Source organism: Pleurodeles waltl, chromosome 2_2 (assembly GCF_031143425.1).
Source record: "Pleurodeles waltl isolate 20211129_DDA chromosome 2_2, aPleWal1.hap1.20221129, whole genome shotgun sequence".
NCBI lineage: Eukaryota > Metazoa > Chordata > Amphibia > Caudata > Salamandridae > Pleurodeles > Pleurodeles waltl.
The window spans coordinates 1,168,538,864-1,168,660,759 of record NC_090439.1 but is presented as its reverse complement, the minus strand read 5'-3'; the positions used below and the strand labels follow the sequence as shown (position 1 = coordinate 1,168,660,759).

Below are 121,896 nucleotides of genomic sequence, written 5' to 3'. Positions count from 1 at the left end.
GCCAGAGCGATTCCAGGGCACTTAACTGAGGCTATTCAAAAGCCCAGACAACCTACCACTTGGAAGGCCTACTCCAAGCATTGGAAAAACTTTCAGCGCAGGTATACTCTGAAATCCCCATCGCATTGTGAATATAATGTTTCCTCTGCTCTAAAATCTGAGTATGAAGACTCTGAGAAGAATTCAGCATTTGTTGACGCTTGAGGTGAGTTCAGGAAGGATAACCTTCCTAGTTTCGGCCTATTGAAAGGGCTTTCTACTGCTAGACCTTTAGTACAGTCTTTGTTACCATCTTGGGATCTGCTGCTGGTTCTTCAATGTCTTCGGCATTGTTCAGTTGAACATTTGAACTCAGTGGAGTTGAAATTCTGAACAATAAAGGTTGCATTTCCAGTAGGAAAAACATCTGGTAGCAGAATTGATGAGTTCAATGCTCTGTTGTGTAAACTTTCTTTCCTTTGAGTTTTGGAAAACTGTACTATATTGAAACATGACCCTTCTTTTTCTCTTAAGGTTCTCCTGTGGATCAGGGGATCATGGTTCCAGTATTTTCCCTTTAGATCGATTCCAATCTTTTATGAAGTTCTGGTCAAGGTTGGAAAGTCTCAATCATATCAGTCAGTAGATGGGTCTATTCTGCTGTTTCTGTAACTCACTCTTTATCTGATACCCCTCTTCTAGAGATGAAATATGGAAGGTGACTAGAGGTGCTGCGGCTTAGACTCAGGGAATTTCTCTGACACAGATCTGTCATGCGGCTATTTAAACCTCATTGTACGTTTTTGACAAAAACATTGCTGTATCCAAGAACAAGGTTTGAGAGGCCATTCTTTTGGCTGTAGTGTATTGGTTACTATTATGCTTTAATGTACTAGGTTTTTGATTTAATGCACTAATTAAAGTTTTTTTTAGCATAGATTTGTTTCTATGGGGTAGATGTACGAACGTCAGTGTTTGTGATTACCAAATAGCGAATTCTTGCAATTTGCTATTTGGTAATCATTAACAGCATTGTACAAATGTGTTTTTTTACATGTTGCGATTCCCAGTGGGTCATAAATAAACGTACCTCACGAATGTTAATGAGGTCGGTCTCGGTTCGCAACCCATTAGGAATTGCAACAATCACAGGGATGGTGGCCTACTGGGGCTTTGCAATAAAGCATTTTTTTTAAATGCAGCCCATTTTCCTTAAAGGATGCATTTAAAAAAGAAAAATGAAAAGTGTTCTTTTAATTTTTTTAAAGTAGGCAGTGACCCGTGGGACCATTGCGTGCTCTTAAAAAATATTTTTTCAACCATTCTCATAGGGAATGGGTTCCCTTGGGGACACTTTCCGATTTGCGAATGGGTTACCACCATATTGCAGTTGGTGGTAAAATGCAATTTTTTTAAATCTTATTTTGATCGAAAAACAGTCATACATATGACAACGATTCGGTATTAAGAAGGATGCCCTAAACAGCCCCTTCATAATACCAACTTGCAAACCCAAATTGCTATTCGGTAACAGGTTACAATACGAAAATGCCCTTTTGCATTCATAAATGGCCTGATTCTGCGAATCGGGCTATTTGCAAACTTAAAAACGCTTCGTACATATGGCCCTACCAGACTTAATTCATTATTTATTTTATAAAATGACCGCCACGCGGTACAGGATGTGGGATCATGCCCTGGTTATTACCAGCAATCTTCATGACACTCAGTCCTCCTCGCCCTCATCACAGGCTTTATGAGCCCCCCGGCCTCCTGTATTACTGGCCGTCAGGTGGTTTGGCAAACTCAGGAGATATCTTGAGAAGGATGTGGTCTTAAGGTAACCATGTGACTGGGAAGAGTTTGAGTCCCCAACAAGGGCATGAAGGGACCCAGCTCTTCCCTTGCGCCGCTGTCCACAGGCCACTCTCTCACGCACAAGCAACCCCTACAAATTCTCTCCCATGCCCCTCTCGCTCCACTACTCTCTTCCATCACCTCATTCTGTCAGAACCCACCTTGCCACAGGAAGAGCGATATAAGTTGAGGGAAGTAGGAAAAACAACCTCAAGTTTCATGAAAGACAATTAAATTCAAGGTTACCACCTCTGGAACCCATGCTCCAGTCCTGCCAAGATTCCCAGGTCCATGCGTGATGTGCAGGTCCATTCCAGGTATTTTCTTTGAGTTCTAGGACATGTAGTCCTGTTTTTCTATTACAAAAAGGGACTACAACTCCCAGATTGCAAATAAAAAACCTGGACTGGAGCAGCACATCACACATGGACCTGGGAAGCTTGGCAGCTATGATGCTCTTTGTGTCTGCTTGAGGGGCATTGTCCCCTTAGTGTTTCTATGGAAGCCATGGTGGTATCACCCATAGGTACAGAATGTCAAGCCAGCGAGGAATGGGTACCGCCAGCTTTTATATCAGGGGCACTGGAGAGTGAGAAGACAGTGAGGGAGCTATGAGCTGAGGGCAGGAGATTATTGGGGAGATATCCACAGGTCTCAACTTTCAACAAACAACTCATCAAGTGTCTCTGTAGGGGAGTCCACAAAGAAGCCTGATCCATGCATCAAGAAGTGAGGCCAGTTACAAAGTACACAGTAAACAAATAAATATTTTGTTTATTATCATTGTCTGAATACTGATCACACTGGCACATTAAGGGTGGACAGGATACATACACAATACTTCCATCATTGTCAGGTGTCTGTAGTCTTGTTCTCTTGGCCAATCTTAGCCACTGAGTGGGACAGGTACTTTTCTCTTTTAGTTGTTTTTGGTGCACCTCAGAGTACAACCAGATCAGGACCATTAGAAAGTTCTGCTACAGAAACTAGTTTTACTGCAACTCTTATTACCTGAGATTGAGGTGCCAGGAATTCAGAAACCACAACCCCTTGAGACTGACATCTGAGCTTGTTACTGATTGGTTGTCTAGGAGAGCAACATTGAAGCTTGCTACCGGTTGGTTGACTAGGAGAATGACATTGAAGCTTGTCACCGGTTGGTTGGCTAGGAGAACAACATTGAAGTTTGTTACCGGTTGATTGTCTAGGGGAACGACATTGAAGCTTGTCACCGCTTGGTTGTCTAAGAGAGCGACATTGAAGCTTGGCACCGGTTGGTTGTCTAGGAGAGCAACATTGAAGCTTGTCACCGGTTGGTTGGTTAGGAGAGTGACATTGAAGCTTGTCACTTGTTGGTTGGCTTGGAGAACGACATTGAAGCTTGTCACCGGTTGGTTGGCTAGGAGATGCTGAACCTATTGATGCTCTCACATATGGGCCAGGTCAGAGGTGCTTGCCAGCCTCAGCCAGCACTGGGCACACCTTGCAAGAAGTAGAGGAGTGTGCTACCACCATGTTGTTTGTCTAGTGTTGACTAGAATTGGCCCTGGCCTGTGACTATTCTCACATAAAGGATCTTTTTCCAACTCTTCAATTCCTTCATTTAGTCTGAGCCTTTCTCTCAGTCATGGAGGCTTCCAGAAACCTCACGAGATGTGGTATCTGCTATGTACACTCACCCATCCATTTCCAATCATGTCAGGGATCGGGAAAATCATAAAGCCTGCTCCTTCCCATCTACAGCCTCCAATGGTCAAGAGATGGTGTTGCCCAGCGTTGGCCAGGGCACCTCAGATTTCATGGACACTCACATGAGATAAATGTACATTTAGGTTGCCAGAACAAGGACGTATTTTCAGAATATATACATAGGTTATATTTACATAGAATGAATTTAAATGGGAATAATTAATAAAGAGAGAAGTTATCTTGAAATTAGGCCTAGATCCGATCCTCCTCCACCTACACTGTATACCCACTTATGTGGATTCAGTTTCCCCAGGATTACCTCCACGATCAGGAGATCCACCTGTGCCTTCTTAAACTGGTGAACTGTCACCTGAAAAAATCTGCTCTAATCTAGCTTGTGCTTTTCTAACCACAAACACCCCCTCCCCTTCAAGTCCTAGAAGATGCTTAAACTCTCCCCTCCCATGACATCTCCTGAATCCAACAGATACATCACCTCCTTCAGACTCAGGCTTCTCTTTAGTCACTAAGCCTGGCTTTCATCAGTGCTTGCTCTTCACCAAGCATTCCTTCACATCCTTGCTGTCAATGGATGTTACCTTTGCTTACTTACAGGCTATCTTCACTCTTCTGGACATATGAAATCTCACCTTACTCTTGCCTCTGTCAGAGCTCCAAGGAGTGAAACAATCATGCAAGGAATCATATTAACTTGGGAATCGATCTCCCATCACCTGCATCGCGCCCCATGGAGTCCCTCGTCCAATTTGATGAGACATTCAAGATCCCAACACTCCCTGGGGTGGTTTTCACCCAATGCCAATCCCTTTTTGCCTTTATTGATGTACAAAACACAGCAGACAAACCTCATATTACCTTCTCTACTTGGACTTCATCATGGACATTTCCCATCTCGTGAAGTGATAAATATTAAAATTTCTCAGAGTGAGCTCCCTTATCTCTTGACCAATGAAAACAGGAAGAGCCACTTGGGCTGTGATGCAGCTATTTAACAGGAGTAAGCTACTCTGCATCTGGTCTCTAATATCTCTCAGGCAAGCTTGCCCATTGCCCACCTGGTGAATATTTACCTCAGGTAACAACGTGGTCATGTATCCGACCAGGAACAGAAAAGGAAGTGCATTCTGCCTTCTCAAGAGGCAACCTGTACAAGCCACTGGGCCTCGTCACTTCTGAGGCAGATCTATTGGACATAGTGGTTTACTTTACAGAGCATTAAAAGGCAGCAGGACAGCAGAAGGTGCCAACTCCTTAAAACCCATGATGGCCCAATGACCGCCTTTGAAAATTCTCCAACATTCCCGGCAGTCGAATATTCTAGTAAAGTTAGTGGTGACAGCTTCTCGGTCTACAGACCTAGCATTCCTCTGCTCTTGCAACCAATGAACACCAAGTAGAAACAAAGCGACTGCAAAGAGAGCTGGTCGTCCCTTCACTAGGAGCAGGTGGAATCCATAGTGGGCCTTCTTGAGTCCATGGCATGTCATGCTTTACCTTAAATCAGTACTAGGCTCTTCACATAAAGGATGCACAAACCTCTCCCCATAGTTCCAGAACCAACCAGCAGCTGCACCTTCCTAGTACGTTTAGTTCAGTAGGACCTTAGCACAACTGATGTTTTGATGTCAAGCCTTTGTTACAGTGAGTCGACAGATGGTAGTTTCTGGGGCGTGGTAGTGATCATAGGCTTTTTCACCCTCCGTAGTTGAACTTGGGCAGCTTCACAACCCCTGGGGGGCCCTAGCTAGACTGCAGGTATCTTTCTCCACAACCCACATCTCCTTCACACGGTCAGAGAACGTAGGCGCTCAGTAGCACCACCGCGACCTGTGTGTGACTATGTCTCATTCACAGTATCGGCTTCTGATTCAAGAGGTGCAGCAGCAGCTTAACACTACCAGATCTTCAAGTGCATATTGGCCAGTCCCTTAGGCTCCAGGTTGGGCTAAGCAGGACTAACCATGAGTCAACAAACATTGATGGCAGAGTAAGTATCACCCTGAGGGTCGCCTCCATCTCAGGGGAGGTGACCTGCATTCCTTCATCCTTGTGGGACCTCAGAATGTCATCTCCCAGGCAATCTCTGACGTCCTCCGTGCTCCTACAAGCAGATCATCTCTAAGATTTCACTGGCTAAGGCTTTCAGTCACATGCTGAAGGATTCTGAAATAACTTAATTCTTAAAAACTTCTATTGAAAACTCTCAGCTTTTTCATGATTTCTTAAAATACTAAATATTGCTAACCCGATCTTTGGGCTCGTGCATGCAATATTTGACCTCCCCAAAACTTCATACATCAAGAAAATAACCTGATTTTAGGGGGCAATGCGTAAGGTCTAATTTTACATGATTAAGATGCTCCTTTACACACACTCACTTCACAGGAGTTCTATATGGCACAGGCATGGATCCCGCCCTCTCCCAGGTTAAGCCGCCCTTGCGGCACTGTCCAGCAGCACCAGGGAAACTGTGGCTACCTGGCTGAATGGTTTATAATGTGGCATTTTCAGTTTCTTAACTGTCTGAAACATGAAGTGTGCGGTGTGTCTCTTCCACCCCTGGACATGCAAACTGCACATGATGGCCAAAGTTGTCATGTGGCAAGACAATGAGGCTCACACGAGAGCGAGGAACTCGAACGGACACGACCATCAGTAGGGTTAAAGACACCAGTATAACTTCACAAATGAAGGTTTTCAAGGTTGATTATGGAGCCATGCCACTGTGTACCTCTTGTGGAGTGAACGTGCTGGATCATGATTCTACATGGCCTTCAGAGGGAGACATAAGGGCAGGGACGTAAACTAGGGCTTTCTATCCAGGTAAAGGAGATAAATGTCACATTTGTAGAGTAATCAGTGTTGGCCTGGATCCCATGTGGCCATCGATAGGACATCGGAGTGGAGGATGGAGTCTTAATGTACATATGTCCAGGCATTCACTATCGTCCATGTAGTCGCATGGCAATGGTCAACTTGCAGGGGAAAAATAGTGGGTCAGGATCCTGCGTGTCTTCCAGGGGTTGTCACAAAGGAAGGACAGGGTCTGAGGTTTCAGGGGTTAGGCAAAGGAGGTATACCATAAAGTCAGGCCAGAATACTTCTCCCATAGAGTGGAAAACATGGAGCATGATTGGGGGGTAATGGGAATGTCTGAAAACTAAGTGCATGTAATGGAGGTAGTCATAGGTGGACACACTTCAATGTCCTCCTCATAGACCGCATAGCCGGGGATCTACCTCACCACACTGGAGTGAGAGTGCAAAATTCTATAGTTCTTTAATGAGGATCACACTCCAATGTCTTCTTTGTAGGATGAATGGTGAGGATCTTTCCTTGCTGCCATGAGGTGCCATGGGTGGAGGACAGATTCATAGAGTTTGTTAGTGGGGGCTCACAGAGTGATGGCGCCCTCGCATCGCCATCAGAGAGATGCCACAAGTAAACAGCGGCATCCTAGAGCTCATCAGAAAGAGGGTCATACTGCGATGTCCTCTTCATAGATTGACAGCAGCAGGAGGATGGCCCAGCCCAGCAGCAGACCGAGGTTGTGCAGGAAGAAGAGGAGCCAGGGTCTCTTGTCCCTCACATTCATCATGGCTGGCAGCTGGGGAAGAAGAGAGACAGAGGATTAGGAACAATCTGGTGTGCATTCAAGTGAAAAGACAGCATAGAGACCTCAGCAGGGGCTTTGGTATCAAGGGAGGAAGACTCAGGTGTGCACTCAGGTGCAAACAGATCAAAGTTACCTCAATTCGGGGCTCCTGGACCAGCAGGCCTCAGGTGTACACTCAGGTGCAAACAGATCATGGTGACCTCAAGGGGAGGCTTCTGCACCAAGGAAGCAGGCCTCAGGTGTACACTCAGGTGCAAAAAGATCAAGGTGACCTCAAAGGGTGGCTTTTCGGACCAAGGGAGAAGACCGCAGGTGTGCAGTCAGGTGCAAACAGATCATGGTGACCTCAAGTGGGGCCTCCTGGACCAAGGAAGCTGGGCTCAGATGTGCATTCAGGTGCAAACGGATCAAAGTGACCTCAAGCGGGGACTTCTGGACCAAGGGAGCAGGCCCCAGGAGTACACTTGGGTGTAAACAGATCAAGGTGACCGCAGGCAGGGACGTCTGGACCAAGGGAGGAGACCTCAGGTGTGCACCCAGTTGCAAATAGATCACGATGGCCAAAATAGGGGCTTTGGGAGTAAGGGAGCGGGCCTCAGGCATGTTGCACACAGGAGGAAACAGATCACAGTGACCTGAAATGGGGGTTTTCAGGTCCTGGGTGGGATATACAAGGTGTGGGAAATCAACAAAAAGACAATGATCTAGGAGGAAGATGAGCAAGAACTGGCAACAGAATGAGCAAAACAGAGATGCCAAATAAACAGAAGGAGACAAGGTAGGAGAGACAGGGCAGTCAACAAAGAGAGAGCAGAGCTGTGGAATGAGGGCACTTGAAACAAAGAACGTGAGAGGACAATCACAGGAAGAAAGAGGTTGTCAAGAAACATATGAAGTTCACAGATATCTGCTAATGCACATCATAATACAGTGAGCGGGAACGTCAGTAGAGTCCAAAGAAAAGGGGCATGGTAGGCAAACATAGAAGGAGCGAGAAAAAGAGGCACCAAAGATATGGAGAGAAATCAACACCGAACAAGAAGAGACACTAGGGAGCAAGAAAAAACATGAAGCAACATCCAGCTATTGGTAAGCAGTTGACTGGGTCTGTTTGCGGCATCACTCAATGTGAAAACACATCAGTGTTACAAACTTGACAGATGTTCCTTCACCTGCCACAAAACCAGCATTTCCATGTGACAGCCCTGCCTTGTGCTCAAGTGTGAAGTCCAGGCCCATCCAGGCATGGTGAGCAAAGGAACTATGGATTAAACCCAGATCTGTGACTGGGGGTGAGTGTTTGCATTGTTCAGCACTCCGTCCATCATCCTTTTGTGTTGCTAAAGTTGCCCTAAGTGGGAGGGTTATGCCCAGATGTGGGTCCCATGCTCACTGTGCCACTGGATTCAAGCTAGCCTGGCTGATGAAGGGTGATACCCTGAAACCGGTCCCAGGATGCTTGTTTCTGGTCTATGGACGACCTGATGTGGCAGTTCGGGCTCGACTGTTCCCATGAGGAACAGAGTCAAGACTGATTTGCATATGGCTGGGTCCAAACTGGGGTGGCATGGTGAACAAAAGAACGATGGATTAAACCCAGATCTGTGAATGGGGGTGGGTGTTTGCATCGTTCAGCACTCAGTCCATCATCCTTTTGTGCTGCTAAAGTTGGCCTAAGTGGCAAGGGTATGCCCAGACGTGGGTCCCGTGCTCACTGTGCCACTGGATTCAAGCTAGCCTGGCTGATGAAGGGTGATACCCTGAAACCGGTCCTAGGATGCTTGTTTCTGGTCCAGGGAGGACTTGGCTTGGCAGTTCGGGCTGGACTGTTCCTATGAGGAACAGGGTCAAGACTGATTTGCATATGGCTGGGTCCAAACTGGGGTGGCATGGTGAGAAAAAGAACGATGGATTAAACACAGAACTGTGACTGGGGATGAGTGTTTGCATTGTTCAGCACTCCGTCCATCATCCTTTTGTGTTGCTAAAGTTGCCACTAAGTGGGAAGGGTATGCCCAGACATGGGTCCCATGCTCACTGTGCCACTGGATTCAAGCTGCCTTGCTGATGAAGGGTGATACCCTGAAACCAGTCCCAGGATGCTTGTATTCGGTCCAGGGAGGATCTGGCTTGGCAGTTTGGGCTGGACGGTTCCCATTAGGAACCAGGTCAAGACTGATTTGCATATGGCTGGGTCCAAACTGGGGTGGCATCATGAGCAAAAGGACGATGGATTAAACCCAGATCTGTGACTGGGGGTGAGTGTTTGCACAGTTCACCATTCCGTCCACCATACTTTTGTATTCCATCCAGACAGACACCAGATGTTACTTTTCCACCATTTTACGTGTTTGTGTACCTTTAAGATAGAGGGTGTGATTTATATCTTGGCAGTAAGCATTCTCCATTGCAACTACGATGGAGTATTCTTATGGCCAAGATAATGGTTCATCCGCTCAATTTAGATATGGGCATCCATAGGTTTGGCTATGGCAGTGACTACTCCATCACCGCCATAGCCAAACCTCTTCGATGTCCCGACAGAGTAAGGGCTGTCAGAGAAATAGCTATATGTCCACCCACCCAATTAGGGTCAGTGGACATATCAATGTTTTATTTATTGTCCATCACTGCCAGGCAGTGAGGGACATGAAAGAAGGTATAATGCAATTAACTGTTTTGCCCAGGGCTGCATCATGTAGTCAGAGCCCAGCACCAAACAGCTAAAAGCACTGACAGGAACAGCTGTGACGGTAGTTCCTGACAATGCTTTATGAATTACTGCCAGCTTGGTGGTAATTTATAAATTCGGCAGGTGGTCCCTCCACCAGGGGGAGGGAGTAATCTCCTCCATCTCCCTGGAGGAACAACGGGCTGTCCGGAGACTTATAAATCGGGCCCAGAGTTTGCGCCTGTGGTATGTGTCCCTTTGAAGGTACCTTGTGACCAGGCCAGGCTGCCACCTGCTTTCAGTCCAAGCGCTATTGTTCACATACAGACACATAAATACATATACATGCACACACACATATGCATACATGCAATATATACATATATGTAAATCTATACACACAGTATGTGCATACATACACACATACACGCATATGTGGCTACCCATGATTAATGGACCTGACATTTTGTTTGTAAAAAACAAGCCAATGGTTTGCAGGAATGATCATTGGACTTTAAGGGATCCTTTGTTGAGTTCCTAAAGCTTCAATGTGTCAAGATCTGGAAGTAAGTGGAGTGAGAAGTGGCAAAAGTCACCATGAATAAGACTGAGGAGTGAGTGAAACCGAGGTGGGCGATGGGAGGGAGAAGTTAGAGAGTGAGTAGAGATGAGAGAGAGGAGTGGACAGGGTGGGGTGGAGAAGGGGAGATGCCCACACGAGGATGGGCAGGGTGGATGAAGACAAAGAAAGGTGGAAGAGAGGCTCATTCGTGCAGGAAGGAGGGACCCTTCTTGGTCAAGGCTGCAGGGCTCTCACCATGTCTGCCAAGGCCACGTAGAGGAAGAGCCCGGTGGCCACGGTGAAGATCCAGCGCTCCACCTCCTCATTCGCTGAGATGGAAAGTGAGATGTACAGCCCGATGAAGGATGTGAGGGCACTGCCAAAGTTCAGCAGGAGCGCCATCTTGACGCTCAGTCCAGCGTGCAGCAAGGCGGCAAAGTCACCTGTTGCCAGAGAAACAAGCAAAGTTAGAAAGTTGAGGTGACACTCACAGTACAGAGAAGCCTTCAAGGGGGCGTAAGGAAACTGATACATCAGCAATGCACGGACCCCACAGTTTTAGGGTTCACAGGGTGGGCAATGATAGGACCTAGCACGCATCAAGCACAATGTTGAGATAGCAACTGGTTGTTAGCAGTGATCACATCCATGTTAGGTGTGAGTAGCTCGCATGGGTCATTTTTCTTTTCAGTTCTGGCACCAGAAATCTAACATTTACCATAGAGATTTTAAAACTATAAACAACAGAGTACAAAGATTAAAACCACTCACAACTGATGGGAGACAGCTACAGAGGTCTGATTTAGGGACCACATTAAGGCCCTCATTATGACGTTGGTGGTCTTTAAAGCCGTGGAAGGTCTTCCGTCCACCATATTACGAGTACTGCAGGATTTCTGCCACATTTTGGGTGGAAATCCTGCAGTAGTCGTGCTGGCGGGTGGAGTCGCTTGGTCGGTTCCACCACCGCCCCGCCAGAAGGACTCCACCAGCTGTATTACGACCTGTAATACGGCCTGGTGGTGTCCTGATGGCACGGTGCAGCCTGTGGTGGAAGCGCCCATTCCTGTTCCCTGCCGGACGACCTCCGTTGGGTGTCTGACAGGGGAGAGGGGTGGAAAGGTGGGAGGTATTGTGTGTGCGTGTATGAGTGGGTGTTTGTCTGCATGTGTGTATGGGTGTTTCTATGGGTGTGTGCATGCGTGGTTGAATGCATGTATGAATGTTGAAGTGAATGCATGTATGAGTGTTGAAGTGAATGCAAGTATGAGTGTTGCAGTGAATGCGAGTATGAATGTTGAAGTGAATGCGAGTATGAAGGTTGAAGTGAATGCATGTATGGATGCATGTGAGTGAATGTGTGTATGCCAGTGTTGGTGGATGAGTGTATGCAGAGTGATTGTGGGTGTCTGTGTGCGTGTGCATGCATGGGGGGAGGGAGGCACTGTACCTGACCGGAGGGCGCTGTACATGAAGGGGGGTGTGGGGTGTTCTTGTTATGCCATCTTTCTCAGAGGTTAGGGATAGACTGTGGATATACCCAGCTCATGGGGCAACTCGTAGCACACCACTGCCACGGATGTAGTGAGACCCTTCACTCAAAGGAGTGTTTGTTAGTGAACTCCATGGCCATTTGGCAGTACCCTTGGGTTTCCTCTGGTGTCAGTGGTTGGTGGATAATTCATTTTTAAACATACCCAGCTCATGGGGCAGCTCGTGACACACCACCGCCACGGAAGTGGCAAGACCCGTCCGCCAGGAGGTAGAGAAGGCTGCACCCATTGCCAGTCCATCCGCAAAGTTGTGGATACCATCGCCGATGGTGATCATGTAAGGGATCATGCGCAGCTCTACGGAGAGAGGTAGAGAGGGTTAGAACGAAGGGGACTTTGAGTCATGTCAAATGTGTTCAATTCTCTGTACGACTTGGATGGTCTTGAAGAGCATGGCGGCCCCTGAAGTATCAACCGTGCAGGCCATGAACTTTAACCCCATGTAATAAACTATAAAAAGGAGCTGAGCAGCGTAAAGAGCTGATAAAGTCTTTTGAGTACATATAAGATTTCCTGTTTTCAGTTACTATTGGTTGTGAATTCTGGTGGCGATTTGTCAGTGTTTTCCATTTTTTTTACAAAAAGTTTGAAAAAATCTGTGGTTATCGGTGTTTATTCTTTGTTGCTCTGCACATAATCATGGTGATGGTGGTTTTCAAGTGTATTTATTTCCTTTCTTCCCTCATTCTTTCCCGGAGTCACTTATACCTGCATTATTTTCTGCTTCTAACTCTCTTCTTTGTACCCTTTTATAGAATGTGCTCTTCCAAGTAACTTTTTAATTTCTCTCACCTCTCTGCTTATCTAATTTCGCAGTCCTCAGATCCCTCTTTCCAGCCGCCCCGTCCCACCCTGTGTCAAGGATCTGCATGAATGGAGATATGTTTACACACTATTAAGACTGGATTGTAGCACATAAAAGGTTAACAGTGGGTGTTTAACACACTTTCCTACTGTTCTGCTATTCAGAAAAATGGCAAATATTTGCTGAATTAACATTTTCTGCCTCAGACATGCTATATTTATAGCTTGGTGTTCTATGTTCAATGGTTGCAAGCCAATGCCACCCCTCCTATTCTTTGTCTTCACATCCCAAGAAAGACCTGGGTAATAAATGTATTATTACTGTCTGGTCTGGCTTATTCCTGTTGTAATGTGTCATGGCGGAGACGCCTGACAAGACATTATCATCTGCTTACTGTTAGCTCTTGGGACCTTGATGGCAATAGATTGTGCTGCAGCTAGTAAAGAAGCTTCATCACCTGCAAGATAACCTTGCACCATTTCTCGGTGCAGTTCACATCTGGAATTAAGTTTATCTTACATTGTTGGTCCATGTCTGTGAGGTTTTATTTGAGGACCTCCAAGGACTGGTGTTTATTGAGCATGTGGGTAGGTATTTGTTTTATGAAAGCAGTTTGGGGGCTGTGTTCCTAGCGTCCATTTGTGACAGGTGCAAAAGTCACTTCACCTGTGCATTTTGTACAGTGTGCACTCCTATAGCGTGGGTTCCATCTTAGGGGGGAAGAACAAGTGCAGTTGAATAAGTTTTCATGAAACGAGGTCACAGTGTTCTGTGCATGTGATGCTGTCTAGTGTCACGCTCTGGCCCTTGGACGTGGCTTGCGCCACTAACAAGATGGAGGCGAAGAGTTAATTATTCTGGTTGCACCGCTTTCTGGGCCCTAATTTTGTTCCCTTGTCCTTCTAATATTTCCCTGAGGGTCCTTCTTTTTGGAGAATTATCTTCTTGTTTGACTGAGGTGAATTATGTGCCGTCTGCGGAAGCTCGTGTCTCAGCACGAGGCAGTCATTTTGTGAGTTGCCCTTTTTATTTATTTTTCTCTTAAAAACAGTGCTTGAAAAATAATTTCTCACTTTGGATCACTTATATTTGGCTTCTCCTACTGTGGTTCTACAAGCCTCTTTGGTTCAATAAGGTACTTTTATTATTCTCGCTTTTCTCTGCTTCAACCATCTCATTGTACTATTTGTTTCTCAACTGAAAATGACTTTTCCTGCGGCATAAGCACTGTGGTTGTGTTTATTATTCATGGCATATTTTTGCTGCACATTTTATTTCCACTCTTTCAGTATAGATATTATTTTTGTACCTCTCATATTTCTGCTTATTGCACAGGGAGAACACATTGTTTGCAGGCAACTGGGCAGCAAAAACTCAATTAAAAAAATAGCTAATGCCACTCTCGGTTGCTCTAAACCAACATTCTTCGGGAACAAAACCTAAAACGGCCAAAAATTATCCTCCATTTCCTATATCCCCATCTAATAATCCAATTTCTGACACTATCTTGGATGAAGTAAGAGCCTTGTGAACTGCCATGCATGCCACCAATGAAAAGTTACAACAACCTGAGGATAGAAGGAATATAATGTAATACAAAATGGTTTAGTTGGAACAATTCGAGATTTTAGTTGATGGTACAGCTGTGAAGACATCCATGCTTGAACAAGAAATTTTTAAACTTAAGCTCCATACAGAGGATTTGGAAAACAGGAATCGTAATAATTTGTGTTTATATGGTTTATCAGAAGGTATTGAAGGTCCCAAACCTTTTCGATGTCTCAAAGAAATTAATTCCTGAGCTTTTAAAAATCTCTAAGTCACTTTTTATTTACTTGTAACATGTTCATCATCTGGGTACAATGTAATCCTCCCTCTTCAAAACCTAGAGGCATTGATATGTTATTCCTGGAGTTTACTGGCTTACTTTGTGTTTTGAGAAAGGCTCAGGACCAAAAGAAAATTGTCTAGCCACAAACTCTTCAATTCGCAAGAGGTATCATGTGCTACCAATGCCAGATAAAAGGAGTTTCTTGTCACGTGTCCTCGCATGAGACAACGAAATATCAGATATGGGATTCTTCATCCATGCCTATGCAAAATGGCTCATGAGGGTATCACTAGGTTGTGTGAAGATCATGTTCAGCTATGTGCAATTCCCTAGTATCCCTTATCGCATAGGTGGAGACTGCTCCTTGAAAACAGGAAGATTTTCTATTGATGTCTTATTAAGTTGTTTTATTATGTTATTCTATTCACTTTTGTTCTCTTTTTTTTATCTCATCCACATGTGTGGTTATGTCCCTGACACGCTTTACCTGTTTTTTTACATTTCTCTTTTTCAGATCTGGGTTCTGGCCCTTGATCTGCTGTTTCTTTTTTATCTTTAACAATGGATTTTCCTTCTCTTTTTCTTTCTGTTTTTTCCCTGTTTTTTTAGAACAATAGTGTCTGTTCTCTCTTTATGCCCTTCTTGTACCTCATTGTTAATGTTGTTGTCACATTTTTCCCCATTTTCTACAGATTGTCACCCTTGCTCCAGTATCCGTTCCCCCCTGTGTCAGATATATCTAATTTTCTTTCATGGAAAGTTTGTTGGCTTGGAAATCTGGAAGACAGAAGGTACCTTCTCATTTATCCAGACTTGATACTAAAATGACTCTTTTGCAGGAGAGTCATTGTAATGACACAGAACCTCTCAGATTTCAAAGATAATAATTGGATCAAGTTTTCTTTTCTCCTTCATTTGATTGGACAGGTGGGTAGGTATCTTACAGTATATATCCTTCGAAATTGCAGGGCACATTTAAGAGCCCCTATGAACACTGGAGCGTCACTTTTTGTGATGCTCTGGTGGTGCTAACCATTGCTCCATATTTACAAGGAGGTGTAATGCCACGTTTTGTGGCGTTATGCCTCCTTGTAAATATGGGCCCTTCCGATGCAGTGTTCTGCATCAGAGGGGCGTGCAATGGGTGTTGCAGTGGGAGTTCCACCACCACACCCATTGCTTTTGATGCTGCCTCAGGTTTACGAGTTGTCCTAAACCTCAGGCCGAGTCAAAACCTAACGCCACCCCAGGGATGGCGTTAGCATGGCAAAACGAGGAGGAATGCTTTTATTCCTCCTCATTTTTTGCTTTTTCTGCGTGTGCTGCATTCTCTAGCACATATAGAAGAAGAAAAATGCCATTGACAATTGTTTTCGTGCAGGAAGGTGTCCCTTCCTGTACATAAACAATCATTCAAAATGACGCTTTGGTACTTCTAAGTGTGCTGCATTGTGCAGCACACACAGAAGTGCCAAATCGCCATTACAGATTGTTTATGTGCAGGAGGGAACAATCTATCCCCTCAACGCAGATATCCTTGCACTATGGTCCAAGGATGCCTGCGTTTGCACTAGGCAGCTTAATTCTGTGCAGGGGGAAACGCAGGGGTGTGCCGTATTCTTCTAAGTACGGTTCAACCCTGCGTTTCAAAGGTGGTGCAGCACGGCGCTGCTATTTTTGGCTCAGTTGATGATACTGCCTAAATTGCTAATGTTGATCATTCTAATTCCTGGCAAGCTTTTTTTAAATCTCTATATACTGAAGGTACACATCTTTGTGATTCTGATTTTTGATTAAATTGTCAATGGAATTCCTAAAGTTCCACCCCCGCATAAGAAATTTAAAATATCTTGAAGCAGCTATGACTCTTCAAGAAATAATTGTGGCCATTAATTCCTTAAAAAGATAACGCACCAGGTCCCAATGCCTTCTCCATTGAAACTATTTCCTCTTTCTCTTCCTTGTTTGCATCTAAACTGTTAGAAATTTGTAATACGTTAGTTTCTAATTCGAGCCAGTGGCACTTTTTTAGAAGCTCTGATTACTGTAATTCCCAAACATGATAAATATCTTGATTTTGCAAAATTACAGGCCTCTGTTGCTTATAAATGATGACTGCAACATTTTTGGTAAGATCCTAGCTTCTTGTTTAGAATATATTATACCCCTGCTTATCAAATTACCATGATTTTCAAATCTGACCTATCTCGTTTTATTTCAAGAAAACTTGCTGCTGATAATGCAAGGATTTTTTCGAACATCATTTCTCAGGCTGATGTGTGTGAAGCTCCTTTTGGAGCATTACCTCTTGATGCTGAGAAAGCTTTTGATCAAATTAATAGGCAATATATGTTTAAGATTCTCCATTGTTTTGATTTTGGCCCATTTATTTCTTTTGTCAAACTATTATATTCTAGTCCTAGAGGTAGTATAATTGTTAATAGATCATGCCCTGATCTGGCTTGTGGTCAGCAGTAGTTGAGATACCCTGTCCTGTGTTCTGCTATAGTGGACATATCCTGGCTTGTGTTCAGCAGTAGTTGTGATACTCTGGCTTGTGTTTTGCTATAGTATAGATACTCTAACTTGTGTTCCACTCTAGTTGAGGTTGTCTGCTCTGTGGTGTGCTGTAGTAGAGATACTCTGGCTTGTGGTCAGCAGTAGTTGAGATACTCTAACTTGTGATCTGTAATAGTTGAGGTACTCTGGCCTGTAGTAGAAATACTCTGGCTTGCGTTCTGTAACAGTTGAGGTACTCTGACCTGTAGTAGAAATACTCTTGCTTGTGTTTAGTAATAGTTGAGATACTTTGGCTTGTGTTTTGCTATAGTATAGATACTCTACCTGTGTTCAACTCTAGTTGAGGTTGTCTGCTCTGTGGTCTGCTGTAGTAGAGATACTCTGGCTTGTGGTCAGCAGTAGTTGAGATACTCTAGCTTGTGTTCTGTAATAGTTGAGGTACTCTGGCCTGTAGTAGAAATACTCTGTCTTGTGTTGTGTAATAGTTGAGGTACTCTGACCTGTAGTAGAAATACTCTGGCTTGCGTTCTGTAATAGTTGAGAAACTTTGGCTTGTGTTGAGCAATAGCTGAAGTACTCCGGCATATACTCAGCAATAGTACATATATTCTGGCTTGTGTTCTGCAGGAATAGAGATGCTCTTGCTTGTGTTCAGCAGTAGTGGTGCTGTGCCAGTTATGGACTAGTTAGACTATCACTGCCTGATTCTATGACTGAGCTGAACTGGGGCTGTATGAACACATACCTCGGCTGCGCTTGGTCCTGGCCGGTTTTGAGTTCTCTGCATCTTCTGTGCTGACCTGCAGGAAAAATAAATTGTGTTATTTTCTGTCCATCGGATACATTCTATGTATTCATTCATTCATCAATTCATAACTGGAAGCCTCCATTCCCGTTGACTGTCTAAGGGGCGTTGGCAATACGAGACCTCCTCATGTTACTCATACATCTCCCTTGCAGTCGCTCAGTAATCTGTTACTGTCTTGGTTTCCTTGTATATTTCACTCTCAGTGGCTGAGTAATCTGAGATGTGTCAAGCTCCTCAGACACCCTCTGGGGCCTCTGTAAAGTGAGTCCATCTAAGGTCCATCATAAATCTCACTGTTGGGGGCATAATATGAAACTTTCTTGGTTCTTTGTGCATCTCACTGTCAAGAGCAGCGGTCATGTGAGATTGTCTCAGGTTCCTTTTACATGTCATTCTCACGAGCCTCTGTAATCGGACACCATCTCTAGTTCCTTGTATAGTTCAATCTCAGGAGTCTTTGTAATCTGACACCATCTCAAGTTCCTTGTACAGTTCAATCTCAGGGGCCTTTGTAATCTGACACCATCTCAAGTTCTTTGTACAGTTTCATCTCAGGGGCCTTTGTAATCTGAGACCATCTCACGTTCCTTGTACAGTTCAATCTCAGGGGCCTTTGTAATCTGAGACCATCTGAAGTTCCTTGTACAGTTCCATCTCAGGGGCCTTTGTAATCTGAGACCATCTCACGTTCCTTGTACAGTTCAATCTCAGGGGCCTTTGTAATCTGAGACCATCTCACGTTCCTTGTACAGTTCAATCTCAGGGGCCTTTGTAATCTGAGACCATCTCACGTTCCTTGTACAGTTCAATCTCAGGGGCCTTTGTAATCTGAGACCATCTCAAGTTCCTTGTACAGTTCAATCTCAGGGGCCTTTGTAATCTGAGAGCATCTCACGTTCCTTGTACAGTTCAATCTCAGGGGCCTTTGTAATCTGAGACCATCTCACGTTCCTTGTACAGTTCAATCTCAGGGGCCTTTGTAATCTGAGATCATGTGAAGTTCCTTGTACAGTTCCATCTCAGGGGCCTTTGTAATCTGAGACCATCTCACGTTCCTTGTACAGTACAATCTCAGGGGCCTTTGTAATCTGAGACCATCTCAAGTTCCTTGTACAGTTCAATCTCAGGGGCCTTTGGAATCTGAGAGCATCTCAAGTTCCTTGTACAGTTCAATCTCAGGGGCCTTTGTAATCTGAGACCATCTCACGTTCCTTGTACAGTTCAATCTCAGGGGCCTTTGTAATCTGAGACCATCTGAAGTTCTTTGTACAGTTTCATCTCAGGGGCCTTTGTAATCTGAGACCATCTCACGTTCCTTGTACAGTTCAATCTCAGGGGCCTTTGTAATCTGAGACCATCTGAAGTTCCTTGTACAGTTCCATCTCAGGGGCCTTTGTAATCTGAGACCATCTCAAATTCCTTGTACAGTTCAATCTCAGGGGCCTTTGTATTCTGAGACCATCTCACGTTCCTTGTACAGTTCAATCTCAGGGGCCTTTGTAATCTGAGACCATCTCACGTTCCTTGTACAGTTCAATCTCAGGGGCCTTTGGAATCTGAGAGCATCTCAAGTTCCTTGTACAGTTCAATCTCAGGGGTCTTTGTAATCTGAGACCATGTGAAGTTCCTTGTACAGTTCCATCTCAGGGGCCTTTGTAATCTGAGACCATCTCACGTTCCTTGTACAGTTCAATCTCAGGGGCCTTTGTAATCTGAGACCATCTCAAGTTCCTTGTACAGTTCAATCTCAGGGGCCTTTGGAATCTGAGAGCATCTCAAGTTCCTTGTACAGTTCAATCTCAGGGGCCTTTGTAATCTGAGACCATCTCACGTTCCTTGTACAGTTCAATCTCAGGGGCCTTTGTAATCTGAGACCATCTGAAGTTCCTTGTACAGTTCCATCTCAGGGGCCTTTGTAATCTGAGACCATCTCAAATTCCTTGTACAGTTCAATCTCAGGGGCCTTTGTAATCTGAGACCATCTCACGTTCCTTGTACAGTTCAATCTCAGGGGCCTTTGTAATCTGAGACCATCTCACGTTCCTTGTACAGTTCAATCTCAGGGGCCTTTGGAATCTGAGAGCATCTCAAGTTCCTTGTACAGTTCAATCTCAGGGGTCTTTGTAATCTGAGACCATGTGAAGTTCCTTGTACAGTTCCATCTCAGGGGCCTTTGTAATCTGAGACCATCTCACGTTCCTTGTACAGTTCAATCTCAGGGGCTTTTGTAATCTGAGACCATCTCAAGTTCCTTGTACAGTTCAATCTCAGGGGCCTTTGGAATCTGAGAGCATCTCAAGTTCCTTGTACAGTTCAATCTCAGGGGCCTTTGGAATCTGAGACCATCTCACGTTCCTTGTACAGTTCAATCTCAGGGGCCTTTGTAATCTGAGACCATCTCACGTTCCTTGTACAGTTCAATCTCAGGGGCCTTTGGAATCTGAGACCATGTGAAGTTCCTTGTACAGTTCAATCTCAGGGGCCTTTGGAATCTGAGACCATCTCAGGTTCCTTGTACAGTTCAATCTCAGGGGCCTTTGTAATCTGAGACCATCTCACGTTCCTTGTACAGTTCAATCTCAGGGGCCTTTGTAATCTGAGACCATCTCACGTTCCTTGTACAGTTCAATCTCAGGGGCCTTTGGAATCTGAGAGCATCTCAAGTTCCTTGTACAGTTCAATCTCAGGGGCCTTTGTAATCTGAGACCATCTCACGTTCCTTGTACAGTTCAATCTCAGGGGCCTTTGGAATCTGAGACCATCTCAGGTTCCTTGTACAGTTCAATCTCAGGGGCCTTTGGAATCTGAGAGCATCTCAGGTTCCTTGTACAGTTCAATCTCAGGGGCCTTTGGAATCTGAGAGCATCTCAGGTTCCTTGTACAGTTCAATCTCAGGGGCCTTTGGAATCTGAGAGCATCTCAGGTTCCTTGTACAGTTCAATCTCAGGGGCCTTTGGAATCTGAGACCATCTCACGTTCCTTGTACAGTTCAATCTCAGGGGCCTTTGGAATCTGAGAGCATCTCAGGTTCCTTGTACAGTTCAATCTCAGGGGTCTTTGTAATCTGAGACCATGTGAAGTTCCTTGTACAGTTCAATCTCAGGGGCCTTTGTAATCTGAGACCATCTCACGTTCCTTGTACAGTTCCATCTCAGGGGCCTTTGGAATCTGAGAGCATCTCAGGTTCCTTGTACAGTTTACACTCAAGGTCTCTGCAATGTGAGACCATATCATCTCCTTGCACGTATCACTCTGAGTGGCCTCTATAATCTGAGACTGTCTCAAGGCCATTGGACATCTCTCTTGTCCACGCACTTTTCATGGGCCTCCCATGTTTTGCGTGTCTCATAAGCCACTCAATGCTGTTTATCTTTCACAGGCCTGTCACATCTATGGCTGTTTCTTGGCCTGTCATATCTGTGACGTCCCTCCTGACTTCCCTGCCTGTGACGGTGTAATCATCTCACACCAGGCTGAAGAGTGAAACCTCCTATAAGTAGCGCTAATTCCCGGACTCCTTGCCTCTAAGCACTCTTCGGAGCTTCCCATGCAGAGGTACTTTCAAATACACTTCACTGCCAGGTCTGCCACGGAGGCCTTTCTCATCCAAGGTTTCTTCAGGTACCACTCATCCTTGGGACTGACTCACAGGCTCCTTAGAGGTGAGGTCTGCAGCTCACCCACTAATCTAGGCCTCACCTAAGGAATTACCTGACAGCTTCTGCCCCTTACCGCAGACACATGTCCTCTGGGGATAGTTTAAAAGATGTCCTATCCAGCGTTGTCCTATACACATCATATCTCCAGCGCTCTCCACAGGTGCCTCCAACCAGGGCTATCTCTGAGCCAATACTCCTCTTCCCTGTGACTGAGTTTAAAGTCTTTTATTTCAAGGGCCTCTTAGGCACCCTCCATGCCTGTGGTGCCTCGAAGGCCTCAGAGCGCTTCAGATACCTGTAGCACTTTTCACCTCAGTCAGTCCCTCGAAGGCCTCTCGTTGCCGTGGTCCCTAGAGGCACGCCTCAAGTCTTAGGTGTTAGAGGCCTCTCAGGTCCGGTCACAAACCTCTCTGGTTTGGGACCACTGTCTCAGGTTTCCAGATGTCTGGTGACAGGGCAGTCTATACTCACCAGGTCTGCCTGTGAGGACGACTGCTTCTTCTTCTTCCTCTCCTCGTGGTACGCCTGCAGAGACACCCCATGGTCATGACTGTGACCCGCGCCTTCTCCATCCTCGTCCTGGAAAAGAAGCCAACAGTTACTTCACCTGGAATCCAGAATGGCTGCAGAAGGGCCTGCGCGAGGCATCCAGCAGCTTTATTACCAGCACAAGTCATATGACGTACACAGTCCTTCTGACCCATGAGAACATTACAGGAAATGAGATCACAAGACCAGAAATGATACCACTGGCATCCGCCATATGACTGAAAGTAATACAATGCAGGCAGAAGTCCAGTGAAGCAGATAAATGGCTATTCTAATCACATTTCTCCTGATGCTTCGCAATTCGCTAGGTCCTATTTTTTTGGAATTACAATATGTGGGATGCCGGGGCGACTGGTGATCATTGGCAAAAGGGGTGTTTCCCTGCCACCCTCGGTTGCGGAGAGGCAAGAACAGGGAAATAAACACAGAGCTCCTGAAAATAAATCTCTGCTCAGAGACAGTCCTGAATCTCTTGGCTGAACTCTCCTGAACTTTGAGGATGTCCTTCCGCGCAGCTGCCAGCCGGGCGAGGTTTTCTCCGACCTGCAGACACGAGCTACAGCAGTGACGTCACAGGAGAGCGAGGGCTGAACTAGAAAGCACACGGTTGCTTTTGGGGCGCATAAGGAGTGGCCCTGGGAGGAGTTAACAAGGCTCCATTCACTTCAATGGCTGGGGTGGGGCCGTCCGACGGGACACGGAGGGAGTGGGTGGCAACAATTTGTTGATTGCAAAGAGATGCAGGCTTAGGGGGTGCAGGGGGGCGCTCTCCTGGCAGTAACACGTGTTTAGTACTGCATTTGGTTTCACTTTGAAAAAACATTATGGAGCTGAGGTGAGAGAAAGCTCAGTAGCTTTTGCCTGCATCAGGAGCTTTTCAATGCCCCCCTCCTTAGCAGCTACAATTGGGGGGTGGAGGGTGGTTTTTTTTTGATGGGCCTCTTCTGTCTGCAGCTGCAGAGAAAGGCTCATAATTAACTTGGGAAGGTCAGAGAGTGAAAGGAAGGGTGGGTGGATGGAGGGATGGAGGAATGGATGAAATGGTGGATAAATAGATGCATTGATAAATGAGTGAAAAGATGGGCATAAGAATGGAAGAGTAAAAGGCAGGGAGGGTGTATGAGTGAAAGGTATGGTGGATGGATGAATAGATGGGTGGATGGATGGATGGGATGGGTTGTTGAATAATGAGAAAAAGAATGAATGGATGGATGAGTGGAAGGGTAAATAGATAGATGAGTGGATGGATGAGTGAAAGGATATTTGTAAAGATTGATGAGCAAAACAATGGATGGATGAGTGAAAGGCACGTTAGATGGATGTCTGGATGAAAGGATGGATGACTGGATGAGTGAAATGGTGAACTGACAGATGGATGAATAGATAGCTGGAAGGATGAGTGAATGAAATGATGAATGGCTGAGTGAAAGGGTAAATGGAGGGAAGTATGAATGGCTGGACGGATGGGACGAAGGGTGGATGGATGGGTGTAAGCGTGGATGGCTGAGTGAAAGGTTGGATAGATGAATTTGCCAAAGGGAAGATGATGGATGGATAGAGTGAAAGGATAGATAGATGGAGGGATAGATGGAGGGAGAGCGTGGATTGATGAGTGAAAGGATGACTGGACGATAGAATGGATGGAGGAATGGATGGATGAAAGGGGGACAGATAAGTGAGGGGATGGATGATTGAATGGATGAATTGGTTTTATGGACAGGCGTCCCTGGACCGGTAGCAGCTCTCCTTTTGGGCTCCACAGCTACACTACACCCTCCTTGCTTTGTGGTCCATTTTTATTGCATCGAGTGAATAATTATTCACTCTTGATATAATTAAAATAAAATTCAGTCCCGCTTCGGGTCCAGCAACAAACTGAGTCAGCTCATGACATTGTCTGATTGCTGACACGGGTGCATGAAGGTGCGTGTGCAGCCATCAACGATACTGTTCACAGCTGGTGAAATCCAAGCACTGGGAGCATGTGAGTGTGACTATGTGTGTGAGTTAAAGTGAGAGAGAGTCAGTGAAGGAGTGAGTCACAGTGACTGAGAATGACTAACAGTAAGGATGAGTATGTGTGAGAATGAATGTGAGCGAGTCAGGGGGAATGACAGTGAGTGTAACTGAGTGTTACTGTATGTGAGACTGAGTCACAGTCAGGCAAATTCAGAATGAGTGGGGCTGTTGTTCCTTGGTGTACTGAGGGATTGCTAACTGTGCCTGGGCACTGCCATCTTATGCCTGAGCACTGCCATTAAATATTAGGGTGAATCTCACTATGTCTTGGGCATTGCCATCAAAGCCCGGAAGGTACCTTCATACGCCAGAAGGACTGTTGCCTTAGCCGAGGTGTTGACATCATGTACCTGGTTGCTGCCATCACATGGTCAATGTGACCTGTAGTTTCCATGCTGTCAGATTCAAGGGGTGCTGGGTGTGCCATGGAGATGTTATTGGGGTGCGAAGTATGGCCATCCTATGCACTACACTGGCTGACAAACTTCTAGCCCCATTTTACCTTACCTACCATGTCCCCCACCACCCTCTCTTACCCTGCCCCTTCCCCCACCACTGCGTAAGACCCACCCTTCTTCTCTCGCTCTGGTCTCTTATTCTCTAAAGGGCGTCCTCAACAAAGTGCCCACATCTGGGAACTGTTCTCCAGCCAGAGACCTGATGGGTTTGTCATCACAGAGTATTTTTGGCAGAAGTTTGCGATGTCCCATCCATCAAAATATAAAATGAAGACCCATTCTCTCCTTTCCTGGTGGGGGATCTGATTTCCCTTCTCATAAGTTCACCCTCACCTCTGCATCTTGGATTTCCTCGCCCCTTGTCCAAAGACCTCCGCCCCCTCCTTTCTGGGTGACTCTACAGTCTGTATCTCAACAATTGTTCAATCTCAGCCTTACAGTGTCACTCATCCACTGTAAGTCCAATGCCTGGTTTAACTCATCTGACAAATGGAGACTAAGGCGGTCATTCTGACCTTGGCGGGCGGCGGAGGCCGCCCGCCAAAGTCCCGCCGTCAGGTTACCGTTCCGCGGTCGAAAGACCGCAGCGGTAATTCTGACTTTCCCGCTGGGCTGGCGGGCGGTCGCCTTCAGACCGCCCGCCAGCCCAGCGGGAAAGAGGCTTCCACGATGAAGCCGGCTCGGAATCGAGCCGGCGGAGTGGAAGCTGTGCGACGGGTGCAGTTGCACCCGTCGCGTATTTCACTGTCTGCGCAGCAGACAGTGAAATACATGTAGGGGCCCTCTTACGGGGGCCCCTGCAATGCCCATGCCAGTGGCATGGGCACTGCAGGGGCCCCCAGGGGCCCCGCGACCCCCCCTACCGCCATCCGGATCCCGGCGGTCGGACCGCCGGGATCTGGATGGCGGTAGGGGGGGTCGGAATCCCCGCGGCGGTGCAGCAAGCTGCGCCGCCGTGGAGGATTCAATGGGGCGGCGGTACACTGGCGGGAGCCCGCCAGTGGTGCCGGTCCGACCGCGGCTTTACCGCCGCGGTCGGAATCCCCATTGGAGCACCGCCGGCCTGTCGGCGGTGCTCCCGCGGTCCTCCGCCCTGGCGGTCTTTGACCGCCAGGGTCAGAATGACCGCCTAAGTCAGCCACAACCAATTTGGCAATGCGTCTTGTCGGCTTTGGACATAGCTGCAGTTCTGCCTCTTACCCTCATGCTCAACAACCAACACTTCTCAAAAAGTCACACTAAACCCATGAACCTCTCCCTTACATGAGCTGAGTGAAAACACTTTCCAACAAGGTTCCAGCACTACCACACCATTCAAGTGGCTTCCACAGACTTAAATATGCCAATGACAGCATGCAAGGGGTCCGGGCGAGAGGCTAGGGTGATGTCATCAAAGGTGAGTAGGTTTCACAACTAGCCTGGTTGCTGACTGTGCCTGGGAAGAGCCACTACATGCCATAGGGTGACCTGCTGTTTCAGGGTTTCTCATTATCCATTATGGCCTGGCATAGTCAATGTGTCTCCATGCTGACCTGCCAGCTAGAGAAAAGTTATATTCACCCCGGGTCCTCCCATCATTTGCTGGGGGCAACTGATCGTCTCTGGGCACCAACATATGGCAGAGCACCATGCAATGGGCCTGGTCTCTGACAAGGCTATTTGATGTCTCTGGAAGCTGACATAAGCTAGAGCAGCTGTCTCCAACGAGTCGCGCGTGAGCTACCAGTAGCTCTCCTGTGTTCAGCCCAGCCTACTAGAACAGAACCTTTTGCTTGGTTGAGTTATTATATGCGTACTAACATTTAAAAGGATGCTCTCAAGATGAAAATGTGTCTATTTTCAGAACTCACTGACGTTTGGCAAAAAATATTTGCATTTTTTAAATGTTTTAAAGCTATTTTTGAGTTGGGGAGGTGTGTTACTCACATTATCACCTTAGTGCCAGGGGACAGCAGATATTGCTTACATGTGTGACCCATGTACAGTCATTTCAAATTCTCAAAGGATGTTTTTTTTAACATTAGCGCTGGAAACCCTGCCAGATGCACTGATGTGATCACTGCTGACCATCTTGGATGGGGTGGTCACTATTACATCACAGATCTCAGTAGCTCGGGATGGTTTCCATTGACCATAAGTAGCTCTTTTTACAGAAAAGGTTGGAGACCCCTGACTGATTGTTTCTAACCACACTCCCATCATATGCCCAGGTGCTACCACAGAGTGATGGTGAGGACTTGGTGCCAGTCGGTATGTCTTAAGACACTGCTTTGGCACTTGGCAAGGGCTGTGTTAAGAAGTCACTTGGATGGCGACAGAAACTGGTTAAGGATGTTGTAGCCACAATCTATTTCTATTGGGTTACTTTATCTTTGTGCACTTTACCATAGCACATTGGTGATGTGCACCTCCATCTCTCTGCTAAGAAGCCACAGGTCATTCTTCAAAACATTGGCCAAACTTAGCCTTCACAACAGGCAAGCTGAGGACCTCTGACCCCATACCATAGCATCCAGAGATCCAAAGATGGCATAGACAACACCCACAAATTATACAAGAGGCACCCAGTCCCACTCATGATTACTGACCTCACTGCCGTGGTACACCCAGATGTCAAAAAACTTCTCCAGCAAGAAGAATGCGTAGAGCCCGCCAAGCACGGCCAGCAGCTTCCAGGTGTGGGACTTGTCCTCAGCACCGTGGTCGTGGTGGGCTTCTTCTCCAGCGTGGCTGTGCAAGCCCAGGAACTGCAAAGACAGGCAGAGGTCACATAAGAGCAAGGATCACCTCTCACAGCTGCTGCTTACCTGCAAGGATGCTGAGACTGTGGGGACATAGAAAGACCCGCAGCGATAGCACTGAGGTAGTTATGGTTAGGTCAGAGTTTCCATCGGAAAGGCATTTTTTTTCTTTATAAATTTGACTCCATTGGTTGAATCTGTCAACAGTTTTCAAAAGTCCACATCCACTTGGGGTTCCTCAAGGCAAGTTTCATGTAACTTCGTCAAGCAGGGCCATGGAAAATGGGACAGGGCCGCAAAGTGCTATTTCCCACTTTAATTACCATCAAATTCTTTGCTCTTTGATACAAAAAAAAATGGCTGAACAGAATGACACCAAATTTGGCATGAAATTAGATTGTATTCATGGGTTGTGTTTTTACTGGTTTGTTGTAAATCTGTTCAGTAGTTTTCGAGAAATTAGCATTTAAAATGTTGATTGGCTGGACATGAATAGGTTAAATTATAGCGATATCTGGATCATTTATCCGCGGAGCCATCTGCAGATTTGCAAATCAAGGGAGAATTCACAACTCAATTTAATAATGTAAGAATTATCTAGGGGAGCTTTTTCTCTCTTGTGCACTGTGGGTTTGTGAATCTGTGGAGGGCTCGGTGAATCCCTGCATGTATATTGACTGGCTGTTACAGAAATATTTATGTTGCAGCCGTCATTACCCAAAAAGTTACACTGAGCACCCCACCAGGAAAAAGAAAAAGGCTGATATGTGGTAGCCTCGAAGGGACCCCTCCCACCAGTATTAAAATCAAAATCATAAAAATATTTTTTGTTGCAGGACTCATTCAATCCTAGACTTTCCCTGGGTTCTACAGTATTTGCAGTGGAGTACTCTGTCTGCTAAACTCTAAATTTGTCCCAATGTTTCCACCTGTTTTTTCATATTTATTGCCGCAAAGCTATCACCAGGGTTTTGCCAGTGCTAATGAAATGGGTTCCCAGTGTAGAGAAGCAAAATTGACTAATTTTTTGACGCTATAGTACAGTGCTTAATTTGTTAAAAAATAAGTGCCAGGGGCCTCGTCAGGAGGCCACTGCAGCGTGCACCGACCGTTATGCTGCCAATGACAGTACCAACTAACCACTGCACTCCTAGAAGAGTGACAGCCTTGATTAAACCAGTCCCCCAAAGCTATAAGAATACCTTAAGACGCAGGTATTAGTCCTTTCTAATTAGTAAACAACTGTTGTGCTCATCTCTGAATCAGACAAGCAGCGCCACCATGTGGCAGACTGTCATAAGTGCTGGTGTTGACAATTAAGTGCCGGTACCAAGCACTGGAAACCACCAGCTCAAATAAAGCACTGCTGTGGTACCACTTTTATCTACATACAAATGTGTATTATATGCACAGGTCACTGAATACTTCACGTTAAGCACTATTTTTCCAACCTCCTAGTGAAGTGTAAATGGCCCTGTTTCTTCTTTTCTAGAATTGAGGCAAAAAGGGAAGCAGAGGGGTGCTGGACTACGATGGGTTAAAAAAGGATGACCCATTGGCACAGCGAGATCTCAGTGGAACGAATAGTTTAAGAGGATGAAAAGCGGTTGGTAGAAAAATATAGAAACCAAAATATGCAGCCCTATAAATAATGAGCCAAACATTTAGGAAACTGAAACAGTTGGGCCTGTTTCACAGAAGTATTCTCAGCCGTAAACATACCTCCAAAAATACCTCCATTTATGTCTGCAAGGAGTTCGCACTAGGATTCTTGGCAGGCGCAAATAGATTTACCACTGTGAATGTTCCCCTGACAAGCGTGGATCAATCTGCAGTAGTCAATGCCATGCAGGGTTGGGAAGTTAATGTTACACGGCGTGGTTGGTTTGTAATTTGTGGTGTGAGGATTCACAGATTGAAAGCTGAGCCTTTCCCACTCTGCAGATTGTCATGTTGTGAACACTATGACTGTTCCCTTTCAGACTTTTCTATTTTCTTCATTTATCTTTCAGAATTTTCTACTGCCATCATTTGTATTTCAGACTTTTATATTTCCACAGTTTGCCTTTCAGATTTTTCTATTTCTATCATTTGCCTTTCAGACTTTTCTTCTATCATTTGTATTTCAGACTTTTCTATTTCTATTATTTGCCTTTCAGACTTTTCTATTTCTATTATTTGCCTTTCAGACTTTTCTATTTCTATTATTTGCCTTTCAGACTTTTCTATTTCTATTATTTGCGTTTCAGACTTTACTATTTCTTTCATTTGCATTTCAGACTTTTCTATTTCCATCATTAACCTTTCAGACTTTTCTATTTCTATCATTTGCCTTTCAGACTTTTCTTCTATCATTTGTATTTCAGACTTTTCTATTTCTATTATTTGCCTTTCAGACTTTTCTATTTCTATTATTTGCCTTTCAGACTTTTCTATTTCTATTATTTGCGTTTCAGACTTTACTATTTCTTTCATTTGCATTTCAGACTTTTCTATTTCCATCATTAACCTTTCAGACTTTTCTATTTCTATCATTTGCCTTTCAGACTTTTCTATTTCCATCATTTGTATTTCAGGCTTTTCTATTTCCATCATTTGTCTTTCAGACTTTTCTATTTTGATCATTTGTATTTCAGAACTTTCTATTTCCATCATGGAAAGTATAATGTTTTAGACATTCGTAGAAAGACTGACATCACATGCACCTGCTTTCAAGGATTGCATATAGTACTAAATATATCCATTTGCATATAGTACTAAATATATCCATTTGCATATAGTACTAAATATATCCATTTGCATATAGCACTAAATATATCCATTTGCATATAGTACTAAATATATCCATTTGCATATAGCACTAAATATATCCATTTGCATATAGTACTAAATATATCCATTTGCATATAGTACTAAATATATCCATTTGCATATAGCACTAAATATATCAATTTGCATATAGTACTAAATATATCCATTTGCAGCCAGGTTGTTTATGTTATTGCTGACAGTGTCTACTAGTTTTATCATGGTTTTCAAAATAATAACAGAAATAAGATGTTACTGACAATCAGATTATTTAAAAACTTCGGCATCGACCTAAAGGCTAGAGAGCGACTGCTCGCCAGGGCTATCGAGGAAGTGGCCGCGCCAGATTACAGCAGCCGCCTTGACTGGAGGTAACGGCGGGGAGAAGTGGCCTTGAGCCGGTAGCTGTTTGTATACAGTTTCACACAGCGGGGGATAGGCAGCCTTGAGAAAGTCACTTCTACACATATTAGTACAACACCTGTCCTTGACCTGCCTCACCAGGTGCACAATTACACCCATAACATATCCAATCAAAGTATACTTTATACGCAGCACAACTGCCACATAAGAGTACACAAAATACAAATCCATAACAAATATCAATCCATAAAAGTTGAGAAATTACATAGTTCATAAAAGTTCTTAAAACATAACACAGAACAGGCTCCTGTACCCCAATTATTTCAAGTAAGTGAACCAAATTCACACATATAACAAAAAAGGGATGCCTTCCTAATTTTTAAAATCTGATGTAAACATGTCGCCGCAACCCATTTTGTAAATTGCAAAAAGTGTAGAAGTAGGTGCAGACAGCGGGCGTGATTTATAGTTTGGCGGACGGGTTACTCCGTCACAAATGATGTCTTCTCCGCCGTACTCCGATCTCCTTAGGCTATAAGGGAATTGTAATACGGCGGACGGGATATCCCTCGCGTTTATGATGGAGTAACCCCCTCCGTCAAGATCTAAATCAGGACCATATTCGTAGAACTCTGATGTCCAGTAACACTTTTCTTGGCGAATCAGTATGAACTATTTTATGGGTAAAAAAACACAAATTACAGATTATAAACTAGAGCTCTACATTTCAATTTTCAAAGCATAAATGCGAGTAATGGGTATGATAGAGGTATGTTCTAGTCATTAAAATTGGAGACAAAGAGTGTGTTATAGGGGAAAAATGATGCGACAGAGGCTTTGACACTGTAAAAATTATATCGAAAGGCCTCCCCGTTGGTTCAATTGTAAATTTATAACACATGAATTATTCACGGTTCATTAAAAAAACTCGATCAATACATGCATTGGTTAATGGAATGAATGAATAACAACTATTTTTATTCTATTGATAATTTAATTGAATAAAGTAAATTTATTTAAAGTCACAATGAAGAAGTTAAATTAAGTACTGGAATATTCAAAACTTAAAAAACTATTCAATTAGTATTCCAATAAACCATTAATATTGTTCAATTGCATTTTTTTAAATTTGTAACAACTTAAACAATAGCAATATCATTGATGCTTTTCAGTAGGGTGAAGCACTGGATTCATAAGATTTAAAAACATGCACAATTATGAAGATAAAATGATTCTAAAATAAAATATTTTAAGTGTAAAGTGACCCTAGAATCCACGGGACGGGTTACAGCAGCCTTACCTGTGGGATGAGGTGGAGTATGGCGTCTCCGGTCAGGGACCCCACAGCCAGGCTGACGAAGAGCTGAATAATGTACTGGTAGGCGGCAGTGCAGGCGGAACACAGCAGAACCACGATCCCGAAGACCGCGCAGAGGCAGACCACCAGGTTGGCAATACTGGCATAGATGTATTCTGTCCGAGGAGAGAGAACATGGCGTCACTGATGGACAATGACCCACCTGCTTCTGGCTGAGGTCCTCCCAGTAACCAGCAAGTGGACAGACCATGGCCAGTAGAAGGACCAGGGGGAGACAAGCGTGCAGAGGGAGAGGGCAGAGCGTGATGCAGAAGACGGTGTGGAGACGTAACACTAAGAAGAAGTCAGAAGTGACCAGGGGTGTACCAGAAGACCATGAGTGTGGTGGCTGGCTGTAGTATATGACTGACCCCATGAGAATCCACTGCAGAAGTAAGCAGAGGCCTGTAGTGTCTACACAATCAGTTACTTATTCTACCATAGTCCACAGGTACCATTGCCGCTGTCTGCTTCTAATACATAATATTGTGTCCGTTCGTCCATTAGGGAATGATGTTACTAGCTGGCGGAAAAATGTTGGCATGCAAATGCATACTCCATGAAAGGCCATCAAGAGATTTATTGATACACCCAGCCCTATATGTGGGTTGAGACTCTAGCAACCTTGTGGAAATTTCAGTCAAGCTGCCCTTTTGGTTTAGGAGCCAGGATCAGCTCTTGGAAAGGTGTAAATTAAACCTGAGGCCAACACCTTTTGCATTCCCAGGAGGTCCCAGGTCCTTCATATTTTGGAGGACCATGAGGTGCCCAACATGTTGCAAGGAGACCTTGAATTCCAGGGAGGACCACCGGCCTCTCCGTTTCTTTGATTCACAGAAGCCATGATGTTCTGGCTGCTTGTGTTGGTCACTGTCTCTCTTCCTTTTCACGGCAGGTCTTGCCGGCCTGCAAGATCAGGCTGAGCTTCCTTTCTTGAGTATCTGAGGGCTGCTGCTGAGGCGACAAGGATGTTCACGAGTGTGGCAGAGCGAACAGGTGAGCCACTAGAGTCCCAGCTGCTGAGTCGGGGACATCCACAGAGGCTTCTAAGTGTGGCCTAGGTGTGTGCTGTACCCAGGGTGGAGGAGATCAAGTTGAAAAGAAGCCATTGCGATGGTGGAAGAAGATGGTGTCTGTTCTCAGTGCAGACTTGCAGGCTGCATTATTGGATGTTTTCTGATGTTTGGAGTCTGTCTCTCCTAAGAGGGAACCCAGTATGAAGACCCTCCTGTATATTTTTGTAAACATGACCTTTGGATCTTGGAAGTTGTATTGACTCTTGTGATAAACTCAGCCTTCTTTACCTTTCGACATTTGTCTCCTATAGGACTTAACAAAGGTTCCATGGGGTAGCCATTTATCTGCCTAATTATACTGCCTTTATTCACTGTTATATTTTTTAGCTTGCCTTTGGAAGAAGAACATAAGTTAGCGTTTCCTTAGGATTCCTCATATCCCTCTTAATTATACCTGGATTTTTGTGGGTCACCTGCAAGTGTGGGGTAAAGCCCTAGCGGATGCTTACTTCATACCTAAAGTTGCAGAATGGTGTTGGATTCTTGTGAGGCCTGCATGTCTTCTTTGTATGACAAAATGATTAAAATGGGGGTGCCGATATGGGATTCTGATGGAAGGAGCCCCAATCCAAGATGGCGGATTAAGCTGCTTCCTGTTAAGTGTAGTTTGAGATCTGCAGTGCTACTGCCTTTTGTTTGACATCTGTTTCCTGTTCCAGTGCTATCTGGTACGTTGCACTGTTGACGTTGAACTACATCATGTTATTGTGATGTAGAAGTATGGTTTCCAGTAATGTTCAGGTCCCACCCGGTGTGGATGCCAGGGTCTGAATGAGTCACAGCAGTGAGTCTGTGTACTGTCTGTGTCCCTTCAATGTGTTCACTATAGTCATTGCTTTTAGTAGTTTGTATGTTTGCAGCACAGGCAGTGGGTCTCTGTTTGTTGGCATCCACCTTCACTTGCTGTGAGCTGTACTTTCATTGCAGGGCTTCCCCTCTTTGCAGCTTTGAATATTGATGTCACATCAGTGAGTCTGAATGGTCCATGCATCACAATGTTGTGGCTTTCTGTTGCGTAGGTTCCCATAAAATTTCAGGAGCTTGATGTAGACGAAACCCTGTGGTTTCTCTTTTTTTTGGGACCATTGGGTTCTCGAATTCTTAGAGTCTGTAAGGAGGTTTTGATGGTTGGGAAAACCATCCCATTCTTTGTTTGGTGAATTCCTGGTGGTTTCATTACTTAGATGCTTGTTTGAACTGATTGTTTTTGTTGCTTGGATTTCTACTGATCCATGATTTTTGGGCATCTGTGAAGACAACTGGGTTCATGGTTTTTGGACTCAGTTGTGCTGGTGTCTTGGATGCCATGGGACATCTGTTTCCTGGACTCAATGGAGAGCTGGTATCTTGGATGACTGGAAGGACAATCAGCATATTTAGTTCTTGGACTCAGATGATGCTGCTTGGTCCTTGAATGTATGAGTGAACTATTGAGATCCACTTGGTCTCTCTGAAAAGCGTATTGGATTGTGCTGAGGATCACAGGAACCCTGAATTCCCTGAAGAAGCATTGTCTTGAATAACTGAAATGGGGGACCATTGGTGTCTTGTTTTGGGTTCCTGTGATAATTATTCCCTTATGTTTCGCATGCGAGTACCACTTCCAGATCTAGGATTCTCTGCAGAGCTAAGGTCTTGCATGATTGAAGAAGTTATCAGGTTCAACAGAGTACGCAACAAGTGAGCACATGGTAACGTGAAGAAGGGTGCAGAGAAAGGGGAAGAGAAAGCAGCAGATGGAATTCTAGAAGGGTATGTAGTTAGAAGAAGAGTCATAACTGATATAGGGAGTATCTAGCTAGGAAAGGGGTGGGTTTCTGGCAGGGAACAGCCTTGTGCTTGGTTGGGGGTACACTCACTCTCTGCAGTGGTCAGCTTGCCGCTGGGCGCGGTGTCCTTGTGCACCTGGGTGCAGGCCGCACTGAGCTGTTGCTGGAGCAGGGCTGGACTCAGCCGGGTGAAGTCTGCGGGTGAGACTCCTGAGGTGTTGCTGATGCCGTAGATCTTCAGGATGTGAGCAGGGCTGAAACATGCCTGTGGAGGACAGAAGGAAAACGTCAAGCAATGACCACTCCAAGTGCAATGCGTCCAGGCATGGTCAGCGTGGAAAACAAGATGCCGCAGCGCTGAACCCAACCACAGGACAGAAGATCATCAAGCAGTGACCACTCCAAGTGCAATGAGCCCAGGCATGGTCAGCGTGAAGAACAAGATGCAGCAGCGCTGAACCCAACCACAGGACAGAAGATCATCAAGCAGTGACCACCCCAAGTGCAATGCGTGCAGGCATGGTCAGCGTGAAGAACAAGATGCAGCAGCGCTGAACCCAACCACAGGACACAAGATCATCAAGCAGTGACCACCCCAAGTGCAATGCGTCCAGGCATGGTCAGCGTGAAGAACAAGATGCAGCAGCGCTGAACCCAACCACAGGACAGAAGGTCATCAAGCAGAGACCACCCCAAGTGCAATGCGTCCAGGCATGGTCAGCGTGAAGAACAAGATGCAGCAGTGCTGAACCCAACCACAGGGCTGAGGATCATCAAGCAGTGACCACCCCAAGTGCAATGCGTCCAGGCATGGTCAGCGTGAAGAACAAGATGCAGCAGCACTGAACCCAACCACAGGACAGAAGATCATCAAGCAGTGACCACCCCAAGTGCAATGCGTGCAGGCATGGTCAGCGTGAAGAACAAGATGCAGCAGCGCTGAAGCCAACCACAGGACAGAAGATCTCAAGCAGTGACCACCGCCGGCTGCAGTGAGTCCAAGAATATCAACTGAGAAGAGGAAAAATCAAGCAGTGACCACCACAACTGTAGTGAGTTCAAGCACGGTCAGTGTGGAGGGGGACATCCACCAGTGATCACTCGCTGCCACGTTGTCCCAACCACAGGGGAGCTCAGGACTCAAAAGTCAACCAGCAGACACAGTAACATATTGTCCAGCCCAGGAGTTATTTTGGGGATTTAAACGAATGCTTTAATCACACAGCGCGATGTAATACTTCACTGTGCGATGAAGGGCCTCAATCTCAAACTTACAATCCTGTTTGTGTTTGTGCTTTGGGCTCTACACTCTTTGGTGTCCTCCTGCACTAACCGAGTTCCCCAGTGGAGCAAGGCACTGACTACTCGCAGGTGCCATTCACTCACAATACCCCTCAAGGCTGAGAAGCGCATAAGAGTTTGATTAGCTTTTGCCGCTGTATGTTCATCCAGTAAATGTCTCCAGTTTGTTTAATAGACTTCAGGGTGCTTCCTCGGTCTCTTGTTGTTCTCAGGTCCCGCTGTTACCTGCTTTCTTTAGTTGGAGTTTGGGGGAGGCGGGACGGACAAGGGCAGTGGCCCCACTCCTGCAGCTTTTCACCTGTTAGGGCTGTGGTTCCTGCCTTGCTCTGAACTTGGCTGCTGGGAGATGTCAGTGTGGCTGCTCACAGGGCAGCTCTGGTTCTCTGCAGCAGCAGATGCCCTGGGCCTGGTGCAGGCAGGGAGCTGCTATGGCAGGTGAAGCCTCCCGGCAGATGTTAATCATGTGGCTGTCTTATGCAGTGGCACCCCCAAGCTGCTCAGGGCTCCCACCTTGGACATTTGCACTCCAGCTCTGATGTGAAGTGGCAGCACCGGTCTCTTAGTCATACAGCAGACAGCCGATCATACATGGTACTTGGGGCATGTTAAAAGTCTTGGTGCAGCTCACAGTAAGAACCGCTCAGGCAGTCCAGGAGACCCTCACCAAATGGGGTGCTCCTGGCTTCCCTTGTAGTCGCTCATGTTCTTTGTAGTTTCCCACTCCTGGGACAAGCTGGCTTCTCCTTCTGGACAGTCTCTCCTCCTGCAGGGCAAGGCACACTCCTTCCCTCTCTCTCCTCTCTCTGCAGGAAAGCAGTCAGGTTTCTTGGCAGAGCTTCAGCCCTTCCAGCAGAAACTGCAGGCTCCAGGTGATGATGCCTCACCTCTGAGAGACTGTCAGGCAGACACCAGCTCTGCATCACTGCCGTCCTTGAGTACTCTGCAGAGCAGGCTCCCCCCTGGTCTTAAAGGACTTGGAATTGGAACAAAGTGGGTGCTTTGGATCCCACTTTTATACATACTGTCCAGACGAGGGTTGTGGATTCACTGTCTCAGGTTTCAGAACTTGTTTGCTTTGAGAACTTTTCAGTTATCATTTCCTGGAAGCTAAGCCCTTGTGCAAGGTGATGACTCTCACAGCAAATAGCAATGATTCTGGCTCCAAGCAGGAGTATCCCAAACAAGGGTACAGTGAAGTGGGAGATGTCTGCGTCTGGCTGTCACCCACCTTCCTAAAGCAGTAATCAAAGACAGACAAAGAGGCAGGCCCTGCCTACACACTTCCTCACCTTGAACAACAGAAGCTGCAGTCTGACTCCTTATGCTTACAGCCCTCCAAATGCAAGTGCCCAAGAAGAACTAATGAGCAGCTGTTTCCTGATATGGCAGCTCTGCTTCTATCCATCTTCACTTCAATGTCTGAGTCTACGCCCTCCAGCCGCATGGAGGCCGTCAATGCGCTTCCAGTGTCTGGGGGAGCTGTGTCCACCCTCTATCTTGTGCTGTGCCAAACTAGGGGCCACTGAAAGTGGATCCAGGGGGTTCCAGTACTTCCACTCTCATCACACACTGAGTCCTAGTACCATACAATTATCACTCCCTCACTACACATACGTGCATGCAGTCTTATGCCCGCTATGAGGGTACACTTGTGCCCCCGCAGGTCACATCAAAGATTCTGCACCTCACATTACCTGTGATTATCTGAGGCCTCTGTACACAAAATACTTTAGCCTGATACCATGGCTCAACAAAAAGTAAGGGTACTAATTGCATGTGCAGTTAGGCACTTGGGGTAGAGGAACACGCTTGTCTACCATGCAGGGTACATTCCCATCCCAACAGGAGGTATGTGTGCAGTCCATAGACGACTGGTGCTAGCCACTTCTCTCTGTGCTGAAGAAGCCTGGGGAGACTGCAGAAGGGCTGGTAAGATGGAGCCTGCCCTGTCTGGATGGGTGCTTGATTGTGAGAGGCCTGCCTTCTACCAGTGCTCCCTGTGCTCCCTGTGCAGGATAAGCACTTGCTCGCTTTAATGCTCCTACTTCACCTGGAGGACAAGGAGCTCTGCACAAAAGCCCAGCAGCTTCTCCCAGGCTCAGGACACTACTTGTAGCTGTTTCTGTCAAGGCCAGGGACAGATTTAGGAGCCTGGAGGAAGCCCGGCTGCTGAGACCCGCAGTGAAAGATGAACAAGACCCATGGACTGAACCACAATCCTTATCATCTAGTGATGCAATGATACAGGCAGTGGGGTGCTGTGTCCATGGGGCAGGGGGTTTGGCCTTCCAAATGTCCCTGTGCTCATGAAGAAGCTGTTTTGCTTTGAGCAGTGATTTGTTCGTTTGGGTTCTGGATGCCTTGGTTTGAGTCTGAGGTTTAATTTAACGACAACATATCGCACATATGTCTCACTTCTGAACATGGACTCATAAACCTACTACCGACTAATTGTTAGATGGTCCCAGGGACAGAATGTGTTCAGGCATCATGTGCAGCAAAATTGTGGGTTATGGAAGGTGGGGGAATAGCTTACGTGTGAGCCCTGAGACCTCAACCAGACCCCTATGGGGTTGAAACATACAATTTAGAGCATGCCAGCCCCTGCTTCTTACCGTGTCCGGGCGCTGCTCGTGGGCATGTGGCTCCTCAGCCCTGTCGACACTGCGCCGGTGACGCTCTGGCGCTGTAGCTGTGCTGTGCTCATGGCCTTCATGGTCATGTTCATGGCCATCATCGTGGTCATGGGCGTGGTCATGCTCATCCTCATGGGTATGACCACTCGAGTGTTCGTGGCCATCGGCGTGGGCGTGGTCGCTCCCAGGAGCATGGTTGTGATCTTCAGTGGGAACGTGCCCATCCTCAGGGGCGTGGTCATGGTCGTGGGTCTCTGGGTCATATAATTTCAAGGTCTTCATGATCATCCCCAGCTCTGTAATAAAGAGACACAAGAGGGCAGGTGATTCCTTGTTGCTGGCACACACTTCTGAACTATCTACCTTCACTTACATCAGGGGCTTGGCTTCCATCTCCACTGGGGCACTAGGCTGCAGACTTTCCTTTTTCCTCCTGTGCTGCCTGGGCAGTTTACGTGCTCCCTGATCTGATGCCAGGGCAGGTTAAGTGCTCCCATCTCTAGTGCCAAGGCAGGTGTGAATGTGCCCTTGTCTGGTGACAGGGTAGGTGTACTTCTCCCTTTCTCTAGTGCTAGAAGAAATGTAAGTGCCTACTCTGGTGCTAGGAAAGATGTAAGTGGCCCTTTGTCTACTGTCGGACAGGTGTTATTGCTCCCTTCTCTGGTACCAGGGCAGGTGTAAGTGTTCCCTTGTCTGCTGCCAGGACAGGTGTAATTGCTCCCTTCTCTGCTGCCAGGGAACGTGTAAGTGCTCCCTTCTCTAGCACCAGGGCAGTTGTAAGTGCTCCTTTGTCTTGTGTCAGTGCAGATGTATGTCCTCCCTTCTCTAGTGCCAGGACAGATGTAAGTGCTCCTTCCTCTGCTGCCAGGACAGGTGTAATTGCTCCCTTCTATGCTGCCAGGGAACTTGTAAGTGCTTCCTTCTCTAGCACCAGGGCAGTTGTAAGTGCTCCCTTGTCTTGTGTCAGTGCAGATGTATGTCCTCCCTTCTCTAGTGCCAGGACAGATGTAAGTGCTCCCTTCTCTGCTACCAAGGCAGGTGTAATTGCTCCCTTCTCTGCTGTCAGGGAACGTGTAAGTGCTTCCTTCTCTGACACCAGGGCAGTTGTAAGTGCTCCCTAGTCTAGTGTCAGTGCAGATGTATGTCCTCCCTTCTCTAGTACCAGGACAGGTATAAGTGCTCCCTTCTCTGCTGCCAGGACAGGTGTGATTGCTCCATTTCTGCTACCAGGGAACGTGTAAGTGCTTCCCTCTATACTGCCAGGGAAGATGTAAGTCGTCCCTTCTCTGGTGCTGACAGGTGTAGGTGCTCCCTTTCCTGGTGCTAGGACAGGTTTAGGGCTCCCTTGTCTGATGCCAGAACAGTTTTAAGTGCTTAATTCTCTACTGGAAGGGCAAATGTGAGTCCTTCCTTCTCTAGGGATAGGATCGGTTTAAGTGATCCCTTCTAGTGTAGATGCACATCCTCCCTTCTCGATGGCAGGGCAAATGTAAGCCCTCTTTTCTCTGGTGCCGGGGCAGTTGTAAGTCCCCCTTCTTTGGTGCTAGGACAGGTGTAAAAACTTTCATGTAGGGTGCCAGGGCAGGTGGAAGTGCTCCCATCTCAAACCTTAGAGGATCTCACCGGGGGAATTAACCCTTACAAGATCTCAACCGGTAATGAAGCAGGGACAGAGGATTGGAAGATCTCACCCATGAATGGAGCAGGGATCAAACCTTAGAGGATCTCATCCATGGATACAGCAGGAATCAACACTCACAAGATTGCAACCAGTAGTAAATTAAGAATCAATTATAAGGCAATCCCTCATAGAGATAAAGTAGGGATACTGTCTTAGAAGATCCCATCCAAGAACACAGCAGGAGTCAAGCCTTAGAAGATCTCAACCCTTAGAGGATCTCACCCAGGATTAGAGCAGTGATCAACCCTTTGAGGATCTCACCCAGGGATAGAGAAGGAATAAACTCTTACGAGATATCAACCAGTAATGAAGCAGGAGGAGAAGATTGGAGGATCTCACCCAGGGATAGAGCAGGGATCAACCCTTAGAGGATCTCACCCAGGGTTAGAGCAGGAATGAACTCTTACAAACTCTTTCCCAGTACTGAGGCAGAAGATTAGAGGATCTCACCCACGAACAGAGCAAGAATTCTTCAAAAATTCTAAAGCAGGGACAGAACATGGGTCAAGCCTTAGAAGAGGGATCAGTCCTTCCAAGATTTAAGCCAGTAATAAAGCAGGGTCAGGGGATTGCAGGATCTCTCCCAGGGTTTCAGCAGTGATCCTCATTTAGAAACCCTCACATGGGGACAGAGAAGTTATTGAAGTCTTTGAGAATCTCACCGAGGGACAGAGGAGGAAGAAAGTCATCGAGCATTTATCCAGGTCTGACCCAGAACTGACGCTTCTTTCCAAAAGCCACCCTGTGCCTCTTCTGCACCAACACTGGGCTCAAATCCTAAATGTTTGGGAGACGCATTGGTTCTGACCAAAAGTTATCCTGAATTGTTTGACATCCAGGAATAGCTGCAGTGAGGCTGAAGGTGTGGGGGTCTGGGGGCTCCACGCTGTGAATGATTTGTGATGGGGCAATACATCATCTATTAGCAATTGCAAATAACCAAGGGAAGACTCGTGAACACCAGGGCCAGTCGCAGCATGGCCACCAAAACACAACACGCAAGAAGACCCCAAGAAGACCCCGACCTACTGCAATGGAGTAAGTGGTGCCTGCAGCGAGGAGCCTCTGCCAGACACACCTCAGGTCTGAAGTACTGTCAACAAATGGGAGGGAGAATGTATAGGCACACTTATATGATTTAAGTTTTAGGGGAATGGAACTTATCACACCATGTACAGATTGGGATGAGGTGTCTGATAGGAAACACAGAGTGAGTGATAAAGACCTGAGGATTTAAACCAGAGGACGGCATAGCTATGAGTTGCTTCTGATTTGTCCCCCAACACCCTGTAAGATAGTGTGCATACATAAAACTTTAAACGCCATTTTATCATTTAAGCACTCTTGTTACAGCCCTTAATTTCCCATGAAACACCAGAAGGAAAGGATGGCTAATTCTGACATAATCTGAGGCTGTGCTGCCCCAAACTGTTCAATGCTGTGAGAATGGGGGCAGATTTTGGGTGAAGCACAGACGTGGCAGAAGCGGGAACCATGGTACTCACCTTCCGTGGTCAAGTTCCTGGAAGCATTGCCGAACTTATTGAAGATATACTCCACGAAGAAGTTGGGTGAGGGCAGGGGGGTGAAGCAGCTCCCCTTCAGCACATGCTTAATGATCAGGCCGGATACCAGGCTGACGGCTTCATGGTTGGCACTCTCACCTACGAGTCCAGCCTCCTCCAGCAGCTGGTGAGAGGTGATGCAGTTCTGGGGGTGACAGCGACATTGTTACATCAGTGGCCATTCCATACTCCCTACATAGCAAGAGGACACCCCATGACCTGGCATCCACAAACTGACACCCCACGACCTACCATCTACATGCCAGCACTGAGTGTGGTAATGGGTGGTGGCACCTGGCACTGCATCAGCAACTGGTCGCCAGAGGCAGGTGTAGTGCCTGGGCCAGTGTCAGTATTTGTAAAGTGGCACTGGCATGTTTTGGATGCCATTCAACTGTGGTTGGCAGTATTTTTATAACTTATTTTGTTGGCCATGCTGTGATTGTCAGTAGTCCCCAAAAATATGCTGGGACAGCCATGCTGTGGTTGGCTTTTTTCAGCTAACTCACTTATGTGGGGATGGTGTGCTGAAAAAGGCGACCTAGAGAGTGTCAGCCAGAGAGCGAGACAGAGAGTCAAAGAGAGACTGAAAGAGAGAGACACAGGGCGTGATTGCAACTTTGGCGAGGGGGTTAATCCGGTATCCCGTCCACTGTATTACTTGTTCCATAGGATATAATGGACTCGTAATACGGCGGGCGGGATATCCATCACATTTGGGACGGATAAACCTCCTCCGCCAAAGTTGTAACCAGGCCCGCAGTGAGTTGCAGGAAGTGAGAGAGATGTGTAGGCTGTAACAGACAGAACCAGAGAAGAAGAGACATCGAGAGCTAGAAACCCCTGCAGGATGCTGACCCCTCCTGCACTATTACCCCGCACACCTCATTTCTGTCCTTCATTACATGCCTGTGACTGCCATCTCATGGGGTTTATGATGGCCTTTGATTGCTTCCAGAAGCTCCGCCTGGTGGGCTGTGATAGTTCCTAGCTGTACCGTCCCACTCGGTTTCATCTACCCTTGTTAGGTGCTGGACCCACCTGCTCTGTTACCCCACACACCTCAGATCTGTACTGCCCCTGGTACTTGCCCCTCTCCTCTGTCTGGTTGGGTTTATAAGGTTCTTAGATAGCTCCTAGAAGCCGCATTGCGTGGTCTTGGATGTGTTCCACCCTCTTTCATTGGCCACTGCTGGATACTGGACCACCTGCCCTGTTACCCCTCACACCTCAGGTCCTGCCCCCCCGGTATTTGCCCCTCACCTCTGTCTGGTTGGGTTTATAATGTTCTTAGATTGCTCCTAGAAGCCACATCACGTGGTCTTGGATGTGTTCCACCCTCTTTCATTGGCCACTGCTGGATACTGGACCACCTGCCCTGTTACCCCTCACACCTCAGGTTCTGCCCCCCTCCCCGTACTTGCCCCTCACCTCTGTCTGGTTGGGTTTATAATGTTCTTAGATTGCTCCTAGAAGCCACATCACGTGGTCCTGGATGTGTTCCACCCTCTTTCATTGGCTAATGCTGTGTACTGGACCACCTGCCCTGTTACCCCTCACACCTCAGGTTCTGCCCCCCCGTACTTGCTCCTCACCTCTGTCTGGTTGGGTTTATAATGTTCTTAGATTGCTCCTAGAAGCCACATCACGTGGTCCTGGATGTGTTCCACCCTCTTTCATTGGCCAATGCTGTATACTGGACCACCTGCCCTGTTACCCCTCACACCTCAGGTTCTGCCCCCCCCGTACTTGCCCCTCAGCTCTGTCTGGTTGGGTTTATAATGTTCTTAGATTGCTCCTAGAAGCCACATCACGTGGTCCTGGATGTGTTCCACCCTCTTTCATTGGCCAATGCTGTATACCGGACCACCTGCCCTGTTACCCCTCACACCTCAGGTTCTGCCCCTCCTCCCCTGTACTTGCCCCTCACCTGTGTCTGGTTGGGTTTATAATGCCCTTCGATGCCTTCTAGAAGTTCCATCACGTGGTCCTCGAGGGGTTCCTCACCGTGCTCTTCCTCCATCTTGGCGGTGGCATTGGCCCAGGTGCCATTCTTCACGGCCAGGCAGGTGGCGCTTGGGTCAGTCAGGTAGAGCACCACACCCGGGACCACCCTGAAGAAATCTGACACAGTCAGGTTGGCATTACCGGAGTCGTCTTTGCCCACAAACTGGAAGACGTGCCGGGCTGTGATGCACTGAAGACACAAGAAGAGACAATGGTCAAGCAACAAGGTACATCTCCGAAGGACGTCATCGATGTGCGCCTCACAGCACACGTTGAGCATCATAATCCTCTGAGAACAAGACAACTTTTCCAGTAGGTATCAGTGCACAACATTGTGCATCCTGCTTGACATTTGCAAAGCACGTGCACCCCCTTTGACATGTGGGCCAGTCGCCTTCAAACATTTTCATGCTGAGTCATCCCTTGAGACATGAGTATGAGCCCTGATTTCCATTCCACGGGGGACATGGACTGCTAAGGTGCTTATCTGCACAGTATGTTAGGTATTTCTTTGGGTTAAATCCGAGGTGACAGAACAAACATGCTATTCGGTGGTGCGTGCCCACCCCCTCCACACATTACCGGATCCCAATGCAGACTGCACGCTTCCCGCACACGCAGCGCAGGGAATCCATCTTTTCTGTGGGGTCACCCAGTATTTTTGCTTTTCCTGGATTCTAGGCGGTCTAGATGCTCCACTTTTCTTGGGTCGCCTCTTCCCCACCTAACAACACTATGGTTGAGCCATATTTACAATACGGCGCACCATGGCCGTCGCTAGGACAATAGCGCCAACATTCTTGATGCTACTGTAGTGATTTGCTGCGTCAAAAATGTTGTCGCTAGTGCAGCGAAGCACAGGGAGGCCTATTGATTAAAATGGGTGTGTCATTTTAACGCCTGCACTGAGCAGCCGTTAAAAATGACAGACAAAATGGCGCAGTGAAATGTAAATTTCACTGCGCCTCCCCGCGTCGGAGTGCCCTCTTGCATACATTATGCCTGGTGCAGGCACACTGTGGCGCAAGGGTTACAAAGTGGAGCAATGCACGCATTGACGCAGGAGAAAGGCATCCTTGACGCTGCCCTACCATTAAAAAAATGACGCTAGAACGGCACAAGGTGGCGCTAGAGGATTGTAAATATGCCCCTATATTTTTGCTGGCTTTAGAAGTCTGTGCACGTTAACCCTGCCAACTAGTGGTAAAGTTCCTGTGTGTCCCCCTTGGATCATGGTCGGAGTGGCATATTCCTAACTGGTACATTTAATTTACAGTTAAGTGCCTAGTATATGGTACAAAACGTACCCAGGCCTGAAGCGTCACCAGTGGACTGCAGCACCTACGGTACCAACCACTACAATGACAGTGTAAAACATGGCATCAGGCCTACCCGGGGTAGCCTGACTGTGGCCTCCACTCAGACTCTCTCTTCTGCCTTTCGGGTGGCTGTCTCTTGAGCCTGTCACCTCTACCTGCCCTCAGACTGTCTCTTCTGCCTTTCAGGTGGCTGTCTCTTGAGCCTGTCACCTCTACCTGCCCTCAGACTGTCTCTTCTACCTTTCAGGTGGCTGTCTCTTGAGCCTGTCACCTCTACCTGCCCTCAGACTCTCTCTTCTACCTTTCAGGTGGCTGTCTCTTGGAGCCTGTCACCTTTACCTGCCCTCAGACTCTCTCTTCTGCCTTTCAGGTGGCTGTCTCTTGGAGCCTGTCACCTGCAGCTGCCCTCAGACTCTCTCACTCTGGTATCATCGAAGCCTCTCTGCTGGCTCTCAGGGATGTCACGACCGCCTGCTCTCAAGCTCTCTCTTCTGACTCTCAGGTGGCATCAAGGCTCCTCTGTTAGCTCTCAGAGCCTGTCACCACCGCCTGCTCTCAAGCTCTCTCTTCTGTCTCTGGTATCATCAAGGCCTCTCTGCTGGCCCCCAGAGTTGTCACCACCGCCTGCTCTCAAGCTCTCCCTTCTGACTCTCAGCTATCCTTCAGGCAATACACAGACTTCGAGCCTTGCTCTCTGCCGTGATCTTGCGGACACACAATAACACACACTCCCGCGTGTGCAGTTTCTGTGTGTGCTACATTCTGCTGGCTGACACAGCATGGCTGATGTTTTCAGAGATGGTGCCTCTTTTCACAGCCTTTGGGCACACCTTTGGATATGGGGGCGAGTGAAGCAAGGAATCCCCCCTCCCCCACTAAGGGAGAGTGGCACCAAGCAAACAAAGCAGGTCATCGGGACCCTCCCCAGGAGAGCTCTCTTGTCTTCCATCGAGGCATGCATCCTTTCCATGTGTATGCACTCTAGCGCTGCGACACTCTCGGAGTAGCTCCGGGTAGTACAAGTTCAATCATTCATTTTATGTCCAGGAACAAAGGTTTAACACTAGTAATAGTTAACACAATTAATTTTATTATGTCTATATAAAACAAACTTAACCTTCACAAACCTTATAAATTCAAAAGTTATAGTTATAACTTAAAGTTATAATTTTCGCCCCACACAAAACTTACTAAAGCGTGCCACCTCCGTGCACGGTGCTGTCAACTTGCTAGCCAGACTAAAGTTTAAGTGACAACATAGGTGAAACCTGGGTGTTGCGGGAGCAAGCATTGCTCCTGCCCTGCGTGAGCAGCTGTTTGTGCTTGCTCCCACCGGGGGGAGCAATCTGGGTTTCTCTGCTCTCAAAAGCGCCAGCAGGGAAATAAAAGCCTGCACCCCCCAGCGGTAACATTTTCAAAGCTCGCGCCGGGTGGGAGCAGTCCTGCTTTCCCTGCCAGCGCTCCTGCGGGCAAGGAAACCACTCAAATGTCGGCCTGGGGGATGGGGTCCCTGGGGCCCAATAGCGGCTCAAGGGGATGCGGCCCCCGGGGACTATACAGGCTAAGGGAGAGGGCCCCGTGTCCCTCCCCTGTTATTTAAAGTAGTGGGGCTTAAAGATGGGGACCCTGGGGCCATAATCAGCCTAGAGAGAGGAGTTGCGCACCTCCAGTTATTTTTCAATTTTGGCCCCGGGGGATGGGTTCTCCTGGGGCCCCGATGAGGCTCAGGGGGGGCAAGCTGCACCCTCCCACACCTCTGTTTTACACGGTGGTCCCCGGCGCTTATTTCATATTGTATACGCCCTGCACCTGCAGGAGTTCAGTGGCATTACATTCTCTTTTCTGTATTTTCAACCCCATCCCCATCACACAAGGGCTAAAGGTGCAGGGTATCCCTACCCTGCCCCCTATGGCTCTTGTATTTTTTTAACTCAGGGCAGGGGATCAAGGGTCTGATTTAGATCTTGGCAAAATTGGCCTCGTAGGATAATCTGTCTGCCAACTAGGCAATCCGCCCGCTCTATTTAGATGCTGATGGGCCTATAGAAGGTCTGTTGTCGACCCCCATCACTGCCAGAATCTTACACCTGTGTCAACTGCGCCATAGGCAAAAGCGGCTAGCGTGAGACCAAAGCCAGTTTTTCCACCGGACCAATCACAATGTGCCTTCCCACCTACGTAAATGTGGTGGGTAAACCTCCGCACCTGAGTTGGCGAATAGAAAGGCACATAATCTCGACACATGGGTATTTTTTTCAACTTCCCTTTACATCATGAACCCAATCACACTGTGTGCGATGTGACACTGTCTGTGATGTGGCACTGTCTATGATGTGAAACTATCTGTGATGTGTGTGTGATGTGACATTGTGTTGTGGCACTTTCTGAGATGTGACATTGTCTGTGATGTGACACTGTCTGTGGTGTATCAATGATGTAACGTGTTGTGACACTCTGAGATGTGACACTGTCTGTGGTGTATCTATGATGTAACATTGTGTTGTGACACTCTGAGATGTGACACTGTGTTGTGACAACGTCTGTGATATGAGGTGGCCTGTGATGTGGTGATGGTGTGACACTGCCTGAGATGTGACGCTGTCTGTAGGGGTGCTGCCATCAGTACTGCCCATTCTGTATCAGTTAGTTCCCTACCAAGTGTCATGTCCCTTTGCCCCTTAGTCCTGTGATGAGGATGCACAGAGTTTGAGCAGCTCTCTGCACGCAGGAGGTTCGGCCTTTGTGCCCTCTCCTTGTGTCAGTAGAAGTTGCATTAAGTTAGATGTTGGGGGTTGACATATCTCCTCATTCTGCGTCAAATGCGCCACTTTGTGAGGGCGCTGTACGTCATGGACTGACCCACCGTTGTACCAAACTTTTTCCTAACATCAACAGATGGACGAAAGGTGTCATTGTTGTATATGTCACTCAGCATCATCATCCCTCCTGTGGTCCATACATAACTGCGTTTCAAGTTGAACACTTTTGGAAAGTGTGGTAGGCACACTAAGGGGCTCTCTGGCGCATGCGCTGTTTCTCTACCCGTGCTTCAGGTAAATCTCTGGCGCATGCGCTGTTCTTCCACCCGTGCTTCAGGTACATCATTGACGCATGCACCGTTCTTCCACCCGTGCTTCAGGTACATCATTGACGCATGCACCGTTCTTCCACCCGTGCTTCAGGTACATCATTGACGCATGCACCGTTCTTCCACCCATGCTTCAGGTACATCATTGACACATGCACCGTTCCTCTACCCGTGCTTCAGGTACATCATTGACGCATGCACCGTTCTTCCACCCATGCTTCAGGTACATCATTGACACATGCACTGTTCCTCCACCTCTGCTTCAGGTACATCATTGATGCATGCGCTGTTTCTCCACCCATGCACCAGGTACATCTCTGGTGCATGCGCCGTTCCTGCACACTGTGCTTCAGGTACATCTCTAATGCATGCGCCGTTCCTCCACCCGTGCTTCAGATACATCTCTAATGTATGTGCCGTTCCTCCACCTGTGCTTCAGGTACATCTCTGGTGCATGCGTTCTTTCTCTACCAGTGCTTCAGGTACATCTCTGGTGCATGCGTCCTTTCTCTACCAGTGCTCCAGGTACATTTCTGGTGCTCCTTTCTCTACTCAAGCTTCAGGTACATCTCTGGTGCATGTGATGTTCCTCCACCCATGCTTCAGGTACATCTCTGATGCATGCGTCCTTTCTCTACCAGTGCTTCAGGTACATCTCTGGTGCATGCGTCCTTTTTCTAACAGTGCTTCAGGTACATGTCTGGTGCATGCGTCCTTTCTCTACCAGTGCTTCAGGTACATCTCTGGTGCATGCGTCCTTTCTCTACCAGTGCTTCAGGTACATCTCTGGTGCTCCTTTCTCTACTCGAGCTTCAGGTACATCTCTGGTGCATGTGATGTTCCTCCACCCATGCTTCAGGTACATCTCTGATGCATGCGTCCTTTCTCTACCAGTGCTTCAGGTACATCTCTGATGCATGCGTCCTTTCTCTACCAGTGCTTCAGGTACATCTCTGGTGCATGCGTCCTTTTTCTACCCGTGCTTCAGGTACATCTCTGGTGCATGCGCCCTTTCTCTACTCGAGCTTCAGGTACATCTCTGGTGCAAGTGATGTTCCTCCACCCGTGCTTCAGGTACATCTCTGGTGCATGTGACGTTCCTCCACCCGTGCTTCAGGTACATCTCTGGTGCAAGCGTTGTTCCTCCACCCATGCTTCAGGTACATCTCTGGTGCATGTGATGTTCCTCCCCCCATGCTTCAGGTACATCATTTACGCATGCACTGTTCCTCCACCCATGCATCAGGTACATCTCTGGTGCATGCGCCTTTCTTGCACCCGTGCTCCAGTACATCTCTGATGCATGTGACGTTTCTCCACCCGTGATTCAGGTACATCTCTGATGCATGTGATGTTTCTCCACCCGTGCTTCAGTACATCTCTGATGCATGTGATGTTTCTCCACCCGTGCTTCAGGTACATCTCTGGTGCATGTGATGTTTCGCCACCCGTGATTCAGGTACATTTCCGGCGCAAGTGCCGTTCCTCCACCCGTGGTTCAGGTACATCTCTGGTGCATGTGCCGTTTCTCCACCTGTGCTTCAGGTACATCTCTGGTGCAAGCGCCGTTCCTCCACCTGTGCTTCAGGTACATCTCTGGCCCATGCTTCAGGTACATCTCTGGTACATGCACTGTTCCTCCACCCATGCTTCAGGTACATCTCTGGTGCATGTGCCGTTTCTCCACCCATGCTTCAGTACATCTCTGATGCATGTGACGTTCCTTCACCCGTGCTTCAGGTACATCTCTGATGCATGTGATGTTTCTCCACCCATGCTTCAGTACATCTCTGATGCATGTGATGTTTCTCCACCCGTGCTTCAGGTACATCTCTGGTGCATGTGATGTTTTGCCACCCGTGCTTCAGGTACATCTCTGGTGCATGTGATGTTTCTCCACCCATGCTTCAGTACATCTCTGATGCATGTGATGTTTCTCCACCCGTGCTTCAGGTACATCTCTGGTGCATGTGATGTTTTGCCACCCGTGCTTCAGGTACATCTCTGGTGCATGTGCCGTTTCTCCACCCGTGCTTCAGGTACATCTCTGGTGCAAGCGTCGTTCCTCCACCCGTGCTTCCTGTACATCTCTGGCCCATGCTTCAGGTACATCTCTGGTACATGCACTGTTCCTCCATCCATGCTTCAGGTACATCTCTGGTGCATGTGCCGTTCCTCCACCCGTGCTTCAGGTACATCTCTGGTGCATGTGCCCTTTCTCTACCCGTGCTTCATGTACATCTCTGGTGCAAGCGCTGTTCCTCCACCCGTGCTTCAGGTACATCTCTGGTGCATGTGCCGTTCCTCAGCCCGTGCTTCAGGTACATCTCTGGTGCATGTGCCGTTCCTCAGCCCGTGCTTCAGGTACATCAGTGTTGCATGCACCATTTCTCCATCCTTGCTTCAGGTACATCTCTGGCGCATGTGCCGTTTCTCCACCCATGCTTCAGGTACATCTCTGGTGCATGTGCCGTTCCTCAGCCCGTGCTTCAGGTACATCAGTGTTGCATGCGCCATTTCTCCATCCTTGCTTCAGGTACATCTCTGGCGCATGCGCGTTTCTCTACCGTGCTTCTGACACACCGAAGCCCGCAGTACCTGGCTGTAATGTACCACCCCGCAGTACACTGTGGGACAGTCTAGTTGTGGTCAAATGCATACATGCAGGTTTAGTTTGATCCTGCGCACCGTGCGCATGGGCATGGCTAAGGTTTTCAGTTGCGAGCCTGCATGTAAACCAAGCACTGTCTCTGTGAGTCATTCCATATGTCAGCCCTCATGCCACGAGGCCCGACCATACACTGGCGTTCTTCCTAAACTATAGTGCACTGGTAGTCAGAGACCACCACCACAAATCTCAGATCTCAAGGGGAGGGCTGGGAGGGAAGGGTTGCAGGGAGAGGGGGGAAGGGGGCTGGCAGGGAATAAAAAAAAATAAAAAAAATAACATCTCTTTCCGTCGCGGCCGCCACCTCGATCCTCTTCTGGTGTCCCAGCATTCACTGGGACACCATCACAGGCTCCCCAGCAATCCTGGTGCTGCTTTCAAGCAAAAGCTAGCATGAAAGCAGCGCCAGGATTGGTTTGAGCGGCAGTGACCTCCGCTCAGACACAGCCCTGGGGTCTGTGCAGTTTCTCCAGCCCGGCTGTTAAACGCAGCTGGTCAGGAGAAACCTAAGTGCGCATGTGTGTTTGGTCAGCCTCAGAGAGCCGGCCAAACACACTTGTGCACTTAGTGAACTGTCCCCTCCTCCCACGTCCCGTGGCCCAGCCCCGCCACTCCCTGCACTGTTGTGACAGACACAGAAAACTAAAACGATCGAAAACTATTGTTTTATTTTTCTGCTTCTGGCAAAGCCAGTGGGGCGATTTCCTTCGCCATAGCGAAGGACCCGCCCCATCTGGCAGTGTGAGGCTGCCCCCCATCACTCCCTACACTCCAGCAGTGCTTTCATTGGGATGAGAAAGGTGGGGAACTGAGCGTGGACAAAGAAACATACCTGCGAGGCCTTTCCAGGCCATGTGGCAATTAAGGGTTGGCTCTGAATGTGTAAACTAAAATGCCACCTTCATAAAGTATGCCACCCACAGGACTGCCAAGTTCCCCACGTCCAAGCATGATGTGCTGCTCTAGTCCAGGTTTTTCCTTTGAATTCTGGGACTTGCAGTTTTATTTATTTCATTATAAAACGGGACTTTAAGTTCAAGAATTCAAAGGAAAAAAACCTGGACTGGAGCAGCCCATCACACACGGACCTGGGAAACTTGGCAGACATGCACGAAACGAGTACTTGAGGGCTTCTGGGAGCTCTCTGTTACTGCATTCAGATATATAGCACAACCAACATGTATAACCAAAATAAGCCAGAGCTATTGGTTTTGCCAGTTCTTGTTAGCTCCAGATGTCTGGGTGAATACAGGTTTGCGTGAGTACTACTGACAGGGCACGACTGAGAGCTCGAAGCTGAGACTGACCTCTGGGCGAGTTTCTGACAGTGGCTCATATATTTGTTCAGACTACATGTACTTGTCTTCCCCCTCACAACACTTCCGTCTGCGGTCCTTCTCTTTGTTACACACGTACACCAGTTTATCCCCCACATCGCTCTAAACTTTGTTATACACGTATGCCAGTTTATCCCCTACATCTCTCTGAACTTTGTTACACACGTATGCCAATTTACCCCCCCCCCCCCCCCACATCGCTCTGAACTTTGTTACACACGTACGGCAGTTTATCCCCCACATCGCTCTGAACTTTGTTACACACGTACGCCAGTTTATACCCCACATCGCTCTGAACTTTGATACACACCTATGCCAGTGTATCCCCCACATCGCTCTGAACTTTGTTACACACGTATGCCAGTTTACCCCCCACATCGCTCTGAACTTTGTTACACACGTAAGCCAGTTTATCCCCCACGTCGCTCTGAACTTTGTTACACACGCACATCGCTCTGAACTTTGTTACACACGTACGCCAGTTTACCCCCACATCGCTCTGAAATCCTCCATATCCAAAGCTCACACTTTCACACAAGTGCAGCTGGCACATAGTGACCATCCCTCTGTGCATTCTGCAGAGAGGCCAAGAAATGGATGTGCATGAACACCTTTATGAGCCTCTGTCAGTAACTCACACAGAGTTCTGTGTCAGCTTCGAGCTCTCAGTCGTGCCCTGTCATGAGTACTCACATAAACCTGCATTCACCCAGACATCTGGAGGTTACTCAGTTCACAATACACACCACAAGTGATACAATGCATGACAAAATCTAGAGAAACACACGATCTAGTAAGAGGCAAATGCTCTCAGTGTGGAGAGCAGAATTAACTAAAACAGGAAATGTAACAGGGGCTGCTTCGTGGCAAGGTAGGGCTTTTACAGTCAATCTTTTGAAGTCCATCAATATTTTCCTTGTTAAGGAGGTGTTTGTACGGCAGGGAGTGACTCGCTTTCAAGTCAGTCTTTAGGTCTTGCCTTCTAGACAGCGCATGCGCTGTCTGTTGTGAGACGTATTGTTAGCTTACAATGGGCTTAGAGACCGTCCACTGCTTGCCATTAGTTGGTTTCATTGTCACTCTCTTTTGCTTGTTTACCTGTGAGCTTTCCTTCTTATTGCATCTGTCCCTCCTCTGCAGCATGGACACATTACATGTGTTCTTCCACTGCTCTCATTTTTCAGGCACTACTTTTTAGGGGCGAGCGCACGCAAGCGCTCTGGACCATGTTGTAACCTCTCTGTGGGCTTCTAACCACATCCATGTCACGCCCGTCACTTTCATTAGTTTGTGGGCCTGCCTTTTAATCGATTGATTCCATTTGTGAAAGGCATGCATACGTCATGCCTTTTCCGGTGTCAGCCCTCCTCCAGCGCACCAGTAAACTACTGAAAACATATGAGGGTTCCATGTTTTCAGCTGGTTTCTGGACTACTTTATCTTTTCATTTCCTGCGCAGTGTGATCTTGCTGGGCAGAAGTCGAGCGCTTTGCATGATATCAACCCTGTTACATGGATAATTGCACTTTTGCCGGTAACATGAATATTTGCACTTTTGCCAACAAGTTTCACTGCGAGCGAACTTCTGTTTCCTTTTCTGTGTCTCTTTCACGCTCATGGTGACCATAGGCTCGCTTGTGTGAAGCTGTTTTACTTTTCATTATTACTTTATGTGGCAAGAAAAGTCCAGTTAGGAGTTTACAGCGCTAATAGCTCTATCGCGAGCAAACGCCAGACCCGTTGCATTGCAAATGCTTGTTTCTTTTTGCTTAAGCGCTCCATGAGAGTGCATGTGTTTTCCAGCTGCCTTCCTAGTGTGCTTCTCTTCCCCCTCTGACCTCCGTGTTTCCCTTATTCTCTCTTCCCCTTGTGTTTCTCTCCATTTCCTCCCATTGCTCTCACTTATTTACGTTTCCTGCCCCCATTCTCCACAGAGCTCTCTCTCCCCATTAGTTTGCTTCCCTCCCTGGGCCCTCTGTGTTGCTTCATCCCGTCCGCGCCCTCTGTGTTGCTTCTGCCCCACTTCCACCACCTCCATCCGCTGTGATTTGTCGCCCTCCATATTGCCTCTGCTTCCACCCCCAGGCTCCACCTTTCTGTCTCTCGTCTGTGTTTCTCCGTTTGCACAGGATCTGCGCTGCCTGGATGCAAATGACCTGCACAACTTTTGAATCAACTTCACCAGGGAAGGAAAACTGCAAGTCCACTTCTGTAGGTGTGGCAGGGCACCCAGGGGGTCTGGCCCTCAGCTTTCTTTCACTGATGTGCCGGACCCACCAACCACCAGCTGTGACTCCGCCCTCTCGAAGACGCTGCAGAGGAGCTTAAATTTGACTCCCAGAACTCCACAATTTTACCACATCACAATTTTAAGGTCTCCCCTATGAGAAAAAATGTGGCCGTCTGTAGGCAAAAGCCTTTTGTGGACTATGTTGCTTTAAGCGGTATAAATGAGGTGGGAGGGTGTGTATAAAAGGGGCGTGACCTAACTAGGGGTGTGGCTTAAAGCACGTTGAATACAGTCCAGTGCTTCACGCCAGTGGTTTCCAGCCTTTTGACTTCTGTGGACCCCCACTTTATGATTACTGGAACCCGGGGACCCCCCAATGGCTCATTATTGGGGTACGGGGACCCCGACTAAGTCATCATTGTAAGCTGGGGACCTAACTGTTAATATTATTTAATTTTCTCAGCTGTCGCGGACCCCCTGAGGATGCTTCGCAGACCCCCAGGGGTCCCCGCACCACAGGTTGGGAACCACTGCTTTACACAGCATGCGCCTGTCCTGCGTTTATATTCTTTTTTTGTGAGTTTTCTGCTATTTCATCCAGACATATCACACAACAATAATCCAATGCCTAAAATAGGCCAGTCCTATTGGTTTTCTGAGTGCTCGTTAGCAGTCTGATATAAATGAATTTGTAGAGATAAGTAGAACTGGTGATTAGAAACGCTACATATGGGACCATCAGTACGTGTGCACTGGATAGAGGCCAAGGACTGGATGTGCATGTATGCTGAACACTGCTATCTCCCACTGACCCACACTGCCTTCAGTCTCAGCTCCAGAGCTCTCAGTCGTGCCCAGTTATGAACACTCTCCTGGAACTCGCCCGGAACTCGCCCGTAACTCGCCCGGAACTCGCCCGGAACTCGCCCGGAACTCTGAATGCGACTCAGCTCACATGTCCCGTGCAGTAGTTCAGACTTTTAGAGCCCAGACCTCTTCGCTTTGCCAATACTTAGTAAAGTCAATTCAAATTCCAGAACAAAATTGCACAAAACCAAAGAGAATTTACAAGTGTTAACAAATTTAGGCCCAGATTCTCAAACGTTTAGCGTCGGGTTAGCATTACTTTTCTAATTCTAAACACCAACGCTAAACTTTTTTCGGGATTCATGTACCAACGCAAATTGGTATTTGCATTTGTTTGTATGGCAAGGTAACGCAAAGTAGCGCACAACACTTCTTTGCATTACTTTACGCCAAGTGGGCATTACATGGGTGGTAAATGGGAGTACCAGTGCTACACGTATGCTTTTTGGCGCGAAACCCTAGTCTGAAACATCAGTTTAGCTTAGCACCAAAAATGAAAGCCTCTGAAAGGCAGGCGTTAAACAAGAAATGTTTTCATTCCTTCCTGCTTTTGTAAAGCACACATACAAAGCAGGAACACATTTCCACTTGTCTAGACATGGTGTTTTGTACAGAAGGGCTAACCTTTGTGCACAAAGCCTATGGTAGACTCACGCACACACCCGTAGCGCTAGGCGGCTGAAATCAGCGCTAGAGAGAGGAAGAAGACATCCATATCTATGTGAATATAGCGCTCTCTTGCTCTCCAGCTCACGCAGCGCTGCGTTGGGTGGCAGGTTTCAGAATCTGGGCCCCAGTCTCTCCTTATGTAAAATGCAATGAATATTCGGCAACACTTCAATAGGTCCCAAAGGCCACACCTAATGTCTTTGCCAATGCTTGTTAAGTACTTCCGACTCACTCCACTTAAAGCTAGGAGGGGGAACTGTCCCCGCCTCATCCCCCCACATTCGCGTGGTCTGCGGGTGAGTGCCCCCCTCCCTCACCCCTAAGTGCCTCCAGCGCTTATACAGCAGTGACACTATGTGGTTGTCTGGGGTTCCTGCCGGCTCACGCCCTCTCCACCACTGTTCGTGGTTTCAGGCTGAGTGTGCCCCCCACGTCCAAAAATACAACGTGCTCTGTCGGTGCTGTGCCTTCGGGGGTCTCACTGACTTTATCACACTCTTACACACGCACGCACACACAAACACAGACACACACGTGTACACACACAGAGAGCTACAGACACACACGTGTACACACACACAGAGCTACACCCACCCGCAGGTACACCCGACCACATACACACACACACCCCACACACCCACATACGTGTACACACACACCGAACCACATACACAGACACACCCACCCCTCCCCCCACACACACGCAACCCCCCACCCCCACACACACACTTTACACACTGCAGAAGCACGAGGAGTGATCAGGTACTGGTGTGTACAGTGTCTTTCACTGTCTTGACCAGACTCTTTCATACACACACACACTCGCGCGCGCAGAGCTACACCCAACCACACACACCCACACACACCTCACACACTCACACATACGTGTACACACACACATCCCCCCACACACACACACATTTTACACACTTCACAAGCACAAAGGGTGAACACCTACTGATGTGTACAGTGTCTTTCAGTGACTTGTGTGAGAACACCTCGACCCCACTGCGGTACACATCCACTCTGCACAGATATTACGCACAAACTAGAGAGTCACTGTGTGCAGCCATTACAAGCTGATATCACACAGACACTCTACATAGATATTACACACATAACTTATACAAAGGAATTGCAGGTAAACCATTCAAACTCAGGCGTATGCCACAGTCACTGCACACAAACATTACACAAATAACCTATGAAAAGAGTCACTGCATGCAGACATTACAAGCAGATATTACACAGACACGGTAACTGTAAACACATATTACATACACTATAAAGAGAGTCCCTGCGCGCAGACAGACACAAGCATTCTACACAAATATTGCACAAATAAACTATAAAAAGGTTCACTGTGTACATACATTACAGGCAGATATTACACTGACAAAGACACTCTACACAAATATTACACAAATAAACTATAAAAAGGTTCACTGCGTACATACATTACAGGCAGATATTACACAGACAAAGACACTCTACACAAATATTACACAAATAAACTATAAAAAGATTCACTGCGTACATAAATTAGAGTCAGATATTACACAGACAAAGACACTACGCGGATATTACACAAATACCCTAGGAGTTCCTGCGTACATACATCAAGGCAGATATTACACAAAGACACTCTAAACATATCACACAAATGAACTATATACAGAGTTCCTGCGTACATACATCACAGGCAGATATTACACAGACAAATAAACGTTACACAGATATTACACAAATACACTAAGAGAGTTCCTGCGCGCATATATTACAGGCAGATATTACACAGACAAAGACGCTCTACACAGATATTACACAAACACACTAAGAGAGTTTCTGCGTACATACATTACAGGCAGATATTACACAGACAAAGACACTCTACACTGATATTACACAAATACACTGAGAGTTCCTGCGCGCATATATTACAGGCAGATATTAGACAAAGACGCTCTATACAGATATTACACAAATACACTGAGAGTTCCTGCGCGCATATATTACAGGCAGATATTACACAGACAAAGACACTCTACGCTGATATTACACAAATACATTGAGAGTTCCTGCGCGCATATATTACAGGCAGATATTACACAGACAAAGACGCTCTACACAGATATTTCACAAATACACTAAGAGAGTTTCTGCGTACATACATTACAGGCAGATATTACACAGACAAAGACACTCTACACAGATATTACACAAATACACTGAGAGTTCCTGCGCGCATATATTACAGGCAGATATTACGCAGACAAAGACACTCCACACAGACGTTACACAAATAAACTAGAAAGAGAGTTCCTGCGTACATACATTAAAGGCAGATATTACACAGGCAAAACACTCCACACAAATATTACACAAATACACTGAGAGTTCCTGCGTACATACATTACAGGCAGATATTACACAAAGACACTCTACACAGATATTACACAAATAAATAATAAAATGATTCACTGGGTACATACATTACAGGTAGATATTACACAGACACTACACAAATATTACACAAATAAACGATAAAAAGGTTCACTGCGTACATATATTACAGGCAGATATTACACAGACAAAGACACTCTATACAAATATTACACAAATAAACTATAAAAAGGTTCACTGTGTACATACATTACAGGCAGATATTACACAGACAAAGACACTCTACACAGATATTACACAAATAAACTATAAAGAGAGTTGCTGCGTACATACATTAAAGGCACATATTACACAGGCAAAACAATCCACACAGATAATACACAAGTACACTGAGAGTTCCTGCGTACATACATTACAGGCAGATATTACACAGACAAAGACACTCCACACAGATGTTACACAAATAAACTAGAAAGAGAGTTTCTGCGTACATACATTACAGGCAGATATTACACAGACAAAGACACTCTACACAGATATTACACAAATACACTGAGAGTTCCTGCGTGCATATATTACAGGCAGATATTACACAGACAAAGACGCTCTACACAGATATTACACAAATAAACTAGAAAGAGAGTTTCTGCGTACATACATTACAGGCAGATATTACACAGACAAAGACGCTCTACACAGATATTACACAAATACACTGAGAGTTCCTGCGTACATACATTACAGGCAGATATTACACAGACAAAGACACGCTACACAGCTATTACACAAATACACTGAGAGTTCCTGCGTGCATATATTACAGGCAGATATTACACAGACAAAGACGCTCTACACAGATATTACACAAATAAACTAGAAAGAGAGTTTCTGCTTACATACATTACAGGCAGATATTACACAGACAAAGACACTCTACACAGATATTACACAAATACACTGAGAGTTCCTGCGTACATACATTGCAGGCAGATATTACACAGACAAAGACACGCTACACAGCTATTACACAAATACACTGAGAGTTCCTGCGTGCACATATTACAGGCAGATATTAAACAGACAAAGACACTCCACACAGATGTTACACAAATAAACTAGAAAGAGAGTTTCTGCGTACATACATTAAAGGCAGATATTACACAGACAAAGACACTCTACATAGATATTACACAAATACACTGAGAGTTCCTGCGTGCATATATTACAGGCAGATATTACACAGACAAAGACACTGTACACAGATATTACACAAATAAACTAGATAGAGAGTTGCTGCGTACATACATTACAGGCAGATATTACACAGACAAAGACACTTCACACAGATTTCACACAAATAAACTATATAGGTAGACATTACTGGCAGATATTACAGGCAGACATTACTGGCAGATATTACAGACAGATATTACAGGCAGACATTACAGGCAGATATTACACCGACAAAGACACTGTACACAGATATTTCACAAATGCACTGAGAGTTCCTGCGTACATACATTACAGGCAGATATTACACAGACAAAGACACTCCACACGGATATTACACAAATAAACTATATAGGTAGACATTACTGGCAGATATTACAGGCAGACATTACTGGCAGATATTACAGGCAGACATTACTGGCAGATATTACAGACAGATATTACAGGCAGACATTACTGGCGGATATTACAGACAGATATTACAGGCAGACATTACTGGCAGATATTACAGACAGATATTACAGGCAGACATTACTGGCAGATATTATACAGACACTCTACAAAGATAATACATAAATAAACTATTCAGAGACATTGCACGCAGGTGAACCGATAGTCTATTACAGGCATACATTGCAGGCACATCTCGCACAGGACACAAATATTACTCAAATGACCTATGCAGATAGTCATTACACACAGACATTGCAGGCAGATATTACACAGACACAGGCCCATCTCCTGAGCCCCAGCTCCTGTACACAATCTCCTGAGCCCCAGCCTGAGTACACAGCTCATGTACACAGCTCCTGTACACCATCTCCTGAGCCCCAGCCTGAGTACACAGCTCATGTACACAGCTCCTGTACACCATCTCCTGAGCCCCAGCCTGAGTACACAGCTCATGCACACAGCTCATGTACACAGCTCCTGTACACCATCTCCTGTGCCCCAGCTCATGTACACAGCTCCTGTACACCATCTCCTGAGCCCTGGCTCATGCACACAGCTCATGTACACAGCTCGCGTACACCTTCTCCTGAGCCCCAGCTCATGCACACAGCTCCTGTACACCATCTCCTGAACCCTGGCTCATGCACACAGCTACCGTACACCATCTCCTGAGCCCCAGTCTGAGTACACAGCTCCTGCACACCATCTCCTGAGCCCTGGCTCATGCACACAGCTCATGTACACAGCTCGCGTACACCAGCTCCTGAGCCCCGGCTCATGCACACAGCTCCTGTACACAATCTTCTGAGCCCCAGTTCCTGTACACAGCTCATGTACACAGTTCCTGTACACCATCTCCTGAGCCCTGGCTCATGCACACAGCTCATGTACACAGCTCCTGTACACAATCTCCTGAGCCCCAGCTCATGCACACAGTTCCTGTACACCATCTCCTGAGCCCCAGCTCATGTACACAGCTCCTGAGCCCCAGCTAATGTACACAGCTCATGTACACAGTTCCTGTACACCTTCTCCTGAGCCCCAGCTCATGTACACAGCTCATGTACACAGTTCCTGTACACAATCTCCTGAGCCCCAGCTCCTGTACACAGCTCATGTACACAGTTCCTGTACACCACCTCCTGAGCCCCAGCTCATGTACACAGCTCCCGTACACCTTCTCCTGAGTCCCAGCTCACGTACACAGCTCATGTACACAGTTCCTGTATACCATCTCCTGAGCCCCAGCTCATGTACACCACCTCCTGAGCCCCAGCTCATGTACACAGCTCATGTACACCATCTCCTGAGCTCCAGTTCATGTACACAGCTCCTGAGCCCCAGCTCATGTACACAGCTCACGTACACCATCTCCTGAGCCCTGGCTCATGCACACAGCTCATGTACACCATCTCCTGAGCCCCAGCTCATGTACACAGCTCGTGAGCCCAAGCTCATGTACACAGCTCACGTACACCATCTCCTGAGCCCTGGCTCATGCACACAGTTCCCGTACACCATATCTTGAGCCCCAGCTTCTGTACACAGCTCATGTACACAGCTCCTGTACACCACCTCCTGAGCCCCAGCTTATGTACACAGCTCCCGTACACCATCTCCTGAGCTCTGGCTCAGGCACACAGCTCATGTACACAGTTCCTGTACACCATCTCCTGAGCCCCAGCTTCTGTACACAGCTCTTGTACACAGCTCCTGTAAACCATCTCCTGAGCCACAGCTCATGTACACAGCTCATGGACACAGCTCACGTACACCATCTCCTGAGCCCCAGCTCATGTACACAGCTCATGCACACAGCTCCTGTACACCATCTCCTGAGCCCCAGCTCCAGTACACAGCTCATGTACACAGCTCCTGTACACCATCTCCTCAGCCCCAGCTCCTGTACACAGCTCATGTACACAGCTCCTGTACACAGCTCCTGAGCCCCAGCCCCTGTGCACAGCTCATGCACACAGCACCTGTACACCATCTCCTGAGACCTAGCTCCTGTACACAGCTCCGGTACACCATCCCCTGAGCCCTAGCTCATGTGCACAGCTCCTGTACACCATCTCCTGAGCCCCAGCTCCTGTACACAGCTCATGTATACAGCTTCTGTACACCATCTCCTGAGCCCCAGCTCAATGTACACAGCTCCTGTACACCATCTCCTGAGCCCCAGCTCATGTACACAGTTCCTGTACACCGTCTCCTGAGCCCCAGCTCATGTACACAGCTCATGTACTCCGTCTCCTGAGCCCCAGCTCATGTACACAGCTCCCGTACACCATCTCCTGAGCCCCATCTCATGTACACAGTTCCTGTACACCATCTCCTGAGCCCCAGCTCATGTACACCATCTCCTGAGCCCCAGCTCCTGTACACAGCTCATGGACACAGCTCCTGTACACCATCTCCTGAGCCCCAGCTCATGTACACAGTTCCTGTACACCATCTTCTGAGCACTGGCTCATGCATACAGCCCCTGTACACAGCTCCTGTACACCATCTCCTGAACCCCAGCTCATGTACACAGCTCCTGTACACAATCTTCAGAGCACTGGCTCATGCACACAGCTCATGTACACAGCTCCTGTGCACAATCTCCTGAGCCCCAGCCTGAGTACACAGCTCACGTACACCATCTCCTGAGCCCCAGCTCATGAACACAGCTCATGGACACAGCTCCTGCACGTTATTGCTTTGCTGCTGGCCATGGTGCCCCACGTCTCTGTCTTGATTCTGTTACCCCTGTATATATTGCCCTGTCCACGGTGTGGCCATCTCCAGGCTCTTGAGCTGCCACTCTCTCACTGTCCCCTGGTTTTGGCCCCAGGACCCCTCAGCCTGTGCCCCTCACCCCCCTCTGGTCTGTCGCCCATTGGGGGGGCTTTCTGTGTCCTGGTGTAAGCTTCCCTGGTCGGCTCCCGGTGGCGCCCCTCCTCCCTGTCCTTGGATGAGGAGCCCAGCTAGCCCCCTACGGTGGTCCCCCAGGACTCCTCTGTCAGTCTGTGCCGTGGCACCCCCCTGGACTGTGCCTAATACCCTGGGATAGGAGGCCCTGTCTTCTGGTGTGGCCCTCCCAGGGCTCGTTCGTCAGTGCCCCTCACACCCCTGGTCTGTGGTTCTTGCCCTTGGCTGGGGTGCCCTGTCTTCTGGCGTGGCCCTCCCAGGGCTCCTCAGTCAGTGACCCTCACACTCCTGGTCTGTGGCTCCTGCCCTTGGCTGGGGTGCCCTGTCTTCTGGTGTGGCCCTCGCAGGGCTCCTCAGTCAGTGACCCTCACACTCCTGGTCTGTGGCTCCTGCCCTTGGCTGGGGTGCCCTGTCTTCTGGTGTGGCCCTCGCAGGGCTCCTCAGTCAGTGACCCTCACACTCCTGGTCTGTGGCTCCTGCCCTTGGCTGGGGTGCCCTGTCTTCTGGTGTGGCCCTCGTAGGGCTTCAGACAGTGCCCATCACACCCCTGGTCTGTGGTTCTTGCCCGTGGCTGGGGTGCCCTGTCCTCTGGTGTGGCCCTCGCAGGGCTCCTCGGTCAGTGCCCCTCACACCCCTGGTCTGTGGCTCTTGTCCAGGGATGGGGTGCCCTGTCCTCTGGTGTGGGCCTCCCAGGGCTCCTCGGTCAGTGCCCCTCACACCCCTGGTGTGTGGTTCTTGCCCTTGGCTGGGGTGCCCTGTCCTCTTGTGTGACCCTCCCAGGGCTCCTCGGTCAGTGCCCCTCACACCCCTGGTCTGTGGCTCTTGCCCTTGGCTGGGGTGCCCTGCCTCTGGTGTGGCCCTCCCAGGGCTCCTGGGTCAGTGCCCCTCACACTCCTGGTCTGTGGCTCCTGCCCTTGGCTGGGGTGCCCTGCCTCTTGTCCCCCTGTGTGCACACCACCTCCTCCTCTCGCGGGTTGGACGTCCCTCTCCAGGCAGCCACCGCTCCCTGTGGACTCTGCCCCCCTCCCGGCCCAGGGCTGCCAGCAGAACCTGCACCTTGCCCTCCCCGGCCCCCCGCCCGGCTCCCTTTTGCTCCCGGCGCCTCGGGAGGCTGGAGAGCCCGGTCCCTACCTTTCCACACGGCTCCTCGGCGCACTGCACACGGCTCTCCAAGACGCTTAAAAAGGCGCCCACGCCGCCGCTGTCCAAGAAGCCTTCTTCTGGCGCCAAAAGTGCCACCACCTGCTCGTAGACGTCGTGTTCCGAGGCCCTGCGGCCTAGCTGCCCCTGGCAGACCACCAGGCCGAGGAGCAGCAGGGCAGGGGGCAGCAGCTGGCTCAGGAGGGGCATGCTGAGGTCTCAGGTGGCTTCCCAAAGGCTACTCTTCCTCCTGGTGCCTTGGGTCCTGGTGTGGGGTGTCCAGCTGACTGTGGTGAACTGGTGGCTCAGGGTGGAGGCTCTTCACTTCCTGCCCGCCTCGCCCCTCATTGGCTGGGGCACAGATTGAGTCAGGTTAACCATTGAGGGAGCCAGGGCAGGAGGTGCAGATCCGCTCCCTGATAGAGTTGAGCAGGTATCTCCTGTGCCTGGGACACCCATCCCTCCTCGCCTCACATAAAGACACTGGTAACCCCTCCTGCTGCTGCGTAACAGGACCTGGGCCGGCTCTCCACCTGTCGGGCAGGTATTTTCAGTCAGCAGAAGGTGCCGGGGATGCTGGCTCTCTTCACAAGGGAGGTGTTCCGACCTGCTCCAGGGCCCGTCCTCTCCGGGCAAGGCTGAGAGGACCTGGCACGGGCACCTCACATCCACTCGGGTGCGCTCACAGCGCAGGAGGCCTAGTCTGAGAGCAGAGACACGGCTGGACGCGAAGTAGGGTGCCCTGTGGTGCACGTCTGGGGTAACTGGACAGAAACATGGGCACAGTGTGCTATGGAGAGCACAGGGGTAGAGGAGATTATCCGGACTGTCTGTAGGTGCAATACAAGGATCACCAGCCACAGGAGATGGGTCACAGTGTTCTGTGGAGCAGCACAGGGGTGACTGGCCACAAGAGATTAGCCAGAGTGTCTGTTGGAGCAGCGCTGGGGTGATTGGCCACAAGAGATTAGACAGAGTGTATGTTGGTGCAACACAAGGATCACCAGCCACAGGAGATGGGTCACAGTGTCCTGTGGAGCAGCACAGGGGTCACTGGCCACATGAGATTAGCCAGAGTGTCTGGTGGAGCAGCGCAGGGGTCACCGGACAGAAACATGGGCTGCAGTGTCTACTGTAACTGGCCACAACCGATGGGCCACAGTGTCCTATGAAGCAGAACAGGAGTCACTGGCCACAGAAAATGGCCACATTGTCCTGTAGAGCAGCAAAGGGGTCACTGAACACCGGCGATGGGCCACAGTGTCCAGTGGAGCAGCACAGGGCCACAGGACACAGGAGATGGGCCACAGTGTCCCGTGGGGTAACACATGCATCGCCAGACGCAGGAGATGGGCCACAGTGCTCTGTGGTGCAGCAGAGGGGTCACAGAGCACAAGAGATGGGCCACAGTGTCCTGTGGGGTAACACAGGCATCGCCAGACGCAGGAGATGGGCCACAGTGTCCCGTGGGGTAACACAGGCATCACCAGACGCAGGAGAAGGGCCACAGTGTCTATGGGGTAACACAGGCATCACCAGACGCAGGAGAAGGGCCACAGTGTCTATGGGGTAACACAGGCATCACCAGACGCAGGAGAAGGGCCACAGTGTCTATGGGGTAACAAAGGCATCACCAGACGCAGGAGAAGGGCCACAGTGTCTATGGGGTAACACAGGCATCACCAGACGCAGGAGAAGGGCCACAGTGTCTATGGGGTAACACAGGCATCGCCTGATGCAGGAGATGGGCCACAGTGTCCCGTGGGGTAACACAGGCATCACCAGACGCAGGAGAAGGGCCACAGTGTCTATGGGGTAACACAGGCATCACCAGACTCAGGAGAAGGGCCACAGTGTCTATGGGGTAACACAGGCATCACCAGACGCAGGAGAAGGGCCACAGTGTCTATGGGGTAACACAGGCATCACCAGACGCAGGAGAAGGGCCACAGTGTCTATGGGGTAACACAGGCATCACCAGACGCAGGAGAAGGGCCACAGTGTCCTGTGGGGTAACACTCGCCAGACGCAGGAGAAGGGCCACAGTGGTCTGTGGAGCAGCAGAGGGGCCACAGGGCACAGAGGGTGGGTCACAGTGTCCTGTGGGGTAACACAGGCATCGCCAGACGCAGGAGAAGGGCCACAGTGTCCTGTGGGGTAACACTCGCCAGACGCAGGAGAAGGGCCACAGTGGTCTGTGGAGCAGCAGAGGGGCCACAGGGCACAGAGGGTGGGTCACAGTGTCCTGTGGGGTAACACAGGCATCGCCAGACGCAGGAGAAGGGCCACAGTGTCCTGTGGGGTAACACTCGCCAGACGCAGGAGAAGTGCCACAGTGGTCTGTGGAGCAGCAGAGGGGTCACAGGGGACAGAGGGTGGGTCACAGTGTCCTGTGGGGTAACACAGGCATCGCCAGACGCAGGAGATGCGCCGCAGTGTCCCGTGGGGTAACACAGGCATCGCCAGACGCAGGAGAAGGGCCACAGTGTCTATGGGGTAACACAGGCATCACCAGACGCAGGAGAAGGGCCACAGTGTTCTGTGGGGTAACACTCGCCAGACGCAGGAGAAGGGCCACAGTGGTCTGTGGAGCAGCAGAGGGGCCACAGGGCACAGAGGGTGGGTCACAGTGTCCTGTGGGGTAACACAGGCATCGCCAGACGCAGGAGAAGGGCCACAGTGTCCTGTGGGGTAACACTCGCCAGACGCAGGAGAAGGGCCACAGTGGTCTGTGGAGCAGCAGAGGGGCCAAAGGGCACAGAGCGTGGGTCACAGTGTCCTGTGGGGTAACACAGGCATCGCCAGACGCAGGAGAAGGGCCACAGTGTCCTGTGGGGTAACACTCGCCAGACGCAGGAGAAGTGCCACAGTGGTCTGTGGAGCAGCAGAGGGGTCACAGGGGACAGAGGGTTGGTCACAGTGTCCTGTGGGGTAACACAGGCATCGCCAGACGCAGGAGAAGGGCCACAGTGCTCTGTGGTGCAGCACGGGGGTCACAGGGCACAGAGGGTGGGCCACAGTGTCCTGTGGGGTAACACAGGCATCGCCAGACGCAGGAGAAGGGCCGCAGTGCTCTATGGGGTAACACAGGCATCGCCAGACGCAGGAGAAGGGCCGCAGTGCTCTGTGGGGTAACACAGGCATCGCCAGACGCAGGAGATGGGCCACAGTGCTCTGTGGGGTAACACAGGCATCGCCAGACGCAGGAGATGGGCCGCAGTGCTCTGTGGTGCAGCAGGGGGGTCACAGGGGACAGAGGGTGGGTCACAGTGTCCTGTGGGGTAATACAGGCATCGCCAGACGCAGGAGATGCGCCACAGTGCTCAGTCTCAGTGCAGAGGAGACGGACCAGCGCGTGCGGTGGTTCACCACATGTGCTCCTGACCTACAAAGCCCATGAATCCTTGGATCTTGTGGGCCCAAAACTGTGGAACGCCCCAGACCCCCAAATCAGGGTTGAACAAAACTACCTCTTATTCAGGAAGCTTCTTAAAACTGAACACTTCAAGAAGTCCTCTGCCTGGATCTGCCCTCTAGGGTGTCACCATGGAAGAGTTTCTGTTGTTGGTGTCACCCCATCCTGCCTGGCCTTAGGGGTGCTGTCTGGTTCACACTGTGGTTGTGCTTCAGGTGTCTGCTGGAAAGTGCTTTGAAGACGACAGTGGGCTCTTCACAAAAAGAATATATAATCTATTGTCTGTGGCTATGTTTCTCATGTAAGCAACCCAGGCTGGACCGACCATATAGAGTCAAAGAAAATCCCTGGTTGGCCAAGGAGGGCTTTGGGGGTGGAAGGACGAAGGCGCTATCTTCTGCCTAGTCTGGAAAAGAGTCATCGGGGAGCACACACAATTTTCTCTAAGATACATACATGTATTATTTGCCCCTCCCAAATCCAGGAGGCACCCGGACTCACTTCACTTGGTAGACATGGGGCTGATATGAACCTATTGTACAGAAGTGTTTTTAGCTCCTAGTGGATCACTCCAAGCACTACAAGAGGAAAGGGGGTCCATCTGACCTCATCCATCTGACTCCTGAGGCCTTTCATGTCACAAACCATCCCCCGTCAAGAATGCCGTCGCAAGACTCATACTCGCCCTCTCACGCTGCACCCTTATTGCACCTTACCTCAAGGCGCTTCGCTGGTGACCCATTCACACCTTACCTCAAGGAGCTTCACTGGTGCCCCATTCACACCTCACCTCAAGGCGCTTCGCTGGTGACCCTTCACACCTTACCTCAAGGAGCTTTGCTGGTGCTCCATTCACACCTCATCCTCAAGGCGCTTCACTGGCGCCCCATTCACACCTTACCTCAAGAAGCTTCACTGGTGCCCCGTTCACACCTCACCTCAAGTAGCTTCACTGGTGCCCCTTACCTCAAGGAGCTTCACTGGTGCCCCTTTCACACCTCACCCCAGGGGACTTCACTGGTGCCCCATTCACACCTTACCTCAAGGAGCTTCACTGGTGCCCCATTCACACCTCATCTCGAGGCGCTTCACTGGTACTCCATTCACACCTCACCTCGAGGCGCTTCACTGGTGCTCCATTCACACCTTACCTCAAGGAGCTTCACTGGTGCCCCATTCACACCTCACCTCAAGGCGCTTCACTGGTGCTCCATTCACACCTTACCTCAAGGAGCTTCGCTGGTGCCTCATTCACATCTTACCTCAAGGAGCTTCACTGGTGCTCCATTCACACCATACCTCAAGGAGCGCCGCTGGTGCCCCATTCACAAGCGGTGCCAATTCAAACATTTCATACACACATGAAAAGCCTTACGCAAGGCTGGGCCTGCACACCCGAACAGCTGCATACACTTTCACCATCCTGCCAGAGACTTACGCTCAGCCTCACGCTCACCAGCACCCCGCATTCACCAGAGCGAGCAGGAGGTCACTCGTTCTCCTAAATCGCACCTAAAACGTGGAACGACCTTCAACACACCAGAGCCGCCTCCGCACTTCTTGAGTTCTGCAAGAAGCTGAAGACCTGGCTCTTCGAATACCTCCACGGGGACAACACGCCTACACTCCTGCTCAAGCGCCTGGATACCCTCACAGGTGATTAGTTGTGGCACATAAATCATGAAAACGTAACATGACATTTCAACCAACCTCACGTTACTTCTTTCCCTCCGTGATACTGTAACTTACAGTTCCTGACTCCATGCTATGTGCAAGAATCTTGCATGACTGTCCCCAGCTGACAGTCTGACCGCTTTACCTGACTCCATTTCATATACGCCAGTCCAGCCTGCCTTACCTGACCCATCCCCTACATGAAATTTCAACCTTCCTTACCAGTTTGCATCCTAGTCACAACATTCCACCCTGCCTTACCTGACTCCATTCCGTATACGTCATTCTGACCTGCCTTTATCCCATATATGGTGTTCCAACCTTCCTTATCTGACTCCATCCCCTACATGACATTCTGATCTGCCTTACCGGTCTGCGTCCTGGTCACAACATCCCAACCTGCCTTACCAGACTGCGTCCTATCACAACAATCCAACCTGCCTTACCTGACTCCATTCCGTATACGTCATTCTGACCTGCCTTTATCCCATATATGGTGTTCCAACCTTCCTTATCTGACTCCATCCCTTACAAGACATTCTGATCTGCCTTACCAGACTGCTTCCTGGTCACAACATCCCAACCTGCCTTACCAGACTGCGTCCTGGTCACAACAATCCAACTTGCCTTACCAGACTGCGTCCTAGTCCCAGTATCCAACCTTCCTTACCAGACTGCGCCCTCGTCACAACATCCAGACCTGCCTTACCAGACTTCGTCCTGCTCACAACATTCCGACCTGCCTTACCAGACTGCGTCCTATCACAACAATCCAACCTGCCTTACTAGACTGTGTCCTGTTCACAACATTCCGATTTACCTTACTAGACTGTGTCCTGGTCACAACATTCTGACCTGCCTTACCAGACTGCATCCTAGTCACAATATTCCAACCTGCATTGCTCGACTCTATCCCATACACGTTATTACAATGTGCCTTACCTGACTCCATGCGCTACATGACATTCCAACCCAGCCGCATCCTAGTCAGAACATTCTGACCTGCCTTACCTGATTCCTTCCAGTAAATTACATTCCAACCTGCTAGACAAGCCTGCACCCCTGTCACAATACTCAGACCTGCCTGACCTGACCCCTTCCAATAAATGACATTCCAACCTGCTAGACCAGCCTGCACCGTGTCACGATACTCAGACCTGCCTTACCTGACTCCTTCCAATAAATGACATTCCAACCTGCTAGACCAGCCTGCACCCGTGTCACGATACTCAGACCTGCCTTACCTGACTCCTTCCAATAAATGACATTCCAATCTGCTAGACCAGCCTGCACCCGTGTCACGATACTCAGACCTGCCTTACCTGACTCCTTCCAATAAATGACATTCCAACCTGCTAGACCAGCCTGAACCCCTGTCACGATACTCAGACCTGCCTTACTTGACTCCATCCCCTACAAGGGGTCCTGACTTTCCTCACCAGACTCCATCCTATAAATGACATTCCAACCTGCTAAACATGACTGTATCCTTGTCACAATATTCTAACCAGGCTTACCTTACTCCATCCATGTACCACATTCAACCTGCCTCACCAGACCCCATACCCTACATGTCCTTCTGACCAGCCTTACCAGACCCCATCCCCTACATGTCCGTCTGGTCAGCCTTACCAGACCCCATACCCTACAAGTCCTTCTGACCAGCCTCACCAGACTCCATCCCCTACATGGCCTTCTGACCAGCCTCACCAGACCCCATCCCCTACATGGCCTTCTGACCAGCCTCACCAGACTCCATCCCCCACATGGCCTTCTGACCAGCCTTACCAGCCTGCGCCTTATAAATGACATCCAACCTGCCTGTGTCCTTGTCGCGGTATTCAGACCAGCCCTCTCTGGCTCAAGACAACTTGCTCTTCTAACACAGCTTTAGGAGCACCGATCCCTTTGTGAATCTGTGCCCATGTCTCTAGTCAAGGGGTAAGTTGGGGCGCCGGTTGAGGCAGCTCTGGGGTCTGCACCCCCAGATGTGCCTTCTGGCATTCAGCAGAACCAGAGGTGAGACCCGGGACCAGGAGCCCCCCTGCACTATGCCCTACAAGAAGCCCTGGGAAAGGGGGGAGCAGAGGGGTCTCCCCAGGAACACAGCTTGAGAACATGGAGCCAATGCAGGGACTTTACCAAAATGCCAAACATGTTGATACATTTTGCACCTTTTACACCTCTCACATTCTCCTACTGGCAGCTGAAAGCAAGCACGAGAAACTACAAAAACTCATCAGCTCCTGGAGTCTTGTTTACTCTTCTGGCTCTTGGGGTTCTGTTTACTCTCTTCTGGCTCTTGGGGTTCTGTTTACTCTCTTCTGGCTCCTGGCATCCTGTTTACTCTCTCTTCCGGCTCCTGTGGTCCTGTTTACTCTGCAACATCACGAAACAAAATAAAATGATGGATGGAGTGTTGAAACTTTTCAAACACTCACCCGCAGTCACAGATCTGGGTTTAATCTATCGTTATTTTGCGCGCCATGTGGGTCCCTTGCTCACTGTGCCACTGGATTCAAGCTAGCCTGGCTGATGAAGGGTGATACCCTGGAACCGGTCCCAGGATGCTTGTTTCCGGTCCAGGGAGGATCTGGCTTGGCAGTTCGGTCTGGACTGTTTCTATAAGGAACAGGGTCAAGACTGATTTGCACATTGCTGGGTCCAAACTGGGGTGGCATGGTGAGCAAAACAACGATGGATTAAACCCAGATCTGTGACTGGGGGTGAGTGTTTGCATTGTTCAACACTCCATCCATCATCATTTTGTGTTGCTAAACTTGCCCTAAGTGGCAGGGGTATGCCCAGACGTGGGCCCCATGCTCACTGTGCCACTGGATTCAAGCTAGCCTGGCTGATGAAGGGTGATACCCTGAAACCGGTCCAAGGATGCTTTTTTCTGGTCCAGGGAGGACCTGGCTTGGCAGTTCCGGCTGGACTGTTCCCATGAGGAACAGGGTCAAGACTGATTTGCACATGGCTGGGTCCAAACTGGGGTAGCATGGTGAGCAAAAGAATGATGGATTAAACCCAGATCTGTGACTGGGGATGAGTGTATGCATTGTTCAGCACTCCGTCCATCATCCTTTTGTGTTGCGTCCTGTTTACTCTCTCTTCCAGCTCCTGGCGTCCTGTTTACTCTCTCTTCCGGCTCCTGGCGTCCTGTTTACTCTCTCTTCTGGCTCCTGGCATCCTGTTTACTCTCTCTTCTGGCTACTGGCGTCCTGTTTACTCTCTTCCGGCTCCTGGCGTCCTGTTTACTCTCTCTTCTGGCTCCTGGCATCCTGTTTACTCTTTCTTCCGGCTCCTGGCGTCCTGTTTACGCTCTTCCGGCTCCTGGCGTCCTGTTTACTCTCTCTTCTGGCTCCTGGGGTCCTGTTTACTCTCTCTTCTGGCGTCCTGTTTACTCTCTCTTCCGGCTACTGCCGTCCTGTTTACTCTCTCTTCCGGCTCCTGGCGTCCTGTTTACTCTCTTCCGGCTCCTGGCGTCCTGTTTACTCTCTCTTCCGGCTACTGGCGTCCTGTTTACTCTCTCTTCCGGCTACTGGCGTCCTGTTTACTCTCTCTTCCGGCTACTGGCGTCCTGTTTACTCTCTCTTCCGGCTCCTGGCGTCCTGTTTACTCTCTTCCGGCTCCTGGCGTCCTGTTTACTCTCTCTTCCGGCTACTGGTGTCCTGTTTACTCTCTCTTCCGGCTCCTGGCGTCCTGTTTACTCTCTTCCGGCTCCTGGCGTCCTGTTTACTCTCTCTTCCGGCTACTGGCGTCCTGTTTACTCTCTCTTCCGGCTACTGGCGTCCTGTTTACGCTCTTCCGGCTCCTGGCATCCTGTTTACTCTCTCTTCTGGCTCCTGGGGTCCTGTTTACTCTCTCTTCTGGCGTCCTGTTTACTCTCTCTTCCGGCTACTGGCGTCCTGTTTACGCTCTGTTCCAGCTCCTGGCGTCCTGTTTACTCTCTCTTCCAGCTCCTGGCGTCCTGTTTACTCTCTCTTCCAGCTCCTGGCGTCCTGTTTACTCTCTCTTCCAGATCCTGGGGTCCTGTTTACTCTCTCTTCCGGCTACTGGCGTCCTGTTTACGCTCTGTTCCAGCTCCTGGCGTCCTGTTTACTCTCTTCCGGCTCCTGGCGTCCTGTTTACTCTCTCTTCCAGCTCCTGGCGTCCTGTTTACTCTCTCTTCTGGCTCCTGGCATCCTGTTTACTCTCTCTTCCGGCTCCTGGCGTCCTGTTTACTCTCTCTTCTGGCTCCTGGGGTCCGGTTTACTCTCTCTTCCGGCTCCTGGCATCCTGTTTACTCTCTCTTCTGGCTCCTGGCGTCCTGTTTACTCTCTCTTCTGGCATCCTGTTTACTCTCTCTTCCAGCTCCTGGCGTCCTGTTTACTCTCTCTTCCGGCTCCTAAGGTCCTGTTTACTCTCTCTTCCGGCTCCTGGCGTCCTGTTTACTCTCTCTTCTGGCTCCTGGGGTCCTGTCCACTCTCACATCCGGCTCATGGGGTCCTTATTTACTCTCTCTTCCAGCTCCTAAGGTCTTGTTTACTCTCTCTTCCGGCTCCTGGCGTCCTGTTTACTCTCTCTTCTGGCTCCTGGCGTCCTGTTTACTCTCTCTTCTGGCGTCCTGTTTACTCTCTCTTCCAGCTCCTGGCGTCCTGTTTACTCTCTCTTCCGGCTCCTAAGGTCCTGTTTACTCTCTCTTCCGGCTCCTGGGGTCCTGTTTACTCTCTCTTCTGGCTCCTGGCGTCCTGTTTACTCTCTCTTCTGGCGTCCTGTTTACTCTCTCTTCCAGCTCCTGGCGTCCTGTTTACTCTCTCTTCCGGCTCCTGGCGTCCTGTTTACTCTCTCTTCCGGCTCCTGGCGTCCTGTTTACTCTCTCTTCTGGCTCCTGGCGTCCTGTTTACTCTCTCTTCCGGCTCCTGGCGTCCTGTTTACTCTCTCTTCCGGCTCCTGGCGTCCTGTTTACTCTCTCTTCCGGCTCCTGGCGTCCTGTTTACGCTCTTCCGGCTACTGGCGTCCTGTTTACTCTCTCTTCCAGCTCCTGGCGTCCTGTTTACTCTCTCTTCCGGCTCCTGGTGTCCTGTTTACTCTCTCTTCTGGCTCCTGGCGTCCTGTTTACTCTCTCTTCTGGCTCCTGGCGTCCTGTTTACTCTCTCTTCCAGCTCCTGGGGATTCTGTTTAATATCTCTTCCAGCTCTTGGGGTGGTTTATTCTCCCTTATGGCTCCTTGAGTCTCTTTTACATCTTCTGGCTCCTGGAGTCCTGCTTATGCTCTATTTCAGGTAGGGCCTTATTTATTCTCCCTTCTGGCTCCTGGGGTCTGTTTACTCTCACTTACAACTCCTGGGGTCCTGTTTACCCTCTTCCAAACTCCTGGGATCCTGCTTACTCTCCCGATGTCCTGTTTACTCTGTTTTCTGGCTTCTCTGGCATTCTGTTTACTCTCTCTGCAGGCTCCTACGATCCTGTTTACTCCTGGGGTCTTGTTTACTCTCTTCCAGCTCCTGGTCTCTTGTGTACTCTCTCTTTGGGCTCCTAGGGTCGTGTTTACTCTTTTTTCCAGCTCCTGGGGTCTTGTTTACTTTCTCTTCCAGCTCCTGGGGTCCTGTTTACTCTCACTTCTGGCTCCCGGGGTCCTGTTTACTCTTTTCCAACTCCTGGGCTCCTGTTTACTCTCTCTTCCGGCTCATCTGGGGTCAAATTTACTCCCTCCTCTGGCGTCTTGTTTTCTTTCTTCTGCCTCCTGGGCTCTTGTTTACTCTTTCTTTGGGGTCCTAGGGTCCTGTTCACTCTGTTTTCTGGCTTCTCTGGGGTTCTGTTTACTCTCTCTTCAGGCTCCTGAGATCCTGTTTACTTCTGGGGTCTTGTTTAATCCCTTCCAGCTCCTGGTCTCTTGTTTCCTCTCTCTTCTGGCTCCTGGGTCTGTGTTTACTCTTTCTTCCAGCTCCTGGGGTCCTGTTTACTCTCTCTTCTGGCTCTTGGGGTCCTGTTTACTCCCTCTTCTGACTCCTGGGGGACTTGTTCACTCTCTCTTCTGGCTCTTGGGGTCCTGTTTACTCTCTCTTCCAGCTCCTCTGGGGTCCTATTTACTCCCTCCTCTGGCTCATGGAGTCTTGTTTACTCTCTTCTGGCTCCTGAGCTCTTGTTTACTCTCTTTTCCGGCTCCTGGGGTCCTGTTTACTCTCTCTTCCGGCTCCTGGGGTCCTGTTTACTCTCTCTTCCGGCTCCTGGCATCCTGTTTACTCTCTCTTCCGGCTCCTGGGGTCCTGTTTACTCTCTCTTCCGGCTCCTGGGGTCCTGTTTACTCTCTCTTCCGGCTCCTGGGGTCCTGTTTACTCTCTCTTCCGGCTCCTGGCGTCCTGTTTACTCTCTCTTCTGGCGTCCTGTTTACTCTCTCTTCCGGCTCCTGGGGTCCTGTTTACTCTCTCTTCCGGCTCCTGGGGTCCTGTTTACTCTCTCTTCCGGCTACTGTTTACTCTTTCTTCCGAGCCTGGGGTGTTGTTTACTCTTCTCCACTGTCGCCTTTAGGGCCTTGGAACCAAGGCTAGCAGTGTCTAGGGGCTGTACAGGCCTAAGCATGAGTACTAGCTGCTGCCCCCCACTGACTTCCATGAGGTACCACTCCAACATACACAAGCAAAGATACAAAGTTTCAAAGATTAAGGCCCAAATTTAAGAGGGCCTAGCGCCTTCCTTGCGCCACATTAGCATAATTCTTTATGACGCTAATGTGGCTCAACAAGGCCAAATTTGCTGCATTTCCTGACATCACATTATGCCTGCACCAGGCATAATGTATGCAAGGAGGGCATTCTCCCATTAGGGGGGCAGCAAAAATGGCGCAGTGGAATCTGTGAGATTCCACTGTGCCATTTTTTGCTGCATTTTCTGACCCCTACACAGAGCAGGCGTTAAAAGGAGGCACAACATTATTAATAATGGTCCTCCATGTACTTTGCAAGATTAGCGCCAACATTTTTTACGCTAAACCTGCAAAGTACAACAACAGCGTCAAAAATGTTGATGCTATTGTCCCTAACCTGCGCCATGGTGCGCCGTATGTTTAATACAGCGCACACATAGTGGCGTTAGGGGAAAACTAAGGGGCGCAAGAAAAGTGGCGCAGCATATAATGAAGCAACACTTTTCTTAAATTTGAGCCTAAATGTAGTATAGAGCCTAGAAACATAATAGCTCCAACTCAGGCTTTCATGAGGTCTTGACAGAGCCGTTCCCAACAGTCCGACGGCACTTGCGAGGAAGTGCGGACCAGTCACAGAGTCGCACGAACCCCAGGAACAGCACCTTGGAAAAACGAGGAAGCACAGACTTCGGATGGAATCGGGGAGGTGAGGTGTCGCTGTAGCCGGTGCAGGGTCGGTTCCTTACTGCTACCAGGGAGGTGAGGCATTGGTTCCTTACTGCTAGGCAGGGGTTGTTAGCCATAGGTTCCTTATGGTTGCCGGGGAGGTGATGCAGTATCGGTGGCAAGAAGTTGGTTCCTTACGACAAAGCAGGGTCGATGAATCTACCAGGGTAAGATGTGAGGCGTGAACTTCGCAGTGTTGTGATCACACCATGGGGTCACAGGCGCTGTGGCTGAGTCAGAGTCGGGTGTCATGGACCTCGGGACACGGCACTCGGGACTCAGGCTGTATTGGGACTTTGGAGGTGCTGCGGCGGTGTCGGGCCTGTGGCATCAGTTGCGGTCATTGCACTCAGAAGGGATCACGGCTCCGGTGCAGGCAGCTGCATGAAGTCGACAGCTGCTCCGGTTCCGAAGTTGCTTTGGACTCGATGTGCTGGTTTCTTCTTGGCTACATCATAATTCACTCTCAAGGGCCCAGGAACTGAATTTGGCACCACTTGGCAAGTCAGGACTCTCAACTAGATAGTCCTGATGCTAACAGATAACATCTTTGATGAGACATCTTAACTGGGGGCAAGCTAAGTCAAAGCCCTTGGAGAACCTTTGGAAGCAGAATCCAGAAAGCAAAGTACAGTCCTTTCACTCACAGAACTGAAGCAGCAAGTAGCAGGCAGAGTGGTAGCCCCTCCTACAGCACCCAGCTCTTCTTCCTGGCCTCAGTCCCAAAGGATTCTAACTTTGTGGGGGTCAGAGGTCCAATACTTATACCCATTTCTGCCTTTGAGGTAGGCAAACTTCAAAGAAAAGTCTTTGTAGTGCACAAGACCCTGCCTTTCCTATCCTGGCCCCAGACACACTCAGGGCAGGTTGGAGACTGCTCTGTGTAAGGACAGATACAGCCCTATTCAGGTGTGTCAGCTCCTCCAACCACCCTCGGTAAGGAAGACCCATCAGGATATGCAGGGCACACCACAGCTCCCTTTGCGTGCCTGTCTAGAGCAGAGGTCTTCAAACTGGAGGGGCTGGCCTCCCTAGGGGGGCCTCAAGGGATCCCAGGGGGGGTGCCAGACTCTAGCCAAAAGAAGCATTATACAGATAACAGGCCTTTGTTTAAGCAGAAACATGTTATTGCATTCTTTAAAAGGTAACGTATTTAACTGCAATGTTTAAATAGGTCTAGACATATTTAAACATTGGCATCTTTATAAAATAATTGTGAAAAATTCTGAGGGGGGGCCAATGATTTTTATTTTGCAACTCGGGGGCGCTGCATTAAAAACTTTGGAGACCACTGGTCTAGAGTGAATTCACAAACAGCCCAACTGTCATCCTGACCCAGACTTGTATTCCACCGGCAGGCAGAGGCACAGAACGGTTAAGAAAGAAAATGCCCACTTTCTAAAATTGCCATTTTCAAACTTACAATTTAAAAATGAACTTCCCCAAAAGATGTATTTTTAGATTGTGAGTTCGAGACCCCAAACTCCACATACCTATCTGCTCCCAATGGGAAATTACACTTAAAGATATTTCAAGGCAATCCCCATGTTACCCTATGAGTGAGACAGTCCTTACAATAGTGAAAAATGAATTTAGCAGTATTTCACTATCAGGACATGTATACCACACCAGTACATGTCCTACCTTTAAAATACACTGCACCCTGCCCATAGGGCTGCCTTGGGCCTACCTTAGAGGTGACTTGTATGTAGTAAATGCAAGGATTGTCCAGGCAAGTGGGTGCACTTGCCAAGTCAAAATGGCGGTTTAAAACTGCACACACAGGCACTGCAATGGCAGGTCTGAGCCATGTTTCCCAGGGCTACTCATGTGGGTGGCACAATCAGTGAGGCAGACCCACTAGTAGCAGATGATTTTCAGGCCCTGGGCACCTCAAGGGAACTTTACTAGGGATTTACTAGTAAATCAAATAAGCCAATTATGGATAAACCAATCACCCATACCAATAGACAGAGAGCACTTGCACTTTAGCACTGGTCAGCAGCGCTAAAGTGCCAAGAGTTCTGAAGCCAGCAACAACAAAATTCATCACAGGATAAAAAATAGGAGGTCAGAAGAAAAATGTTTGGGGATAACCCTGCAAAAAGGGTTATTTCCAACACCCACACAAGACCTTTTATCAAAAGTATCTCAGGGGCAGGTCCAGGCCTCACGCCTGTGGTCGAGTGAGGGTCACATACATGACACTACATTCTAAGGATCTCAAGCTCAGTTCCTGGCTCCAGGGGTCGTGGAAGCGGTCACCGACGTGCAGCTCTTGACCCCTGAGGGTCGTAGGTAAGGTCCAGCGCTAAGGTCTGGGGTAAGAGTGGAGTCTCTCGTTCTAGCCAAAGTGGTGGTCAAAGGGTGGAGTTAGGGCTGGCCCTAGACCGCAAGCTGTCATTTGAGTCCCAGATAAGTAGCATGTCTGGAGTCACAGATTATCACCTTCAGCTGGAGTGACGTCACCTGAACCCCTCGCCTCCACTCCCCCACCAGACGCACATTCATGCTCACACCTGGCCCCGGTCTCATTGCAGTAAAAGACTCAAGACAGCTTTGAGAGAGAAAAGCGTGATAGAGACAGAAAGAGAGATAGAGGCAGAGAGAGAGAGAGCGTGAGAGTGAGAGAGAAAGAGAGAGAGTGAGAGAGACAGAAAGAGAGAAAGAAAGAAATATATAGAGAGAGAAATAATGAGAGAGACAGAACGAGAGAGAGGGCGAGGGAGTAAGAGTGAGAGAGAAAGAGAGGGAGAGAGAGAGGGAGAGAAAGAGAGAGAGGGGGAGAGACACAGAAAGAGAGGGAGAGAAAGAATGAGAGAGGCAGAAAGAAAGAGAGAGAGGAGAGAGAGAGAGAAGGATAGAGAGACAGAAAGAGAGAGGGGGAGAGGGAGAGAGAGAGCAAAAGAGTGAGAGAGGCCGAAAAGAAAGAGAGAGGGGGGAGAGAGAGAGGGAGAGAGAGACAGAAAGAGAGGGGGAGAGGGAGCGAGAGAGAGAGAAAGAGTGAGAGAGACAGAAAAGAAAGAGAGAGAGGGAGAGAGAGAGGGAGAGAGAGACAGAAAGAGAGGGGGGGAGGGAGAGAGAGAGAGAGAGAAAAAGTGAGAGAGACAGAAAAGAAAGAGAGAGAGAGAGGGAGAGACGGAGAGAGACAGAAAGCGAGAAAGAGGGAAAAATAGTGAGAGAAAGAAAGATAGAGCGGGAGAGAGGGAGAGCGAGAGAGAAAGGGAGAGGGAGATAGAGAGATAGGAGGGAGAGAGAAGGAGTGAGAGAGACAGAGAGAGAGGAGGGAGAGGGAGACAGAAAGAGAGGGAGAGAGAGAGAGTGTGTGTGTGTGTGTGTGGGGGGGGGGGTGAGCTGGAGTAGGAGGGGCTCGGTCTGGACCCAACCTGTCACCCCCTCACCAGACTGGGTTCCAGTCCCTCAACGGGCAATACAAGAACTACCGCCCCCCATCTATGACCCCTCCCTGACCCCTCCTATGACTACTGACCCCCCAACTGACTACCGGCCCCTCTGCTATCTACTGACCCCTCTAATGACTGCCGGCCCCTCTGCTGTCCACTGACGCCTCCTCTGACTACCTGCCCCCCTTCTCTCTGCTGACCTCTTCACTGACTACCGGCCCTCTGCTGTCCATTGACCCCTCCACTTACCCCTCCACTGACTAACGGCCCCTCTGCTGTCCGCTGATCCCTCCACTGACTACCGGCCCCTCTGTTGTCCACTAACTCCTCCACTGATTAATGGCCCGTGCTGTCCACTGACCCCTCCACCGACCCTCCACTGACTAACGGCCCCTCTGCTGTCCACTTACCCCTCCACTGACTACTGGCCCCTCTGGTGTCCACTGACCCCTCCACTGACTACTGGCCCCTCTGCTGTCCACTAACTCCTCCACTGACTAATGGCCCGTGCTGTCCACTGACCCCTCCACTGATTAACGGCCCCTCTGCTGTCCACTGACCCCTCCACTGACCCCTCCACTGACTACTGACTCTCTGCTGTCTACTGACCCCTCCACTGACTACCGGCCCCTCTGCTGCCCACTGACCCCTCCACTGACCCCTCCACTGATTAACGGTCCTTCTACTGTCCACTGACCTCCTCCACTGACCCCTCCACAATCCCTCCAATGGCTACCAACTCAGGGACCCTGCTTTTAAACAAATGGACTATTTTGTTTATGTGTGATTGTGTAGCTTATTTGCACATGTTTTTGGTGTGCTTTGAGTTAGCTGGGTGTGGTCATTCAAACATGATAATATGGGAACATTAATTGGTGGTAAATCTTGTCGAGACATTGATTAATGATAAAAGAGTTTTACTTGTAGAACTGGGTTGAGTAATAACTGCTACAGCTATTAAATGTGTGTATCTAGTGAGTTGAAGAACAGCCGTGGGAGATGTCACTCCTCATACAATCATGGAGTATAGACATATTCCTGGGTCCTTTGAGCACTCAGTGGGCACTCTGTTACTCTGTTACTCCGCCTCTCCCACTCCCTGTGTGTTACAGATGCAAGGAAGCATCATATGCAGGATCTCTGCTCTGTGCACTGGAGTGAATTGTTTAGAGTTTAGTACTGCTCTGAGATTTAAAAGTACTTTCCTCACGCCCCTGAGTGGTAAATGAGCAAAGCTTGGCCCAGTGTGCAGAGCCAGGTGGCCCCAGGATGCCAGTGCAAGTGAGCTGAACCCCCACGGTTGGGCCCACTAGCCCCCGCCAGCCTTGTGGTGTGCTGAATGGGGTCAGAGGGCCCCTCCAGGACCCCCCATTGGCTACTGGCCCTTCCACTACTCCTTTACCCATTACTGTCTCTTCCTCTGTCAGCGGCCCCTCCACAGTCCCTTAGGACTCAGTCGCTGGCTGCAGGCCTCTCCATGGCAGTCCCACTGACCACTGCCTCCTCCACTGATGTCCTCATGAACCACTAGGAACTATACATACATCACAACTAATATGAACTGCCTCACATGGGGCACCCGAGTAGAAAGATGTACATCGGAGGGCCCACCTTGTATAGGGCGAGGCCCCACAATTGGATACCCACAGGCTCTGAACCTAGAAGTGAGGCGGAGGGACCCGGGGTCTGGACGGGGCACGCGCCGGTGGGCGGAGGGTGTCCTGCTTCTTCAAAGGATACATGAGACTATTAGGGGGTTATTACAACTTTGGAGGAGGTGTTAATCTGTCCCAAAAGTGACGGTAAAGTGACGGATATACCACCAGCCGTATTACGGGTCCAATATATCCAATGGAACTCGTAATACGGCTGGTGGTATACCCGTCACATTTGGGAAGGATTAACACCTCCTCCAAAGTTGTAATAACCCCCTTAGTCTGCTCATGGGCAGACCGACCCTGGTCCCTGATGTGTTATGCAGTGGGATGATGGATCACAAGTGAGAGCCCATGGTTTGGTGTTCCACGACCACAGAGCTGGCCTGACTCCAGCCATTGACTGGGGAGCTGTGCAAACTGGCTGGGGTTTTAGTTTAACATATGAATTTCTCCTCTCATTATCCGCAAGACCTTCGATTGTCCATCGGAAATGAGGCAGAAAATCTAATTGATTCAAAATACTTCTATTTGTGATTGACATTTCTAGAGCATGAAACAGGAGCTAAGAACACAACAACCGTAACAAAAGTACACAAGATTGGAGGCAGTAAAGGATGTGAGTGAGACTGACCAATATCTAGCATGAAGGATGTATACCCTGAACAGGTGAGTTATAACTAGCCTGAAAGTACCCTGAATAGGTGAGTTATATCCAGCCTGAAAGTACCCTGAATAGGTGAGTCATATCCAGCCTGAAAGTACCCTTAACAGGTGAGTCATATTCAGCCTGAAGGATGTACCCTGAACAGGTGAGTCATATCCAGCCTGAAAGTACCCTTAACAGGTGAGTCATATTCAGCCTGAAGGATGTACCCTGAACAGGTGAGTCATATCCAGCCTGAAAGTACCCTTAACAGGTGAGTCATATTCAGCCTGAAGGATGTACCCTGAACAGGTGAGTCATATCCAGCCTGAAAGTACTCTGAACAGGTGAGTTATAACTAGCCTGAAAGTACCCTGAACAGGTGAGTCATATCCAGCCTGAAAGTACCCTGAACAGGTGAGTCATATCCAGCCTGAAAGTACCCTGAACAGGTGAGTCATATTCAGCCTGTAAGGATGGACCCTGAACAGGTGAGTCATATCCAGCCTGAAGGATGTACCCTGAACAGGTGAGACATATCCAGCTTGATTGATGTACCATTAACAGGTGTAGGAGGCTGGACTGGCTTGTAGTGAGTACCAAGGGGTACTTGCACCTTGCACCAGGCCCAGTTATCCCTTATTAGTGTATAGGGTGTCTAGCAGCTTAGGCTGATAGATAATGGTAGCTTAGCAGAGCAGCTTAGGCTGAACTAGGAGACGTGTGAAGCTACTACAGTACCACCTAGTGTCATATGCACAATATCATAAGAAAACACAATACACAGTTATACTAAAAATAAAGGTACTTTATTTTTATGACAATATGCCAAAGTATCTTAGAGTGTACCCTCAGTGAGAGGATAGGAAATATACACAAGATATATATACACAATAGCAAAAATATGCAGTATAGTCTTAGAAAACAGTGCAAACAATGTATAGTTACAATAGGATGCAATGGGGAAACATAGGGATAGGGGCAACACAAACCATATACTCCAAAAGTGGAATGCGAACCACGAATGGACCCCAAACCTATGTGACCTTGTAGAGGGTCGCTGGGACTATTAGAAAATAGTGAGAGTTAGAAAAATAACCCTCCCCAAGACCCTGAAAAGTGAGTGCAAAGTGCACCAAAGTTCCCCTAAGGACAAAATAGTCGTGTTAGAGGGAAAATGCAAGGAAAACACAAATCAGCAATGCAACAACGATGGATTCCTGACTGAGGGTACCTGTGGAACAAGGGGACCAAGTCCAAAAGTCACAAGCAGCTCGGAGATGGGCAGATGCCCAAGAAATGCCAGCGGTTGGTGCAAAGAAGCTCTTACTAGGCTGAAGAACTGTGAATACTGCAGGAACGACAAGGGCTAGAGACTTCCCCTTTGGAGGATGGATCCCCCACGCCTTGGAGAGTCGTGCAGAAGTGTTTTCCCGCCGGATGGACGCCAACAAGCCTTGCTACACGCAAATCGTGCGTTTGGCGTTTTTGGACGCTGCTGGGGCCCAGGAGGGACCAGGAGGTCGCAAATTGGACCTGCCGAGAGAGGGGACGTCGAGCAAGACAAAAAGCCCTCACTGAAGCAGGTAGCACCCGGAGAAGTGCCAGAAACAGGCACTACGAGGATGCATGAAACGGTGCTCGCCGAAGTTGCACAAAGGAGTCCCACGTCGCCGGAGACCAACTTAGAAAGTCGTGCAATGCAGGTTAGAGTGCCGTGGACCCAGGCTTGGCTGTGCACACAGGATTTCCGCCGGAAGTGCACAGGGGCCGGAGAAGCTTGCAAAGTCGCGGTTCCCAGCAATGCAGCCCAGCGAGGTGAGGCAAGGACTTACCTCCACCAAACTTGGGCTGAAGAGTCACTGGACTGTGGGGGTCACTTGGACGGTGTCGCTGGATTCGAGGGACCTCGCTCGTCGTGCTGAGAGGAGACCCAAGGGACCGGTAATGCAGCTTTTTGGTGCCTGCGGTTGCAGGGGGAAGATTCCGTCGACCCACGGGAGATTTCTTCGGAGCTTCTGGTGCAGAGAGGAGGCAGACTACCCCCACAGCATGCACAAGCAGGAAAACAGTCGAGAAGGCGGCAGGATCAGCGTTACAGAGTTGCAGTAGTCGTCTTTGCTACTATGTTGCAGGTTTGCAGGCTTCCAGCGCGGTCAGCGGTCGATTCCTTATCAGAAGGTGAAGAGGGAGATGCAGAGGAACTCGGCTGAGCTCATGCATTCGTTATCTAAAGTTTCCCCAGAGACAGAGACCCTAAATAGCCAGAAAAGAGGGTTTGGCTACCTAGGAGAGAGGAAAGGCTACTAACACCTGAAGGAGCCTATCACAAGGAGTCTCTGACGTCACCTGGTGGCACTGGCCACTCAGAGCAGTCCAGTGTGCCAGCAGCACCTCTGTTTCCAAGATGGCAGAGGTCTGGAGCACACTGGAGGAGCTCTGGACACCTCCCAGGGGAGGTGCAGGTCAGGGGAGTGGTCACTCCCCTTTCCTTTGTCCAGTTTCGCGCCAGAGCAGGGGCTAAGGGGTCCCTGAACCGGTGTAGACTGGCTTATGCAGAATTGGGCACATCTGTGCCCAACAAAGCATTTCCAGAGGCTGGGGGAGGCTACTCCTCCCCTGCCTTCACACCATTTTCCAAAGGGAGAGGGTGTCACACCCTCTCTCAGAGGAAGTTCTTTGTTCTGCCATCCTGGGCCAGGCCTGGCTGGACCCCAGGAGGGCAGCTGCCTGTCTGAGGGGTTGGCAGCAGCAGCAGCTGCAGAGAAACCCCAGGAAGGGCAGTCTGGCAGTACCAGGGTCTGTGCTACAGACCACTGGGATCATGGAATTGTACCAACAATGCCAGGATGGCATAGAGGGGGCAATTCCATGATCATAGACATGTTACATGGCCATATTCGGAGTTACCATGGTGAAGCTACATATAGGTAGTGACCTATATGTAGTGCACGCGTGTAATGGTGTCCCCGCACTCACAAAGTTCAGTGAATTGGTTCTGAACAATGTGGGGGCACCTTGGCTAGTGCCAGGGTGCCCTCACACTAAGTAACTTTGCACCTAACCTTTACCAGGTAAAGGTTAGACATATAGGTGACTTATAAGTTACTTAAGTGCAGTGTAAAATGGCTGTGAAATAACGTGGACGTTATTTCACTCAGGCTGCAGTGGCAGGCCTGTGTAAGAATTGTCAGAGCTCCCTATGGGTGGCAAAAGAAATGCTGCAGCCCATAGGGATCTCCTGGAACCCCAATACCCTGGGTACCTCAGTACCATATACTAGGGAATTATAAGGGTGTTCCAGTAAGCCAATGTAAATTGGTAAAAATGGTCACTAGCCTGTCAGTGACAATTTGGAAAGAAATGAGAGAGCATAACCACTGAGGTTCTGATTAGCAGAGCCTCAGTGAGACAGTTAGTCACTACACAGGTAACACATTCAGGCACACTTATGAGCACTGGGGCCCTGGGTTACCAGGGTCCCAGTGACACATACAACTAAAACAACATATATACAGTGAAAAATGGGGGTAACATGCCAGGCAAGATGGTACTTTCCTACACAACCCCCCCCCAAACGAAGGACAATAAGACTAGCCATTACCTGATGAGTCTTCATTGTCTAAGTGGAAATATCTGGAGAGTCCATCTGCATTGGAGTGGCTACTCCCAGGTCTATGTTCCACTGTATAGTCCATTCCCTGTAGGGATATGGACCACCTCAACAATTTAGGATTTTCACCTTTCATTTGTTTTAGCCAAAGTAGAGGTTTGTGGTCTGTCTGAACAATGAAGTGAGTGCCAAACAGGTATGGCCTCAACTTCTTCAGAGCCCAGACCACAGCAAAGGCCTCCCTCTCAATGGCAGACCAACGCTTTTCTCTAGGGGTCAACCTTCTACTAATAAAAGCAACAGGTTGATCCTGGCCCTCAGAATTAAGTTGTGATAGGACTGCCCCTACTCCTAATTCAGATGCATCAGTTTGGACATAGAATTTTTTAGAGTAACAAGGGCTTTTCAGGACAGGTGCAGAGCACATGGCCTGCTTCAGCTCCTCAAAAGCTTTCTGACAGTTTGCTGTCCATAATACCTTTTTAGGCATTTTCTTGGATGTGAGGTCATTAAGAGGGGCTGCAATGGAGCCATAGTTCTTAATGAACCTCCTGTAATACCCAGTGAGGCCTAGGAAGGCTCTCACCTGAGTCTGAGTGGTAGGGGGAACCCAATCAATAATAGTTTGGATTTTCCCCTGAAGTGGTGCAATCTGTTCCCCACCAACAAGGTGTCCCAGATAAACCACCTTACCCTGCCCTATCTGGCACTTTGATGCCTTGATAGTGAGGCCTGCCTTTTGCAGGGCCTCCAAAACTTTCCAAAGGTGGACCAGGTGATCATCCCAGCTGGAGCTAAAGACAGCTATATCATCCAAATATGCTGCACTGAAAGCTTCCAGCCCTTGCAGGACTGTGTTCACCAACCTCTGAAAAGTGGCAGGTGCATTTTTCAAACCAAAAGGCATTACAGTAAACTGGTAATGTCCTCCAATGGTAGAAAATGCAGTCTTAGATTTAGCATCTTCTGACAATTTGATCTGCCAATACCCTGCAGTCAAATCAAAAGTGCTTAGATACTTGGCAGATGCCAGTGTATCTATTAGCTCATCTGCCCTGGGTATAGGGTGAGCATCAGTTTTGGTTACCAAATTGAGGCCTCTATAGTCTACACAAAACCTCATTTCCTTCTTTCCATCTTTAGAATTGGGTTTTGGTACCAGTACCACAGGAGAAGCCCATGGACTGTCAGAGTGCTCAACCACTCCTAGTTCCAACATCTTCTGAACTTCTTGCTTTATGCAGTCCCTGACATGGTCAGGCTGCCTATAGATCTTACTTTTGACAGGTAAACTGTCTCCAGTATCTATAGTGTGCTCACACCAAGAAGTGGTGCCTGGCACAATGGAGAAGAGTTCTGAAAATTGTCCTAGGAGATTTATGCAATTATCTTTCTGCTCAGCAGTAAGACAATCAGCCAAAACTACCCCTTCCACAAGAGCATCTTGTTCTGTGGAAGAGAAGAGATCAGGTAGAGGATCACTGTCTTCTTCCTGTCCCTCATCTGTTGCCATGAGCAAGGTGAGATCATCCCTGTCATAGTAGGGTTTCAGGCGGTTGACATGGAGCACCCTAAGGGGACTCCTGGCAGTGCCTAAGTCAACCAAGTAGGTGACTTCACCCTTCTTTTCAACAATTGTGTGGGGTCCACTCCATTTATCTTGGAGTGCTCTTGGGGCCACAGGCTCCAAGACCCACACTTTCTGCCCTGGTTGGTACTGAACCAAAACAGCCTTCTGATCATGCCATTGCTTCTGGAGCTCTTGGCTGGCCTGAAGGTTTTTACTGGCCTTTTTCATGTACTCAGCCATCCTTGATTGAGGCCAAGTACATAGTCCACAATATCCTGCTTAGGAGCTTTTAAAGGTTGTTCCCAACCCTCCTTTACAAGTGTGAGTGGACCCCTAACAGGGTGTCCAAAAAGAAGTTCAAAGGGGCTGAAGCCCACTCCTTTCTGGGGTACCTCCCTGTAGGCAAAAAGGAGGCATGGTAGAAGGATATCCCATCTCCTGCGGAGTTTTTCAGGGAGTCCCATAATCATGCCTTTGAGAGTTTTATTAAATCTCTCCACCAGTCCATTTGTTTGTGGATGATAGGGTGTTGTGAACTTGTAAGTTACACCACACTCCTTCCACATGGCCTTTAAGTATGCAGACATGAAATTGCTTCCTCTGTCTGATACTACTTCCTTTGGGAAGCCCACCCTGGAAAATATTCCCAGGAGGGCCTTTGCCACTGCAGGAGCTGTAGTGGTCCTTAAAGGAATAGCTTCAGGATATCTTGTGGCATGGTCCACTACCACCAAGATAAACCTATTGCCTGAAGCAGTAGGAGGGTCGAGGGGGCCAACTATGTCAACCCCTACCCTTTCAAAGGGAACCCCAACCACAGGCAGTGGGATAAGGGGTGCCTTTGGAGTGCCACCTGTCTTGCCACTGGCTTGACAGGTTTCACAGGACTTGCAAAATTCTTTTGTGTCCTCAGACATCCTAGGCCAATGAAACAATGGTACCAATCTGTCCCAAGTTTTCATTTGACCCAGGTGCCCAGCTAAGGGAATGTCATGTGCCAGTGTTAGGAGGAACTTTCTGTACTCCTGAGGAATCACTAATCTCCTGGCAGCTCCAGGTTTAGGATCCCTATGCTCAGTGTACAAGAGGTTGTCCTCCCAGTAAACTCTGTGTGAGTCACTGACATCCCCATTAGCCTGTTTGACAGCTTGCTGTCTGAGACCCTCTAATGTGGGACAGGTTTGCTGTGCCACACTCAGCTCCTCTCTGGCAGGCCCCCCTTCACCCAAAAGCTCAGCAGTGTCTGCTTCCAGCTCCTCTGGTGTAGGTTCTGCACAGGGAGGGAATTCTTCTTCCTCAGAAGTAGAATCCACTGTAGAGGGAGGGATAGTAGGAAGTGGTTTGCTTCTACTAGCCCTAGCTTTAGGGAGCACTTGGTCCATTGTTCCAGGATCCAAGCTTCCCTGTCCTTTTTGCTTTTTGGCCTGAGCCCTTGTCAAAGCAAAAATATGCCCTGGGATGCCCAGCATTGCTGCATGGGCCTCCAACTCCACATCTGACCAAGCTGATGTCTCCAAATCGTTCCCTAATAGACAGTCTACAGGTAAATCTGAAGCTACCACAACTTTCTTTGGACCAGATACCCCCCCCCCAGTTGAGATTTACAACAGCCATGGGGTGGCTTTGTGTTATGTTGTGAGCATCGGTTACTTGGTACTGGTGTCCAAGTATGTGTTGTTCAGGGTGCACCAGTTTCTCAATCACCATTGTGACACTGGCACCTGTGTCCCTGTAGGCCTGGACCTCAACACCATTTATTAGGGTTAGTTGCTTGTACTTCTCCAAGTTATGGGGGCAAGCAACCAAAGTGGCTAAGTCAATAGCCCGTTCAGAGACTAAAGTAGCCTCTGTGGTCTCCCTAATCAGACCAACCCCAACTAAATTACCAAAAGTGAGCCCAGCTACTCCCTTGGATTGGCTATTAGTAGGTTTGCTCCCACCACCACTGCTATTAGTAGGGACACTAGGTGTAGCAGTAGGGGTTGTAGTGGTAGGAGCTGTGGTGCCTTTCTTTGGACAACTGGGATCTGTTGTCCAATGGCCTTTTATCTTACATAAATAGCACCATGGTTTCTTTTCCTTGTTCTGATTAAAGGAGGATTTGGGCCCACCACCCCCACCAGAGTGTTTTTGTGGGCCTGATGAAGACTCATTTTTAGATTTGTCCCCACCCTTGTCAGAAGACTTACCATCCTTCTTTTTGTTGCCATCTTTGTCACCCCCTGTATGAACTTTTCTGTTCACTCTTGTTCTGACCCATTTGTCTGCCTTCTTTCCCAATTCTTGGGGAGAGGTCAGATCAGAGTCCACCAAGTACTGGTGCAACAAATCAGACACACAATTATTAAGAATATGCTCTCTCAGGATCAAGTTATACAGGCTGTCATAATCAGTAACTTTACTGCCATGTAACCACCCCTCCAAGGCCTTCACTGCCTGGTCAATGAAATCAACCCAGTCTTGTGAAGACTCCTTTTTGGTATCTCTGAACTTTATCCTGTACTGTTCAGTGGTTAAGCCATAACCATCCAGGAGTGCATTCTTAAGAACTTGGAAATTGTTAGCATCATTTTCTTTTACAGTAAGGAGCCTATCCCTACCTTTTCCAGTAAATGATAGCCATAGGATAGCAGCCCACTGCTTTTGAGGGACATCCTGTACAGCACAGGCCCTCTCAAGTGCAGCAAACCACTTGTTAATGTCATCCCCCTCCTTGTAAGGGGGAACTATCTTATGCAGATTCCTGGAATCATGCTCTTTTGCAGGATGACTATGGGGAATACTGCTGCTGCCACCATGGGTATCTAAACCCATTTTCTGTCTTTCCCTCTCTATTTCTAAAGACTGTCTATCCAAATCCAGCTGTTGCTTCTTGAGCTTCAGTCTGGTTTGCTCCACTCTCAATCTATTGAGCTCCCTTTCCAACAATCTGTCATCAGGGTGGGTGGGAGGGACATTTCTAGATACAGAGGTATGATGGGAATGAACAGAAGGAGACCTGTCCCTTACAGAGGGCACCCTAACAGCTTGGCTACCAGTATAATGTGAGAGCACATCATCAGTATGATGTGATTCAACCTCTGTACCAACTATGCTAGACTGTCTAGTAATGGGCAGGCTGAGAAGTTTCTTTCCTGAACCTTTTCCTGGGGGAGTCCCTGGATCAGATTGAGAACCATTAGCTACTTTTTCTACAGATTGGGCACTTATGGCCTTATCCTGTACTCTAAGCATATTAATTAACAGTTCTAAGGAAGGATTCTTCCCTACACTCAAACCTCTCTCTATGCAGAGACTCCTTGCTCCTTTCCAGCTAAGGTGATCATATGCAAGTTTGGACAGTTCAACTTTTTGGCCTGTGCCAGACATTTTTAGAGAGAGTTAAAGTGATAGACAAAGAGAAAAAAGTTTTCAGAACTTTTTGGAAAGACAGAAAAAAACTTTTTAAACTTTTAAGAACTTTTTGAAAGTTTAGAAGTACTTTTCAGCACTTAGAAAAGAGTGAAAAGAGGAAATGCAAAACTTTTTGGCTATGTGTATATACACTGACCTTGTTTTGTATATTTTTCTCTTATGAAAAGTACAATGACAAGAGTGGTAAGTAGTCTCAAAGCACTTATCCCACCGCTGCACAACCAATGTAGGAGGCTGGACTGGCTTGTAGTGAGTACCAAGGGGTACTTGCACCTTGCACCAGGCCCAGTTATCCCTTATTAGTGTATAGGGTGTCTAGCAGCTTAGGCTGATAGATAATGGTAGCTTAGCAGAGCAGCTTAGGCTGAACTAGGAGACGTGTGAAGCTACTACAGTACCACTTAGTGTCATATGCACAATATCATAAGAAAACACAATACACAGTTATACTAAAAATAAAGGTACTTTATTTTTATGACAATATGCCAAAGTATCTTAGAGTGTACCCTCAGTGAGAGGATAGGAAATATACACAAGATATATATACACAATAGCAAAAATATGCAGTATAGTCTTAGAAAACAGTGCAAACAATGTATAGTTACAATAGGATGCAATGGGGAAACATAGGGATAGGGGCAACACAAACCATATACTCCAGAAGTGGAATGCGAACCACGAATGGACCCCAAACCTATGTGACCTTGTAGAGGGTCGCTGGTACTATTAGAAAATAGTGAGAGTTAGAAAAATAACCCTCCCCAAGACCCTGAAAAGTGAGTGCAAAGTGCACCAAAGTTCCCCTAAGGACAAAATAGTCGTGTTAGAGGGAAAATGCAAGGAAAACACAAATCAGCAATGCAACAACGATGGATTCCTGACTGAGGGTACCTGTGGAACAAGGGGACCAAGTCCAAAAGTCACAAGCAGCTCGGAGATGGGCAGATGCCCAAGAAATGCCAGCGGTTGGTGCAAAGAAGCTCTTACTAGGCTGAAGAACTGTGAATACTGCAGGAACGACAAGGGCTAGAGACTTCCCCTTTGGAGGATGGATCCCCCACGCCTTGGAGAGTCGTGCAGAAGTGTTTTCCCGCCGGATGGACGCCAACAAGCCTTGCTACACGCAAATCGTGCGTTTGGCGTTTTTGGACGCTGCTGGGGCCCAGGAGGGACCAGGAGGTCGCAAATTGGACCTGCAGAGAGAGGGGACGTCGAGCAAGACAAAGAGCCCTCACTGAAGCAGGTAGCACCCGGAGAAGTGCCAGAAACAGGCACTACGAGGATGCGTGAAACGGTGCTCGCCGAAGTTGCACAAAGGAGTCCCACGTCGCCGGAGACCAACTTAGAAAGTCGTGCAATGCAGGTTAGAGTGCCGTGGACCCAGGCTTGGCTGTGCACACAGGATTTCCGCCGGAAGTGCACAGGGGCCGGAGAAGCTTGCAAAGTCGCGGTTCCCAGCAATGCAGCCCAGCGAGGTGAGGCAAGGACTTACCTCCACCAAACTTGGGCTGAAGAGTCACTGGACTGTGGGGGTCACTTGGACGGTGTCGCTGGATTCGAGGGACCTCGCTCGTCGTGCTGAGAGGAGACCCAAGGGACCGGTAATGCAGCTTTTTGGTGCCTGCGGTTGCAGGGGGAAGATTCCGTCGACCCACGGGAGATTTCTTCGGAGCTTCTGGTGCAGAGAGGAGGCAGACTACCCCCACAGCATGCACAAGCAGGAAAACAGTCGAGAAGGCGGCAGGATCAGCGTTACAGAGTTGCAGTAGTCGTCTTTGCTACTATGTTGCAGGTTTGCAGGCTTCCAGCGCGGTCAGCGGTCGATTCCTTATCAGAAGGTGAAGAGGGAGATGCAGAGGAACTCGGCTGAGCTCATGCATTCGTTATCTAAAGTTTCCCCAGAGACAGAGACCCTAAATAGCCAGAAAAGAGGGTTTGGCTACCTAGGAGAGAGGAAAGGCTACTAACACCTGAAGGAGCCTATCACAAGGAGTCTCTGACGTCACCTGGTGGCACTGGCCACTCAGAGCAGTCCAGTGTGCCAGCAGCACCTCTGTTTCCAAGATGGCAGAGGTCTGGAGCACACTGGAGGTGCTCTGGACACCTCCCAGGGGAGGTGCAGGTCAGGGGAGTGGTCACTCCCCTTTCCTTTGTCCAGTTTCGCGCCAGAGCAGGGGCTAAGGGGTCCCTGAACCGGTGTAGACTGGCTTATGCAGAATTGGGCACATCTGTGCCCAACAAAGCATTTCCAGAGGCTGGGGGAGGCTACTCCTCCCCTGCCTTCACACCATTTTCCAAAGGGAGAGGGTGTCACACCCTCTCTCAGAGGAAGTTCTTTGTTCTGCCATCCTGGGCCAGGCCTGGCTGGACCCCAGGAGGGCAGCTGCCTGTCTGAGGGGTTGGCAGCAGCAGCAGCTGCAGAGAAACCCCTGGAAGGGCAGTCTGGCAGTACCAGGGTCTGTGCTACAGACCACTGGGATCATGGAATTGTACCAACAATGCCAGGATGGCATAGAGGGGGCAATTCCATGATCATAGACATGTTACATGGCCATATTCGGAGTTACCATGGTGAAGCTACATATAGGTAGTGACCTATATGTAGTGCACGCGTGTAATGGTGTCCCCGCACTCACAAAGTTCAGTGAATTGGTTCTGAACAATGTGGGGGCACCTTGGCTAGTGCCAGGGTGCCCTCACACTAAGTAACTTTGCACCTAACCTTTACCAGGTAAAGGTTAGACATATAGGTGACTTATAAGTTACTTAAGTGCAGTGTAAAATGGCTGTGAAATAACGTGGACGTTATTTCACTCAGGCTGCAGTGGCAGGCCTGTGTAAGAATTGTCAGAGCTCCCTATGGGTGGCAAAAGAAATGCTGCAGCCCATAGGGATCTCCTGGAACCCCAATACCCTGGGTACCTCAGTACCATATACTAGGGAATTATAAGGGTGTTCCAGTAAGCCAATGTAAATTGGTAAAAATGGTCACTAGCCTGTCAGTGACAATTTGGAAAGAAATGAGAGAGCATAACCACTGAGGTTCTGATTAGCAGAGCCTCAGTGAGACAGTTAGTCACTACACAGGTAACACATTCAGGCACACTTATGAGCACTGGGGCCCTGGGTTACCAGGGTCCCAGTGACACATACAACTAAAACAACATATATACAGTGAAAAATGGGGGTAACATGCCAGGCAAGATGGTACTTTCCTACACAACCCCCCCCCCCAAACGAAGGACAATAAGACTAGCCATTACCTGATGAGTCTTCATTGTCTAAGTGGAAATATCTGGAGAGTCCATCTGCATTGGAGTGGCTACTCCCAGGTCTATGTTCCACTGTATAGTCCATTCTCTGTAGGGATATGGACCACCTCAACAATTTAGGATTTTCACCTTTCATTTGTTTTAGCCAAAGTAGAGGTTTGTGGTCTGTCTGAACAATGAAGTGAGTGCCAAACAGGTATGGCCTCAACTTCTTCAGAGCCCAGACCACAGCAAAGGCCTCCCTCTCAATGGCAGACCAACGCTTTTCTCTAGGGGTCAACCTTCTACTAATAAAAGCAACAGGTTGATCCTGGCCCTCAGAATTAAGTTGTGATAGGACTGCCCCTAGTCCTAATTCAGATGCATCAGTTTGGACATAGAATTGTTTAGAGTAACAAGGGCTTTTCAGGACAGGTGCAGAGCACATGGCCTGCTTCAGCTCCTCAAAAGCTTTCTGACAGTTTGCTGTCCATAATACCTTTTTAGGCATTTTCTTGGATGTGAGGTCATTAAGAGGGGCTGCAATGGAGCCATAGTTCTTAATGAACCTCCTGTAATACCCAGTGAGGCCTAGGAAGGCTCTCACCTGAGTCTGAGTGGTAGGGGGAACCCAATCAATAATAGTTTGGATTTTCCCCTGAAGTGGTGCAATCTGTTCCCCACCAACAAGGTGTCCCAGATAAACCACCTTACCCTGCCCTATCTGGCACTTTGATGCCTTGATAGTGAGGCCTGCCTTTTGCAGGGCCTCCAAAACTTTCCAAAGGTGGACCAGGTGATCATCCCAGCTGGAGCTAAAGACAGCTATATCATCCAAATATGCTGCACTGAAAGCTTCCAGCCCTTGCAGGACTGTGTTCACCAACCTCTGAAAAGTGGCAGGTGCATTTTTCAAACCAAAAGGCATTCCAGTAAACTGGTAATGTCCTCCTATGGTAGAAAATGCAGTCTTAGATTTAGCATCTTCTGACAATTTGATCTGCCAATACCCTGCAGTCAAATCAAAAGTGCTTAGATACTTGACAGATGCCAGTGTATCTATTAGCTCATCTGCCCTGGGTATAGGGTGAGCATCAGTTTTGGTTACCAAATTGAGGCCTCTATAGTCTACACAAAACCTCATTTCCTTCTTTCCATCTTTAGAATTGGGTTTTGGTACCAGTACCACAGGAGAAGCCCATGGACTGTCAGAGTGCTCAACCACTCCTAGTTCCAACATCTTCTGAACTTCTTGCTTTATGCAGTCCCTGACATGGTCAGGCTGCCTATAGATCTTACTTTTGACAGGTAAACTGTCTCCAGTATCTATAGTGTGCTCACACCAAGAAGTGGTGCCTGGCACAATGGAGAAGAGTTCTGAAAATTGTCCTAGGAGATTTATGCAATTATCTTTCTGCTCAGCAGTAAGACAATCAGCCAAAACTACCCCTTCCACAAGAGCATCTTGTTCTGTGGAAGAGAAGAGATCAGGTAGAGGATCACTGTCTTCTTCCTGTCCCTCATCTGTTGCCATGAGCAAGGTGAGATCAGCCCTGTCATAGTAGGGTTTCAGGCGGTTGACATGGAGCACCCTAAGGGGACTCCTGGCAGTGCCTAAGTCAACCAAGTAGGTGACTTCACCCTTCTTTTCAACAATTGTGTGGGGTCCACTCCATTTATCTTGGAGTGCTCTTGGGGCCACAGGCTCCAAGACCCACACTTTCTGCCCTGGTTGGTACTGAACCAAAACAGCCTTCTGATCATGCCATTGCTTCTGGAGCTCTTGGCTGGCCTGAAGGTTTTTACTGGCCTTTTTCATGTACTCAGCCATCCTTGATTGAGGCCAAGTACATAGTCCACAATATCCTGCTTAGGAGCTTTTAAAGGTTGTTCCCAACCCTCCTTTACAAGTGTGAGTGGACCCCTAACAGGGTGTCCAAAAAGAAGTTCAAAGGGGCTGAAGCCCACTCCTTTCTGGGGTACCTCCCTGTAGGCAAAAAGGAGGCATGGTAGAAGGATATCCCATCTACTGCGGAGTTTTTCAGGGAGTCCCATAATCATGCCTTTGAGAGTTTTATTAAATCTCTCCACCAGTCCATTTGTTTGTGGATGATAGGGTGTTGTGAACTTGTAAGTTACACCACACTCCTTCCACATGGCCTTTAAGTATGCAGACATGAAATTGCTTCCTCTGTCTGATACTACTTCCTTTGGGAAGCCCACCCTGGAAAATATTCCCAGGAGGGCCTTTGCCACTGCAGGAGCTGTAGTGGTCCTTAAAGGAATAGCTTCAGGATATCTTGTGGCATGGTCCACTACCACCAAGATAAACCTATTGCCTGAAGCAGTAGGAGGGTCGAGGGGGCCAACTATGTCAACCCCTACCCTTTCAAAGGGAACCCCAACCACAGGCAGTGGGATAAGGGGTGCCTTTGGAGTGAAACCTGTCTTGCCACTGGCTTGACAGGTTTCACAGGACTTGCAAAATTCTTTTGTGTCCTCAGACATCCTAGGCCAATGAAACAATGGTACCAATCTGTCCCAAGTTTTCATTTGACCCAGGTGCCCAGCTAAGGGAATGTCATGTGCCAGTGTTAGGAGGACCTTTCTGTACTCCTGAGGAATCACTAATCTCCTGGCAGCTCCAGGTTTAGGATCCCTATGCTCAGTGTACAAGAGGTTGTCCTCCCAGTAAACTCTGTGTGAGTCACTGACATCCCCATTAGCCTGTTTGACAGCTTGCTGTCTGAGACCCTCTAATGTGGGACAGGTTTGCTGTGCCACACTCAGCTCCTCTCTGGCAGGCCCCCCTTCACCCAAAAGCTCAGCAGTGTCTGCTTCCAGCTCCTCTGGTGTAGGTTCTGCACAGGGAGGGAATTCTTCTTCCTCAGAAGTAGAATCCACTGTAGAGGGAGGGATAGTAGGAAGTGGTTTGCTTCTACTAGCCCTAGCTTTAGGGAGCACTTGGTCCATTGTTCCAGGATCCAAGCTTCCCTGTCCTTTTTGCTTTTTGGCCTGAGCCCTTGTCAAAGCAAAAATATGCCCTGGGATGCCCAGCATTGCTGCATGGGCCTCCAACTCCACATCTGACCAAGCTGATGTCTCCAAATCGTTCCCTAATAGACAGTCTACAGGTAAATCTGAAGCTACCACAACTTTCTTTGGACCAGATACCCCCCCCCCAGTTGAGATTTACAACAGCCATGGGGTGGCTTTGTGTTATGTTGTGAGCATCGGTTACTTGGTACTGGTGTCCAAGTATGTGTTGTTCAGGGTGCACCAGTTTCTCAATCACCATTGTGACACTGGCACCTGTGTCCCTGTAGGCCTGGACCTCAACACCATTTATTAGGGTTAGTTGCTTGTACTTCTCCAAGTTATGGGGGCAAGCAACCAAAGTGGCTAAGTCAATAGCCCGTTCAGAGACTAAAGTAGCCTCTGTGGTCTCCCTAATCAGACCAACCCCAACTAAATTACCAAAAGTGAGCCCAGCTACTCCCTTGGATTGGCTATTAGTAGGTTTGCTCCCACCACCACTGCTATTAGTAGGGACACTAGGTGTAGCAGTAGGGGTTGTAGTGGTAGGAGCTGTGGTGCCTTTCTTTGGACAACTGGGATCTGTTGTCCAATGGCCTTTTATCTTACATAAATAGCACCATGGTTTCTTTTCCTTGTTCTGATTAAAGGAGGATTTGGGCCCACCACCCCCACCAGAGTGTTTTTGTGGGCCTGATGAAGACTCATTTTTAGATTTGTCCCCACCCTTGTCAGAAGACTTACCATCCTTCTTTTTGTTGCCATCTTTGTCACCCCCTGTATGAACTTTTCTGTTCACTCTTGTTCTGACCCATTTGTCTGCCTTCTTTCCCAATTCTTGGGGAGAGGTCAGATCAGAGTCCACCAAGTACTGGTGCAACAAATCAGACACACAATTATTAAGAATATGCTCTCTCAGGATCAAGTTATACAGGCTGTCATAATCAGTAACTTTACTGCCATGTAACCACCCCTCCAAGGCCTTCACTGCCTGGTCAATGAAATCAACCCAGTCTTGTGAAGACTCCTTTTTGGTATCTCTGAACTTTATCCTGTACTGTTCAGTGGTTAAGCCATAACCATCCAGGAGTGCATTCTTAAGAACTTGGAAATTGTTAGCATCATTTTCTTTTACAGTAAGGAGCCTATCCCTACCTTTTCCAGTAAATGATAGCCATAGGATAGCAGCCCACTGCTTTTGAGGGACATCCTGTACAGCACAGGCCCTCTCAAGTGCAGCAAACCACTTGTTAATGTCATCCCCCTCCTTGTAAGGGGGAACTATCTTATGCAGATTCCTGGAATCATGCTCTTTTGCAGGATGACTATGGGGAATACTGCTGCTGCCACCATGGGTATCTAAACCCATTTTCTGTCTTTCCCTCTCTATTTCTAAAGACTGTCTATCCAAATCCAGCTGTTGCTTCTTGAGCTTCAGTCTGGTTTGCTCCACTCTCAATCTATTGAGCTCCCTTTCCAACAATCTGTCATCAGGGTGGGTGGGAGGGACATTTCTAGATACAGAGGTATGATGGGAATGAACAGAAGGAGACCTGTCCCTTACAGAGGGCACCCTAACAGCTTGGCTACCAGTATAATGTGAGAGCACATCATCAGTATGATGTGATTCAACCTCTGTACCAACTATGCTAGACTGTCTAGTAATGGGCAGGCTGAGAAGTTTCTTTCCTGAACCTTTTCCTGGGGGAGTCCCTGGATCAGATTGAGAACCATTAGCTACTTTTTCTACAGATTGGGCACTTATGGCCTTATCCTGTACTCTAAGCATATTAATTAACAGTTCTAAGGAAGGATTCTTCCCTACACTCAAACCTCTCTCTATGCAGAGACTCCTTGCTCCTTTCCAGCTAAGGTGATCATATGCAAGTTTGGACAGTTCAACTTTTTGGCCTGTGCCAGACATTTTTAGAGAGAGTTAAAGTGATAGACAAAGAGAAAAAAGTTTTCAGAACTTTTTGGAAAGACAGAAAAAAACTTTTTAAACTTTTAAGAACTTTTTGAAAGTTTAGAAGTACTTTTCAGCACTTAGAAAAGAGTGAAAAGAGGAAATGCAAAACTTTTTGGCTATGTGTATATACACTGACCTTGTTTTGTATATTTTTCTCTTATGAAAAGTACAATGACAAGAGTGGTAAGTAGTCTCAAAGCACTTATCCCACCGCTGCACAACCAATGTAGGAGGCTGGACTGGCTTGTAGTGAGTACCAAGGGGTACTTGCACCTTGCACCAGGCCCAGTTATCCCTTATTAGTGTATAGGGTGTCTAGCAGCTTAGGCTGATAGATAATGGTAGCTTAGCAGAGCAGCTTAGGCTGAACTAGGAGACGTGTGAAGCTACTACAGTACCACTTAGTGTCATATGCACAATATCATAAGAAAACACAATACACAGTTATACTAAAAATAAAGGTACTTTATTTTTATGACAATATGCCAAAGTATCTTAGAGTGTACCCTCAGTGAGAGGATAGGAAATATACACAAGATATATATACACAATAGCAAAAATATGCAGTATAGTCTTAGAAAACAGTGCAAACAATGTATAGTTACAATAGGATGCAATGGGGAAACATAGGGATAGGGGCAACACAAACCATATACTCCAGAAGTGGAATGCGAACCACGAATGGACCCCAAACCTATGTGACCTTGTAGAGGGTCGCTGGTACTATTAGAAAATAGTGAGAGTTAGAAAAATAACCCTCCCCAAGACCCTGAAAAGTGAGTGCAAAGTGCACCAAAGTTCCCCTAAGGACAAAATAGTCGTGTTAGAGGGAAAATGCAAGGAAAACACAAATCAGCAATGCAACAACGATGGATTCCTGACTGAGGGTACCTGTGGAACAAGGGGACCAAGTCCAAAAGTCACAAGCAGCTCGGAGATGGGCAGATGCCCAAGAAATGCCAGCGGTTGGTGCAAAGAAGCTCTTACTAGGCTGAAGAACTGTGAATACTGCAGGAACGACAAGGGCTAGAGACTTCCCCTTTGGAGGATGGATCCCCCACGCCTTGGAGAGTCGTGCAGAAGTGTTTTCCCGCCGGATGGACGCCAACAAGCCTTGCTACACGCAAATCGTGCGTTTGGCGTTTTTGGACGCTGCTGGGGCCCAGGAGGGACCAGGAGGTCGCAAATTGGACCTGCAGAGAGAGGGGACGTCGAGCAAGACAAAGAGCCCTCACTGAAGCAGGTAGCACCCGGAGAAGTGCCAGAAACAGGCACTACGAGGATGCGTGAAACGGTGCTCGCCGAAGTTGCACAAAGGAGTCCCACGTCGCCGGAGACCAACTTAGAAAGTCGTGCAATGCAGGTTAGAGTGCCGTGGACCCAGGCTTGGCTGTGCACACAGGATTTCCGCCGGAAGTGCACAGGGGCCGGAGAAGCTTGCAAAGTCGCGGTTCCCAGCAATGCAGCCCAGCGAGGTGAGGCAAGGACTTACCTCCACCAAACTTGGGCTGAAGAGTCACTGGACTGTGGGGGTCACTTGGACGGTGTCGCTGGATTCGAGGGACCTCGCTCGTCGTGCTGAGAGGAGACCCAAGGGACCGGTAATGCAGCTTTTTGGTGCCTGCGGTTGCAGGGGGAAGATTCCGTCGACCCACGGGAGATTTCTTCGGAGCTTCTGGTGCAGAGAGGAGGCAGACTACCCCCACAGCATGCACAAGCAGGAAAACAGTCGAGAAGGCGGCAGGATCAGCGTTACAGAGTTGCAGTAGTCGTCTTTGCTACTATGTTGCAGGTTTGCAGGCTTCCAGCGCGGTCAGCGGTCGATTCCTTATCAGAAGGTGAAGAGGGAGATGCAGAGGAACTCGGCTGAGCTCATGCATTCGTTATCTAAAGTTTCCCCAGAGACAGAGACCCTAAATAGCCAGAAAAGAGGGTTTGGCTACCTAGGAGAGAGGAAAGGCTACTAACACCTGAAGGAGCCTATCACAAGGAGTCTCTGACGTCACCTGGTGGCACTGGCCACTCAGAGCAGTCCAGTGTGCCAGCAGCACCTCTGTTTCCAAGATGGCAGAGGTCTGGAGCACACTGGAGGAGCTCTGGACACCTCCCAGGGGAGGTGCAGGTCAGGGGAGTGGTCACTCCCCTTTCCTTTGTCCAGTTTCGCGCCAGAGCAGGGGCTAAGGGGTCCCTGAACCGGTGTAGACTGGCTTATGCAGAATTGGGCACATCTGTGCCCAACAAAGCATTTCCAGAGGCTGGGGGAGGCTACTCCTCCCCTGCCTTCACACCATTTTCCAAAGGGAGAGGGTGTCACACCCTCTCTCAGAGGAAGTTCTTTGTTCTGCCATCCTGGGCCAGGCCTGGCTGGACCCCAGGAGGGCAGCTGCCTGTCTGAGGGGTTGGCAGCAGCAGCAGCTGCAGAGAAACCCCTGGAAGGGCAGTCTGGCAGTACCAGGGTCTGTGCTACAGACCACTGGGATCATGGAATTGTACCAACAATGCCAGGATGGCATAGAGGGGGCAATTCCATGATCATAGACATGTTACATGGCCATATTCGGAGTTACCATGGTGAAGCTACATATAGGTAGTGACCTATATGTAGTGCACGCGTGTAATGGTGTCCCCGCACTCACAAAGTTCAGTGAATTGGTTCTGAACAATGTGGGGGCACCTTGGCTAGTGCCAGGGTGCCCTCACACTAAGTAACTTTGCACCTAACCTTTACCAGGTAAAGGTTAGACATATAGGTGACTTATAAGTTACTTAAGTGCAGTGTAAAATGGCTGTGAAATAACGTGGACGTTATTTCACTCAGGCTGCAGTGGCAGGCCTGTGTAAGAATTGTCAGAGCTCCCTATGGGTGGCAAAAGAAATGCTGCAGCCCATAGGGATCTCCTGGAACCCCAATACCCTGGGTACCTCAGTACCATATACTAGGGAATTATAAGGGTGTTCCAGTAAGCCAATGTAAATTGGTAAAAATGGTCACTAGCCTGTCAGTGACAATTTGGAAAGAAATGAGAGAGCATAACCACTGAGGTTCTGATTAGCAGAGCCTCAGTGAGACAGTTAGTCACTACACAGGTAACACATTCAGGCACACTTATGAGCACTGGGGCCCTGGGTTACCAGGGTCCCAGTGACACATACAACTAAAACAACATATATACAGTGAAAAATGGGGGTAACATGCCAGGCAAGATGGTACTTTCCTACAACAGGTGAGTCATATCCAGCCTGAAAGTACCCTGAATAGGTGAGTTAAATCCAGCCTGAAGGATGTATCCTGAACAGGTGAGTCATATCCAGCCTGAAGGATGGACCCTTAACAGGTAAGTCATATCCAGCCTGAAGTATGGACCCTGAACAGGTGACTCATATCCAGCCTGAAGGATGGACCCTGAACAGGTGAGTCATACTCAGTCTGAAGGATGTACCCTTAACAGGTGAGTGATATCCAGCCTGAAAGTACCCTGAACAGGTGAGTCATATCCAGCCTGAAGGATGTACCCTTAACAGGTGAGTGATAACCAGCCTGAAAGTACTCTGAACAGGTTAGTCATATCCAGCCTGGAGGATGTACCCTGAACAGGTGAGTCATATTCAGCCTGAAAGGTGTGCCCTTAACAGGTGACTTGTATTCAGCCTGAAAGGTGTACCCTGAACAGGTAAGTCATATTCAGTCTGAAGGATGTACCGTTAACAGGTGAGCCATATCCAGCCTGAAGGATGGACCCTGAAACGGTAACTCATATCCAGCCTGAAAGATGTACCCTGAACAGGTAAGTCATATTCAGCTTGAAAGATGTACCCTGAACAGGTGAGTCATATCCAGCCTGAAGGGTGTACCTAGAGTAGTTGAGTCACAGTCATAATCAATCTGAAGGATCTACTCTGAACAGGTGAGTCATATTCAGTCTGAAGGATGGACCCTGAAACGGTAACTCATATCCAGCCTGAAAGATGTACAACAAACAGGTGAGTCATATTCAGTCCAGCCTGAAGGATGTACCCTGAACAGGTGAGTAATATCCAGCCTGAAAGATGTACCCTTAACAGGTAAGTAATATTCAGCCTGAAGGATGTACCCTTAACAGGTGACTCATATCCAGCCTGAAGGATGTATCCTGAACAGGTGAGTCATATTCAGCCTGAAGGATGTACCTTTAACAGGTGAGTCATATCCAGCCTGAAAGATGTACCCTGAACAGATAAGTCATATCCAGCGTGAAATATGTATCCTGAACAGGTGAGTCATATCCAGCCTGAAGGATGTACTATTAACAGGTAAGTAATATTCAGCCTGAAGGATGTACCCTGAACAGGTGAGTCATGTCCAGCCTGAAAGATGTACCCTGAACAGATAAGTCATATCCAGCCTGAAAGATGCATCCTGAACAGGGGAGTCATATTCAGCCTGAAGGATGTACCCTTAACAGGTGAGTCATAACCAGCCTGATGGATGGACCCTGTACAGGTGAGTCAAATTCAGCTTGAAGGATGGACCCTGAACAGGTGGGTGACAGTCATACTCAGTCTGAAGGATGTACCCTTAACAGGTGAGTCAAATTCAGCTTGAAGGATGGACCCTGAACAGGTGGGTCACAGTCATACTCAGTCTGAAGGATGTACCCTGAACAGGTGGGTCACAATCATACTCAGTCTGAAGGATGTACCCTGAACAGGTAAGTCATACTCAGTCTGAAGGATGGACCCTGAACAGGTGGGTCATACTCAGTCTGAAGGATGGACCCTTAACAGGTGACTCATATCCAGCCTGAAGGATGTACCCTGAACCGATAAGCCTCCCAGCCTCTTCTAAAGACAGACATTTGGGCCTTGCGGTTTCACGGGTCTGATGTCATCTTCTTGGAGGTGGGCAAGAGGAGGCCTGCTTTCAAGTTTTGATTTCTTGTATTTCGGTATATTTAGTAGGAACAAGGCGCTGATGTGGTAACTCCCGGCCCTTGCACCAGACTTTTATTATGCGGTAACGGACGGTCCAGCAGGGTCTGCACACCGGGGAATCTGCCCGTAAAAGCCTTCATTTCACCTCACACATGTACTCTGAAGATGTAACATGAATACTCGTTAGTGTGATGTGTTGAGGGTGCGCTGAGTCTCAGCAGTGAGGCGGCAGAGCTGGGCCACGTGCCACACCAGCCCTAGAGGCTGGGAAACAGACCTGCCTCCATCTTGGATGGGTCAAAGGTTGCCACCTTCTCCAGCAGACACACCCGCCATCCCTCATGCTTCAGCTCCAACATAACACAATACAACATAACACAACACAACATAACACAATACAACATAATATAACACAACATAACACAACATAACACAACACCACATAACACAACATAGCACAACACAACACAGTACAACACGATACAACATAACACAACACAACATAATATCCTCCGTCCTCCTTTTAAACATTTCTACTCTGCTTCCATGTTCTTAAGTATACTCATTTAGGAGTGGCATAGACAGCTCTAACACACTTCCGAATCCATCTGATATTTGCTCTATAAAGTTTATATTCTAAAGAGGGAAAGGTAACAGCTTCCGTTTACATCCACAGTTTTGAGTGGGGTTGTCAGTGCTTTGCAAAACTTCAGAGAGGTCTCTGAAGAGCGACAGAGGAGGAGAGCTCCAGTGCCTGGGGTCTAGATATGGAAATGCGTGACTAGCACGCTGGATGCGTGACTCTTGGGAAGACGCAGAAGAGGGAGAGACGACGTGCAGCAAGCAAGCCGCTCGGTAGGGGAGGCGTCTGCTCGTCAGGTACCGAGGCTCAGAGCCGTGAAGGGCCCGGTGACAGACACTAAGAGCTGTGAACAGTGACCGCTTTGCGATCGGCACCAGTATGGGTCGGGCAGCAGGTGTGGTGGATTGAGTAGAAGGCGAGCAGCAGCATTTTGAGCTGGTTGTAGTTTAGAAGGAGGTCAGTGAGGAAGGCCGAGAACAAAGGAGCTCCAGTGGTCAAGATGGAATAACACCGTCAGGATGATCCCTTTTTCAAATTAGCAGAAAGGAAGGAATTTGAGATACACACTTAGGAAATGTGAGATTGGGGTCGAAGGGAAACCGAGATTGGGGGTGGCAGAAGTAGATAAAGGCATAGAGCTTAATTCAGATGGCCACACGCTGCAGGCAAAAATAGAAGGGGCGCCTGCATCCAGTAGGACTTTGGTTAGGTCCAGATGAAAGGCCTTATTTAGATTTCGGGAGAGGGGTTACTCTGTCACAGCGGTGAAGGATAGCCCATCCACCGGAATATAAATCCCATAGGTAGGGTGACCACCCGTCCGTAAATCTCACGGACTGCCCGTAATTTCGCCCTGCCGTCCGTTGTCCGTGATGAAAGGCTTAACGGACGGCATTTGTCCGTAATTTTAGCCTTTCACCTAAAAGACAACAGAGGCAGGGCAAAATTACGGGAGATTAGTTTCCCCAGCTGGATTGCCTATGCTCTGAGGGAGGGAGGGGCAGACAGGGGGTCTCCTTCCCTAAAGCAATGCAAAAGTGCAACTGGTAAAGCTGCAAATGCAAAGGGGCTTGGAAACCTGCGTTGACTTTAATCAAAGGAGTCACTTGAAGCTTTCTGATGACAAAGATATTTTATTTTAGAGAAGTACTGTAATGATGTTCCACAGTGAGCTGTGGAGTGTGTGGTTTTAATTGACTGTTAGAATTTTTTTTTAGTACTAGGTATGAACTGTATATTATTCAAATCTGTATTTTAGAAGGACTTTTTATTTATTTAACCGAAATGTATTTGTGCATTTTGTAGCAGCCTATATTATGATGTAATTGTATTTATACAGTGCTTACTACCCCTGATGAGGCGTCAAATTCTTGTTTAAAATAAGGACTTACACATTCACAGTTCTTTCAGGGACCTCGGTACCTGATAGTACTAGCAAGCATTGGCAAGGCCAATAGGTCTCTCCTACATAAGAGTTATTAGCTTTGCCAATGTGTTTTAGCCATATTATACACCAGAAGGGCTGCTGTTCTGCATGGCGAAAGTTAGTGGCATAGTGGTGTGGAGTGGACTAGAGTGGCATAGGAGCAGTGGCGTAGAGCCCAGCGGTGCAGAGTAGAGTGCAGTGGGGGTACAGTGCAGTTGTTTAGAGTGCATTGGCATAGAGTGCAGTGGTTTAGAGTGCAGTGGCATGGACTGGTGATAAGCAGAGTAGAGTGGCATAGAGTGGCAGAGAGTGCAGCTGTATATAGTGGTGCAGTGGCATTGAGAGCAGAGTAGGCTTTCGCATGGCATAGAGTGCAATGGCATAGAGTGGTGCAGAGTGGAGACGTGTAGAGTGGTGCAGTGCAGAGTAGAGTATAGTGCTGTAGAGTGCAGTGGCATGGAATGGTGTTGGGCAGAGTAGAGTGGCATAGAGTGCAGTGGAGTAAAGTGGCATAAAATAGAGTGTAGTAGTGTAGAGTGGTGCAATTGCATAGAGTGCAGAGTAGACTTGCGTGGCAGAGAGTGCAGTGGCGCAGAGTGGAGTGGTGTCGAGTATAGTGCTGTAGAGTGCAGTTGCGGAGAGTGGAGTGATGCACAGTGCAGTGGCATAGAGTGCAGTGGAATAGAGTGCAGTGGCATAGAATGCTGTGGCACAGAATGCAGTGGCGTAAAGTAGACTGTTTCACAGTAGAGTGAAGTGGCTTAGAGTGGTGAGGTGCAGGGTAGAGGGGAGTGGCATAGAGTGTGATAGCATAGTGATCTAGAGTGCCGTGGCAGAGAGTGCAGAGGTGCAGAGTAGATTAGAGTGATGTACATATGTTAAAGAAACACTAAGGCCCTCATTACAACCCTGGCGGTGGGTGTTAAAGCGGCGTTAATACCGCCAACAGGCCGGCAGTAAAAATAAAGGGATTATCTCCCTGGCGGTAACCGCCATCAAAGACCGCCACTTTAGCACACCGACCGCCAGGGTAGTAACGGCCGCTGGGCTGGAAACTTCGGTCTCCAGCTCAGTGGCTGTCACAATCCCCCCCCCGGGATTACGACCCCGCCTACCGCCATGGTTTTCGTGCCAAACTTACTGCCACAAAAACCATAGCGGTAGGCACTATCAGTACCAGGGAATCCCTTCCCTGGCACTGATAGGGGTCTCCCCTGCCCCGCTCCCCCTGCCCAGGGTCCTCCCCTACCCCCCTCCTCCCTCTGCTGCCCCGTACATATACACACCTGCATGCGCACCCATATACACACATGCACACACACATACCCACCAACCACACATGCACACATATATACCCACACACTAACATACATTGTCACACAAATGCATTAACAACACCCAACACTCACAATCACTCATTCACGCATGCATTCAACGCGACTCACACCCGCATGCACGCATTCCAAATCCCCCCACCCACCTTACATACACACATCACCCCCCTGCTTGCTGGGGGCCCTCTTCCTCAGAGGAGCACATAAGGTGATTTTCGAAATCTGCAAGATTACGAGAAGTCCACCGTTGAGACATACGGTTGGGAGGAGAGAGGGAAGGAGGATACGGCAGGGTGAAAGGGGCAACCAAAGCTGTCAAAATGGAAGGCAAGTAAAGTCAATGATTAAACCATGAAGCTCAGAGGCGTGTTTGGCCTAGTAGAGGAGACCAAGTAATCCCACTTTGAGGCTATCCTGGGAATGAGGTTGATTCTGTCGTTCAAGATAGGGAGTGGAAGAAGTGGCCAAGAATCATGATATAGGATCATGACAGAGAATCATGACATACAAATCCCAGCCATTTCAGTAGAGTACTGCCTAGGCGGGGGCTGAGTGCCCGAATATGCTATAACTCTGGCCCATACGGATTTAGTGACCGTATATATTCACCGGGGTCTCTGTGCCTCCTTTTTAGATCTGGTGTTAGCCCAGATCTTTTGATTTTACTAAAATTATTTATGGATAACATACTTAATTACGAGGCGCACAGCCAGCCCTCTTCTTCTACTGGTCTGTTGTTGTGTCACTGACATTTTTTAATTCTGCCCAGTGCAGCATAGAGCCTGAGGTCATAGGTCAGCCAACTTCAGCCATTGGCTAACTTCACTGTGAGTGTCAGCTTTCCGACCTTTCCCCAGAAGCACATTGTAGGAAGCTGGCTATCGATGTAGTGTACAGATGAAGGGGACACTATGCAGGTAGTCCAGGGCGACTCTTATTTGCTGACAGGGGTTAAAATAATAATCCTAAAAGCTCTTGTTTGTGGTAGTGCGGAGGAGCAATTAGACTTATCGGGGATAGTGTTGAGCATTTATTGCACACACAGAGCTAGGCAGTAAGACAGACACGCAATAAAGAAATCCCACTCCAATTTATAAAAATAACCATTATTTGTATATGAGTTTAGATACCAAGATCATCATATTCAGGTAAGTACTTTTCGAGATATAAATTTGTATAGATTTCAATAGTTGACACAGTGCAAATTCTGGATTGGTAATGTTATCCTATGGGTGAAAAACATGTATTACATTCAGGCACTTGTCAGCGACTTACAGCTCTGTTCTTCTGGACTTAAAGTGAGTATGGGGCAAGATTCGGGGGGCTCTGGGGCATCCGAGCGCTGAGCTGTGTTATGGTGTCAGGTGTCTCATTCACTTCAATGGCAATCAAAGGGCAAGTCCGGAGAGACCCACAGGGGGGATCGACCACTGAGATACTCGGGCCCATAGGGACGCCATTGGTCCACTTCTCCTGGAGTTGAGGGGACTCAGGTGCAGTGGTGTCTTTTGGCGTCGGATTTGTGTGCATGGAGTCACTCGGAGGGAGGGGGACTGAAGAAAGAGGCGGCAGGCGGCGACCGGAAGTCCAGTCTGGCCAGACCCAAAGATAGGCTTGGCTCTTGTGGGTCTCAGGAACCCGTGAGCACTGTCACCTCCCTCTGACTGGGACTGGAGTGCAGAGGCTCTTTGAGGTGTTGTTGTGTTGGAGGTCGAGGTCTCACTCTTTGTCTTGAGTTCTGTAGAAGGGGGGGCAAGGAGTTCATCTTGGGTGTAGGTATCACAGCCCCTGAAGCTCCTAAATGTGAAGGTTGGTTTTCCTCAGTGTTGGTGCCCAGACTGGACACAACAAGCCTTGGCTGCTGCAACGGGTCAGGTACACCGGAAGTTGGTGCTGTGCAACTCCGGTTGGTCGTGACATACCCACACTTGGAGGGAGGACGGGTCTGACTTTTAGGAGCATGGTGCCCTCTTCCTGGGCAGCCGCTGCATCGGTAGTCCGAGTAAGTGGCAGGAAAGTAAACTGGACCTTGCTTCTTTGGTGCCAGCCTCTCTACACCTAGGGAGATTCTCTGGTGATTGACGAAGCACTGGCAGCCCTCTGGGTTTCGTGGAGTCGGCAAAGCGGCAGGATGAGTCTGTTTCTTCCATGACCGTCAGGGCAGCAGGCAGGTTGGCAGTGTTGGCACCAAGTCAGTCGTTGCTCCTCTGTTCTCGGGGCAGCACTCTTCTTTGTCCTCACCTTCTCTTTGCCCATTGAAATCAGAAGCTCTGTTTTCAAGGGGTCCCTTAAATACTCAATTTAGGGATGTTAGGGGAAGTGAAGGGTATTTGCTACTTATCCCTTGGGTCACTACACCCCCTAGATGACCACTTCCTTTGAGGAGTGGGCATCACTCTGTCCCAGAGTTCCTAACTCCTCTACACACAACATGGTGTAGTTCCTAACTTCATGTTCACTTTAGGTTGGCCTCCCTAGTGTTGTGTCTTGTGTCCAGCCTGGCAGAGAAACACGCCTCCTGCATAGCTAAATTTCCCACCTGTCCTGGTGCCAAGTGGGCCTCAGGGCGGGGGGTTGCCTCTCCTAGGTCTGGGGGAAACTGGGGTCACATACCAAAGGCAGCAAGGACTTTGAAGTCCCTGGCCTTGGTATGCAGATTTACTAGTCATCCTGTTGGCTGAGGTGATAACACCTCCTTGTAGGAGGCTGGCCTGGCATGTAGTGGGTACCAAGGGGTACTTACACCTTGCACCAGGCCCAGTTATCCCTTATTAGTGTAGAGGGGTGTCTAGCAGCTTAGGCTGATAGAAAAGGTAGCTTAGCAGAGCAGCTTAGGCTGAACTAGAAGGCGCGTAAAGCTCCTACTATACCACTGGTGTCATATGCACTATATCATAAGAAAACACAATACACAGATATACTAAAAATAAAGGTACTTTATTTTTATGACAATATGCCAAAAGTATCTCAGTGAGTAGCAAATATACACAAGATATATGTACACAATACCAAAAATATGCAGTAATTGCAATAGAAAACAGTGCAAGCAATGTACAGTCACAATAGATTGCAATGAGAGCACATTAGGTACAGGGGCAACACAAACCATATACTCTAGAAGTGGAATGCGAACCACGAATGGACCCCAAACCTATGTGACCTTGTAGAGGGTCACTGGGACTGTAAGAAAACAGTGAGGGTTAGAAAAATAGCCAAACCCCAAGACCCTGAAAGGTAGGTGTAAAGTGCACCTAAGGTCCCCAGAGAGCACAGAAGTCATGATAGGGGAATTCTGCAAGGAAGACCAACACCAGCAATGCAACAATGATGGATTTCCAGACGAGAGTACCTGTGGAACAAGGGGACCAAGTCCAAGAGTCACGATCGAGTAGGAGTGTGCAGATGCCCAGGAAATGCCAGCTGTGGGTGCAAAGAAGCTGCAAAAGGATGGTAGAAGCTGTGGATTCTGCAAGAACGACAAGGGCTAGAAACTTCCCCTTTGGAGGATGGATGTCCCACATCGTGAAGAAGCTTGCAGAGTTGTTTCCGTGCAGAAAGACCGCAAACAAGCCTTGCTAGCTGCAAGGGTCGCAGTTAGGGTTTTTGGATGCTGCTGTGGCCCAGGAGGAACCAGGATGTCGCCAATTGTGTGAGGAGACAGAGGGGGCATCCAGCAAGACAAAGAGCCCACTCAGAAGCAAGCAGCACCTGCAGAAGTGTCAGAACAGGCACTACGAAGTGGAGTGAACCGGAGCTCACCCGAAATCACAAAGGAAGGTCCCACGACGCCAGAGGACAACTCAGGAGGTCATGCACTGCAGGTTTGAGTGTCGGGGACCCAGGCTTGGCTGTGCACCAAGGAAATCCTGGAAGAGTGCACAGGAGCCGGAGCAGCTGAAAATCACATGGTTCCCAGCAATGCAGTCTAGCGTGGGGAGGCAAGGACTTACCTCACCCAAAGTTGGACTGAAGAGTCACTCGACTGTGGGAGTCACTTGGACAGAGTTGCTGAGTTCCAGGGACCACGCTCGTCGTGCTGAGAGGGGACCCAGAGGACCGGTGATGCAGTCTTTTGGTGCCTGCGGTTGCAGGGGGAAGATTCCGTCGACCCACTGGAGATTTCTTCGGAGCTTCTAGTGCAGAGAGGAGGCAGACTATCCCCACAGCATGCACCACCAGGAAAACAGTCGAGAAGGCGGCCGGATCAGCGTTTCAAGGTCGCAGTAGTCGTCTTTGCTACTTTGTTGCAGTTTTGCAGGCTTCCAGAGCAGTCAGCGGTCGATTCCTTGGCAGAAGGTGAAGAGAGAGATGCAGAGGAACTCTGATGAGCTCTTGCATTCGTTATCTAAAAAATTCCCCAAAGCAGAGACCCAAAATAGCCAGAAAAGGAGGTTTGGCTACTTAGGAGAGAGGATAGGCTAGCAACACCTGGAGGAGCCTATCAGAAGGAGTCTCTGACGTCACCTGCTGGCACTGGCCACTCAGAGCAGTCCAGTGTGCCAGCAGCACCTCTGTTTCCAAGATGGCAGAGGTCTGGAGCACATTGGAGGAGCTCTGGGCACCTCCCAGGGGAGATGCAGGTCAGGGGAGTGGTCACTCCCCTTTCCTTTGTCCAGTTTCGCACCAGAGCAGGGCTGGGGGATCCCTGAACCGGTGTAGACTGGCTTATGCAGAAATGGGCACCATCTGTGCCCATGAAAGCATTTCCAGAGGCTGGGGGAGGCTACTCCTCCCCAGCCCTAACACCTTTTTCAAAAGGGACAGGGTGTAACACACTCTCTCTGAGGAAGTCCTTTGTTCTGCCTTCCTGGGCCAAGCCTGGGTGGACCCCAGGAGGGCAGCAACCTGTCTGAGGGGTTGGCAGCAGCTGCAGTGAAACCCCGGGAAAGGTAGTTTGGCAGTACCCGGGTCTGTGCTAGAGACTCAGGGGATCATGGAATTGTCCCCCCAATGCCAGAATGGCATTGGGGGGACAATTCCATGATCTTAGACATGTTACATGGCCATGTTCGGAGTTACCATTGTGACGCTATACATATGTCGTGACATATGTATAGTGCATGCGTGTAATGGTGTCCCCGCACTCACAAAGTCCGGGGAATTTGCCCTGAACAATGTGGGGGCACCTTGGCTAGTGCCAGGGAGCCCATACACTAAGTAACTTAGCACCCAACCTTTACCAGGTAAAGGTTAGACATATAGGTGACTTATAAGTTACTTAAGTGCAGTGGTAAATGGGTGTGAAATAACGTGGGCGTTATTTCACTCAGGCTGCAATGGCAGGCCTTTGTAAGAATTGTCAGAGCTCCCTATGGGTGGCAAAAGAAATGCTGCAGCCCATAGGGATCTCTTGGAACCCCAATACCCTGGGTACCTCAGTACCATATACTAGGGAATTATAAGGGTGTTCCAATATGCCAATGTAAATTGGTGAAATTGGTCACTAGCCTGTTAGTGACAATTTGGAAAGAAATGAGAGACCATAACCACTGAGGTTCTGGATAGCAGAGCCTCAGTGAGACAGTTAGTCATAACACAGGTAACACATACAGGGCACACTTATGAGCACTAGGGCCCTGGCTGGCAGGGTCCCAGTGACACATACAACTAAAACAACATATATACAGTGAAATATGGGGGTAACATGCCAGGCAAGATGGTACTTTCCTACACAACCCCCCCCCAAACGAAGGACAATAAGACTAGCCATGACCTGATGAGTCTTCATTGTCAAAAGTGGAAATATCTGGAGAGTCCATCTGCATTGGAGTGGCTACTCCCAGGTCTATGTTCCACTGTATAGTCCATTACTTGTAGGGATATGGACCACCTCAACAATTTAGGGTTTTCACCTTTCATTTGTTTTAGCCAAAGTAGAGGTTTGTGGTCTGTCTGAACAATGAAGTGAGTGCCAAACAGGTATGGCCTCAACTTCTTCAGTGCCCAGATTACAACAAAGGCCTCCCTCTCTATGGCAGACCAACGCTTTTCTCTAGGGGTCAACCTCCTGCTGATAAAAGCAACAGGTTGATCCTGGCCCTCAGAATTAAGTTGTGATAAGACTGCCCCTACCCCTAATTCAGATGCATCAGTTTGGACAATTACGTTTTTGGAGTAACAGGGGCTTTTCAGGACAGGTGCAGAGCACATGGCTTGCTTCAGCTCCTCAAAAGCTTTCTGACAGTTTGCTGTCCATAATACCTTTTTAGGCATTTTCTTTGAAGTGAGGTAATTAAGAGGGGCTGCTATGGAGCCATAGTTCTTTATGAACCTCCTGTAGTACCCAGTGAGGCCTAAAAAGGCTCTCACCTGAGTCTGAGTTGTAGGGGGAACCCAATCTGTAATAGTTTGGATTTTCCCCTGAAGTGGTGCAATCTGTTCTCCACCTACCAGGTGTCCCAGATAAACCACTTTCCCCTGCCCTATCTGGCACTTTGAAGCCTTGATAGTGAAGGCTGCCTTTTGCAGGGCCTCCAAAACTTTCCATAGGTGGACCAGGTGATCATCCCAGGTGGAGCTAAAGACAGCTATATCATCTAGATATGCTGCACTAAAAGCTTCCAGCCCTTGCAGGACTGTGTTCACCAACCTCTGAAAAGTGGCAGGTGCATTTTTCAAACCAAAGGGCATTACTGTGAATTGGTAGTGCCCTCCAATGGTGGAAAATGCAGTTTTTGCTTTTGCATCCTCTGATAACTTGATCTGCCAATACCCTGCAGTCAAATCAAAGGTGCTTAGATACTTGGCAGATGCCAGTGTATTTATTAGCTCATCTGCCCTGGGTATAGGGTGAGCATCAGTTTTAGTTACCTGGTTGAGACCTCTGTAGTCAGCACAAAATATCATTTCCCTTTTTCCATCTTTGGAATGAGGCTTTGGTACAAGTACCACAGGAGAGGCCCATGGACTTTCAGAGTGCTCAACCACTCCCAGTTCAAGTATTTTCTGAACCTCTTGTTTTGTGCAGTCTCTGACATGGTCAGGCTGCCTATAGATCTTACTTTTGACAGGCAAGCTGTCTCCAGTATCTATAGTGTGCTCACAGCAAGAAGTGGTGCCTGGCACAGTAGAAAAGAGTTCAGAAAACTGACCCAGGAGATTTATGCAGTGGTCAGCAGTAAGACAATCTGCCAAAACTACACCTTCCACTAGAGCATCTTGTTCTGTGGAAGAGAAGAGATCAGGGAGAGGGTCACTCTCTTCTTCCTGTCCTTCATCTGTTGCCATGAGCAGGGTGAGATCAGCCCTGTCATAGTAGGGTTTCAGGCGATTGACATGGAGCACCCTAAGGAGACTCCTAGCAGTGCCTAAGTCAACCAAGTAGTTGACTTCTCCCTTTTTCTCAACAATAATGTGGGGACCACTTAATTTGTCTTGGAGTGCTCTTGGGGCCACAGGCTCCAAGACCCACACTTTCTGCCCTGGTTGGTACTGAATCAGAACAGCCTTCTGGTCATGCCATTACTTTTGGAGCTCTTGGCTGGCATGAAGGTTTTTACTGGCCTTTTTCATGTACTCAGCCATCCTAGATCTTAGGCCAAGTACATAGTGCACTATGTCTTGGTTAGGAGCTTTTAAAGGTTGTTCCAAACCCTCCTTCACAAGTGTTAGAGGACCTCTTACAGGGTGTCCAAATAGGAGTTCAAAGGGGCTGAAGCCCACTCCTTTCTGGGGTATCTCCCTGTAAGCAAAAAGGAGGCACGGTGACAGGACATCCCATCTCCTCCGGAGTTTTTCAGGGAGTCCCATTATCATTCCTTTGAGAGTTTTATTAAACCTCTCAACCAGTCCATTTGTTTGTGGATGATAGGGTGTGGTGAACTTGTATGTCACACCACATTCCTTCCACATGGCCTTTAAGTAAGCAGACATGAAATTGCTTCCCCTGTCTGATACCACCTCTTTTGGGAAGCCCACCCTGGAAAATATTCCCAGGAGGGCCTTTGCCACAACAGGAGCTGTAGTGGTCCTTAGAGGAATTGCTTCAGGATATCTGGTGGCATGGTCCACTACCACCAAGATAAACCTATTGCCTGAAGCAGTAGGAGGGTCAAGGGGGCCAACTATGTCAACCCCTACCCTTTCAAAGGGAACCCCAACCACTGGTAGTGGAATAAGGGGTGCCTTTGGGGTGCCACCTGTTTTGCCATTGGCTTGACAGGTTTCACAGGACTTACAAAATTCCTTTGTGTCCTTTGACATTCTAGGCCAATGAAACAAGGGGACAAGCCTGTCCCAAGTTTTCATTTGCCCTAAATGTCCAGCCAAGGGAATGTCGTGGGCTAGAGTTAGGAGGAACTCTCTGTATTGCTGAGGAATCACCAATCTCCTGGCAGCTCCAGGTTTTGGATCCCTTGCTTCAGTATACAAGAGGTTGCCCTCCCAGTAAACTCTGTGAGAGTCACTGACATCCCCATTTTGCTGTTTGACAGCTTGCTGTCTTAGACCCTCTAGTGTGGGACAGGTCTGCTGTGCCACACTCAGCTCCTCCCTGGCAGGCCCGCCTCCACCCAAAAGCTCAGCAGTGTCTGCTTCCAGCTCCTCTGGTGTAGGTTCTGCACATGGTGGAAATTCTTCTTCCTCAGAAGTTGAATCCACTGTAGAGGGAGGGATAGTAGGTAGTGTTTTACCTTTACTAGCCCTAGCTTTAGGGAGCACTTGGTCCATTCTTCCAGGATCCAAGTCACCCTGTCCTTTTTGCTTTTTGGCCTGAGCCCTAGTTAAAGCAAAAATATGCCCTGGAATGCCCAGCATTGCTGCATGAGCCTCCAACTCCACTTCTGCCCAAGCTGATGTCTCTAAATCGTTCCCTAGTAGACAGTCTACAGGTAAATCTGAGGCAACCACAACTTTCTTTGGACCAGTAACTCCCCCCCCCCCCCAGTTGAGATTCACAACAGCCATGGGGTGGCTAAGAGTGTTGTTATGAGCATCAGTCACTTGGTACTGGTGACCAAGTAGGTGTTGTTCAGGGTGGACAAGTTTCTCTATTACCATGGTAACACTGGCACCTGTGTCCCTGTAGGCCTGAACCTCAACACCATTTATTAGGGGAAGTTGCTTGTACTTATCCATATTAAGGGGACAAGCAACCAAGGTGGCCAAATCAATGGCCCCCTCAGAGACTAACACAGCCTCTGTGGTCTCCCTAACAAGACCAACCTCAACTAAATTACCAAAAGTGAGCCCAGCTACTCCCTTGGATTGGCTATTAGTAGGTTTGGTCCCACCACCACTGCTATTACTAGGGGCACTAGGTGTAGCAGCAGGGGTTGTAGTGGTAGGAGGCTTGGTGCTTTTCTTTGGACAACTGGGATCAGTTGTCCAATGGCCTTTTACTTTACATAAATAGCACCATGGTTTCTTTACTTAATTTGAAGAGGATTTGGGCCCACCACCCCCACTAGAGTATTTTTGTGGGCCTGATGAAGACTCATTTTTAGATTTGTCCCCACCCTTGTCTGAAGACTTACCATCCTTCTTCTTGCCATCCATGTCACCCCCTGTATGAACTTTTCTGTTCACCCTTGTTCTGACCCATTTGTCTGCCTTCTTTCCCAGTTCTTGGGGAGAGGTCAGATCAGAGTCTACTAGGTACTGGTTCAACAAATCAGACACACAATTATTAAGAATATGCTCTCTCAGGATTAAGTTATACAGGCTTTCATAGTCAGAAACTTTACTGCCATGTAACCACCCCTCCAAGGCCTTCACTGAATGGTCAACAAAGTCTACCCAGTCTTGTGAAGACTCCTTTTTGGTTTCTCTGAACTTGATCCTGTACTGTTCAGTGGTTAAGCCATAACCATCTAGGAGTGCATTCTTAAGAACTGTAAAATCATTGGCATCACTTTCCTTAACAGTAAGGAGCCTATCCCTACCCTTTCCACTGAAAAATAGCCATAGGATAGCAGCCCACTGCCTTTGAGGGACCCCCTGTACATTACAGGCCCTCTCAAGTGCAGCAAACCACTTGTTAATGTCATCCCCCTCCTTGTAAGGGGGAACTATCTTGTGCAGATTCCTAGAATCATGCTCTTTTACAGGATTACTATCTGTAATACTGCTGCTGCCACCATGGGGTCCAAACCCCAACCTCTGTCTTTCTTTTTCTAAGTCAAATGCTTGTCTGTCTAGATCCAGCTGTTGCTTCTTGAGCTTCAGTCTGGATTCTTCCACTCTCAATCTATTGAGTTCCCTTTCTAACATTCTGTCTTCAGGGAGGGTGGGTTGGGCATGCTTTGACACAGAAGAATGGTGTGAATGAACAGAGGGAGACCTGTCCCTAACAGATGGCACTCTAACAACCTGGCCTAAAGGAGTAACCTCTATACTATGATGAGAACTCACATCAGTACCAACCCTGCTAGGTGGCCTGCTAAGGGGCAGGTTGGAAAGGTTCCCTTCTAACCCTTTTACTGGGGGTGCCCCAGAATCAGAGTGTGAACCATCAGCCAATCTCTCACCAGAAGTGCCAACTAAGGTCTTATCCTGTTCAATGAGCATATTAACTAACTATTCTCTTGAGGGATTCTTCCCTACCCCTAAACCTCTTTCAATGCAGAGACTCCTTGCTCCTTTCCAGCTAAGGTGGTCATAAGCAACTCTGGTCAGATCTACAGTTTGACCTGTACCAGACATGATAGAAAAGGTTAAAGGGACAGAAAAAGAAAAAAGTTTCAGAACTTTTTAAGGAACTGAAAAAAACATTTTAAACTTTTTAAGAACTTTTTGAAAGTTTTAGAGGTACTTTTCAGCACTTAACAAAAGAGTAAGAGAAGAAAAGCAAAACTTTTTGGTTAGGTGTACATACACTGAACTTGGTTTGTATATTTCTCTCTTATGAAAAGTACAAAATGACAAAGTGGTAAGTAGTTGCAAGTACTTATCCCACCGCTGCACAACCAATGTAGGAGGCTGGCCTGGCTTGTAGTGGGTACCAAGGGGTACTTACACTTTGCACCAGGTCCAGGTATCCCTTATTAGTGTAGAGGGGTGTCTAGCAGCTTAGGCTGATAGAAAAGGTAGCTTAGCAGAGCAGCTTAGGCTGAACTAGGAGGCGTGTAAAGCTCCTACTATACCACTGGTGTCATATGCACAATATCATAAGAAAACACAATACACAGATATACTAAAAATAAAGGTACTTTGGCCCGTATTTATACTTTTTTTGCGCCGCATTTGCGTCGTTTTTTTACGCAAAAACGGCGCAAACTTGCAAAATACCATTGTATTTTGTAGGTTTGCGCCATTTTGCGTCAAAAAGCGGCGCAAATGCGGCGCTAAAAAAAGTATAAATACGGGCCTTTATTTTTATGACAATATGCCAAAAGTATCTCAGTGAGTACCCTCAGTATGAGGATAGCAAATATACACAAAATATATGTACACAATACCAAAAATATGCAGTAATAGCAATAGAAAACAGTGCAAGCAATGAATAGTCACAATAGATTGCAATGAGAGCACATAGGTACAGGGACAACACAAACCATATACTCTAGAAGTGGAATGCGAACCACGAATGGACCCCAAACCTATGTGACCTTGTAGAGGGTCGCTGGGACTGTAAGAAAACAGTGAGGGTTAGAAAAATAGCCAAACCCCAAGACCCTGAAAGGTAGGTGTAAAGTGCACCTATAACCCCCAGAGAGCATAGAAGTCGTGATAGGGGGTTTCTGCAAGGAAGACCAACACCAGCAAAGCAACAACAGTGGATTACCGGACCTGAGTACCTGTGGAACAAGGGGACCAAGTCCAAGAGTCACGATCAAGTGAGGAGTGGGCAGATGCCCAGGAAGTGCCAGCTGTGGGTGCAAAGAAGCTGCCACCGGATGGTAGAAGCTGTGGATTCTGCAAGAACGACAAGGGCTAGAAACTTCCCCTTTGGAGGATGGATGTCCCACATCGTGAAGAAGCTTGCAGAGTTGTTTCCGTGCAGAAAGACCGCAAACAAGCCTTGCTAGCTGCAAGGGTTGCGGTTAGGGTTTTCGGATGCTGCTGTGGCCCAGGAGGGACCAGGATGTCGCCAATTGCGTGAGGAGACAGAGGGGGCGTCCAGCAAGACAAAGAGCCCACTCAGAAGCAAGCAGCACCCGCAGAAGTGCCGGAATAGGCACTACAAAGTGGAGTGAACCGGAGCTCACCCGAAGTCACAAAGGAAGGTCCCACGACGCCGGAGGACAACTCAGGAGGTCGTGCACTGCAGGTTAGAGTGTCGGGCCCCAGGCTTGGCTGTGCACCAAGGAAATCCTGGAAGAGTGCACAGGAGCCGGAGCAGCTGCAAATCACGTGTTACCCAGCAATGCAGTCTAGCGTGGGGAGGCAAGGACTTACCTCCACCAAACTTGGACTGAAGAGTCACTAGACTGTGGGAGTCACTTGGACAGAGTTGCTGAGTTCCAGGAACCACGCTCGTCGTGCTGAGAGGGGACCCAGAGGACCGGTGATGCAGTCTTTTGGTGCCTGCGGTTGCAGGGGGACGATTCCGTCGACCCACGGGAGATTTCTTCGGAGCTTCTAGTGCAGAGAGGAGGCAGACTACCCCCACAGCATGCACCACCAGGAAAACAGTCGAGAAGGCGGCCGGATCAGCGTTACAAGGTCGCAGTAGTCGTCTTTGCTACTTTGTTGCAGTTTTGCAGGCTTCCAGAGCAGTCAGTGGTCGATTCCTTGGCAGAAGGTGAAGAGAGAGTGCAGAGGAACTCTGATGAGCTCTTGCATATCTAAAGAATTCCCCAAAGCAGAGACCCTAAATAGCCAGAAAAGGAGGTTTGGCTACTTAGGAGAGAGGATAGGCTAGCAACACCTGGAGGAGCCTATCAGAAGGAGTCTCTGACGTCACCTGCTGGCACTGGCCACTCAGAGCAGTCCAGTGTGCCAGCAGCACCTCTGTTTCCAAGATGGCCGAGGTCTGGAGCACACTGAAGGAGCTCTGGGCATCTCCCAGGGGAGGTGCAGGTCAGGGGAGTGGTCACTCCCCTTTCCTTTGTCCAGTTTCGCGCCAGAGCAGGGCGGGGGGATCCCTGAACCGGTGTAGACTGGCCTATGCAGAAATGGGCACCATCTGTGCCCATGATAGCATTTCCAGAGGATGGGGGAGGCTACTTCTCCCCAGCCCTAACACCTTTTTCCAAAGGGAGAGGGTGTAACACCCTCTCTCTGAGGAAGTCCTTTGTTCTGCCTTCCTGGGCCAAGCCTGGCTGGACCCCAGGAGGGCAGAAACCTGTCTGAGGGGTTGGCAGCAGCAGCAGCTGCAGTGAAACCCCGGGAAAGGTAGTTTGGCAGTACCCGGGTCTGTGCTAGAGACTCGGGGATCATGGAATTGTCTCCCCAGTGCCAGAATGGCATTGGGGTGACAATTCCATGATCTTAGACATGTTACATGGCCATGTTCGGAGTTACCATTGTGACGCTATACATATGTCGTGACATATGTATAGTGCAAGTGTGTAATGGTGTCCCCGCACTCACAAAGTCCGGGGAATTTGCCCTGAACAATGTGGGGGCACCTTGGCTAGTGCCAGGGTGCCCACACACTAAGTAACTTAGCACCCAACCTTTACCAGGTAAAGGTTAGACATACAGGTGACTTATAAGTTACTTAAGTGCAGTGGTAAATGGCTGTGAAATAATGTGGACGTTATTTCACTCAGGCTGCAATGGCAGGCCTGTGTAAGAATTGTCAGAGCTCCCTATGGGTGGCAAAAGAAATGCTGCAGCCCATAGGGATCTCCTGGAACCCCAATACCCTGGGTACCTCAGTACCATATACTAGGGAATTATAAGGGTGTTCCAGTATGCCAATGTAAATTGGTGAAATTGGTCACTAGCCTGTTAGTGACAATTTGGAAAGAAATGAGAGAGCATAACCACTGAGGTTCTGAATAGCAGAGCCTCAGTGAGACAGTTAGTCATAACACAGGTAACACATACAGGGCACACTTATGAGCACTGGGGCCCTGGCTGGCAGGGTCCCAGTGACACATACAACTAAAACAACATATATACAGTGAAATATGGGGGTAACATGCCAGGCAAGATGGTACTTTCCTACACTCCTGCCAGACCAGGCATTGTTTCTGACCTCAGAAAGCAGAGGCTCTCACCCCCAGGGAGTCAGAAACTCGTCTGTGGTGGCAGACTGGGTGAAACCAGTCAGCTAGCACACTAGTGGACTAGTAGGTTTCAGGGGGCACCTCCAAGGTGCCCTCTGGGCATATGTCATAATAAATCCAATACTGGCATTGGTATGGATTTATTAAGGTGAGGTATTTGATGCCAAAAAACATTGTTTTCCATGCAGCCTTTATGTAGCTGGGTCACTTGTGCTGACCAGTGCCCAGTACATGCTTTAAGATGGCTGCCCAGTCACTTGCAAAGTCTAAGAGTAGAACTAGACATCACAGGGACATACCTG

The 121,896-nt window shown here is 48.6% G+C and overlaps 1 protein-coding gene across 1 annotated transcript; it reads right to left on the bottom strand.

The window, feature by feature from the left end:
- Positions 1-2,583: 2,583 nt before the first annotated feature.
- Positions 2,584-64,678, bottom strand: SLC39A4 (solute carrier family 39 member 4). The gene is made up of 12 exons (XM_069221148.1): positions 64,214-64,678; positions 43,826-44,092; positions 41,836-42,040; positions 38,629-38,945; positions 34,802-34,976; positions 31,810-31,982; positions 27,186-27,344; positions 22,043-22,150; positions 17,850-17,904; positions 12,093-12,245; positions 10,651-10,838; positions 2,584-7,153 (listed from the first exon to the last, which is right to left on the bottom strand). The coding sequence occupies exons 1-12, from the start codon at positions 64,430-64,432 to the stop codon at positions 7,025-7,027; spliced, it is 2,148 nt and encodes a 715-aa protein (XP_069077249.1). The 5' UTR covers positions 64,433-64,678; the 3' UTR covers positions 2,584-7,024.
- Between the last annotated feature and the right edge of the window lie 57,218 nt (positions 64,679-121,896).

Coding starts and splice junctions, on each gene's coding strand:
- SLC39A4 (XM_069221148.1), bottom strand. CDS start 64,432: ATGCCCCTCCTGAGCCAGCTGCTGCCCCCTGCCCTGCTGCTCCTCGGC. Junction 31,983..34,801: donor CAAGCTGACCACTGCAGAGA/GTGAGTGTACCC, acceptor CTCCTCGGACAG/AATACATCTATGCCAGTATT. Junction 12,246..17,849: donor CAGGACCAAGCGCAGCCGAG/GTATGTGTTCAT, acceptor CTCTCTCCGTAG/AGCTGCGCATGATCCCTTAC.